Below are 144,179 nucleotides of genomic sequence, written 5' to 3' on the forward strand. Positions count from 1 at the left end.
ATGGGTTGAAAAAAGTTTGTGCCAGTTGCTGATGATGCTTCTGAAGTGGTTTGTAAACTGTCAGATTCAGAACCAGTTAACCTTTACCACACTATGTATCTTAAATGGACTGTCCATCTTTCAATCCTAGACAAAAACAATCTTACAGATATACTATGCTCATTCTTGAGTAAAATATTTAATCACAGAAATTCATTGCAATCCATGAAATTCTAAATCTGAATATGTCTTAACTTGAATACAAGAGTGAAGGAACTATTTTGGGAAGCTGCGTTCCCTATTACAGGTTCAGTAAAGTTGATATTTTCTTTAAATTAAGTAATACTGCCATTTTTTTATTGACACTGTATATTTATATGGTGACCACCAATTAGTGTGTGTAAATTTTTAAACATAAACACATGTACTGTATGTGAAGTCAAAGCATGCTTATACTATATTTACAAAGAGGACTGAGAATCAATTATATCGATATTTTCTAATATTAGATAATTTAAAATTTTAAGCCATAGGTATATCTTTAATATATGCAAAGGTTATGCATTAAATAAAATGGTGTATATTTTTTACATTACAGTTGATCGCTGGGGTCTATACATTCCGCATACAGGTCACCGGGGAAAAACAAGTTTGGGGAAGCTAGAGTCAATGTTACTGTCGTACCACGTAAGTATCTTGTTTTTTGTAGACCAAATGCTATAAAATAACCAATTGTTGATTTTTATGCTCCCACAAAGTGGGGGGCAATATAGGCGTTGCCAACTTTGTCCGTCCGTTTCTGTCCGAGCAAACATTTTGGGTTTTTAGGGGCTATTTTAACAGTAAGAGAACAAAAGAGAACAATAGGTTCATTCCGTGATCAAAGGGGTTTATTGGGCTAGTAGCCCTTAAGATAAGAAAGAAAATAGCCCCTAAACCCAAAATTATTGGAACGTCCGTCCGTCCGTACATTTTGTCCGAGCAAAAAACATTTTGGGTTTAAGGGCTATATATAACAGTAAAAGAGAACAAAAGAGAACAATAGGTTCATTCCGTGATCAAAGGGTTTATGGGCTAGTAGCCCTTAAAGAAAACAAAGAAAATAGCCCCTAAAGCCAAAATGTTGGAAACATCCGTACGTCTGTCCCGAAATCTTGTGAATGCAACTCCTCATAAACCGGATGGCAGATTTTGCTCTTAAACTTCCAGGGATGAACAACCTTAAATTGTGTAGATTGGTAGTAAAGGAAGGAATTTTTTGCTGGCGACCAAATTAAACAGAATTATGGCCATTTTTTTTATTTTTTCACTATATATACTATGTAGAAATTTTGTGAATGCAACTCCTCTTAAACCGGGGATGGCAGATTTTGCTTTAACTTTCCAGGTTTGAACAACCTGAATGTGTAGATGGTAGTAAAGGAAGGAATTTTTTTGCTGCGACCAAATTTAACAGAATTATGGCCCTTTGTTAATTTTTTTCACTATATACCATATAGAAATTTTGTGAACGCAACTCCTCTTAAACCGGATGCAGATTTTGCTTAAACTTTCAGGGATGAACAGCTTAATGTGTAGATGGTAGTAAAGAAGGAATTTTTGCTGTGACCAAATTTAACAGAATTTATGGCCCTTTTGTTAATTTTTTCACTATATACCCATATAGAAATTTTGTGAACGCAACTCCTCTTAAACCGGATGGCAAGATTTTGCTTAAACTTCCAGGGATGAACAGCTTTAATGTGTAGATGGTAGTAAAGGGAAGGAATTTTTTCTGTGACCAAATTTAACAGAATTATGGCCCTTTGTTTAATTTTTTCACCTATATACCATATAGAAATTTTGTGAACGCAACTCCTCTTAAACCGGATGGCAGATTTTGCTTAAACTTCCAGGGATGAACAGCTTTAATGTGTAGATGTTAGTAGAAAGGAAGGAATTTTTAACTGTGACCAAATTTAACAGAATTATGGCCCTTTGTCGATTTTTATGCCCCCACAATGTGGGAGCATATAGCGTTGCAGCTTGTCCGTTCCGTCCGTCCGTGCCAGTCAGTCCGTCCGTACGTCCCGAAATCTTGTGAACGCAAAACTCTCTTAAACCGGATGGCAGATTTTTGCTTAAACTTACAGGGATGAACAACCTTAAATTGTAGATGGCAGTAAAGGAAGGAATTTTCGCTGCGACCAAATTTAACAGAATTATGGCCCTTTGTTGATTTTTTTTCACTAGATACTATGTAGAAATTTTGTGAACGCAACTCCTTCTTAAACCGGATGGCAGATTTTGCTTAAAAACTTACAGGGATGAACAACCTTAATGTGTAGATGGTAGTAAAGGAAAGAATTTTTGCTGGCGACCAAAATTTAACAGAATTATGGCCCTTTGTTGATTTTTTTCACTATATACTATGTAGAAATTTTGTGAACGCAACTCCTCTTAAACCGGATGGCAGATTTTGCTTAAACTTACAGCAGGGATGAACAACCTTAATGTGTAGATGGTAGTAAAGGAAAGAATTTTTGCTGCGACCAAATTTAACAGAATTATGGCTAGTGTTGTCCCGATTGTCTCTGAAAATCGATAAACTAAATCGGACCACCCAAAATCGGCAACAATCGATAGTCATTTTTAACAATCGATTTTATTTTTAATGTTCTAACATCGTCATGTACCACCAATGAATTGCCTAGGACGTAACTTTTTACACACGGTCAAATAGAAGTTTCTGACCAAATCTCTTTAATTCCAGAGGATGCCTATAGTCTTTTTTGTTTGCCTTATCAAAAAAGATATACAGAAAAAACATGGCTACTGGTGAATAAGTGGGCAATTTTAACGACTTTTGTTTCCTGAACACCAAAGCAAATTCATCTTTGCCTCTCACAAAGTAGTATAATTAGGTATTTGTGTTGTTTGTTTTGAATTCGAAGAGTAAATCTTACTTTAATCAAGGAGACAAGGGCTTATTTTATTCTCAAAATATGGTCACTACTGTATAAAAAAATACATACAAGGATTGGTACCTTAAAGGAAAAAGGGCCAAACAAACTCGATTATACTATCGGAAGACAATCGATTGTGGTGATCCGATTATCGATAGTGATTTTTGAGTCCGATACCCAACACTAATTATGGCCCTTTGTTGATTTTTAGTTTTCAACTTGTGGCACATGTAGTCCAAAAAATATTTGACCTAGAGTCATAAGATTGACAGAACAGTGGCGTGCGGGGGCATCAGTGTCCTATGGACACATTTCTAGTTTTCACTATATACCATATAAATAATTGAACATATAAATTTTACATTTGTAATTTAATTTAACATGTACATAAGGTTACCTGTAGATCATTTTAGGTATATGTACAGAAATGAAACAGTGGAATGAAGAAGTTCCACATAAAAATCTTACATACAGATATGCATGCTCTTGTTTACGAGCACATCTGCACAGTGGGGGCATCCGTGTCCTTTGGACACAGTTCTAGTTTAAAACTTCTTTTAGCAGTCTTCAAAACTGCAGGAGGTACTCACATTAAACTTGTGAAATCCTACATTATCAAGGCTCTGGTTTTTACTATCATCATGCTTACAATGAGACCGATCATTTTCATGCTTTTAATGAAACAAATCAGTTTCATGTGTTTATGCAACAATTGTTTTCATGCTTTAAATAGACAAGTCAAATCATTTTCATTTGAATGAAGGAAGCAAATCAATTTCATCATTTCATGATTTAATTTTCATACTTACGTGACTAAAAAAAACACATGTTTTAAATGAGACATGCTCATTTGCAGGCTCAGAATGATTTACAACTGATAAAGATTTTAATGTTTTCCATTCATTAATTCATTATGTTACTCATATAAAACCTGACTTATGAAAGAAAAGTATTACCATTCAAACAAAGCCTGGCATAAGATTATAAAGTACTACGATTTAAGATCAAGTAATACTCTAGAGAATTGAAATATTATCTCTAAATGTTGTTATGCAAATATTTATTCTCGTACAAGTTAGCATTTCACATACAAAATGTCATCAGCTGATGGGTCATACAGATTACTTTGAACACATAAACCATCTTGCATAACAAACATGCGTAACAATCAATGGATATTAATGGAATTAGTTGACTGAAACTTTACGCCATCTGTTCAATGGTTGGTTAGGATGTAGGCTATAAACTATTGGGCTACTTTAACATATAGATTTTAGGGTTGTTATTCCACTTAGCTGATTTTATAACAAAGTATGGGCTTGATTCTCCATATTGGAGGAGATTATCTCCCCACTGTCCCTCTTTCCATCCCCCTATTCCCCTCTCCCCCTGCCCCACCCATCTTTTTGTGGGGTTAGGGGTAGAATAGAGTTTTATCTTATACGAACATGTATGTAAATATTTGCATAATGAATACAAGTGATAATTTACAGTATTTATGATGTTATGTTACATTTCATTTTTCAGCTGCAAGGGAGAACAAACCACCAGTTGCTGTTGTAACACCGACAAATCTGCAAGTAAAATTGCCAAATTCTGCCATATTGGATGGTTCAGGTAGGTTGACTTATTGTTACATGAATACTTATAACACTTCATGAAAATGTCCAAAATATTCAATATTGAATAGGTTTAATGTTTATTTTATGTGTGTCTTAAAATGGACATGTACATTAATTTTATATAACTGCCATATTTGATAGTTCATTTATGTTTTACTACATGAATATTTAAAATTCTGCAAGTAGAATTGCCAAAAGTCAAGGATGTAGCAATGAATCTGCAAGTAACTTTACTAAAATTGAATTCAACATTGCATTTTTACCACAAATCTGTAAGTAAATGACCAAACTTAGAAGATCGCAGGTTTGTGGCTCTACCTGGATCCTTGATTTACAAAGAGAACTTGTTATAATTTGGTAAGTTTGTCTAAAATTCAAGTAGACAAACATCTTGAATGTATATTTAGGCTACAATTTGAATGAACAAGAATATATTATAGTTCTAAAAAACAGTTAACACAAGTGAAAATTTTTATGAACAGACTGTGGTTTTTCGGGACTAATTTGGGGCCAAAAATTCAGGCATTCCTTTCTCCAAATATATATTTAACAGTGAGTGACAAAAAAAATCAGTTTTATCAGGAGTTGAACATGGTAACAGGAAATTTAAGATTGAGCATGCTGTTACAGAGGCTATGGTCCAGTCAACATTTGTGCCAAGTTTCATCAGTATTGAAGCATTTTTCATAGTTTCATAGCAGTTGGAACTTGTAACAGGAGGTTTTTCAATGAAAACGGCCATTTTTCACAATATGCTCATGAGGTAAAGGGGTAATATTGTATTAATGAAATTCTATTTTTATCCAGATTTTCTATTTTTATCGTCTGTTTTATATTTTGCTCTTCTAGACAGTACTGATGATGATAAGATTGTCAGTTATCATTGGGATGTTGTGAGTGGACCATTACAAGATAAAAGCATTACAGGGGAAACAGCTATACTAAAATTAACTGATCTGGTTCCCGGCAATTATACTTTAAAGTGAGTATAATTATATACAATTCAAAATTTTAAAAATGGTTTAATTTTTTCTTTTCAAAACATTTTACATTATTAGTTCCCTGCTTGCAAAATATGTGAATTATCTATTTTAATGTGTACTTGGTAAGTTCATTTTAATGTATGTTCTTTATTGTAAACATGTTATAAATACATGATTAACTTTACTTTATTCTACATGTACAGCATTTCATTTTATTTTATTTCATTCTACAATTACTGTTATTTTTTTAAGACAGTAGTAGTTTTGAAGACTTTGTGTTCAATTTTAAGATTGCTGTTCTACTTTTGAAGACTATAATGGTCTATTTTAAGATTGTTCTATTTTAAGACGGTATATTTTAAGACAGTATATTCTATTTCAATACTATATGTTCTATTTTAAGACTATATGGGATGTTTCAGTACTGTCTTATCATATTTTAAGACTATATATTGTCTACTTTAAGACTGTAGATGTTATGTTCTATTTTAAGACTATAGATATTATGTTCTATTTTAAGACTGACAGTTACAGATTCTGATGGAGCAACTAATGCAACTACTGCCAATGTTACAGTAATTAAAGGTAAAGACGTAATTTAACTATGTAAACTCACATCAGTGATAAACATGTGTTTTTCAGTCATTTTCATTGACCAGAGGGCATTCATTAGGCTAAATTTGGTGCAGATTATAGCCCCCATTAGATTATTATGTTGTTTTTTTTTCTTTCAAAAAAGACAATACCCTCAAAAGCTATATTTAACAGAGATATATGACATAGTTCAATATGTTAAATGTAATTTATATGGCAGTTTAACATGATATTATTACATGATTCAACCCTGATCCAGCTACTAAGTGTTTGCTGCAGATTTTACAATTTAACATTAGACAAAATTAATGACACTTGTTTGTATTTGAATTTTTGATTTTTTTATGCCCCCACAATGTGGGAGCATATAGCGTTGCACTTGTCCGTCCGTCCGTCAGTCAGTCCGTCCGTCCGTCCGTACGTCCCGAAATCTTGTGAACGCAACTCCTCTTAAACCGGATGGCAGATTTTGCTTAAACTTACAGGGATGAACAACCTTAATGTGTAGATGGTAGTAAAGGAAGGAATTTTCGCTGCGACCAAATTTAACAGAATTATGGCCCTTTGTTGATTTTTTCACTAGATACTATGTAGAAATTTTGTGAACGCAACTCCTCTTAAACCTGTTGGCAGATTTTGCTTAAACTTACAGGGATGAACAATCTTAATGTGTGGATGGTAGTAAAGGAAGGAATTTTTGTTGCGACCAAATTTAACAGAATTATGGCCCTTTGTTGATTTTTTCACTATATACTATGTAGAAATTTTGTGAACGCAACTCCTCTTAAACCGGATGGCAGATTTTGCTTAAACTTACAGGGATGAACAACCTTAAGGTGTAGATGGTAGTAAAGGAAGGAATTTTTGCTGCGACCAAATTTTACAGAATTATGGCCCCTTGATGATTTTTTCACTATATACTATGTAGAAATTTTTGTGAATGCAACTCTTCTTAAAACCGGATGGCAGATTTTGCTTAAACTTCCAGGGATGAACAACCTTAATGTGTAGATGGCAGTAAAGGAAGGAATTTTTGCTGCAACCAAATTTAACAGAATTATGGCCCTTTGTTGATTTTTTCATTATATACTTTGTAGAAATTTTGTGAACGTAACTCCTCTTAAATCGGATGGCAGATTTTGCTTAAACTTCCAGGGATTTACAACCTTAATGTGTAGATGGTAGTAAAGGAAGGAATTTTTGCTGCGACCAAATTTAACAGAATTATGGCCCTTTGTTGATTTTTAGTTTTCAACTTGTGGCACATGTAGTCCAAAAAATATTTGACCTAGAGCCATAAGATTGACAGAACAGTGGCGTGTTGGGGCATCCGTGTCCTATGGACACATTTCTAGTTTATGCTATAGTTCAAGACCGTATAACATTTTTATCTGTTAAATATATATTTCTAAGTAAAACAAAATCACCCCATTGTTTGTACCCTGGTCCCAGTCACAAAATGCTAATAAGAGCCCTGTGTCAGACAATTTTTTTTCCATTGTACATATCCACCTTGTTACATAGCTCAGTGTTAACTAGTAATTTTTACTAGACAGCATAATCCCCCCCTCCCCTAATCCCTCTTCACAAGTCTTTAAAATAATAGCCACATGTAAGGGCAGAGTGTAAGTAAATTTGTCTGTAGACTTCATTAATTCCCACAGAGAGACAAGGCCACTTAAGGTTATGATTAGTGAATGTGAAATACAGACATAGAGGAAATTAAACGGTCTGTCATAGTTCTGATTTAGATGTAATTGAAACCTGGTATCTCCCTTACTGAATATGTGTCTTTGAATTATATTGATTCTGATGTTACAAGATATGATAAGGTATATCAAAATTGAACACTAAATCAGTTTAAATCCACTTCTAAATTATGTCAAAGTTGAATACTGAACAGTTTTAATTGACTGTAAATTAGATCAAAGTTGAATGCTTAACAGTTTTAATCCACTGTAAATTTGTAAAGTTCTATATAAGTAATAAACAGTTCCAGAAAAAACTTATGAAACTTCCCTGCTTTTCTTTCTATATGAGTGATTATCCTACATTTTCATGTAATAATTACTTTTATCATGGACTATTTTTTGTGGCTATGTTTTAGGGAAACGGGGGGGAACCGCTATCCCTCCAAACGAGGCAAATCTTCGGAATGGGATGTAGTAATCATTTACAAAATTTCTGTTTGGGGTTTCATGGTAAAGGGCCAGAAAGGGGATGGTAAAGGTATTGTATTATGAATGGTTTAAAAGCACAGGAGTAATTAGCTGTTTTGATACACAGGAAACCCAAAACTTAAAAGAAAAATTCCCCGGGCCAAAAATTTAAACCAAAAAGAAAATATATATTTTTTTAACAGCAAATATACAAGTACATAGGGTATTTGTTTTTTCTCCTTTTAAAAATTTTGGATTTGTTTTTTCGCTTTTTTTTGAAAAAGAATAATTCAAAGAAGTGTATGAAAAAAATTTTGTGGAAAATTTTTTTAAAAAGACCCAAAGGTGCATGTATAAACATAAATTGGGCCTTAACAGAAAAAACCCAAACTCTTAATACAGCAGCGTAAAATTTTTGTTCTGGAACATTTGGTTCTGTTTATGTAAACATACCATTTATATAAGGATTGCTTTAAACAATGTACCACTTATAAAGTATATTTTGTTTAGTCTCAGCTATTTTTCAACTATTTTCTGGATATGTTTTGTCCCAGTTTTAACAAGACAAGAATATATAATGAGGAACCATGCAGAGTCTTAAAGATCTCTTTATATCCAGAGTGGACTGTATTATATATTGGTGAAATAAAAAAAAGCAACATATTTCATGAAATTATCTTCATTTATATAGATCTCTTTAATTCATAAATACAGTACATGTAGTGACACTTTTACTCTTCAACCTACATGTATTTATTAGATGAAGACATACTTAACAAGACATGTATGTGTTATTATCCTGTCAGGGCCAAAACACCATTTTTGGTGAAGGGGCCTCAGCCTTTTTCTTGGGGAAAATCTTCAAAATAGAAAAGCACTGGAAAATACTAATAAGGCAGTAAAAGACCTTAATTCAACACCATCATTTAATTTTGTTCTAAATTCTAAGGGAAATTTAAAAAGACTGGGGAATTTTGAGGACCAAAGTGGGGAAAAAAAGAGGCTATTTTGGTTGGGGAAGTAGCCTATATTCGGCCTCTACAACGAAGGTTTTTTTGGCCCTGCCTGTGTGACTAAGAAATATAATTGGTTTCAATTCTGATATCTCAGGCATATGATTAGCTATTTTGAAACAAAGTTTTTTACAATTGACCAATGATTGCTTTCATTTTAAAGACTTGGTTTCTTATAATTGGCTATTTTCAAACAAATTTTTTATAATTCACCAATGATATGCTTTCATTTCAAAGACTTGGTTTCTTATTTAATTATCATATAACTTTAGCCAAGATTTATGGTTTTTGTAATATACTGGGAGGCTGCTATTTCATAGACTTATTTACAATGGCTGAGGCTATGTTTTGAAAATTCCCTGCAGAGAAATCTCGGAATAATGTTGTGTAAATATAATGTTTTCCTCTGTGATTTGTTTATTTTTGTGCTCACTGCCTTCAAGTTTGATTGCCTTTCATTGATTGTTTGATTAAACACAAATACAAATTACTGTAATTGTTAACAGGGGGGTTATGTTTTACACTGGTACAGAAAGAAATTCTGCTTTTATTGTTAACAGATATTTCCATGTAATGGTTAGATAATAGAATGGGTGATTCGATTATGGTTTCTATATACATTGTAAATATTTTCTTTTCAAGTAAAGTCAAACCTGTTTAAAAGACAGGTCTATATTTGGAAGGGATCAAGTGGACAAAACTATTAGTGAAATAGCAATTTAAAAAAAAACTCATTGATAATTAACATGTCAGTATTGCCCATTGTTTGGTCCTTTAATGCTTATTGTTTTCATATTTGTGATCATAGAAAATGTTTCTTTTATTTTAAGGGTGCGCGGTCTTCAGAGCTTCATTTATCAAACTTGGAAGTTGGGGATTACACATTTACCCTGAAAGTGACAGATTCAGCAGGTCAAGTTTCTACAGCAGATGTCCATGTGTATGTTAAACCAGGTAATTAATGGAAAAAATAATGTGTATAACTTCATCTCATTTTTATGCTCTTCATAATTTCTCATACATTTTGATTATAATCCCCAGAATTTCCTTCCAAACTTCCATATAGTCTTCTTGTTACACTACCTTACTGTTTCTCATGGATGAATTATTTATTGACTGATGTCTTAAAAGGCCCATTTAGCTTTCAAAATGATAACATTTTTAGATTGTTCAAAGAATATGCTATTGTACTTACATCAGCATTGCTGTAGCTCTCACACTTTGGTTTTTGTGTGCAAGTTGATATATTTAAACTTACTGAAGAGAATAAGTTAAAACTTAACACACTTGTTGTCTGTGATTATTTCACATGATGTACAAAAGGTCCCATGCCTCTATGTTACATTTTTACAGACTTAAGCCCCTTTTCTTACTGTCCAGCACTGAAAATAGTTGAAGCTCTTGCCTACAAACAGCTCTTGTTTTTCAACCTTTTATGTTTGGTGTCTTGTTTCAGATTAAAAAAGCTACTCATTGGTCATATATATGTACTATCTTTTGTTTTTTGGCATTTGGTATTGTTATAGTGATTTGGTTTATTGTATGAAAGTTTCAAAATACTACTTTGTTTACATTTGCTACATTTATGACACATTACTGCATGTTAAGCACTTCTTTCTTCAATTATTCAAAATCAATAATATAAACATTATTAAGATGTGAAATTTTATTGATTTCTGAGACTTAATATGCTGTTCAGAATTTTTTACTTAGAATTTGTATATATTGATACATTCTATGATTTCAGAACAGAATACCCCGCCAGTGGCTCGTACCGCAGGTATTATAGAAACATCGTTACCTCTAGATAATATATTACTTGATGGTAGTAACAGTACTGATGATCAGAAAATCACATCATTCCAGTGGCAACAGACCGGGTAGGTACTTTGATACGCTTTAAAATATGAGAGAGATGACAGCTTATGATTTCACCAATGTAGTTTCAACTCTAGCAGTGGGATATTTTAAATTGGCCCAACACCTATGCCCCTAGGGGCTTAATTATTAATCCAGTAGTGTGTATAAAACATGAAACTGATTTAAAAATAAATTTTAAATATGGAAATTATTTAGAAGTGTTGTCAGTTGAAATGATTAAAGTTCTTTTGATTTCTTTATTGAATTTTATGTGGATAGGTTTATAGGATGAGCACGCAAACAGATTTTAAATTTATTACGTTTATGAATAAAAATGTGGCTCAGAAGAGATTGTTGTATTGAATTTGTCAGTTTGGAACGTAAAATTATTCAATATCCTCCATGTATCTTGTATGATAGGGGACCTACAAGCCTGAATATCAAGGACTCTGACAAAGTGCAAGCAACAGCTGGAGGTAGCATAAAAGTCGGCAAGTACTCGTTCAAGTTGACAGTGAAAGATGTTGAGGAGTTGACATCGTCTGCTACGCTTGATGTTAATGTGAAACAAGGTAGATTATCATCTTTTATATTGTAGCAGAAATATTGTAGCGTAATCATTTTTCCCCACTCCCCACCATTCCTTCCTTGTTTCTGTGCTTGAGGGGGTTGGGGGCATATATTTGTCCCTGTCCGACCATCGTGCTGTCCTGTCAGTAGACTGACATAAAAGTGGAATGTGGAAGCATCAGTGTCATATTGACACATTCTTAGTTTTTTACTGTTTATCATACAATACTAGGAAAATCTAAACATTACTGTTGATTGTAATTTCTAATAGCCTTACTCAAATCTTCATCTCCAAAAGTTATAATGAAAGCCTTTCAGCTTTCCTAGATTCAAATTTAGTAAAGTCCATCTTGAGTAAGTGTTTATGTATCACCTACCTGAATGTGATTTCTGCTATATATAATTATAGTTCAGAATGAGGCACCAGTAGCAGACGCAGGTGGAGATGTTGTTGTTCAGTTACCACAGATGCTTGTAACACTGGATGGTTCCCGGTCTAAAGATGATCATAAAATTACAGAATTTAACTGGGTCCGGGATCCAAAATCATTGTCAGCTGGGGTATGTATGTTTTATTGTTATTTTATTGTTTGTGTGCAGGTCATATACTTATTGCTACCAGAACACATTCAGTCCGACCATTCTCTAAGCTCACTAGTGAGAGCATCGGATTTGTAATCCAGGGATCCCTGGTTTGATCCTTGGGCAAGGCCAAATTTGTTTGTGACAAGTGAGTTCGCGACTTTCGCGATGTTTCTTCAAATCACTTGACCCTCACTGCTGTGGGTTTTAAATCCATTATTAACTTTAGTTTCATTCATATGTTGAAGATTGATGGTTCTACTTAGGTGTCTGCTTATGCTTGAAAAAACAATAAAGGCACCTCTGAAGTATTCTCCCACAATTAATGCTTTTAAGTCATGTAGGTCATTCTCCATCATACAACTACTATTTCTCCCTTGTCTTCCAAGATCAGTTGGAGAAGTTAAATATCCCGTTTTGGTGTTTTCAGGTTTTTAACACAGTCTGATCACCAGGCCGTGTTACAGTTAGCTAACCTTGTGGCTGGGAAATATGTGTTCACGCTGACGGTGGCTGATGCCGAGGGATTATCAAGTAGTGATAAAGCTTCCATCCTTGTAAAGCCAGGTAAGATTTTAAAAAGAGTATTACAATGTAGAAAACACTGGGGTGTCCATGGCCCAGTGGTTAAGGTCATTGACTTCAAACCACTTGCCCCTTAATGCTGTTGGTTTGAATCTCGCCAGTGACTGTGGATTCTTCCATGAAAGAAAATTATTCATTTAGCTTAAGGAATGTTGAAGGTTTTACTCCGGTGCCTGTTTGTGCCTGAAATAATGCACAGAGGGGCTCTCCTGAGGTATTCCTCCACCACTAAAGTTGGAAATTTTCTAAATCAGTTTAATAGTGTTGCTGCGATGCAAAACCCAACAAAAACAAAAAAATGTAGGAAACTTATCAAGTTGGCTTTATCAAGAGCATTTGCCAGGCAATGTTGATGTTGCATTAGTTTTATTCTGATTTTGTTTTTCCAACCTATGGGGAATAGTTCTGACTTAGATTTTGGGTTATTGAGATCCTACTCAAGGTCCAGCCCTACAAGGACAAATTGTCCTCTAAATGCCACTTTACTGCACATTGGACATGTTTTGCTTATGCTAAATAGTTCCAAAACAAAACAGGGAATAGGTCATTGTATGGCAGGGACAAGGTAGAAAGAAAATAACTTAGTCGGAGGAAATTCTTGATAATTACTAATGCTAAAATTATGGGGGAAAAAATTCCTTTTATATATCTACCATGTATATGTATATATATATATGTATATTTCAGCTGGTCACCAGAAAGATTTGCTAGAGCTGACTTTAGCTACAGATATATACAGCAGTTAGTTACAGAGGAAAATAATGGTAAGACTGAATAGATTGGGGATAGAGCGTTGATGTCGAAAGGGTGTTTGTCGAAGGATATAACTTACATACATAATAATTCCCAGACATCTGGGATTGTCCCAAAAATCTGATAAACAATGAAACCATATTGTCCGACATCGTGGGATTATGTCCCAGGAAATGCAGATATAATATATTCCAAAATTATGACATATTTTTGCTAAAACTACCGAATCATCGATTATAGTTTATAGCATCATACAATTGACCCAGATCTGAAGAACTTTGAAGTACAAATAAACTGGTTCAAAGATTGAATAAGTAGTATTGACGTCAATCCTAATGATGTGTTTGTTCACATGTTTGTGTTTCACTGTTGTACCAATTCACGAAGATTTAAGAGAGTCAAAAGTTGAGGCGTCTGTTGTTACCTAGTGACGAGCCAACCGCGGCCGAGGGTGAGACGGTGATAAGATCCATACCTAAGATTGATCAAAAGAAACTACCAAGTTCAGGGAAGTGAGTGCAAGTTCTTTATTTAATTTTGGGATAACCAAGTGTCTAAACTGCCTGTAAAACTGCACAAAATCAATAAGAATTGCATGAGCAATAATTTTATTCGTGTTTTCATTGATAAGGTTCAATACAAAAGAATTTCTGTTTCATTCAAATCAATTAAATTTTCATTGTGCTCTGCTGATAAGATTATTGTTGCCAATAACTTTTTATTTGCATTTCTCAAAAATTATCGCAAAAACAGACAATACACAACTTAAGGAACCCATGAAACTATCTTTTTGACAAAGCTACAAAATTTCATGTCCCTGAAATTACATGAAGTTACCAGTATACTGTCAGTATGACTGTGCTAATAAATCATGATTTGCACTGTTTTCTTTTCAGTCAGAACATTTTTTTGAAATTCTCCCTTAAAATGATGAATCATTTCACAGTTTGCAATTCAGGCAATACATATTTTGAAATTTTCCCTCAAAAATAATAAATGATTTCCATTTAAGATATTTAGCACAGTAAGGTTTAAAATTATCCATATAATGTGTACCATCACGTCTGTGCCCTTTGCTTGTTTGCACATTTTGGAGTGGACTTCCTCTATGTGATCAATAAAACTGCCAGGCGATGTATGGTTGTGAAATAAATTTATTTTAGAAAAGGGGTACTACTCTTATTTGATGTAAAGGTAACCTTGCATGAATTACCTCCCTTGGTTTTAAACAGAATTTGGTAAGTGTATGATAATTTCATATGAGCCGCGTCACGACAAAACCAACATAGTGCGTTTGCGACCAGCATGGATCCAGACCAGCCTGCCATCCGCGCAGTCTGAATAGGATCCATGCTGTTCGCTATCAGTTTCTCTACTTGTTAAAAGGTTTAAAAGCGAACAGCATGGATCCTGATCAGACTGCGCGGATGCGCAGGCTGGTCTGGATCCATGCTGGTCGCAAACCCATTATGTTGGTTTTGTTGTGACACGGCTCATATATTTTTGTTCTTTTTTCAGTCTCAGGATATTATTTTATGCAATGAATGTGATGAGGGACACACACACATACAGGAGTGGGGTGGATACATTGAAAGTATTGAAGAAAAAACTGCTGTCTTCGCCTTATGTGCTCCAATTTAAAGTTGTCTATATTGATACATTAGGTAAGACTGTTGACTTCAAACCACTTGCCCCTCATCGCATTGGATTCGAATCCTGACCTGGACTTTCGATTCTTTCATGTGAGGAAGCTATCCAGCTAGCTTACGGAACGTCAGTGGTTCTACTCAGGTGCCCGTTCGTGCCTGAAATAATGCACAGAAGGGCACCTGAGGTCTTCCTCCAACAGTAAAGCTGGAACGTCTTTATATGACCTATACTGTGTCGATGTTACTTAAAACCCAAATCAAAACAAACAAAAAACAAAATAATTTCTTTCAAATCGGTAGTTTTCCACTGAAATTTGATCAAAATCATGTTTTTTTTCTTCCCTTTAAAAAAAATTTGTTGTTAAATCCCCCCCCCCCCCCAATTTTATTGGAAGGACTACTTCCCGTACATGTGAAAAATGCCCTGCTCTATTCTTGTAGCTTTTTCTAGCAGCTAAATAATTACCAGTTAAGTTATAACTTGTAAATTGAGCATTTATTCACATATATATTTTTTTGGATAAATGTTCTTGTCTTGGTGCACACAACTTTTATTTAGAATTTTGTGCAAATGTGAAAGAAGATCAAATTACCAATGGTATGGTTTAGGTTAAGGAAACATAACAATTTACATAATCATATAATCATAGTTTACCTTTATATTGTTGATGTATTGAAAACCTTTCAAGATGCCTAATTTCCCTAATTGCCTCCAGTGTAGATCTAGGCCAGCTTAGACTTCTGTACAGTGTTGACAAGGCCCTTTAAGTTGGTCACTCAGTAATAATGCCCCGTCTACTAGTGAAAAGACAAAAAAAACAGGGTAATTCCTTTACACCAATTTCAGCAAGTTAAGACAAAATATCTGTCATATTTTATATCTGTCACATTTCTAGTTGATATTGAACTCCCTGAAACTTTGTATGAACTGTTAAAAAAAAAAAAAAAAACAAAAAAAAAAACAGGGTAATTCCTTTACACCAATTTCAGCAAGTTAAGACAAAATTTCTGTCATATTGTATTTCAGTATGCCAAAATAACTGTTCCGATCATGGTCACTGTGATATGAGGTCCAAACTGTGTATCTGTGAAGCATTTTGGACTCAAAATGTGTTCTTGTACTGGCTACATGGAGATAGTAACTGTGGTAAGTAATTGTACATGGTGATAATTCGATGATGATAGTGATAATTATGATTATTATAATCATTTGTCGTAATAGATTGATGATTGGGATAATGATTATGATGATAGTGATGATGTCATTTGTTGATTGATGATATGATGATTGATTGATTGATTGATTGATTGATTGATTGAGTTAACCAATATTCTATTCATTTAATGTTGTTCATTGAACAAGTTGTTTGGACAGAATTAGTGGTGAGTCGTAGATAAAACTTTACAAGTCTTGTATTTGACAGATGATTCAGTTACCTGTGTTAAAATCAGCATTAAAACCAACGAAATTAATACATGATTGGTAACTGATGCCTTAAGTTAGATTTACATATTGCATCTAAAGCAAATAAACAATATACATTGTAAAAGTAGGAAGGTATTTATGTACTTAATTTCTTGTTATGCTTCCATAATGCATGGAAGAGCACCTGAGGTCTTCCTCCACCAGTAATGCTGGAACCTCGCCATATGACCTTTACTGTGTAGGTATGACAAACAAACTGAAACATCTTGCGATGCTTCTGTAGAAAAATTAAATATCAAAGCTCCTGATTTTGGTTTGTCGACATTTGTGTATATTTCAGATTGGAGTATTTTATATGTTGTGATAGTGAGTTTTCTGATTGTGATAACATGTACTGGTGCATCATGGGCCTGCGTCTGCTGCTGGCAGAGAAAACGGTAAAATTTTATTCAGTAAATGGTAAAAACTTCATTTAGGAAATGGTAATATTTCATGCAAAAAAAATGATGGTAAGACTATTCAGAAAATGTTAAGACTTCAGTCAGTAATTGTTAAGACTTTATCTTCAGTCAGTAAATGTTAAGATTTCAGTCACAAAATGTTAAGACTTCTGTCAGAAAATATTAAGACATCATTCAGAAAATGTTAAGACTTCTGTCAGAAAATATTAAGACATCATTCAGACAAATTTAAAAACTCATTCACAAAATTTTCAGATTTCATTCACAAAATGTCAGGACATGCAGAAAATGTTAAGGATTTATGCAGGAAAGTGTTCAGACTATATTGAGGAAATATTAAAACTTTATTCAGGAATGTGTTAAAAAAACAACAACATACAGTTAATTTCGTTTTTCTGTCAAAGTACAGTAAAACTTGTCATATGTGACTTCATGGGACCATATCAAAAAGGTCATATATGACAGGGCGTCTTTTAATCCAGGTTCCCAAAAAAATCATCAGTTGTTTCAAAATGCTATTTTTACTTGTTTGTCTTTTCTTTGATTGTGTTTTCTTTGTGTTACATACATATATGTAATATTTAAATATGGTTTGTTGTTGAAAGATATAAGATAATTTTTATTTAAATACTTTATTATAGTTAAAATGTTTTTAAAAATTAAAATGTTTACATGCATAATTATACAAATACAATGTATTATAAATATAAAATTGTAAAAGAAGAGTTTTTAATTTTGATTTCCAGTCATTCACAGTTTTAACATTCACATCTCCTCTTTTGCCACTCATGGTCCCATATGATATACTGTTTCTTAATTTGAAAGAGTCAAGCCAACAATTTGAGGCCTTAAATTCAGTCTTTTACAGCTGTTGGGCAAATTCAATTGCTTTTGTCTGTATCATTGGACCTGTAAGATTGATGTTTCTTCCCGTTACATCACGACACCATGCCAATGTAAGGTCCTTGACTTCTTCATTCCCTGGAAAAAGAAGGAGGAATGAATTTTCTGCTCATACATGCAAAGTGCAGACAGTTAAAAATTTAAGTTCGGGGGGTGTAGTGTATAAACAGGCATTGTTGTCTTGTAAATCTTTGCTTTATTTTTCCTATCAATTTAGTGAAAAACGATGAGAGCGAATAACGAAAAAAATACCTGTGAGATAACGACAACGTTTTGAAGAATTGGGCATGTTAATTTCAAAGACACTCAAAATGTCGGCCTTTCGCTTCCGGAGCGTCTGTATCTGGGTTTTGCCGACGCCCATTTCCTCAGCAATTTTGTAGGCTGGGGTGCCGGCATCAAGCTTTTTGATTGCCTGAATTTTTTCTTCAAGAGTTACGTGCTTTGTCAGCAATATTTGTGTGATCTGAAGTGCCCGGATGTTTGTACATGTTTCTATCCGCACGTTATCAGACGGTTGTAATTTACTGCTTGGTCAAGTAGATGTAATCATGAGATTTTTTCTTTTTAAACTTGGACAGTTATAATGACTAATAGCTTTGTAATTATCAATTAACACCTTTTGCAATGGTGATAAACATTCGAGACTATGGCGCTCAATTTTGACGGTCAAATGTCAATTGAAAGCATGAAGTGTGAAAAACATAATTCTTGTGAAAATGAAAAAGTCGTTTAATTCAGTCATAGAAATGTAACGGGACGCTAAATTTAAGGTCGTTAGTCGCGTCAGACAGGGAGTCATTTAATTTAGTGACTTTATATAGTGATTTACGTTGGGCGGTCTAAAATAAGGTCGTATACAACAGGAAGTCGTTTAAATCAGTGAGTCGCGATGGCAAGTTTGACTGTATTTTCGTATTGAAACTTTATTTGTACTATAAACACTTCATAATTCAACGCAGGACAAAGTGATTTTACACAAATTTTGTTGGTATATACCATAATAATTGATGTGACCATCTCTCAACCCAGGGGTCCTACAGCTGTTAGAACCCTCTCTTCTCAAATGCCACCAGTACAATTTAGTTCCAAGAAATGAACACAAAAAAGGTTCATATAAGCTGCAAGCTGTCTTAAGTAAACAATGTTTCAACCAAAGCATTGCTGTATGTTTTGTATATTTTTTAGGTGTCCATGTCACAGATGTAGGTTACGCTCGAAGAAACGTCATCGGTATTCACTGTTACATGATGCTGATGATGAAACAGAAATGACAGCTCTTAAAAAAAGTAAGTTTTCCTAGTGATAATAAATTTTACCAACCTTTTTTATTGTTATATGAACAAATACAATTACTTGATAATGTGATTTTTTTCTGGTTTATTTGTAGACAGCTTGTCAGTCTGAAATTCTCTTAAAGCAACATGGCTCCAGACCTTACAATAGAGCCTGTTTTAACTTTTAACCTCCTGAATTTTAATAACGAACTTGTCCAGCTTGCATTTTTGGAACTGTCAATATTGATAATAGGGATATCAAGATGAAACTATGATGTTGGTCAACCATCATTATTGAGTCTGGTCAGACTGCATGGATGTTGGTGGTGGTGTTGGTAGTTTAACATCCGGATCATGGTAGTAAACTACTTTTAATTTACTAGATCACAATTCAGCCACCACTTCATTCCTGTCCAGGCTGTGAAGCAGTTTACCAGTACTAGTTGCCTTAACTTTTGTAAGGAACTGATATATTTTTGTACATGCTAGAGCAGAGGTATAGTGTGAATGACCTTAGTAACGATTTCATGATCAAGCGCAACGAAAGTAACCTGCACCACCGGGTATCGAACCCAGGTTGCATGTTTGTAGCAAATATTGTTTAAGCGAATTTCTGGATATAAGAAACAATTACTAGAAATTAAAGTTAACTGAACATGTATGTCCCCTAGATATAGATGGTAGCCTTGACCTGCCAGAATAAAACGTGTAACTTATTAGTCCCCTACCGGTTTACCGGAGGGGACTTTAGGTTTACCCTCCGTCCGTCTGTCCGTCTGTCCGTCCGTCCGTCAGTCCGTCCGTCTGTCCGTCCGTCAGTCCGTCCGTCCACAAAACTGGATCCCGAGATAACGCAAAAAGTACTGAAAATATTTTAATGAAACTTGATATATGGATTGATGGCAGTATGGAGATTATGCACGTCTTTTTCTTTTCTTCCTATGTTGAAAATTCTGGTTGCTATGGCAACAAATAGACTGAAAATATGGCAAATTTTACACATAACCTGGATCCCGCGATAACGCAAAAAGTACTGAAAATATTTTTATGAAACTTGATATATGGATAGATGGCAGTATGGAGATTATGCACATCTTTTTCTTTTCTTCCTATGTTGAAAATTCTGGTTGCTATGGCAACAAATAGACTGAAAATATGGCAAATTTTACACATAACCTGGATCCAGTGATAACACAAAAAGTCCTGAAAATATGTTTATGAAACTTGACATATGGGTAGATGGCAGTATGGAAATTATGCACATCCTTTTTTATCTTCCTATGTTGAAAATTCTGGTTGCTATGGCAACAAATAGACTGAATTTCAAGATTTCTGATTCTAGTTTTTAAGTTTTTTCACTATAAGTTCTTTATTTCTTAAGGTATTTTCTTCAAACTTTAAATATAAGTGTCTTGTCATCAACCACATCATATGCGACAAGGTTTACAACTCTAGCACAAAATTTATCAGAATTACCTCCCTTGAACTTTAAATTTTCATGAAAAAAACATTGTTTTTTTTAATAACTTCTTTTTCTGAATGTATCTACTTCAAACTTCATACAAATGTTTCTTATTGTCACTCAACATTTGTGAGTGTTCAATACTCTAGCAAGACTATTTCCAGAATTATGCCCCTTTTGAACTTAGACTTTTTTTTGAGAAATTGGTAATTTTTACTCCAACTTCTTCAATCATGATAGGATTTTAAAAATGTTATATTTTGATAACAGGGATGTTTAAAAAATAACTTTAGAGTGTCCTTCAGTCCGTCTGTCTGTACATAAAAACTGTTTCCTGTGATCACTTTTAAAGAACTTTTTCAACAAATTTACTTAAAATACGAACCTAAGTGAATGGCCAATGGCCCTTCAGAATGTTGCTTGGGCTCTTACCGGTAGGGGACTTATGGATTGCTTGCAATACTATGATAATTGCTTGTTACATCAGGTAGTACAGAGTTTGTTTGAATTATTTACCTGTTAACATTTACAGTGCTTTTTAACTTGTTCTCTTTTATAGTTCTTTTCAATCTCTTCTCTCTTTTCTACCCTTATTTAGTGAATTTAGTGTTGTTATTTGATTATTTGAATTACCTAAAGGGTGGAAACATACTGTCAGTCTTGTTCCAATATCCACCTCTCTCAATAAAATGTATTATTTTAGTACTTAGAAGACTTTAGTACTTAAAATGTTTTATTTTATTACTTAGAAGGTTTTAGTACTTAACTTATATTGTTTTAGTAATTAAAATGTATTGTTTTAGTACTTAGAAGGTTTTAGTACTGAGAGGTTAGCAGACCAGTCATTGAATTTAAGATTTTGACTTTACTGGCCTGAATTCCAGTTTTTAATTTATTCTACTATATATTTAACTAAATTTTCTTAAAATTTACACTGGCCCAAACTAATTTTCACTGGCCATGGGCCACCGGGCCAGTGCTAAATTCGATGACTGGCAGACCCTGGAAAATTATGATTGCCAATCCTGTTCTAACTCTGAAATTGTAATGTTATGATTCTTTTGCTGTTAAGCAGATGTGCATATGTTAAGAGGATAGTAGCCTATCCATCATTGTTTATTTTACATACCAAATCTGTGGTCTCTTAAGATTAACATATGTTTGCCAGAATTATGTTATTTCTTTAATTTGCCACATCAATTGATACAGATATTGCCACAACAATAACTTAAATATATTGTCACATCAATAAGTTTACTAAAGCGATGTTCTGATAATATAGACATTGTTTTGGTTCATGAATTTTTTTTTTTATCATATTTATAAAAGAGGGTATCTTAGTGTTTTTCTAGACTGATAATAATTTAAGAAAACATTATGTTCTAGTTCTTTCCCTAGGCCTGGGGAAAGAACTAGAACATGATGTTTCTTAGATTTATATAGAATACTCCCACCTGGGGAATATTGCAAAAAAATATTGACTGGGTGATATTCATTTCCAGGATGATAGTTCGAAATATAACACTATGTGATGTCACATTAGGCTGTATATAGTAAAATGTTTATGTGATGTATAATAAACTTTTTGCTTTACCTACATTTCAGATAAAATCCAGAACAGCAGTGTCATGATCTCAGAGTCCGACTTTTCCTCAGATGAAGAAGAAACATTGTTTTTGAACCAGAAAAAAACAAACGGACATTTAGGCCAGCTGAACGGCGTCTCAAAACAGCATTTAAAAAACTCACTAAAGACGTAGTGTTTACGTGATCTGTTGTTGTTTTTGTTGCTGATGATGTAATTGTGTTTTCGGGTGATTTTGCAAAAGTGAAAAAGGTTGTTATAGATTTTTATAAGTGATTTAAATTTGTATATAAAATTTTATATGAACAATATGTAATATATATAATTGGTGTTTATTTAAATGTGAGGGGGGTGTTGATTTAGAGTTACTCTGTTATGAATGAATACGGCGATGAAAAGGGCATATTTAAATATAGTTATTTTATTCTGCTATTACAATGTTTTGCTTATAAAGTCATGCCCTTATTCTATTATTTTTCCCATATAATTATTTCACCAAGTTGCTCACCAATTATCTGTCTGTTCATTTGTCTGTCAGCACAATGCTGTTTTCAACAAAGAAAAAAAACCATATAAAAGTAAATATATATCATAAGTATAAGATAATAAAGTTAATATTAGCGGCTTGAATAATATAGCAAATAACAATTTAAAAGCAACCATATAATCTTTGATTATATTATAATGCAAAATTACACTTTTTGATTATATGTAATAGGAATCAATTTATGAATTCACAACAGATTTAATCCCCCCAGTCTTGGGGGAGGGGGGTTGAATAAATTGTCAAGGGTCCAAAAAAAATTGAAAGTTTGAAATCCTTATGGCTTAGACATGATTTAAGGTAGATTTTTTATCCCTTGGAAAAATGATTTGGCAAAGGTCCAAAAATTGAAAAATATTTATCACTGTCTTGTAATTAACATTAGTTAACATTCTTTGCTGTAATAGTACAATTTTTAAATTTTGTTGCTAATTTATTTCTTGTATATTTTGCGATTATTTTATTTTAGCAGGGGCCATGGTAAAACTCACTCTTTGGACTGCTTTGCTCATTAATTTCATTGAATATATTAAGGTGTTGTTTTTTTTCTCATTGATCTCTATGATCTGTATTTTGCTGTTTAGATAATTTCTCACTCATCCTCAGTGCAATATGCTATGTCTTCTAAATTCCGTGTAAAGTATATGCATAATTACATATTTAGACTAGTACACATTGTGATATATCCATGTAAACACATGCATTCCAGAACATATATTAAGAGAGAGACACATATGTGTGTAATGAAAAATTAACATGAATTAAGATGTCATGTTAATATTTTAAGTTTGAAGGTTGAAAAAGGATATTTCTTCCAAAGTAAAAATATCTGGAAAAAATGATCCCTCAGAAGCATTAAAATCAGCAAAATTATATAAAAATAAACCTCAAAAGTAGTTCGCAGTATAACTTGACAGTAAATTATAAATCATATTTAGTACAAATTTTTTATATGAATATGTAGCATTAGGTCTGTCTGATTTTTGTGATGATAAATAATTTATATTTGAACTTAATTCAGAAATTGTTTTATTAATAACAGCATAGTTATGAAAATCAAATATTCTTGCAAATGAAAAGTAACCCCTTTATTTGAAAAATTTACTCATTTGAAATCAAAAATGATTTACTTCCCTTTGTATTTAGGTATTGATAGAATAGAAGCAAAGATTGTAATTAATTTAGAAATCTTTATAATGTTTTTATTTATGATATTAATTAGAAATATAGAATTATGTAATGTGTTTTTGTAATATTGTTCTTTCCCATTGCAAAAATGAGGTGAAAAGAAAATTATATGTGATTTAGGTAAATTTACTGATTTTTTTCTAATCATTAATTATGGAGGTAAGAATAATGATTTAATACATCTTTTTACACAGTTTTTGAAAAATGACTATTAAAAATACAACTGCATATAATTATGTAAGTATGAAACCTTTCAGTTTTGTTAATATGCAAACTTTTTGTCAATATAATCTGCAAGTTATTTGTAATACAGTTTAAAATACTCATATTTATCCGTTTAGTATAGCACATTAGGCCAAAACAGATTTAATGCATACCGGTAACTTATAGCATTTAGTATTTACTGCTCTTTATGCATATCATATGGCATGAATTTGGGCAACTCATAATTATGAATGATTTATAACATAATTAAAGCAATCTACAAATCTACATGATATTTTATCATAAATGAGTCTTCACAACTTTATACAAATTTTAAAGCATTTAGTGTTATTCCTGTTTTTACAGAATATACTACATAAGTTCAGGTGTTTATGTAAAGTATTAAGTTTAAATTCAGTTGATATGTTTATTCATAAGATAAATTCAGTGTGTTAAGTTTGTGCATTGCATGAATTAGGTCTGTCATGTTTATGCATAGCATAAAACCAAGCTGTCATGTTTATGCACAGCATATATTCAACCTGTCAATGTAAACATGGCATAAATTCAGCCTGCAATGTGTATGCACAGGTCAAGTTTATGCATAGTATAAATTCAGCCTGCAATGTGTATGCACAGGTCAAGTTTATGCATAGTATAAATTCAGCCTGCAATGTGTATGCACAGGTCAAGTTTATGCATAGTATAAATTCAGCCTGCAATGTGTATGCACAGGTCAAGTTTATGCATAGTATAAATTCAGCCTGCAATGTTTATGCACAGGTCAAGTTTATGCATAGTATAAATTCAGCCTGCAATGTGTATGCACAGGTCAAGTTTATGCATAGTATAAATTCAGCCTGCAATGTGTATGCACAGGTCAAGTTTATGCATAGTATAAATTTAGCCTGCAATGTGTATGCACAGGTCAAGTTTATGCATAGTATAAATTCAGCCTGCAATGTTTATGCACAGGTCAAGTTTATGTATAGTATAAATTCAGCCTGCAATGTGTATGCACAGGTCAAGTTTATGTATAGTATAAATTTAGCCTGTCAAGGTATGCATGACATAAATTCAGCCTGTCATGTTTATGCACAGCATATATTCAGTCAGTCATGTTAAGTTTGTGCATAGCATACAGCAAATGTTTATAAATGGGTATGGTAGACCTTAATATAGCAGGTAATGTTATACATAGACTTAAAGGCATTTAGAAGTAATTTATGACTATAATTAATTATTTTGCATCATTGGAAAATATAGTTAGTGTGTTTATATCTAATAGTTTCTAATATATTATCAAAATAGTTAAGTCAGAATTCCATGACAGCATAGTATATAACTTGTTTTAGAGTTTGTTTGTATGATGTATTTATTTATTGCATTATGTTGATTTGTCACTGCATTTCTTGTAAATCCTATATTTAATATATGTTATGTTTTATAACTTATAATCATGATTGCTTACTATACTTATGGACCATGCAATATTGGAATTAATTGCTTGGTAGAGCAATGGTGTAGATTATTTTGTAGCATTTATTTACCAAAATAATGGTTACTTTATCTATTCATTGACCATGCAATATTGAAATTTATTGTCTGGCAGTGCATTGCTAATAGCATTTCTTTACTAAAATTATGGTTACTTTATATATTCATTGACCATGCAATATTGAAATTTATTGCCTGGCAGTGCATTGCTAATAGCATTTCTTTACTAAAATTATGGTTACTTTATCTATTCATTGACCATGCAATATTGAAATTTATTGTCTGGCAGTGCATTGCTAATAGCAATTCTTTACAATTATTATGGTTACTTTACATATTCATTGACCATGCAATATTGAAATTTATTGACTGGCAGTGCATTGCTAATAGCATTTCTTTAGCAAAATGATTGACTTTGGAATATAGACCACTTGTAGTATGGCACTGCTAGTCAATAAATAGAAATGATATAGTGTTCTAGATAAAAGTGTTCTAAGTTTAAGATACTGTCAAAATATATAATTATGATAACCCAGTACATTAAACCACTAATTTTTTTTTGCTGATTCATTAAAATCCAGTATTTATCGCCATATAAGAAAGTTGAGTTGTCTATCTTGTATTGTTCTTGTAATTAAAAAAACTCAGATTTATATACTGACATTTTATTTAAGAAATCCATATAAATGTTTTATAATTTAATATGTAAAATAATTTGTTATAGTTTGTCATTGAACAATTTTGCTCTCTTAATAGGTTTAACCACTAACATGCTTAATATCTTTAATCTTAAGGGGAGCGGTGGCCTTGTGGTTTAAGCAGTCTGCCTCTGAACCCAGGGATCATTGGTTTGAGCCCTTATTGGGTCACAACCATGTTTCTTCATATGACACCTTTTCTTGAAAGTGATTAATATAAGTTGCAAGAACTTGTCTTATAATCAAGCTTAAATGACATGTTTAAATCAATAACTTAAATGCACTTAGACTAATCAAGTTTCTTGAAAACTTTAAAATATGTACTGACTGAATAGCGAACAGTGCAGACCATGATCAGATGGCACAAGATGAGCGGACTGATTTTGGTCTACACTGGCTGCATTGGTAGAACCTGTTGCTGCCAGCAGGCTTAAGGTTAAAGGCTCTCCTCTCCACCAAATGTCCATATATGTTTTATATAAGCTACTATGCACAACTATTAATCGAGGGTGGGCTTTAAAAATTTATTTGGTTACTTTGATTATAAGCTTGTAATATACAAATTTTGGTACAAATATAAAATGTATGTTTTAAATTTTAACGGAGCTTCACTGAGGTCAATTATGCATAAAATCATAAATTTTCAAATTTCAACTTAGGTCGACAGGTGCACTTGAAATGGAACACAACATACAATAGATAATGAAGATGTACTTTCAGCATGCAATTAGGCCTGCTGAATTCTTGTAATGAATTTGCGAAATTTACAATTGCTCTTCAGTTTTGTTTCGGAAATGGATATCAATTTAGATTGCATTGTGGAGTAATGCACAGTTTGAGTTCAAATGCATAGGAATATAATCAGAAAGGCCAATAGACCCCAGTGATGAATTACAAAGCATTTGAATGAGAAAATGTGCATTATTATACTAAAATGCAAGAAAATTTAATATCTATTTCCATCTAACATGCTAATAAAAAAAAACATTGATAAATTTATGTTAAACTACATTGAGCGTACAAGTAATTTTCCTGATGTCATTTGGTTTTTTGACATCAGATCTGATGTAAAATGATGTGTAAGATTAGAATTCCACTTCAATGCTGTGCATATATTATGTAATAATGTCCTAGAACTGTTTAATAGGGGAATAGTGTGAAGCATGTTAGGATTTTCTATTTAAGTGCAAATTTATATTTAAGTTCGAGGCAAATTTTCTACAAAAATCCATATTCAGTTTTAAACCCGTTAAGTCTTGTTTGTCATACACATAAAAACAATAATGATAAGTTATGCAATTAGATTGTTATGCTTTCTGTTTTGGTTTGAGATTTTATATATATACATGTATATATATATGATGGAGATGATTTATGTTGTTATTGTTGTTTAACTTAAGTTTATTTACAATTTTCATATATTTAGTGCTGTGAGGGATGGTAGAAGTCTCCACATATTGATCTACAAAAACTGTTCATTTATTTATTGAGATTTATCTATGTGTGTAATTTATATTCATTTATGATTTTTACTCTATGTTAATTTTTAGCTCACCTGTCACAAAGTGACATGGTGAGCTTTTGTGATCGCTTTTCGTCCGTCGTCCGTCCGGCGTCGTCCGTCCGTAAACTTTTACTTTAAATGACATCTCCTCATAAACCACTAAGCCAATTTCATCCAAACTTCACAGGAATGTTCCTTTGGTGGTCACCTTTAAAAATTGTTCAAAGAATTTAATTCCATGCAGAACTCTGGTTGCCATGGCAACCGAAAGAAAAAACTTTAAATATCTTCTTCTAAAAAACCCTAAGAGCTAGAGCTTAGATATTTGGCATGAAACATCTTCTAATGAGTGTCTACCAAGTTTGTTCAAAGAAAAGCCCTGGGGTCAAAATTGGCCCCGCCCCAGGGGTCTTTGATTTTCCCTATATGCATATAGTAAAAACTTAAAAACTCCTCTTTTAAAGAACCCAAAGAGCTAGAGCTAAGATATTTAGCATGAAACATCTTCTAATGAGTGTCTACCAAGTTTGTTCAAATAAAAGCCCTGGGGTCAAAATTGGCCCCGCCCCAGGGGGTCATTGATTTTCCCTATATGCATATAGCAAAAACTTAAAAAATCTTCTTTGAAAAAACCCTAATAGCTAGAGTTTAGATATTTAGCATGAAACATCTTCTAGTGAGTGTCTACCAAGTCTGTTCAAATAAAAGCCCTGGGGTCAAAATTGGCCCCGCCCCAGGGGGTCTTTGATTTTCCCTATATGCATATAGTAAAAACTTAAAAAAATCTTCTTTTAAAGAACCCAAAGAGCTAGAGCTAAGATATTTAGCATGAAACATTTTCTAATGAGTTTCTACCAAGTTTGTTCAAATAAAAGCCCTGGGGTCAAAATTGGCCCCGCCCCAGGGGGTCATTGATTTTCCCTATATGCATATAGTAAAAACTTAAAAAATCTTCTTTTAAAGAACACAAAGAGCTAGAGCTAAGATATTTAGCATGAAACATGTTCTAATGGGTGTCTACCAAGTTTGTTCAAATAAAAGCCCTGGGGTCAAAATTGGCCCCGCCCCGGGGGTCATTGATTTTCCTTATATGTGAATAGCAGAAACTTAAAAAAACTTCTTTGAAAAAACCCAAATAGCTAGAGTTTAGATATTAAGCATGAAACTTCTTCTAGTGAATGTCTACAAATTTTGTTCAAATAAAAGCCCTGGAGTCAAGATTGGCCAAGCCCCGGGTGTTATTGATTTTCCTTATATGTGTATAGCAAAAACTTTAAAATCTTCTTTGAAAAAAACCCAATGAGCTAGAGCTTAGATGTTAAGCATGAAACATCTTCTTATGGTTGTTTACCAAGTTTGTTCAAATAAAAGCCCTTGGGTTAAAATTGGCCCTGCCGGGGGGAGGGGGAAAGGGGGGAGGAGATAGATTGTTGTTTTTCATTATATGTGTGTAGTAAAAACTTAACATCATGAAACATCTTCTAATGGGTGTCTTCCAAGTTTGTTCAAATAAAAGCCCTGGGGTTTTAACTGGCCCCGCTCCGGGTGCCTTTATACAGGTGAGCGACCTCAGGGCCATCATGGCCCTCTTGTTTATTTATTAATTTGTTTGTTTGAGACTGAGCTGTAGGAAGTGGTGTAAACCCTTGTTTAAACATATTTAACACATAAACAATGGTGAAGGAGTGTAATAAACTCATTTAATAAAAACAATATTACACTAATGTAATATCATTTTGATGTGACATCATTTGCTTTGTATACAAATATAGCGTTAAAGCGTGTTGGTGTTAGTGTTACACTGTAGGCGCGTCAATGAAAATTACTCCTTTTAACTGTAAACCATTCTTATGTTATATATGTGATAAACATAATATTGAATGAATGTAGATTCAATGCTAAATTTATTTAACTTATTGAATAAAATCTTATATTGCCAGCCTCTGGCCAGCATGATATTGTTTTAGTCAACAAGTTCAATAAATAGTATTGAATCTACATTCACTCAATATCCTCTATTACTTTGATCAACATCAATAATAATAGATTTTTTTGAGCATGATTCATTCATTTTATATGTCCCCTACCGGTTTACCGGAGGGGACTTAAGGTTTACCCTCCGTCCGTCTGTCTGTCAGTCCGTCAGTCCACATAACTGGATCCCACGATAACTTGAAAAGTACTGAAAATATTTTTATGAAACTTGATATATGGATAGATGGCAGTATGGAGATTATGCACGTCTTTTTCTTTTCTTCCTATGTTGAAAATTCTGGTTGCTATGGCAACAAATAGGCTGAAAATATGGCAAATTTTACGCATAAACTGGATCCAGTGATAATGCAAAAAGTACTGGAAATATTTTTATGAAACTTGACATATGGGTAGATGGCAGTCTGGAGATTATGCCATGTTTTCCTTTTCTTCCTATGTTGAAAATTCTGGTTGCTATGGCAACAAATAGTATGAAAATATGGCAAATTTTACACATAAACTGGATCCAGTGTTAACACAAAAAGTAATAGAAATATTTTTATGAAACTTGTAATATGGGTAGATGGCAGTCTGGAGATTATGCACGTCTTTTCCTTTTCTTCCTATGTTGAAAATTCTGGTTGCTATGGCAACACATAGACTGAAAATATGGCAAATTTTACACATAAACTGAATCCAGTGAAAACTCAAAAAGTACTGGAAATATTTTTGTGAAACTTGACATATGGGTAGATGGCAGTCTTGAGATTATGCATGTCTTATCTGTTCTTCCTATTTTGAAAAAATATTGGTTGCCTTGGCAACAAATAGGCTTAAAACATGGCAAATATAACAATATTTGTGATTAGTCAAAAAGAGCTGAATTTTTTTATGAAATTGCATCTTTAATTCAAGAGTTATCTCCTCTTTAAGAATTTTGCTTTTAAAATGTTATATTTTGGTAACAGGGATGTTTCAAATATTAACTTTACAGTGTCCTTCAGTCCGTCTGTCTGTCTGTTCATAAAAACTGTTTCCTGTGATCACTTTTAAAGAACTTTTCCAACAAATTTACTTAAAATAGAGAAAAATTGAAACATTAGTGAATGACCAATGGCCCTTCAGAATGTTGATGGGGTTCTAACCGGTAGGGGACTTATGGATTGCTTGCAATACTATGATAATTGCTTGTTACACTTTAAACTAATGGTGAATTTTTCCATTTTCAAAGCATTACAAGTCCATTACAGAAATTGATTGGAATAAAGTTTTGCACACTTTTTAGTGTGTGACAATAACTTTAACAGGACTGATTTATTATTTTGATAATCAAACATTCCAAATTGTTAAAAAGATACTTAGCCAGTATTACTGTTTTATTAAACATTAAAAAATTTGTACATTTCGAACAGCTTTATACATACATGTATGTTATGTATACATAAAAATTAATATAAAAACCTAGTTATCTTAATGATTTAACTTAAATTGAAAGAATTGAACATGATGCCCCTATCAAAAGAATATTCTTTTTCTTTTTTTTTGATTGATGGTTTTATAGTTTAGTTACAATAATTCAAAATATGGTAGTATGGTTATTGTGATTTTATGATGATTATTTCATATTTTTCTTGAGAAAGAGGATATATATAGAGAAATACTATTTTTATAGAAAAAAAAAGATCCAATGGAATGTTAATAATAACGTGTGTAAATATACTGTATAAATATATATATATATAAGTTAATCAGTATTGTAATGTGGTTGATGAAGTATGATGAACTAATGTTATCAAAATTGCAACTGTTTTGTAATCATTTAAGTTGGCTGGACATTTATGTCATATAAATACATATAATAGTTAGATGCCAATAAGAAAAAACATTTGAAACAGACCAATTTAACTCAAGAACTTGGGCAACTCAAAAACGAGAACGCATAAAATGTTTCTGTTATCATATTCTAACAACATGCCAAGTTTAAAGAAATTCTATTGAAAAGTTTTTATTTTGCCTGTATGTCTATATGAAAACTCCCGTGTTAAAGATCAACATCTATCTATATTAGTCATTGACTTTCTTATGTATGTTTTTCTAAATACATGTGACATTAAAATGAACGGTTAAATATTCTAAATTGTGGTCAGTTTGTGTGAAAATAACCTTATAAAATTTAATTTACACAATTATTATGTTTACTCGTCACTGCGGGTGAACGGACAGAATTTTCAACCCCTGCATTTACTTGTATATTGATACTGTATCATATTTATTATGAAAATGATGCTGCATTTTTTACAACCAACACATGTAATTGTATTACCTTGAGTTTTGTGAATACACATTTTTAAAAGATAACCTATAGGGCGCACCAATTCTTGTATGTTAAACACTTTTTATCAACTGGTGCTATATTTAGAAGCATTAAAGTGGAAGGTATTTGTCTAAAACATTTGTGTCCGGTTTGCTTAATTGCTAAATTAATTTGGTTAGAGAACAATCTCTTTATCATGCCAAATATCTTTGACAATAAAGTGATACTAGTATCTGAAATAAGATTATGTGAACTGCTGGTATATTACTTTGTATGAAAAAAAGTTGATAGGTTATATGCCCCAGGATCTGATGGTTATAAAATATTATATATATAACCTAGGCATAAAGTAAGGGTCATACAGAAAATAACTGTTTACAGTAAACAATTCTTTAATATTAACTGCCAATGAAAATTGGCATTTCAAACAATTCATGTTATATAGCCCATTAATTGTCCAATGAAAATTGGCATTTCAAACATTTCATGTTATATGACTACAGTGCAACCTCTGCAGAAAGGCCCTCTGTAGACCAAGAATCACATCAGTATCAAATTTTTACAGAGTAACACTTCACCATAGATTTAACCTCTAAAGCAATACCTCTCAAACAGATACCAAAATCTTTGTCTCAAAGGGTGTTTCTTTGCACTGGTTCTACTGTATATTATATTAAATTGTAAATTACAACTTTGTCATTCGTTATCACATAATTACTATATAAAGTGGTGTGACGACCTTGTTATCAGTAAGGTCATATTGGAATAAGTACACTGTGTATAACTATTCAAGTTTTTGTTTTGGTCAAAGGGTGATTACTTAATTCTGTCTTTTGTCCATTGTTAATAAATGATAAATGAATAAAATTACACAAAATATAGTTTTGATTTCCGTTGTTATTATATCCTTTTTTGTTGAACTTTTTAAGTTACAAAAGGGATGTTCTACACACCCTAGGGAACTTTTTAAGTTACAGAAGGGGTTTCCTACACACCTTAGTGTCAGGTAGACATCACATGACCCCATCTTATTAACCATCAAAGATTATTAAATTGGCATAATTATGATACTTGTAGAATCAACATTTTAGGTCACTGATTAAGACTAACATTATTCTAGGATGGATTTTGACCAATTGCTCAAAAAAACTCACACTATCAGTCTGTATGTTATCTCTTGAAACTTCAAACATGTCTATAAAATTGTAGATCACTGATGATGAGCAATAATGCTGGGACAGAAATTACTAGTAACTTTTGTATTCCCCTTCATGAACATAAAAAAAATCCTCCACTATCCTCTCAAGTCTTATTTTGCTCATCTGAGCATGTGTACTGTGCTTTTGTGATTAACTTATGTCCATCTGTCACAAAGCAAAATTACTTCATAAAGTACATATTTAATTTTAACCAAACTTCACAGGAATGGTTCTCTTTAGATGGCCATCCACAAAGGTATGATAAATGGTTCCAGTCTTGGACTTTCAGAATAAATTTTTTTTTAATCAACCACAGTACTCGGTGCCAAGGTATTTGGAGTGACAAAACATTTTGTGGTCTTCCAGAACAGATATATTATGTCAAAATTAGACCTGTCATAGGTTCATCCAGCTTATATAGACATATTTTGGAAAAAAAGACATTTAAAATCTTCATTCATGAAGCTATAATACCCATAGCTTACATGTTTGGCATGTAGCATCACCTTTTGGTCATATACTCAAGTTATAAAAAATTGCCATTAGTCTGATGGCATAAGGGATAGTTCTACAACTGCTTTATATAATGTCTGGTGGGACTGTTTCATGTCTAAAAGGGATAGCGTCTATTATCTGAAGGGATAGTTCTTTAGTCAAAAGCCTGCTCAGACTCCAGTTGTTCTACACTGGTGGCAAGGCTACTAGCAAGCTAAGGATTAAATCACAAAATGCAATAAACCAGGGGATAAAGAAAAATGCAGATTTTTTTCAAAGAGGAAATCTTTTATTTTAATCAAAAACCACAACAAGGAATATCACAAAAAAATATAATACAATATACAAATAATACATTATTGAAAACATCACAGATAAAGCTTTGATAAATATATATATGTAGCTAAAATAGAAACATGATTTTAACAATGACTATATACAAAACAGTAGGTAAAATACATGATTTATGAATATACACACAGGTGGCTTTCTTTACTGAGACAGGTTTGTTAAACCGAACATATATTTTTATTTTCAAAATAATCTTCAGCCTCTTAAAAATATTCTATTTCTTTAACTGTTTTTCTTGTGGAGGAACACCTCAGATGCCCCTCTGTGCATTATATCTGAGTAGTGGAAAGCTTTCTCACATGAAGAATCTACGATGCTTTGGGCGGCTAAAGCCTACAGCGGTGAGAGGCAAGTGGTTTGAAACCAATGATCTAAATCACTTGTCCATGGACACTTCTTTAAAAATATTTCATAAACTCAAGTTTTATTTTATCTTTTACATAGTGAAATAACACACACTATATGAGAACAGCCTCAGCATACTTGTTTTGATACAGTTATGTATTCATATAATATATGTATGTGTATATATTTCAAAAATTTATGTTTTAATTTCAAAAATGTGTCCTGAAATGAGATACAAATGTTCACGTACATCAAGTAAACCATAGCAATTTATCACAAAATTTACTGTACCTTAACAATCATAGTTTACAAAATAAAGGCTGACTTTAAAGCTAAAGAACATCATCAGGCATGTGACATCTAATTATCAGTATGTGACATATAATTGACAAGTGACATAATTATAGGTAAAAAAAAGACAATAGCCATGTAACACCTATATCTCTGTCAATGTCCATATTCTCTAATAGAATACTTAAAGACTTTCCAAAACTAATTAAACTTGGGCAAGATCAGAAATGAACAATCAAGTGAAAAGTAAGCAAAAGCTTATTCAGTGCATAACTAGCAAAAAATATAAATAACTTCTTTCAACTTCTACAACTATGGAAAGCCTATGATAACATTATTACCATATTTTATAAAATGAAATAATGTCAACATTTCTATGCAACAACTATGGAAAGCCTATGCCACCAGTATTGGAAAACAGCAAAAGGCACATGTATGTGTGTTTTAACTACATTGTAATTATTTTTACATGAATTTATTTATTTAGTTCCATATTCACACCCAGTAAATCAAATGTGAGCCTTCCATATTATTGAGCAGGCGTGAAATCTAATAAAACAAGTATCGATAAACATATTACCCTATTGCTATCGTATTATTTTTCTTTGACTATAAAATATCTACTATTAGGGCTGAAGCTAAATTCTCTTCTATTAGTAAAGTGCACCAATAAATAATGTAAAAAATTTGTTAACAATGTGTGTAAATACTGTCTGTAAAAATAATAAACACCTATACTTGGCATAATTATGTGACTAATCTATAATACTGTGATTCAACAATACTGAGCGAAAAGCATTAACAAACAATTTTGATTATTTTAACATTGGATAAAATATATATTTTCATAATCTGTACCCTATACCTCTATTAACCTTTTCCCTTATATAAGCGTGTTTCGACGGCTTTTTGCCCCCCCCCCCCTTTTTGAGGCCTCAAACAGTGAAAAAATGCCCTATTTAGGCCCCAAACACTGTTTTTCGTTTGAGAAATGTTGTTAAAAAAATTGACCATTTTTTCGGCGCCGTCCCCCATCCAAATATTACATCAGGGGGTTGCCAGAAGGGGGATGTGCCCCCTTCTGTTTGGGGGGTTTGAAGGGGGGCGGAGTCCCCCTCATTGCCAAGAAAATTTTGGACTTGTGAGAGGCTTATAATGACCCCAGGTCGATCATAAGGTAACGTGTAACCAACGCTGAAAAGCCTTTGACTCTATCTCAATCCCTTTAGAAGTTGCAGCACTTTGAAATAAATTTTGATGGAAAAAATCGAGGCAAAAAAGTGATTTTTGGCAATTTTGAGATGTCCCCTCGTTGCCATGGTAACAGGAAATTTAAGACTGAGCATGTCGTTACAAAGGCAATTGTCCAGTCAACATTTGTGCCAAGTTTGATTAGTATTGAAGCATTTTTCATAGTTTCATAGCAGTTTGAACTTGTGAGAGGAGGCTTTTCAGTGAAAATGGCCATTTTTCACAATATCATGGGGGAAAGGGTTAATGTGAATTTTTTTCCATATTGAATCAATTTCAAACATTTTCATCTTATGAAAATACATATGATACAAAAATATGACTGATATAATATTAGATATACATTGTTGATTATAAATCAAACCCAGTTGTCTAAGCCATGTCACATGCTTGGGTATACGTATATTGTTAGAAATATATTTCCTAGCATTATTCTTCCTTGCAATGCTTAATTGTCTAGCAGACTTAATAGGTTTGCCTTCTTTATAAAAAGGCCAGTATAAGCCTTGGAAGGTCTCTGTCAGTCCGAGCTTAGCAGTTCAACTTGAACAACTTATAAAAAGACCGTTTTGAGCATTATTCTACATAGGTTCTTTCAGACCCAGACTGGAAAATATCAGGTACACAATGACCACCTTTACTAGACCACTTGTATAAAGCAAAACAAATATGCAGAGCCAGCATATGGAGGTTTGCTGTCTGACCACACAAGATACTGTTGACTGCTAAATTCAATGTACTTTGACAAAGATATCTCTTTGATTTCTTAAATTAAAAGGAAAGTCGATGACAAAAATAGACTTTCTTTGGAGTTTTCCCAGCTAATCCAGGGATAAAAACAAACTTTTACAGTTACAACTTCGAAAATAAGCACAACAAGTTGACTAATCAATTGTGACCGGTAGTTCACAGCTATAACCGTAAAATATTAATGTTTGTACTGGGAGATTTAAGCTTAGATAATTCCATATTTCCCGAGCTACAGATGACATCTGTTCAGCAAGGTGAGTGCCAACAGCCTACCATTGGATTAGCACAGAAGGCAAACCCATTTAGCTCTCTGCAGATACATGTGACATGGCCCAAAGAACACTTTATATCACTTCAAACAAAGATTACATTATTTAATACACTGCCAAAATGAGGAAAACACAAAAAGCAACATTCTCTTGCAAATCCACTAGAAAGTTAGCTGTTTTTTGTATTAACCTAATTTTGGTTCTCATTTTGAAAAAATACTGCCGCTTGTGGTAAAGATGGCGAAAAAAATTATAATAAAGATTAATAATAATTTACATATAGGCCATTCAATAAAATGCTTTGATTTGCGGTCATTTTACATAAAATGCAAAAATAACTATTCTGCTTTACTTTAAATTTGATCTCAAAATATACTTCTACTGAAAATTTCTGCAACACAGTCTTTAAATAAATATGAGTTATATTTCAACCAATCAGACATTTCAGAATAATAGACTGGTTTCAAATTTTGGTGCTTTTATTTTTTGGTTCTGTTTTTTTTCCCCCTAAAAATTCAACTAACAAGGAAAAAGGAAGCAAAAGCTAGATTATTTATGGCCTTAATAACATGATAAAAATATTACAAACAAATATGGAATACTGATAGGGACATCACTATGTGAGGGAAGTTACATATTGCACGTGAAACAGTTAAAAAAAAAACAATAAAAACACAGCAAACCTTATAATTTGATCTGGTGAATTTCTTGCTCTTTTCATATTGTAAAAGCAAAATGTTGTCAATTTTCTTTAAATTTCTTAATATAAATGACAACTTTGGATGTATTTAAAGCAATGGCTTTTTTCAGCGAAGTCTTTCTCCAAATAAGAAATTCCATTCATGAGAATACTAAAAATATCATTCACTGCAATGAAATTATACATGTTATAATCATGCATCATGACTTGGAAAATCGGAAATATATTTCATTGCAGTGAAAATAAAATGGAGTTGTAAATGTTTCTATCAAGAAATTCACCAGATTTTATTTTTGTGCAGCACGTCAAACGTGGAATAATACAACATATATATAACATATATAATTTATAATACAATATATTTTACAATTAATTTCATCAACAGCCTAGCATAATACACTGTGAAAAATCTATAAGTACAAAATAATCATGTAGAACTTGAGCAATAAAAAACAAGATTGTACACACTGCAGTTATCACAGCTTTAAATTACAAATATTTTAACCCTAAACTTACTGAATTAGTAAAATGGATTTTCCCATCCTTGAAATTGGAGCAGTCCATTGAAATTTTAAGGGATTTCTGGATATCAAAATACAAAAATTAAGCTACCACCAGTATAGAGACTGGTCGGACAGCACAACAAAAGTACAAGCTGGCCTGGCTCGAGTCTAGCAGAAAAGGCCAACCACTTTTGTTTCCAGCAGGTTAAGGGTTAAATCTAAATTATAATACCTGTATAATATATTCAAAGGAACAAGAAAAACTTTAATTTCATAAAGCCTGCATTATAAAAGTAAAAACATGCATATTCAAAATAAAAAATAAGTTTCTGGCCTCCATATGTAGTTTTGGGCCTCCATATGTACTTTATAAAACGATAAAAAAAAGTTTGCTTAAAAATCATCATTGACATGCAAAGTGAATTCTGTTACACACAATCACACAAGTCACATATTATATGAAGTACTTAATGCCAAGTGCACATATGATATCAAAAATGAATTCTGGCATTGATAAAACATGTATACTAATTAGCATTTAGTACATTTTATTACTTCATGTTTATAACATCAATTTTGATTGGACAATCATTTATATGATGGTTTATTCTCATGTGCTGCAAGTTAGGAATTTATTTTTGTTATAATCAAGGGAAGTAATCATGCAGTTTTATAAATTTTGCACATTTGGGATGTCATAAAATGGTAAAAAGCAACTACCTAAAAGATAAGCAGATTCATGTAGGTGTCCAGTTAACAGTCAATGGATCAAAGATAAAGCAAAGTAATTAAAACATGAACTTATGCCTAAAATATATAAAATTAAATTGACAAATTAAAATACCATTTAAATACTAAAGCACAATTATAAACTATCCCTGAAGGCTCATGTTTCTCTCTCTCTCTTTTTACCATGAACAAAAAAACAAACCTTTTACAATACAAAATGGCCGCCAATGAGTCTGATTGGACGAAAAAGATAAAACACAGCTAATCTGCAGTTGCTTGTTCCATTATTTTATGTCCCAGTTCACATAATGAAATTAGCCTATCTATATGATGCTGATCATTAGCAAATAACAGTTATATCCCTAAATTGTATTGTTAATTTTGGAACAACCCTTTTAAAAAAAAAAAAAAAATCTGAATATTTAACAAAATATTTCCTTTAAATCTTTTTCTATGTGTCAACTAAAAACTGTAAACGAAACTAAATCCTCACCGAGATCAGTTGAAAACAAGACCACCACCATATTGATGACCTTTTATATCAAGGTCAAATAATTATGGTGTTAAATGCAATTTTTTTCTTTGTGCTACCTTAACCAGTTAAATTTGCAAAAAAAAATTATAGTAAAAAAAAAAATACACAATAAAATCTTCCTCCATGTTTATATATGCAATGGTTAAAAAGCCAATGTTTTAATTTCTATTTAAAGTGAAAGAACGATGATTATTTCATGGTATGTGGTGAAGTGGGTTTGAAGTTCACAAAAATTCTGTCAAGTTTAAGCATATAACAGCATATAACAGAACAATAAGCCCGTGTAAAAAGTGCATACGTTAAAATATTGTATGTCTGTTAGAAACGAACAAAGCAGCATATCATCTTAACTAACTTTAACAACAACAACATATCCTTTCAACAGTGAAAAAAAATAAAAAAATGAAGTGTAGATTTTTAAATTTATCAAATTGATATTTAACAATTTTACAATACTTAGGCAACCTTCTTTTGTCTAACTTTCCTCGGAAGTGGTACACATAACTCATCTACTCTAGGAGTACACCGAGCGCGTTTAGCAGACGGCGAAATTTTATAGGGGTCGTAATCATCTTTTATCATTGTTCTACTTCTTGGACGTGCCAACTGCTGCATTCTTAAAGTGGCGATAGCATTCAATGCCGAATTACCCACAGTCCACTGTATACTTCGCTCATCTTTGAAATCTTTATGATAACTTTTTGATTGTGCTAGTGATTCTATACGCTCAGTGTGAGATGCCTTCATGGCCGCAGGCGAAACCTCATTATACTGACCCCATTCTGTTTCGTAAACTCCATATCGATCCTGGCGTTGCTTTGGTACAGAGAGTTGCTCCAATCTTTGACTTGGCGTTGCCCGTTTGGCCGATTCACTGACATACATGTATGGGGATCGTTCCATTCTGTGATCTAAAAATGATTTGTGTCTGCTCAGTAGTTGAATGCGTTCTGTAGTTGGTGCATTTTTAGCATCTTCTGATACAGGCCACATTGGGGTTATTCTGAAAAAAAATTAAATCACACATAAGTGCATAAACCACTTCCCGACACTTCAATATCAAAAACTGGTTTTCAAAAATGTATTTCATAACAAACACAGCATACTTAAGAACTATGTGTGTAAATACATTTAAACAGTCATTCTTCTGTTGTTTATATATATCACAACATACAACATAAATCGGTAATAAAAAATTCTATTTTTTTAATGTGTGATTAAACTTAAAATTTCCATAACTTACTGCAAAAGAGTTACTTTATTAAAAGTAATTCCCTCCAGAAATACTAAGGAAAATTTTAGTTAATAGTTAAAACTATATGACTACTGTAGTAGAGTTAAGTCAAAATTGATCATTTCATGTGAACCCAATCCCCGTCTACAAAAATGTAGTTGTGGCAACGTATAAATACACAGATGCATGATGGGAATGCATGATGATATTTACAAGAGCCAATAAAAAGGATTTTAATGCACGATGTTATTTACGAGAGCCAATAAAAAAGGGTTTTATATTGATATTCTTAAATAATATATAGAGGTTTAAAGTAAAAAATGATTGAATGAATTCAAATTGTAAGATGAATGCCTGAACTTGATGTGTAATCTGTACCGCATCACAGCTTAATTATGTGCCGAATTGCAGCTTAATTCTGTACCGAAAAACTTGTAATAACATAATTATTACATATTAATAATTTCTTATAATGAAGTGAATGATTGAGTCAATATTATGATATCCGTGAAGTAATCTCCGATACAAAAGTTTTATCCCTCGTGGTAGGTACCAAAAGATTTTCCTCAATTGGTGGCTGTCATTCAATTCACAAACATGTAAATTATTAAACAGTTGATCTAATGCTCCCTGTAAGGTATCTAATCCTTCATGTGTGGTATCTGTTTTTTCTTACTGTTGTAAGACAGGATGTCAAAAATTTGCTGTGGAGTCTTTTGTAAGTACTTTGAAACTTAAAAACAGCCGTTAAGGATTTCCAAACCATTTCTTGCCATTGTAATTCATATGTCAACCAACTTGCTTGTGAAGATTTATATTGAAGACAATTTAAGTTTTAAGTGCACGCAATTAGTGAGAAAACAGTTTTGCAGCAGACTATCTATCAGCTAACTGTGATATCAGTTCTTTGTGCTGATTTGCATGAAAATGTGGTGCAAAATATGTGGCAAAAAATATGTGGTGCTAAATTTGTGGTGTGAAATATGTGGTACAAACTATTTGGTGCAAACTATTTGGTACAGAATGTGTTGTACAAAATGTGTGGTGCAAAATGTGTGGTGCAAAATGTGTTAAGAGCATAAAAAACTATGCACATGAAAATATATTGACAAATCTTGCAAGTTTATTCTTATTTTACTCAGTCCTGTCTTACACTCTTGAATATGATTAATAAATGCAAAACAAATAATATTATGCAAAACTGACCTATAGCACTGAAAAATTCATTACTTTGAACAAAAAAGTGATGTTCTGTAAGAACAAGAGGGCCATGATGGCCCTGAAGTCGCTCACCTGTATAAAGGCCCCCGGAGCGGGGCCAGTTTAAACCCCAGGGCTTTTATTTGAACAAACTTGGTAGACACCCATTAGAAGATGTTTTATGCAAAACATCTAAGGTCTAGCTGGTCAAGTTTTTTCTTTACACATATAGTTAAAAACAATGACACACCTGGGGCAGGGCCAGTTTGGACCCAAGGGCTTTTATTTGAACAAACTTTGTAGACACTTACTAGAAATTGTTTCATGCTTAATAGCTGAACTCTGGGTTTTTTCAAAGAAGATTTTTTAAATTTTTGCTATACACATATAAGGAATATCAATGTCCACCGGGGCGGGGCCAATTTTGACCCCAGGGCTTTTATTTGAACAAACTTTGTAGACACTCACTAGAAGATGCTTCGTGCTTAATATCTAAACTCTAGCTATTTGAGTTTTTTCAAAGAAGATTTTTTTAAATTTTTGTTATACACCTATAAGGAAAATGAATGACCCCGGGGCGGGGCCAATTTTGACCCCAGTGCTTTTATTTGAACAAACTTTGTAGACACTCACTAGAAGATGTTTCATGCTAAATATCTAAGCTCTAGCTCTTTGGGTTCTTTAAAAGAAGATTTTTTAAGTTTTTACTATATGCATATAGGGAAAATCAATGACCCCCCTGGGGCGGGGCCAATTTTGACCCCAGGGCTTTTATTTGAACAAACTTGGTAGACATCCATTAGAAGATGTTTCATGCTAAATATCTTAGCTCTAGCTCTTTGGGTTCTTTAAAAGAAGATTTTTTAAGTTTTTACTATATGCATATAGGGAAAATCAATGACCCGCTGGGGCGGGGCCAATTTTGACCCCAAGGCTTTTATTTGAACAAACTTGGTAGACACTCACTAGAAGATGTTTCATGCCAAATATCTAAGCTCTAGCTCTTTGGGTTTTTTAGAAGAAGATATTCAAAGTTTTTTCTTTTGGTTGCCATGGCAACCAGAGTTCTGCATGGAATGGAATTCTTTGAACAACTTTGTTAAGGCTTCACACAAGGAGCATCCCTGTGAAGTTTCATTATGATCTGCCTTATGGTTTTAGAGGAGATGTCGTTTTAAAAGTGTGAACGGACAAGTCGGACGACGTACGACAGACGAAGAGTGATCCTAATAGCTCACCCTGAGCATATGCTCAGGTGAGCTAAAAATAGTTTGCACATTAAAAGGAAAATAATTTTCAAAAACTTAAAACCAAAAAAAATATGAGAAAAGCCTTCAGAAAAACTGTGACAATTATGTCATAAGACTAAAAGCCACTGAATTAGCACTGATTGTTCCCATTTCAAAAGAATGTTCACCATTTTGTAACATATCTTTCCACATTACTTCAAATCATAAAGCTCAATTTTATAACCGAAAAGGTCGTTTCTTTGACTTCTTCTTTTCCGGTGGTTTTGTCCGTCTTTTACTTTCCACCGGAAGACAAAGTTCTTTAAGTCGTGGTGTACATTTTGCTCTCAAAGCTTTCTGCGACACTTTATAAGCATTATAGATTTCTTGCATATCCAATTTGCTTCTTGGATTTGACAGCTCGGTCAATCGTTTTGATATAGATGCTTTTAAGGCACCTGATTTTACAGCAAAAGGATCCTGTCTTAACAGAAAATCATCAGTCTCAAGAGGATCAAGGCGTGGAACAGATATCGCTAGAAGACGCTTGCTTATTGGCACATAAAACCTAGCCTCTTCCGGTATAAATGGTAACTTTGTCTCCTCGATAAAATTCCGGTTAAACCGGTTCATTTCTTGCTCTTGGGTGTACCTTGGTATAGCGAGACGTTCAAAACTTGCCGTAAGTTTCGCTGTCAGGGCCTTCTCATTCACAGGAACTGGTTGGGGACGATCAAATTGATAATATGGCGAGAGCAAGTTAGGCAGACTTATTGCTTTGATATGTTCCGATGCTATAGCGTTTAATGCTGATTTACTTACAGAAGCTGGTGACGGTCTGAAACATGGTGGATGAGAGATGAATGATAAATGAGCCGCGTCACGACAAAACCAACATAATCAGTTTGCGACCAGAATGGATCCACACCAGCCTGCGCCTCCATGCAGTCTGATCAGGATCCATGCTGTTTGCTTACCAACTCTATTACAAGTAGAGAAACTGAAAGCCAGAGGCTAGCATATTATAATTTTATTCAATAAATTCAGTATTGAGCCTACACTCATTCAATATCCTCTATATCTGATACTCTAAAGTCTTATATAACTCCAAACTAAGTCCTTGTAATGATAACATTAAAATTGTTATTTATGACTAAATACCCTAGCTTTTAGGATCATAACCTCTTTACAAACAACATACAATTATTTTATTTTCCCATTCTTATTTAGAATTGAATTCTAGTTTTGACATCATGACCTTATTATTAGACCGTTCAAAGTATTAAATCTCTCAATACTCTATGTACTTTCTTCAAATAAATCACCATCAATTAACTTTTCGGAATGAAAAATGTTCTTTTAGTTTATCTTAGCAACAAAAGAAAATTTAAGCCAAGATTTAAAGCGTGTGAATTTTATGAATAATATCAAATTTAGTCGTTCAATCTTTGCACTTAACTTATCAGTAACAACTTACAAGTCTTTTTCATTTGAAAAGGTTGACTGTTATACCATACATTTTCGAGTATCAGTCCAAGCATTATCTATATATATTATAAGATAGACCTTTAATCCTAACAAAGCTATCCAAAATGATAACCATTTTTAAATCTAAGTCACTTGGTATCTCAACCTCATTTCAAGTGCTTGATTGCTTTAATTTCAGCTCTGGTCGTAATTTTTGTCAAAAACTGACAAAGTAAGCTGCTTTTTGTTGCTGCAAACATAATAATTATGACCTAAATCCCTTTCCAAAAAGCACAAAATTACTTATTAGACGGTCTTTTTTCCCTTCAATCTTTTTTTCCTTCAAATGTTAAGGATTTTTCTTTTTCTGCATGTCTAATTACCATAGATATAATGGGTGGATTATTGGGTTATTTAAAAATTTTGGTTAATAATTTATTATCATAATTATTCATATATAATATACCTGTCACCCATCCAGTGCTTGCTCGGAGGTCTATGCCTTGCCAGTTCTTGAACACGTGGTGTAGCAGCTACAAAAATAGAAAAAGGAAACTAGTTACAATGGTTATAAAATTAAATTTCATCTGCCTTTTCTTTTTTGGTCGGGTTTTTACGTCGCACCAATGCTGTATAGGTCATATACTATAATAGTGACTTTCAAGCTTTACCGGTAGAGGAAGACCTCAGGTGCCATTCAGTGCATTACTTCAGGTGCAAACAGGCACCCACAGAGAACCAACAATGTTTTGTAAGCTAGGTTGATAGCTTACTCAGAGGAAGCTAGGTTGATAGCTTACTCAGAGGACAGAATCCTTGGTGGGTTTCAAACCCAAAGCTGAAACCAACATTACAGTTCTTTGCATCCAGAAAGAAAATAACCCATTAAAGTATTTATATGAAAGAATAATTTGTTTGTCAAATGTTCGTGAAAGCAAGCAACATGGTCTACACTGGTTGCATGAATACTTTCATTCTCTACAAGCTGTGTATTCTTCACAAGCTGCAAAGGTTAAGTGTTAAACCCGCATAATGCAGCAACATAATATTTTGTTAAGGAATATTTCATTCTGTGTACTGGGAAACAATAAAATAATTGAACTTATGTATTTGTTTCATAATTTTTTACCAGATATCTTGGCTTTGGAACACTATTGGAACCGTTGGAGAATTGATCCCTGATCACAATTTTTAGTTAAAAATACTTATACAACAGCAACAAGAGCACCACTAGGCGGAGCATTATATGCCCGAAAGTACTTTAGCTGTAGGTTGATTAATGCTTGATTTATTGAGCGAAAACTGTTTCCAGTTTAAAGATGATAGTAACCTTGATCTTTGACCTTGTGACTCCAAAATCAATAGGGGTCTTCTACCCAATATTGACAATCATCCTATGAAGTTTGAAAACTGTGGGCCAAATGGAACTTAAGTTATGCTCCGGAAACCATTTTCAGTATTAAGGTAATAGTGACCTTGACCTTTGACCTTGTGACCCTAAAATCAATAGGGGTCTTCTACCCAATATGGACAATCATCCTATAAAGTTTGAATACAGTGGGCCAAATGAAACCTAAGTTATGCTCCGGAAACCATTTTCAGTATTTAGCTAATAGTGACCTTGACCTTTGACCTTGTGACCCTAAAATCAATAGGGGTCTTCTACCAAATGTGGACAATCATCCTTTGAAGTTTAAAACTGTGGGCCAAATGGAACTTAAGTTATGCTCCAGAAACCATTTTCAGTTTTACTGTAATAGTGACCTTGACCTTTGACCCTGTGACCCAAAAATCTCAGGTCTTCTACCCAATATGGGCAATCATCTTATGAAGTTTGAATACTGTGGGCCAATTTATTATGGAACTTAAGTTATGCTGTGGAAACCATTTTCAGTTTTACGGTAATAGTGACCTTGACCTTTGACCTAGTGACCCCAAAATCAATTGGGGTCTTCTACCCAATACGGACAATCATCCTATGAAGTTTAAAAACTGTGGGCCAAATGGAACTTAAGTTATGCTGCGGAAACCATTTTCAGGTTTACGGTAATAGTGACCTTGACCTTTGACCTTGTGACCCCAAAATCTGTAGGGGTCTTCTACTCAATATGGGCAATCATCCTATGAAGTTTGAATACTGTGGGGCAAATGGAACTTTAGTTATGCTCCGGAAACCAAACTGCTAAAGACGGACGGACAGACGGACGCCAGGGGGTATAACATAATATGCCCGAAATTCTTTCGGGCATATAAAAACTATATATATTGATAGAATGTTAATATTTTCAAACTTTTACACTATAAATATACTTAACCCTAATACCACGCCTAAATGATCTTAAAAGGACTTCCATCTTTCAATCTGGACCACACCATTTATCATTTTAGGCAAAACTTTCAAAATATATACACGATTGCTAAAATTCGAAACAATACCCTTTAAATGGTGGTATTTTTATGTACTTTTTGAGTTGCCAAATGATGATGGAGGTCTATGTCTTGCCAGCACTGGTCATACTGAACTATGATCAGACAGCAGTGATCTTGGTCCATACTGGTCAAACTGGTAAATTTAGTTGCCATAAATTAACTTGACAGATGCCAAAAACCAATGTTATAACAATTTTTTCCTTCACTTTATCTGACGGTATTTCAGGACGCCTATTTCACCTTAATCTCTTTATACATTTAATCCTTTTATCTGATAATCCTACACAAACCTGTCATGAATATTTAAACAGCTTTAAATAGATTTATTTATTTCTCGTATTGATTACCAATTGATTCTAAAACCTTATGAAAAGGTCGTTTAAACAGACCTTAATATTGTCACAACATATCTGTCTGGGTTGGGAAATTTTAAAAGTACAATTATTTCATTTTCTCTTTTTAATATACATTTTAATTGAATAGGATTTCAATTCAAATGTCTTTAATGGCTTTCTAAAGCTTTCATCCTAAAGCCTTTACACCTATTTGGTATACAATTCATTCATCTTTGAGACCTTTTTATCCCAAATTAATATTTTGAGTGCAAAAATGGACCTCAATGATCCAGTCTATAGATTTAACACCTTAAATGTCCCATTAATACATGTACCTACATTATGAGAACGTTTTGACATCCATTTTCAGGGCATTGAATGTCCCTAAAGTTTATGTTTTTAGGACATTAATGTTCACAGACAATATCTTTAGGCGATGCTCAATCCTAATCTATGTTTTAAAGACCTTAAACTTAATCTTTATATTTATGGCATTAAAATGATATAATTATCTAACTTATTAATTGAATATAAATATTTTATTTTATTTTATTATACTGCATTATATTATAGGAACTAAAAGTAACAATCATAATATTTATGTTTCTTGCTATTTTGTCAGATTTCATTTTGAGACTAATCCCCGAAAATGATGAATGGTTTTGTCCAGACTGAAAGATGGACTGTTCTATTTAAGATATTTATTAGAATAAGGGTTAAATATCCAACTCACTTTATACCTAGTAAAGAATTAACAGGGCTACATATTAGTCATTTAATTTCCCTTAGAAATACTTGCTAGTGCTTCACATTTACCGAAAAACGTAACTAAGTTTTATATATACATGTATACATAATATAAGATTACTTCAAATACTCAGCTAACAGACTGACTGAATGTGCATATTTTAATGTAAACTATTGAAAGAAATATAAATCAAACTCATTATGGAATAACTGCTATCGATTCCTGCTTTATGAATTCTATGTAGGGGGGCATTAAGTTTGTACTGTAATTCATTTCAATAGCAGCATGTAGTTAGCCAATCAATTATAAAACAATGGTGATGTCAAACTGGAAATTATTTCCCTACACCATACATTGTAATATGACAAATGTCAACAAGTTCCATTATTTCCCTACACCATACCATGCATTATGACAAATGTCAACAAATTTTCCAATTTTAATTTAAATTATATAATTGTTCAAATGAAAAAGTTTTAATTACAGATCAGCTTGTACTTTGTATACCTTTATACTGTATGCATAAAGAATCCTTATTATAACATTTAATAAGAAAATTAATTTTAATATCGACTTCTGTGGAACTTGGATAGATTTTGAGTTTTAATTCAGGTGTGGCACACAATCACACAGACATGCTCTGACTTGGGAATGGTACAAAAATTTTAGCATTAAAGCAGCACACCTCCAGATTCATGCTAATTTTTAAGAAACTTTTGAAAACGTATTTGAAAGTAAATATTGTGAAGTAACCAAAAGGAAGCAATTTACACATTACAAACAACACACAACCCACATAAATTACCAAAATTAGGTCAAAGTGTTCAAAAATAGCTTGTACTGGGTTAGTAACGCAGTAGCAACATGGTTACAAATACAGAACAAGAGCTGTCGGTAGGACAGCAACGCTCGACTATTCTTAGTGCTTGATAGTAAAAAAAATGCTTGATAGAGTTACCTCCTCCTGTTTTCAGGTTGGGGTCATGATGGTGAACAAGTGTGCAAAGTTTCAAAGCCATATGTCAATGGACTTTGAAAATATTTGAACTATTACAAAAACTTTAACGTAAATTCTAAGTCGAAAAAGGGGCATAATTCTGTCAAAATGCTTGATAGAGTTACCTCCTCCTGTTTACAGGTTGGGGTCATGATGGTGAACAAGTGTGCAAAGTTTCAAAGCCATATGTCAATGGACTTTGAAAATATTTGAACTATTACAAAAACTTTAACGTAAATTCTAAGTCGAAAAAGGGGCATAATTCTGTCAAAATGCTTGATAGAATTACCTCCTCCTGTCTACAGGTTGGGGTCATGATGGTGAACAAGTGTGCAAAGTTTCAAAGCCATATGTCTATGGACTTTGAAAATATTTGAACTATTACAAAAACTTTAACATAAGTGGTTACGCCGACGCTCGGGTGACTGCAATAGCTCTACTTATTCTTATCGAATAGTCGAGCTAAAAATCAATCATTACTGGTAATCAAACATACATGTAAATCATTACTTATATTTTGAATCTTTTTTACTTTTCCTAAAATCTTCGTACATTTTCATCAAGTTTGATTTGATGGAAATATTTTGACTCATCTGGAGGCATGCAGCTTTAATTAAAGTATAAAGCTAGTTGGACTGCACAGACATACAGGCTGGCAGGCTGAGCTCTCGATCCTCCTTTTAGTGCAGTTATTGGGCACTATTTTCAGCCATTTTCAAGCCAATCAAAACCATATATGACTAATACAAGGATTGGACAAGTGGTAGTTTATCAAACTGGTTGTATCCATATATTTTTTAATAATATTAACTATTGACTCTACGATGTGCAGCAAAGATTTGCCTGGAATTACAAGGAAAAAAAATATGAACTCGTATTTTTTATGGTAGACATGTATTTATAAAATGATTTTATTCAACTTGTTCAACAAATTTAGTATTAATCCTCAACTTATTTCACTATTATTTAAATAATTATGTTATAGTTCTGCGATTTAAACATGCTGTTTGAAATTAGACTCAAAGTGCATTTCATTTTTGTTATTCTTCATTTTGAAGAGTACCCTATATTTAAATCTCCTACACTGAAGATTTCTTGAAGCTTGCCAATATACAAATAGTTTTGATTGATCTTTAAGAAATGTAGCCAAAGGTTGCACTTTATCAATCTAATGTGATTAAGAAGAATTTTAATCAAAGTTTAAACCCCACACCATTGTAACTTATTCTTTGACACCATTGAGTTAAAACATTATTGCGGCAGAAGCGTATATAATGCATAATTATAGACATCAAAAAGGAATACCAAAAATACTACACAGTGGAAAAGGTGTTGGCATTGAGAAAAATGCATATTCATGCTTTAATGAGTAGTTTCTTTATAGCATATAGCTTTGTCATGTGATTTAAAATGAGATAAAAGTATCTGATCTATCTATAACTTGAAAACTTGAAATAGGCAATCAACACTTAACAGTCAAGAATTTTGTGATTCATCAAAAATTCCTTCAGTTTTCATACTTTCTTTTTCTTTTATAAAAATTTCACATAAAAATGAAATAAAGAAAAAAATCATATCTGGAAAAGATCTTTGATGGACTCCACATAAGTCATAAAGAAGTTATATATTTCTTCTCTTTCTAGTGGCAATAACTTCCTATAGGCCAAGGCCTATGTTTTTAAAAAAAACAAATTTCACTTCATGTACCCTAAATTTCTCATTATGCCTCTGACCATACCTTAAAAGTACTTAATATAAGCCAAAAGGCCCCTGCCGATAATCCAGAGCCAAAAGTGTCTTGCAGGTGCATGCCCCTAAACCCTCCTAAATAATGGTCTACATTAGACCAAGCTTCAACCATGTATTCAATAGATATTGTTAACTTTTGAAATATCACAATAATATTTATCAATTTTCAAAACTTAATTCAAATCACCCAGCTAATGGTTAAGAGTTAAGGTTACATTTGCTGGTCAAATGTCATTACATAATTTATGTAAATTATACTCACTGATTTCTGTTGTTCCATTTGGACCTGGTCTTGGTGGTACATAGTCAACCCAGTAAACTGACCGTCTGCAACAAAAAATAAAAAAAAAATATTTAAAAAATGTATGTATCAATCTGTTAAGTTCTTGTGCTTTGTATTTTGAAATAGGCTCAATATTTTCAATATCGCAAAGAAACAGCCAAACAATTATTAGGTAAGAGTGCCCAGCTGGTGATAATGATAAGATGATGGTAATAGGTATGTTAACATTGAAAAGAGATTAATGATGATGATCTGACAGTGGCAGAAATGATGATTATCAAAATGATATTGATAATGCTGGTGGTGATGAAAATGAGGATGACAATGACGATAATGATGATGATGACAACGATGATGATGAGGAGGAGGAGGACAACAACGGTAATGATGATGATAACTAAGGCAGCATTGATGATAATCACCATGATGATGATGAACACTCAGGAAACTACTGACAGTTGGTTAGATATCAGTAAAACATTGATGAGCTAGCTGGAAAGATGGAATTTTATTAAGAATGAATGATAAAAATAAAAATAAAATTCTGCAGCTTTGATTGAACTAAAATAGGAAAGAGTATTTACCTACACTGGTTCAGGCCTAACTGATGTAAAGTCAATGTTCTAGTCGACATGTTAATAAACTTTAACTCTTGTTCAACCTTATAATACCTTCTCCCTTGTGACAAGATTCAAATGAAAATCAAATCCTTTAATGACTAGTCCCTGAATATCACAATCTGTCTTTGATAACTCATATGTTAATTAGATCTTCATCACTCCAGCTTCTATTCACATAACAACTTCTCCCTCATGAGACAAAGTTTGAAAATCCTTATGCAATGGTATCTTTGTTTTGTTTATGTTACTAATTTTGTAACTAATTAAGTAAATTAGACTTTATACACACAGCAGTCCCTTTTTAATTATCTGTCAAATTCAATCAAAAGAAATTATAAACAAATCCAAATATTTGTTGATTTTTTTTCTTCTTTGAACTCTTTCACAAACAAGAATTATGTTCTCCTAAATTTCCTTTTACAGAACCTTAGTCCTAGGATATTAAAATTGGTCCAAAGACTAAACCGAATGTTCTTCAAAGTTTAACATAATTCCCACAGTCAAATTTTATTGTTTTCTATCTATAAGTCATTGTTAAATTGATAATAGCCACCGATTTATTCTTTACTACATATTTAAAACCCATGCAACTCCAAAGAAGATGTGCTAAAACGCCCTATGTTTCATTCAAATTGTAAGCAATTTAGCGTGTAATTATAGTATTTTTTAACTATAACATATTATAATAGTACCTTTTGATGCAGCCTGCTAAACTGAACTAAATTGTATAATACCTCTGCATAATTTAAGACAGTTTAGCATTTTCAATGAGATAGTTACAGGCTCGATCTTATCACATGATTTAAATAAATCATATAAGCATAAAAGACCGCGATAAAGTTTATTAACAATGTGTGAAGATTTTTTGCCTAATTAGCAACTTAAATAGTTCAATTGTGATAAAACTATACATGAACAAGTATGCGAAAATGTGCGTCTAGCCTTATTCATATTATTTTAATACATTCTTAATTGTTCTTCTTTGATTTTAACAAATACAGTACAAAATTGTTCACAGTTTTGTTAGTATAGTTTAGTTTAAATTTAGTTTATAAAGAATTTCATTTTAGTTTAATTGTGTAAGGCATGGCCAAGTGCTTAATGCATCAAATTAGTAATCTAAGAATTGCCGACTGCTTGGGATCAAATCCCGTTGTTTCCTTGAGCAAGAAACTTTACACTCATATTGCTTAGTACTGGTTGGTTCCAAGAGTTCAATCAGATTGTAGCTTCCAACACAATTTCTAATTAAAAAATTCATATATACTAAACTAAGGAAGCTGTAAGCTTATAGACACACTATGTACAACTGTAACTTATAATCCTTATCTGGCTAAATTTTTTAATTGACTTGTCAGCTTTCAATCTTGGACAGTCTATAAGTGCAAAAAACTAAAATGGAGCTCCAAATGACTACTTGTAAGACAACATTGATGTCAAGGTCGACCCTAAACTTAATTATTACTGGCAGCAAAGGTTTAACATATCTAGTTGCCATCAAAGATAAAATAATTTTTGTAATATGTCAGCCGTTGGTCAACCTTAACGCCTTTTCTTGGACAATAAACTAGCCAGTTAAAATTACCAATTTCATCCACAATAATGATCTACTACTAATCCTGCATGATTTCTGAGTCAGCGGTGAAATTTCACCACACCCCAGGTTCGAACCAGTAACCCCTGGACTTAAAATCCAATGAGTCTCACTATTGAGATAAATGAGCGACATACAAAAAGCACTTATCAAATATATCAACAACAACCTTCTTATGTAATCTTATCTATTTCTTTTTTCTTTCGGGGACAAAACATATCACATTATTGACTTATCAATGCTGTATAATATTATACTGCCACTTCTTTAATCTTATAATCTAAAATCTCTCAACTAAACAAAATAATTTACTTTACGCTATCAAACAATCCTGCAGACATAGAATAAACTAGAATGGTTTAACAAATTGGCCTTAAAATGGCATTTAGATAAACAAATACTCTTTTTTATCAAAGCACTTGGCTTAATGCCTTTATTTATATGTATTTATGATTTAAACTTGGTTTTCTTTTAACTGTACATACTGTTACGATTATTAAGTCACTTGACCCATAAATTTCATTTATTTTTTTCTGTTTGTTTTTAACAGACAGGACAAGTTTATGGATTGATGAGCAAAAATTAATATATAAGTAATTTATGAATAAACCAATATTATAACCATTATTATAACAAGATTGGAATTATTTTTTCATCCCTCTGAGGCCAAAATGGATAAAACTCAAAAGCGGTAAAAAAAGTATAAAAAAATAATAATTCAAAAGTGGTAAAAAGTAACTGGCTAAACACTTAAATAAATGTAACTTATACAATACAATGCATGATTGAAATGGCAAGTGACATGTCTTTTAGAACCAGCGTGTGCTTCCCTCAAAACTTACAAACTTTGATTTGAACCATACTAACGTTGATATCCAAAGTACCGGTATAGAGCCAAGCCAAGTATGCGCATCTGTGCAGTCTGACCAGGTTCTATACTGTTTACAGCTCAGTTTTGTACTTTCATACTCAAATCCCTTAATTTTCTCATGAACAGAACTGGTTCAAAATTGAAAAACAGGGCACTACTATCATACAAATAAAACAGGTTAAGGGAGACTGTACCAATGAACTCAGGCAGGCCTGGTTATACACAAGTTAACTATTCAAGACATTGCCATTACCATTATTAACATTCAAAATATTTAATAATGAATAGATCTATGTGACTTATTTAAAAATTAATTAATGAGACAGTTTTGTGCCATCATTCTTTTTTAAGTGACATTATGCCCATCCAAGAGTATATAGTGAGTGAATATCAAAATATGTTTTCATTTTGCCATAATTCCTTTTACTTCACATAAACAATAAATAATGCACAGATCCAAATAAAATTTCAGTAAATATCTATAAGAATTTACCTAGAATGCTCAGTTTATAAAAAGAATGGGACAGTCTTTTTATATTTTAGGCAGATTTGTAATTTTATCCTGAATGTTTTCCAATATCAACAGTTGGTCAAACACCATTTTAGCAGTCAATCTTTTGAAATATAAAGTCAATTCAGCTCAACTTGACTATAAAAATATGAGCATGTCCTCTGTCAAAATAGCAAAATCTATGCTTGACTGTAGTGTACTATAAACCATTTGAGCCGCATCACGACAAAACCAACATAATGGGGTTTGCGACCAGCATGGATCCAGACCAGCCTGCACATCCGCGCAGTCTGATCAGGATCCATGCTGTTTGCTATCAGTTTCTCTACTTGTAATAGGGTTTGTAAGCGAACAGCATGGATCCTAATCAGACTGCGCGGATGCGCAGGCTGGTCTGGATCCATGCTGGTCGCAAACCCATTATGTTGGTTTTGTCATGACACGGCTCATTTCAATTATTTCAATCAACAAGATCAATGCTGAAAAAAGTCTTTTCACTATTCAAAAATGTATAGCAACTAAAACCTGTTGTTTATTATACCCTTAAATGACCAGTGACAAATATGGAGCAATTTAAACAAGTTAAAAGCTAAAAATTTCAATCAACTTGACAAGTAACTTTGATAATACTAAAATAGCAACATATAAAATGGCAATGATCTTTGTAATGGTAAAGGTATTGAGAAGAAAAACTATTAAAAATATAATTACTTCCTATATTCAAATAAGCTGAACAGTATTTTCATTATTTGAAAAATATTGTTCTAGGTGTTCAGTAGTCATAAGGATAACAGTTCAAATAGAAATATTTCCCCGCATGAAAATAAATAAAATTCCATTTACATTCTGAACAATAAATGTTTTAAAAACTTGTTTTTACTTCAATCCATTTACTAAATAAATTGAAATGCCACAATAAGCAAACCATTAAAATGGTTAAATGAAATGTGATATCGGGTTTCAGTTTTTTTTCAATACTCGCTAAACAAAAAAACACAATGGTTTTATGACAGTAATATACAGTTCCAATGTAAAGTATTTTATAGTTGTTAAGATAAACAAAATTACAACTAAAACTTTCTATAAAGTGTAATTGATGCTTTTAAGAGAAATCAATTTTTCAAATATCTATAAAAGGTTTTCAACAATACCATATGTTCAGAATGTATATCATGACTTTAATTGTTTCTTTTACTTAAAAGTACAAAATTTTAAGAATTAGTACTTTAAAAAATTTTTTTTTCAGCGGGAAAAAAAAATTTAAATTTTATATTTTTTTCTTTATGAAAAAAAAATTTTATTTTTTTTGGGCCCAAAAAAAAAATAAATGATTTTGAATGTGTTTAAATAGAAAAAACCCATCTCGGGGTCCATTCATTTAATTTAGAAAATTATTTTAAATAAAAATTTTGAAAATTTCCCGAGTTAAATTTAAACAATAACAAGCTTTTTTTAAAAAAGGTGAAAAAAAATAAATTTTTTAAAGGGGAAACTAAATATCTTAAAAGAATTTTCTTGAGATATAAAAGAAAAAAAAATAATTACCAAAATAACTTAATAGACAATGACCCCAGAAAGGATTTGATCATATTGTAATAAATTCAATAAAATTCCTATTGTTTTTTAAGAATAGTTATTTCGCTAAAATAAATACTTTTCAATATTGAAACAAAGAAAGACAAAAGATTTACATCTGTTCTAAATATATGTTCAGCATCCTATTGAAAACCAAACAAATATTTTATAAAAAAAAGAAAAAAAAAAAGAAAGAAAAGTGAACCACAATTCAATAACAATAAAAAAAAAATATTGATTCCATTGAAAATAAAGTAATGAATTTAAAGTTTTATTCTGTATTAATTTTTGTTCTGGGTGATAGTGGAATGCTCATACATAAAATAGCAAAATAGCTCAACTTGTAATAGATTCTACAATTAGTTGTTGAACCTGCCTAAGTGTGGTTGCAGCATGACTGAGGAAGGAGAGAAGGGGAGGGGGGAAGGAAGGTGTCAAAAATATAAATCATTCGATCTACTCAGACTACATATAGAAATATATTTGTACACAAACCCTAAATATGATTATGAAAAGAAATTCAGTCTTTCAGAAATCTTAAACATCACATCAAATTACTTTGTATTTTCTAACTAGATTAATCAAACATAATGAGAATCATAACATTTCTTATTTTCTATAGAGATTTCTACTTTTCTCCGATAAATGGCTTGTGTAAAGAGATAGACTTATTTAAATTACCCCACCCACCAAGAATCAATTCGATTTTCTACTTTCACTTCACTCACCTATCTTCTAGAAACTCTGGTGGCACGCGTTTAGGCTTCGCTAATGTTTCTATCCTACTGCTAGGTTTTTCTGAAAAACAAAAGCACGTCTGTCAGTTAAATGCACAATTATATGATATAAAAAGTGAAAATTACATTGAAAACATAAATACCTTCTGTAGCGGTAGCCATTTTCACGCGAGCAACTCTCACGTGGTTGTTAAGCGTCGCTATGGACGCCAGTCAAACTTTCGCTTATTAGAATTACCTCCCTTGCTGGTAAGTGAAAATGGCGGGAAATAATACGTATTTAAATTTCTTTGCCAAATGAATTGGTCTTTATCACATACACTGCGGCACAGGAGTGTAATAAAGCCATTTAATAAAAACGATATTATCATTTTAACAGTTTACTGTTTTTATTTATATATATGATAAATAGATAATATCATATTCGTGTAGATTCAATACTAAATTTATTGAACTCGTTGAATAAAACAATATTATGCTCGCCAGAGGCTCGCATAATATGATTTTATTCAACTCGTTCAATAAATTTAGTATTAAACTACACTCATTGATGATTCAATATCCTCTATATATAATGGAAGTTCTGTAATATTATGAATAAGTAGGTTGATAGTTTTTAGAATCAGACATACGTAATGTTCGAAAGGATCTATAGATCTATATAGAATCACGGACTTGTTCTAGATCTAATTATTTGATAGAATCTAGTTCTAGATCTAGAATCTACATTGCAAGTTTGTGATAAATGATTCAGTAGACTAGAGTCTAGTATCTATTTATGATAAAATTTATCAGATAAAAGATCTAAGTGTTCTAGAACAGAATATAAAATATATATAAATCGATATCTAAATGTTCATAATAAATCAATAAGAACTTTATCAACAATGTTACATATTGAATTTAAGAAATATTCTATATTCTTGAATATCCTTGGAATGATAGATCTACATTTAGAAAATCTTGAACTAAATTGTTATAAATATTTGAAATAGTTATGGGGTGACCATTGAAGACCAATCTAGATCTACTTTAACTACAATTAGTCATCAAGCATATATAAAACACTTACATGTATGTATGGACCAGTTTTCCGAACATGAACCATTGCACAATCGTACTGTCCGCATCGTAATGTCGCAATCGTACTGTCACAATCATACTGTCAGCATCGTAATGTCACAATCGTACTGTCCGCATCGTAATGTCACAATCGTACTGTCACAATCGTACTGTCACCATCGTACTGTCAAAATCGAACTGTCACAATTGTACTGTCACAATCATATTGTCACAATCGTTTTGTTACCATCGTATATATTGTCACTGTCGTGCAAATATCAGCCTAAGTTATTTACTAATTGCCATCGTACTTTCTTCGCCTGCCAACCTTGAACGGAACCAGGGTGCGGTATAGCAAACACTTTTTTCTATACTCAGCAGCCGGGCTGTCGAACTTGCTGTTTATTTTTTTTATACTTTATGAACCATATTTGACATAATATTCTGTTATTTTAAAAGCTTTGTTTATATAAATTGTTTGTGCTACTATAATATTATATTGTTATATCTAATCAGTGTTTTTCTTTAATATAGTTTATTTAAGCTGGTTTTAAAAGCTCTTAAGAGGTTATCATATGTTGTTAAGCTGCATGCCTCCAGATGAGCCAAAATTATTTCAAGAAAATCAACCTTAAGAAAAAAGAACCAATTTTGTAAGAAAAGTCTGCTGCGTGACTTACGTATTGTAGGGGCCTTTTTGCATATATTCACAGTTTTTGGTAATTAACGTGGATTGAAAGTGTGAATTACTTTCTCTGTTGAATTCAAATTATTTTACAATAATACATTTTCACTTTTGATACATTTTCAGAATTTTCATTAAAAAAAAAGACAAAAAACATTTTTCTGTAGCACATAATATAAAGAAAAAACACCCGACTTTATAAAATAGATATTTCTTGACTTAGCCGAAGGGCCGGAAGTCATCTTGTTGAATTGATTGCGTCAGCATACCCTGAACATTTCTGTCTCTTCTTGTTCGCAGTATTTAAGACATTTTCTACAGTTTTATGAAAATTTAATCCTTTCATAGAATTTTCTAAATTTTTTGTATGATTAGTAAAATTTAATGGCGAATTCAAAAATAAAAAGAAAAAATATGTTGACGTGTTGGATTTTTTGTAAAATGGCAGTTTCCATGGTAACCGTATATCTCAAAACTGTCAAAATAACCAAACTGTGTTATAACAAATTGAAAATGTATAAGATAGCTAAATACACACAACAAGCATTGTTTTATGCAAAGATAACCTTATCCAATGATTCTGTATGAAACAAATGATAAGCTGAACATATTTCTTTAAAAAATGAGTTTTCCATGTTCCTTAACCGAACAAAAAATGAGAAAAATAAACATGAATTCTGTGAATAATTAAAGATATCATAGGATTTTCTATATTTTTTTTTTGTATGTTTTGTAAAATTTAATGACGAATTCAAAAATAAAAAGAAAAATATATGTTGACGTGTTGGATTTTTTTGAAAAATGGCAGTTTCCATGATAACCGTATACCGAAGGGCCGAAATTCATCTTGTTGATAGTGTTTTTTATATAATTTTATCGGTGGTTTTGTATTTTGTATCATATAGTAAGCCTTTGTAGTGATTTTTTTTCAGGGTTGTAGCAGGGGTCCAGGGGCAGGTTGGGTGGGGTGTCCAAACACTGATACTGCCACGTACCTGTGGTTCTTTATTGACATACTTGTTCTTTTACATTTTTTCTTCAAAATAATGGAAGCTGTAAAGCTTTTAATATACTGACATGTTTAAGACGATTTTTGTCCGTAAATTTTTTTTTTCCTCCTTACTTTAATTTTTAAAAATGCAATGATTGCTGACATGGCAACAAAGGAAAATGGAAAATGCGATTAATTTAATAACAATAACTTACGTGTCATTATTTAAATCTACTCATTAATATTCTTTACGGTAACGCAATACCTGTTGCTAGGGGCTCGAATTTTGAAATAACGGTCGTTTTATATCTTTTTTGTTGAATCAGCAAAAATAATCTGAGCCTTCGAAAAGTCACATTTTTGTGGTTACGAGATAATCTCAACATTGTAAAAGGTGAATCAATGATCCTTGAAAAACATCCTGTCCCATCAAGATTTAATATGAAAGATAATATTTGCGATAAATTTTCCCTTTTATGACTTAGTTTTCTAAACATCTGCTTATTCAAAGTCAGTGACTCCAGCAGTTTGTTTACTCTACAGATGACCCTTTCAAAGCGATATTGTCCTAAAACAATAAAGACGTTTCACTTGTTTAATTTTACATGAAAAGAATAATAGTGTACATAACCCACACGAGTAATTAAAAGTAACAAAATGAAATTTCGGAAAAACAAAAATTTTTGGATGGTACCTTTTTCGTGTTATTATTTTTATAAGTTCTAAAGTGGGGGCACAAAAATCATTTCTGAGGCTTAATGTGCCTGCAAGTAGTGCAAAACGTGTAGTAATATGTATAAAGGTAAAGTAGTATTTCGACTTCCATACAAAATACTAAATCACTAATTTCACCAATTGCCATAGAGCAAAAGAAGTATAAGGTAGTTCATCTATATGGCAAATGTGTATTTTTTAGAAACTCAAGTTACCAAAAAATAAAGTAAAATTGAAAGCACTTCCGAGTTTAAGTTGATTTTTTAAAGAAATTTCGACACATTCTGCCATATATTGGCAACGTTAATCCTCCCTTGAAAACATAATTAATTATGCATTTTTTCTATTAATAGAAGTATAGTGAGTAATGTTTTACATAAAAGTATATGTATTCATTACAAATGGACGCAGCTGATCCATGTCATAAAATCTTAAGATTTCCTCCTTCTTTTTTTTTTCTTTTTGTAAAATGCAAATTAGCAGATAAATGAAATAAATATTCTGTGTAACATATGGGTTGAACTATTTTGTTAAAATATTGTCCTTGGCAACATATTTTTGTCTTTATTCGGGTTTATTCCCGTGACGGTGAAACGACGCTTAAATTAATGCGTGATTACAAATATTCTCCGTTAGTCACAGACTTTTGGCGGGAAAAGAACAATGGCCGATACTAATCGACGATATCAATTTCCAACATTCCTTAATGAATACGGTATTATCGTTTTCATAATCGCCGTTATAAAATTTCAAGTTTTTGCACACAGTCGCTCTACTTCTTCTTAAAAGGTTATCGTTTGAAAAGTTTATGATAAATATCAAAACTGTACTCGGTAAAGTGATCTAAGATGAGAACAAAGATGTAAAATACAGTCATTGATGTGAGTTAATTATAACTGCCAGTAGAATAAGCAGCACCGCGGAGCTATCTCGAGGTATCAAGTATCATATCATAGCATATCACTTATTTCAATATTTTCAAAATCAACATAAGCATCATCATACAATGTAATCGTGCAGTGTTATCATCATCATTGTCATCAAGTTTGCAATAATTATTAATATCATGATTATCATAATTTTCATTAGTACTGTTATAATAACTCTATGACTATTAGTATTAGAATTTTTATCGTGATTATCAGCATCTCCATTATTACAGGAAGCCACTAAATTATTAACACTACCTTCATAATGAAAACTGACAATTTGCATTACCAAATTACGTTATTTGATACACGAATATCACCTCATTTCTTGGCCTTGTCAAATTTTCTATTTCCGTAAATTCGAAAAGCTTTTTCATTGTTGTATTATGATAAACCAGATATTGATTTTGTGATTTTAATTACAAGCAGTTTTTTTTCCCTAGCCTTCCTCGCAGCGTTCACCAGCGTCCCATTTCACACAAAGGGCCGTTTGTTTTCTGTATCGGAACTCGGTCCATTCGAAATTTAGAATGTTCGGCGAGCTAATTTTCATAATTACGTGCATCTGTTGAAATATAGAAATGATTATTGAAGCAACATCAAAGAAATAGTGCGGAAGCGCTGGGGTTTGTCTCAGCATCGCACGCGCGATGTTGCCATGGTTACGTTAAAAGACTCAATTGTCGCGTGCGGCCCGCGCACCTGCTCTTTCGAAAGATGAGCATCAAACTAGTAATTTCAGCTGTATTTTTCGTGAATGCAACATGTGTTCAGGAATTTTGAAACAAAAAATCAATACGAGATGGGAGAAATTCATTACTTTGAAGATTCGTTATAGTAAAAACTGCTAAAAGTCGTTAAAGCTATTCAAAGCTTCCCATTCACACCGGTGACGTTACTTCGATATAATTTAGAATATCATACGAATCAGGATTCCGTTGAATTAATAATATCCTCATTTCCTCAATTCCTCATTAAATATCCATTTTCAAAGCTTTGTGCAATGTTACCAAACATTTATAAAAACAAGCAACGATACCAGGCTCAGGATCAAAATTTGCAGTAATTTCTTCAGCTATTGCCCGGTCTTAATTACAATATTATAAAATTTAAAATTATATCTCTGGTTGTCAATGTGGTATTTTTCAAGTTAATTAGGAATATGGAGCTGCTGATAGCAAGTTTGGCACTTATAGTCTGTTGAGGCATATATTTCAGCTTTCATTGGCTATCTTTTGATTTGATATATGATTTAATAAAAAAAATAATCCAGAAAGGGTACATTTGACAGATTTTTAGGAATCTTTTAAAACAGTACTATGATTTAACTGTGTATATATTGGTCAAGGCCTATATTAACTTTCTATAGACAATCTAATTTGCTTGTATGTTTAGAAATAATACGTATATATATTTTTACGTTTTTCTTATTCCTAGTATATCAAATGTTGAGAAGAGGCAATGTGTGAATAAATAAGTTATAAGAATTTTAGAAAATTGATACTTTTTTTCCAGATCACTTCCTTTCTTTTCTTTTTTTTCCTATAAAACATAACCAGATACCTCTATATTGTAATCAATGCTTAGCAATGTGTTTTTTACTGTTTTTTCTTTCTTTATTTTTTTTAATTTTTTTTTTCAACATACCTTAACATGAGAATATGATATATAATCAAGAAAAAGAACTTTAAAAATTATCTGTATTGTATTTAGTATCGCTTGGTCATTTAGGTTCCTAATTATAAACAATTTTTCCTCAAACTTTAACTCTTCATACAATAAAAGTTGAGTTCGGTTTGTGATGATAGATTTTGGCAATTATTTTCTGCCTAAACTATTATACACAATTTGAAATGAATCTAAGATGAAATGAATGTGACTGACAAATGAAGTGGCAAATAACTACAAAGTAAAATACGTATGGCTACACCCCCGTTCATTTGCGCTACAAACGCCCTAGTTGCAGACAAGATATTTATTATTATATAAACACGGATTTATCAAATTAAAGTCTATGATATAAATATGTTCATAAATCTGTACATAAAGTTAACAACTTAAAAGTGGTTATTGAAGGAAATGTTTATTATATATGGTGAAATCTGTTCCGAAAAGCGTATGGCTGTGTTTGTTTACATTTTCCCAATGAATGAACATTTGTTGGTACAAGCATACCTAAAATAAAGCAACAAAGGAAGTTAAACAGAATCTTTACTAAGATAAATAAATAGCTTTTATGCATATTGCACTAAAAATATAACTTTATTTAATCAATATGCTCGATTTAATAAAATAATTTTTACAAATAAATGCGGATTGAGACTTCGACTTATAATTTTTTAGCTATGCGCGTCAAGGGCATAAAATTTTGACGTTTATCGCGGGAAATACGATTTCGCGCGCTTTGCTTTGTTTTGCAATCGTCTACATGATTGAATGGAAGATTACAGATCCGAAATGATGGCAGAACACTAGAAAATCGGTGCCATCTGCATTTAACAGTCAACCAGAACCTTGAATTCACAACAATTTTGAAAGAAGGATTATTTATTAGTGCTATTGTTACTTTAGTTTTGTTGCATGATTTGTTATTTTCGTTAATTTTTACTTTTTTCGAGGTGATTATTCATTCGGATATTTTACTTCCTTTGTTACGTGGCCACCGAAATCAACCTAAAAAATCTGGGAAAAATAGAAAGGATCGTGTATGACAATGTCACGAGGTGGTGCACTGACTAATCGACGATTCTCTCTCCCAGTGATAAAGCAAGAACCATTTGATGGAACGGACTCTGCACAGATTATGAACTTGACTAGTATCTTCAGTTCGCCACCTTACAACTCGTCCCAATCCTTGACAAAGATCAAAGAGGAACCGCAGTCGTGGTCATACGTTACCCAAGCACGAGGGCTGACTCCTAGTGGTCCATCCTACAGACCTCTTGCCGAAAAGACCGTCGGGGGACGTCCCCAGGTGAGAAATTATACGTATATACCATAGTGTATTGTACTTCAGTTTTTGCATGGTTGGTTGGGCAGGAGGATTTTTAAGGTCAGTAAAGTTATTGACATGAGTCAATGAAAAGATAACAAATTTAGCCAAATGAATGGTTTATGATAAACATTTTTCTGTTTTGAGAAAATCAAAAATCGCATGTGATTAATTTTGATAATTTGTTGTCATCATGTTGTGAAAATTAACAAAAATTCACTTCATCTGTTGTTTGTGCATTATTTTCTCTAAATACAATATATTAAAGTGTAGTCTGCATGTGTGTGCAATAACTGGTAGATTTTCTTTTTTGCAATTTAATTAACTAATGTAATGACCATGTAACAGGTGTAGTTAAGGAATTTCATCTATTTGTTCAAGCTATTATCTTCCTTCTATATTTGCTGTAGGGTAATATTGGGCTATTCCAGAAAATATCCGCACCCCCCCTATGGAAGAGTCTGAGATGAAAATACCCCCCCCTAGGACAAACACTCAGAGTTACCCCCTTGGACAACATAATGTAAACAGCTTTACTCAAAATGACCCCCTTGGACGACCTTAAATGTAAGATTTTTGCCCAAAATAACCCAATGGACAACCTATGGAAGAGACTTTTGATCAAAATGCCGTCCTTTGACAACCTATGGAGGAGACTTTTGCTCAAAATGACCCCCTTGGACAAAAAATTTCAATATCCCCCATTGACAAACTGCTGAAATTGACCCCCTAGGACATCTTCAATAGGTATATTACTATTAAAAATAGACCCCCTGGACAACCTATGGAAGAGACTTTTGCTCAAAATGACCCCCTCGGACAAAAACATTCAATATCCACCCTCGGACAAGCTACAGAAATTGACCCCCTAAGACATCTTCCATAGGTATATTACTAATAAAAATACACCTCCTGGACAACCTATGGAAGAGACTTTTGCTCAAAATGACCCCCTTGGACAAAAACATTCAATATCCACCCTAGGACAAGCTACAGAAATTGACCCCCTAGGACATCTTCCATAGGTATATTACTATTAAAAATAGACCCCCTGGACAACCTATGGAAGAGACTTTTGCTCAAAATGACCCCCTCGGACAAAAACATTCAATATCCACCCTCGGACAAGCTACAGAAATTGACCCCCTAGGACATCTTCCATAGGTATATTACTAATAAAAATAGACCCCCTGGACAACCTATGGAAGAGACTTTTGCTCAAAATGACCCCCTTGGACAAAAACATTCAATATCCACCCTAGGACAAGCTACAGAAATTGACCCCCTAGGACATCTTCCATAGGTATATTACTATTAAAAATAGACCCCCTGGACAACCTATGGAAGAGACCTTTGCTCAAAATGCCCCCCTCGGCTACTTAAATTGACCCCCTTGGACATCTTCCATAGATATAACACTAATATAGACCCCGCCCCCCTCCTCCTGGACACCCTATAGTAGAGACTTGATCAAAATGACCTCCCTTGGACAAAAAGTTTTAATATCCCCCAAGCCCCTTGGACAAACTACCAAATTAACCCACTACGACATCTTTCATATGTCAACGCTTTAGGATCTGATTATCAGCAATAGAATGTCACCTTCTCATATCCTTTTAAACAAGCAATCAGCGACGAGCTTTCATAATCTTTAAAGCCATGTGGTTTCTTTTTTTATCTGCTGGAAAATCAATTTTGAGTTATTTGGAAAACAAACATGGCGTTTTGCATATAGCCTGCAGACCCTGTAAACTGCCAAAACAATATTGACCATTAAAAATTTAGTCTATTATTTCCAGTTTATTTGTTTCATATTACTTCAAACATTCTTTTTCTAACAAAAATACATGTAAAGGAAGGTTTGATTGCATTGCCAATAATAGCTAATAATAGCTAAACTTTTGGGAAATCCTTATCACAATGATTGCGAAACAAATACAGTGGAAATCAGACCTACATGTAAAAAGAAAGTAGATCTGAGCTTTAGTAAGATTGTTCATAGGTATAACGCTTATAAAGACCCCTTGGACAACCTAGGGGTTAGGGTTAAAGAAATAGCCTCCCTTGGACAATATAACTTTTGATGCCCCCTAGGACAAACTGACAAATCTTGTATATTCATAAAACACTTTTTTAACACAATGGACAACTTATGCAAAACATCATGTCTGTTCATAATCATTACTTTTACAGACACAGTTTGAGAATATCTAAGGCTAAAAAAAGACCGATACAATTCAGTCTAGCCAAATTCAGATCATACCTCTTATTACATGACAATAAGGAAGGAAAATTATAGTGATATTATGCCCATTTATTTGAGTAGTCAAGAAAATTTTACATTTTGCCATAATTGTTTTTAATTTTTGTATATTACTTCCCAAATTATCCAGATATAACTAATCCACATGATGGTCCTCATGGGCTCCTTGCTGCTAGTTCTTGTTGCTGGGTCATGTGGGGGTTGCGTTCATTGAACACCGCCTTTCCTTGTTGATCTTGTCTATCATATTTTATTGAAAATTCTATAGAAATCCTTTAGAATGTATAATTTAGTAATTCTTGATTGATAAAAATATTGGGACAGTCTTTTTTAATTCAAAGGTAGCTTATAATTATATTTTAACAGATTTATCTTAACCATTACAGTTTGACAATTCCAAAAATAGGACTATCCTTAACTCACCCGGATGTCAGCATTGGTGTAACAATTTGGTTACGGTTTTACGTGCAATATCATATCCCATGAACCACTTACGATATTTGCTTGTACTTCACACACTCATTTAAGAGCAATTTATAAGGTCACTATCCAAGGCCCGTAACTCTAGCATTGATTTTAACAGAATTATAGCCCTTTTCGAGCTTGAAAAATCCTTGGTATAAGTTTTGCTTGCAACTTCAATGTTCAAAACTACTAAAGGTATTCACTTGAAACTTAATTCATCTCTTAAGGTCATTTTCCAAGGCCGGTACCTCTAGCATAGATTTTGACTGAGTTATGGTCCTTTTTGAACTTTTATAAGTGTTGCTTACAATATTATTCTTTAAAACAACTAAAGGTATTCACTTTAAACTTCATACAAGTTTGCGGGATCATAAATAAAGGTCACTATCTTAGGCCCGTAACTCTAACATCGATTGTGACTAAATTATGGTCCTTTTTGAATGTTTATAAGTGTTACTTACGTTACATTATTCTTCAAAACAACTAAAGGTAGGGGACCATCAACCAGACACTTTTTGAACATTTTCCATAGACTTTATAATTTGAAAGCTAGAGATCTGAAATTTTGACTCAGTACAGCTAGGTTCTTCTCATAACTAACAAACAACTTTGTTTATTTTTTATTATATTGACAATTTTATCTGAGGCCCATCAAGGAGGGTATCAAAATTACCAAAATTGACCACACTACAGCACCATATGTCGGGACAGATATGCAATGGCACTAATTTAATTCAGATAAAAGCTTGGGTGTTTTGATTGTTGTTTTTAACATGATATACAATATTTCAGCAACAAATGCTGAAGTTTTGAATATTCTATTGTTTACTCTGCAAATGATGATAGCTTGTATATGAGACCAGGTATTGCTTTCTTGACCCCCAAATTTCAACGTCAACATTCTTGAAATAGACATTAAAAATTTACCATTTATGGAGGTTGAAATAAATTTATTTACTTGCTACCCCCAAGGTCAAGGTCACACTTAAAGTTTAAATGTTGAAATGCCTTCAGTTAGTTATAAAAGTCTACATTTCGTGTCCGCTCCATAACTTTTAAACTACTGATTTTTTTCTAAAAACTTGGCACAAGTTATTATTACTATATTGAGACGATGTGCAGAGCGCAATAATTTGGTTGCTATCCCCAACTTCAAGGTCACACTTAAAGGTCAAGTGTTAAAGGTGTACAATTCATGTCCGCTCCATAACTTTAAAGCCGTTGGAAGGTTTTTATAAAATAACTTGGCACGAGTGATCACCATTATGAGACGATGTGCAGAGCGCAATAATTGAATTGCTACACCCAAGGTCAAGGTCACACTTACAGGTCAAATGTTAGTCGTCTTCATTTCATGTATGTCCATAACATTTAAACCGCTGCAATGTTTAAAGATAACTTGGCAGAAATGATCACCATTATGACACCATGGCAGAGCACAAAAATCAAGTCACAACCCTAAAGGTTGCAGTCACACTCAAAGGTACAATGTAAAAAAGAGTTCAGCATCCAGGTGGCTACCACCAAGGTCAAAGTTATATGTTCCATATTTTTTTTTATTTTATGGAAGATTTTAAATAACATGGCACAAATATTCACCATCATGAAACTATGTCCTTATGATAATCAAGGTTGTGGCTGGTTAAAGGTCAAGAAGTTCACATCATGTTCACTGGGGAAGAGGATTTAGCTGTCCTTCAGACTATCTTGTTGTCCTCTGAATTATTTTGGCTTACTTTTTAGCTCACCTGTCACGGTGAGCTTTTGTGATCGCTTTTCGTCCGGCGTCCATCTGGCGTCTGTGAACTTTTCCTTTAAATGACATCTTCTCATAAACCACTAAGCCAATTTCATCCAAACTTCACAGGAATGTTCCTTTGGTGGTCACCTTTGAAAATTGTTCAAAGAATTTAATTCCATGCAGAACTCTGGTTGCCATGGCAACCAAAAGAAAAAACTTTAAATATTTTCTAAAATACCGAAAGAGCTAGAGCTTATATATTTGTCATGAAACATCTTCTAGTGAGTGTCTACCAAGTTTGTTCAAATAATAGCCCTGGGGTCAAAATTGGCCCCGCCCTAGGGGGTCATTGATTTTCCCTATATGTATATAGTAAAAACTTAAAAAATCTTCTTTTAAGGAACCCAAAAACCTAGAGCTAAGATATTTAGCACGAAACATCTTCTAACGGGTGTCTACCAAACTTGTTCAAATAAGAGCCCTGGGGTCAAAATTGGTCCCGCCCCAAGGGAAAATGATTCTCCTTAAATGTGTATGGTAAAAACTTAAAAATCTTCTTCGAAAAAACCCGAATTATAAGCTAGAGTTTAGATATTAAGCATGAAACATCTTCTAGTTAGTGTCTACAAAGATTGTTAAAATAAAAGCCCTGGGGTCAAAATTTGCCCTACAAGCTAGACCTTAGATGTTTAGCATGAAACATCTTCTAATGGGTGTCTACAAAGATTGTTCAAATAAAAGCCCTGGGGTTTAAACTGGCCCCACTCCGCGGAGGGGGGGGGGGGCTGTATACAGGTGAGCGACTTCAGGGCCATCATGGTCCTCTTGTTGTATTTTCTGATCACAGATCAGGAAATACAATGCTGACATTCAATCTCAGGCACAGTTTTTCCCGACAAACCTAACAACAAGTAGTTCTCAAAACAGCTTAAACTAGCAATGTTAAAGAAAGAAATATTTTTATTTTGTTACAAGTACCCATCAAATTACCATGCATTCAAAGTTTAAAAGTAGCTTTGGATTATAGAATTGTCAATAAATGCACAACAAAAAATAACGCGGATGAATATCATTTTAATCAATGAAAATCGCTCGGCTATTTCCGTAAAGTTACAGATTATTGTGATCGGAATTAAACGCCCCTAAAAGAACATTTGTTAGACTTTCTGAAAAATAAAGTAAGGATGTAAGGATGTTGACTCTAGGACAGGGACGTTAGTTTAGGGCAGTCGACGATCAATAATCAATTTCTACCATAAGTTAGGCACCCGATGGTTTAATCCACATAAATAAAATATTATTTTTAGCACTGTCGTAACCAAAGACTTCTGCGCATATTACACAAATAATTCTGACTGTCAATAGTGAAATATATATGTGTCGGACTGTTTGGGCTAGAAGATTTTCGCCAAATTATCAACATCAGTTTACCTAGAAATTATTAAGAATTACAAACCATAAATTGAAATTCTAAATTTATAATAATTTGGTTTTATTCAGATTAATTTCAGTTTCCATCACCGTGGCCGAGGGGTTACACACTTGTTTACAATATGAGAGGTCTAGATTTCAAATCTCAGTCGTGACATTTTACTCAATTTTTTTCCAGCGATTTTTTAAGGAATTAGCCAGGATATGCAACGATAAAGTGTGGCTGTCATAAAAAATGAACATAAGCAAGTAGAAACTCTGGTCATGCAAAATTCCATATGTATCAAACTCAAAACTGTTATAGCAAAAAATCTAAACACAGTCACTGCAACTTGGTGCCCTGCAAGATGAATTATAGTATTTCAAAATTAACTTATACAGGAAAATACATACTGATATACAGTATGATTTACAAATGTAGATTGCAAAGATCAGAAAATACCACAGAGCTCACAGCCCTTTGATTAATTTAAAAAAAATTACTGCTCAATATCTGAAGAATATGCCAATGCAATATGTGAAAATAATAGATTATTATTATTATATTATATTTAAATATATATATTGTAGTTGTTAGTCTTTCGGTATAATAAAATAAATAACACATGGCTGTCGGTGTGATAGAGGATATTGCCAACCCTTGAACTGGCATATTACCCCTGGCTGCGCCTCGAGGAAATATACCAGTCCTCGGGTTGACAATATCCTCTATCATCCTGACAGCCATGTGTTATTTATTCTATAATATGAACTGATGTTTAATTGATGTAAATATACTTCCTTTTATTATTTTTTTTTTTTGGGAGGGGGGGGGGGGGAGGACATAAGTCAGGGCCGCCAAAATCAATTGTCCGAGTTGCCCGAGTCGTAAAATTGTAGGTCCGGGCAAGTAAAATTCTGCAGTTTACTTGTCCGTGGACAAGTAAATTTAGGCGGCTAAAAGAGGAATTCTGAAGAAAAAAATCTAGTTCTTTTCTAATAGATCTAAATCAGAAGGAAAATCACACATTTAATACGAAAACTAGCGTGTGAAGTGTGGTGTCATTCATGAGGGCATTCTGTGCATATTAGGTTGTTACTATTTTAAGTGTTTACATAAATAGCTACCAACCAGGCTTGGGGTTTTCCTTACGTCATGCAGTTACTGCATGCGCGCGGCAATTAACTAATTATTGAGGGTACATGTTTGTTTTGGTTTATGACTGACGACTTAGCCTCTGCAATAAAATATTTTCGGTAGCAACGGGGTTCTGCCATAAAATTGAATTGGAAGCTGTGGTCTTTTCATTCGCATTTATTGTTTAGATAGCGGACACAGCATCAATCTCGCAACAATTGTCTTTGAAATACCGCTGTGGTGTATGAAAATTAAATACATTGTATAGCTTTTCCAGGTCATTTGGGAATATTTACGCTCATATCGGCAATTTGACTGCTTGAATTTATGTGGACAAAGTCATTTTATAATTTATTTTATGTAAAGATTTCTTGTGAAAATGCCTTTGTTTTTGAATGTCTAATACTGGTGTTAATGTATACATGTCAGTTTCATCGTCGCCGATGGTAATGATGTCAAAATTTTCACAATTCATCTGCTGCAACCAAGCGTATATACGTATATGATATTACATTCTGTGGCAATCATAATTATATCGTTAAAAAAAGCCAGATGTCATCAATTAGACAAATCTAACTCAAGAGAACATATGATTTTTTAACAGGATTCATATGAATATTATATAGATGAATAGAATAAGTAGTGAATAAATAAGAAATGGTACCTGAGTGCAAAAAAATGAAGACAATACTTTAGAGCAATTTGGGTGCAAGGAAAACTGAAAAAGTGCTGGCAAAAGACCAATGCTCCTTCCAGTAAAATATACACAATTTGTCCATCACTGTCGTTCTAATTTAATCTACTGCCGTTAATATTTTATAAATATATTATATTACAATCATAATATATTATATTACTAAACATATGGCACAGAATGTTTAATAAAATTGAAAGAAAGTTCATAATCATATTGCTCTTCTTTATTGACATTTGCAGTAAATATTAAATATAAATACGGACAAGTGAACATTGAGTACGGACAAGTAAATTTCTTAGGTTACTTGTCCGTGGACAAGTACAATTTTCTGAGATTTTGCCGGCCCTGCATAAGTGTTCAGACTTCTCAATTAAGAAAAAAATTGAGGGATTATTTTCACATGACAGGTATGAAAAGGTTTAAATAAGATTGTTTCAATATTGAATATTGTATATTAACTTGATATTGAGTCAAAAGTTTCATGAAAACTTTAATCATATGCCTTTTACATTTTTTACCATTATATCTACTGAAGTACAAAACCATTCTATGATAATATAGAGAAGTTATTGCTATTTGAACCTAATTCTTACTGATATATAACAAATTTTGATGATGTTATCACAAATATTTTATAAATTCCCAGAATATTTATGACACTTTATATATGATAAAATTTTGCAGAATTTTAAAAGTTTAAACTTAAAAGATATACTATGCTCAAATTTGATATTAGAAAATATTGATAATTGCTACACAGTCTCTAAGACTATGTAAATATAAAATAAACATGTTTGACTTCACACAAAGAAGATATGTAAAATATGGTACATACAATATATTAATATATAGTGTCATTAATAAAAAACAACAGTCTTTTTAAGAAAAGTTTTAAGAAAAGACCAACATTATGTGTTCTGTAATGGGGAATGCAGCTTCCCACACAAACTGTATTCATTCTTTTATTCATACTAGACATATTCAGTAACAATGTCATTTAATTAACCCCCGCCAATGGAATCGGGAGGGGGATATAGTTTTGGCGTTGTCCGTTCCTCCGTCTGTCCGAATTTCGTTTCCGGAGTAGTTCTCTGCAACTACTGGCTGGAGTTCAACGAAACTTTATGGGAATCATCAATATCAAGAGGAGATGCGCATCCATCCGTCCGTCCGAATTTCGTTTCCAGAGTAGTTCTCTGCAACTACTGGCTGGAATTCAACGAAACTTTATGGGAATCATCAATATCAAGAGGAGATGCGCATATCGTCAGCTTGTTCAGGTCAGACACTTTAACTCAGAGTTATGGCCCTTGATAAGTTATGTAGAATGCATATAGAGTAAAATTTTGTTTCCGGAGTAGTTCTCTGCAACTACTGGCTGGAATTCAACGAAACTTTAGGGGAATCATCAATATCAAGAGGAGATGCGCATATCGTCGGCTTGTTCCGGTCAGACCCTTTAACTCAGAGTTATGGCCCTTGACTAGTTATGCAGTATGCATATTGAGTAAAAATCGTTTCCGCGCTACTTCTCTGCAACTACTGGCTGGAATTCAACAAAACTTTATGGGAACCTTCAATACCAAGAGCAGAGGGGCATATCATGGGCTTGTTCCGGTCAGACACTTTAACTCACAGTTATGGCCCTTGATTAGTTATGCAGTTTGCATATATATGAATTTCTTTTCCGCTCTAGTTCTCTGCAACTACTGGCTGGAATTCAACGAAACTTTATGGGAATCATCAATATCAAGAGGAGACGCGCATATCGTCGCCTTGTTTAGGTCAGACCCTTTAACTCAGAGTTATGGCCCTTGAATAGTTATGCAGTATGCATATAGAGGAATTTTGTTTCCGCTCTAGTTCTCTGCAACTACTGCCTGGAATTCAACAAAACTTTATGGGAATCATCAATATCTAAAGGAGACGCGCATATTGTCGCCTTGTTCCGGTCAGACCTTTCAGCACAGAGTTACTGCCCTTGATTTATTGTGCAGTGTTCATATAGAGAAATATTGCTATTTCTTTGCAACAGCTGGATTGATTTCAACAAGATTTTATGGAAACCATCAATACAGAAAAGAAATTTGCATCTCATTGGCATGTCCTGATAATAATTTAACACAAAGTTATGGCTCTGTTATTGCCCTGAATATTTATCAAGTTCAAAGAATATTACTGTTTATGCCATGATTAATATATAAATAAAGCCTTATGTCTTCAGTTGTTGTGTTAATAATAACCAGTACCCGGCGGGGGATATAAATTCAACGAATTTGCTTGTTTAATAATTTTTTGTGATTAAAATACTTAACTCAAGAATTGGCATAGTATATATTTAAAATATCTGATGATTTTTTTTTTGTTCCTTTTAAAATTCCCTAATTTAATACACCGATTAAGTGCAACAGTTAATTTTTACTTTCTGTAATATCATTCACAAGCACTTGTTAAAATTCATTATTACTGTATTACATTAAATTCTCTGCAAATGTACAAAGAATATCTAAACAAAATTGATCTAGATGAAAAAGTTCAAGTCATTGCATATATATATACATGAGGTTTAATATCAAAAACCTTAATACTGTGCATTTATAAACACAAAATATTATATTATGCAAGAATAGAAATAATTGCCCTAATTTTGGTCAAAGTTCCAATATTTTGAGCTTTTAGATGCAAAAGTCCTTTGAAGACATACTGACTATTTCAATAAGGTATAAATTATCAATAATTAAGCAAATTTATACATGTATGTAACTCTTACAAAACATAATTAAATTTTCTTGTAACAAAAAAATTCCAAATTTCATATTTGACCTTGATGTTAAAGGTCAATCAAAAGTCACATTTGAATCAATTGTCATATTGGAAGTGCTATTTTGTCCAAGTGTGAATCCCATCCATAAATAATGTGCAAAATGATGATGATTTAAACAAGTTATTTGAAATTTTCATTTACATTTATATTTAATTAAACCTTGGATAAATGTTTAGCTTCAGGATCATTTTAATTAAAAAATTCAATGAACCATTCATAAAAGTTAAATTATTATGCTACATGTAGTTTCTTCTTGATATCATATGTTTTTTTTTTGTTAATTATCCTGTGCCATTTTTAGATTTCAAATTTGTTACAAATATAAAGTGAGATAATTACAGCCTAAAAATCAAGCAAGGAGAGTATTAGTTGTAATTCCACATTTCACTGGCATGCCAATGAGCAATTATACTTTAGGACAGTATCTAAATGATGTGTTGGCAGATTAAATTGTTCCCAGCAGAGTTTTCATATAAAACAATCTGCAGCTGATGTGTGGTCAGGTATAAAACAATTCTGACAAGATGGGTTAAATTTATAGAAGCCTAATCAGCTGATCACTGACCAGTCATGTAGCACTACATGTTAGTTTATAACAGGCAGTTATACTCCACTGATTTAATTCAACCACAGTATAATGATATTAAAGGTTATAAGATGAGGCAATTCAAATTAACACATGAGGTTGAGACAATATAAAATGCACAATAATAACTTTTCTGTTCATTCCTTTCTCTCCATGACTGTAACTATATCCAGAGACTATGTCTCTGCTATATCACACATTTCTAAAAATCAAAAATGTCAGATGACTTTTCAGCCTTTATTACTCCATCAAGACAGAAAGATGTAACAAAGATACATTTAAGGTTATTTAGTTCTGTTGCTAGTAGTAATACTAATGGTAAGATTTCATCTAGATCTATCTGTCTTCATTAAAAATATGGTTTTTCATTGCAAAAGTCAGCAGTCACTGATTTTTCTCTAATTGTCTTCTGTGTCTGTTGGTCATAATGTATGTTTTAAGTCATACATAAAACAAGGTATTAGATATATAAGCAACACTTTTTCAAAAGGTATTTAAAACCTTAAATTATATTAATAAACTGTACTATATGGACATAGCTATAAAAAATAACAAAAAATTACCATCTTGTTTGAAAAATATTGACAATTGAAAAACATGTATAACTTTTCTTACTTTTGTATCTGTTTTTTTTTACAACAACAAGAAAAAATATGTTATTATTCGAAGAAAAGTGTTGGTAGTTTCATATTTTACTTGGATAAAAAGTATTAATAAAGAATCATAGGTTTTTAATAACTACAAATAAATAAAAATGAAAAATATCCTTGAAAAGATTTTTTTTGGTTTATTGAGACAGGTACTTGTTATTTTACATCAAATAAGAAGAGGTTGGAGTAAAAAAACCTGTTAGATTTTCAATTTGTCTTATAAAATAGGGGCATCAAAATATTATTTAAATAATGATTACCTTGATACAAATCTAAACTTTTGTTAAAAATATAAAGTATGTTTACTATGCCGATTTCAAATTTATAATAATCATTTTAAGTTGTTACCCTATCCAATTTCACACAATTCACAGGATGCATTAAACTTAAATTTGTTCTTTATTTAGAAAAAATCAAAATCTGGCCCTACAAAAAAAGACAAAAATTAAAAAAAATAAATTGCCTCTTCTGGGGTTTGAACCCACACCCTATCAGAACTCTATGTCCATACTCTACAGATAGGATTCTGCAGTTTTGTTAAGAAAGGACCAACTTTACTTGACCCTGTAATAAAGTATGCGTCCGAATACATACAGTATCACAGTAGTTTATTCATTCCTCTATTTCAAAAAAGACATAATAATTTCATAGATTTTAATGAATTAATTTTGTTAAAATATTTTACTCGAGGATGAGCATAGTATCTTTAAGCTATTTCAGTTTATTAAGTGGTAGTTACACAAAATATAGAATATTAATTATGGAATTCTTATAATATTAAAGCATGATATGTACATTATACATATTTACTTTGTTATTGTGAATCCTTTGATTATATAATCAATGATTGATCGAAAAGGGTTGTTTCGATTATTTACGATGATCGATTATGATTTTTGTCCGATAAAGAAAATATAATAAACAAGATCAACAAGGAAAGGTGGCGTTCATGATCCAGCAACAAGAGCCAATATAATTTTGGACCCCTTAAATTTAGGCCTGGACCCCTACTTTTCTAGGCTATGCATCCACTGAACCCCTAAAATATCAAAGAGATGTAAGACCCTGGTTACCTTTGACTTTCCACGACTGTTTTCTATAAAATTCAAAAGCTCCGAAACCGTTTTGCGAAGGCATCTAGTGGAGAGCTCTTGGAAAATGTCATTTCATACTCACCCCACTTACCATACCCTTTGGCAGTGATACTATATACCTCATTATGTGTCTCTGCCATTGGGCACAACTCGTGGTAAAAAATGAAAACCTCTTCCATACCCCTTGGACAGCCGATATTTTCTATACTCATTGGACAAATATTACTTTATGACCGCTTGGACAACACATCCATAAAAAATGACCCCCTTGGACAGACAATATTTGCCTGACCCTTGGACAATCATTAATACATGCACCCCCTTGGACAACATATCAATAAAAAGTGACCCCCTTGGACAAATTGTCTGAAATACCCACCTTGGACATCTCTTCCATACCCCTTGGACAGATATTTTCCATACCCCTTGGACAGATAATATTTCCCATAACCCTTGGACAAGCATTTATACATGCGCCTTCGACAACTTATCAGTAAAAAATGACCCCCTTGGACAAATTGTCTAATTTAATACCCCCCTTGGACATGTCTTCCATACCCCTTGGACAAATAATATTTTCCATACAACCTGTCTTTTTCAAAACAATACCCCCTTGGACAGTGTTATCTGAAATATGACCCCCTTGGACCTATTTTTTAAATACCCCCCCTTGGACAAAAAAATACCTCTTCCATAGGGGGGGTGCGGATAATTTCTGGAATAGCCCATTTATCTACAGCGTTTATTTACAATAGCTAATTCCTAGTTAAATACATCATGTTGCTCTAGGCAAGCAATGTTTGACAATACCACTAATGTGATAATAATCATGATAGTTATTTAGAGGGGCATGCTAAATGCATGCTGTAAAAATGTCACAAGACAGTCACTACAGAATATATATGTAGTGCTACAAGGAAGTGAAACACAAAGTCAGCATCTATTGTTACATAGATCAGCTGTGACTGACAGTGTAGAATTAGTCATTGAGACATTTTTCAATAAACATTAATTTGTTGAATAGCATTGTCATAAGTGTTCTTTCATAATATGTGAAGACAGAACTCTAGACTGTATCAAAAAATTTAAAAGTTCAACATTCTTTGTTATTCAATGTCTTCCTACAAAATGTCAGTGGTAACACTAATTGCAAATATTCCAGTTTCAGATTGTTCTTTTAAATTATTTACTAAAAATAATTTCCCATAAAATTAAGCCTTAATATTTTTTACCAAAGATCTATGGATAAAGTTTAATTTAGCATTCCCTGACCTATAAGCAGTGGTTTTAATACACATTAAAAATGTTAAAAGATAAATAATCACATTACTGGTATCTTTGACTTAGGATTCCAGAGACCCAATGAAATTGAATGGTCTTAATTTTTAGCTTACAGATACAAATCTTTAAGGTCTTGCACCTGTTTATGGAAGCCCTGATTCTTTGACTGGCTAATTTAGTGTTTGTAGCAGTATATCTATTTTTATCCATGATCAAAACAGGTGTGCAGAGTATTTATTAAGACTAGGGAGTTTAGATTGGCTAAAAATGATCTTGTAAACATATTTTAATTTTATCCCCTTTTTCCCTGACCTCATTAGAAAGCCAGTGAAGGTACAACTGGATTGGCTGAAAGTGTTCTTGTAATCATATTTTTACATCGCCCCCTTTTTCAAAAACTCTTTGTCAGTGAAGGTACAAAAAATACATTGGAGTTTTAAAGGTGAACCAGTAAAACGTCTATTTTTATGCCCCCGCCATGTAATGGCCGGGGCATATAGTGTTACCCTGTTCCGTCATTCCGTCCTTCCGTCCTTCCGTCCTTCCGTCATTCTGTCATTCCGTCATCATCAGTTTCCGTTCATTATCTTAAGAACGGTTGGGCACATTCAACTCAAATTTGACATATGGATATGTCATGAGAAAATACAGGTCAAGTTCGAATTTGGTCATGGTTCGATGATTTTTGGCAGAGTTATGCCCCTTTTACTTTGAAAATAATATGAAATTTCAGTTTCCGTTCATTATCTCAAGAACGGTTGGACACATTCAACTCAAACTTTACATATGGATATGTTATGAGAAGATACAGGTCAAGTTCGAATTTGGTTATGGTTCGATGATTTTTGGCAGAGTAATGCCCCTTTTACTTTGAAAATAATTTGAAATTTTCAGTTTCCGTTCATTATCTCCCCAACGGTACAACACAATCAACTCAAACTTGACATATGGATATGTCATGAGAAAATACAGGTCAAGTTCGAATTTGGTCATGGTTCGATGATTTTTGGCAGAGTTATGCCCCTTTCACTTTGAAAATAATATTAAATTTTCAGTTTCCGTTCATTATCTCCCTCAAGGTACAACACATTCAACTCAAGCGTGACATATTGATGCGTCAAAGGAATGAGCAGGTCAAGTTCAAATTTGGTCGTGGTTCGATGATTTTTGGCAGAGTTATGCCCCTTTTACTTTGAAAATAATATGAAATTTTCAGTTTCCGTTCATTATCTCCCTCAAGGTACAACACATTCAACTCAAACGTGACATATGGATGCGTCAATGGAATGCGCAGGTCAAGTTCAAATTTGGTCATGGTTCAACGATTTTTGGCAGAGTTATGCCCCTTTCACTTTGAAAGTAATATGAAATTTTCAGTTTCCGTTTATTATCTCCCCAATGGTACAACACATTCAACTCAAATTTGACATATGGATATGTTTTTGGAATGCCCAGGCCAAGTTCAAATTTGGTCATGGTTCAATGATTTTTGGCAGAGTAATGCCCCTTTCACTTTGAAAATAATATGAAATTTACAGTTTCTGTTCATTATCTACCTAACAGTGTTACATATTCAATTTTGATTTGACATATGGATATGTCAAAGGAATGGGCAGGTCAAGTTTGAATTTGGTCATGGTTTGATGATTTTTTGGCAGAGTTATGTCCCTTTCACTTTGAGATTAATATAGATATATCTTAGGAATAAGCAGTTTAAGTTTGAATTTGGTCATGGTTCAATGATTTTAGACAAACTTATCTTTCCTGAATGTTGGAAAAATTTTGAACTTTCAGTTTCAGCACTCATTCTTTTAGCCATTATTTTGGCTACAAATATGCAATATGCTTTTTCTAAAGGTTAAGACTGAATAATTTCAGTGCCTTGAACGTTGTATGGAAATGGTTTGTGTTAACATTGAAAAGTTTTAAGGGCTTTGAACTTAAAATGAAAAAAAAAATTAATGCACCATCTGAAATTTTGGCTGCATGCGGGGGCATCCGTGGCATGATGACACATTTCTAGTTCAGTGAAGAATTTTGTTTCCTAAGTCAAGGCAACATATTAAAGCTTAGAGGTTTCAAGTTTAACATGTTTGTTTGATTAACAATAATTCCATTTTGTAATGGATGCATGGCTATTTTATTCAATTGAGGGTGTACTATGTTATCAGTTATGACCGGTTAGGTGGTCAGTTAAGGGTCACTCTGGCCAGGAAATGAGGGGCTATTTGGGGTCAACATGTTAAATTAGGACATGGTCGGCCCTTGTAACCCTGTCATAAATAGTGATGTGTAACAATAAATTTATTGCATGTTGACTGTTGAGGGAATTTGGGATTTGAAAAGGAGCTGACACTAAATAGTTGATTTATTGCATGGAAGTATCCTTATCTACCAGCTGGTTTTGTCAGTATTAGGTGTTGATCTTGCATGGCTTAGTGATTTTCAATGTATCTGACCATAGAAAGCAAAATGGAGACAATTTAACATTATGGTTGTAAAAAAGTAGCATGCATAATTTGCAATGTTCAGTCATGATTCTATGTGCTAAAATTGTGGTGTTTGTTCAAAAATGTAAAAGAAAGGAGACATCCTAGAAAAAACAAACAAAACTGTTTTGATTGTTTTTCCTCTCAAGTTTGAAATTAGAAGTTAGGTAATTGACTTTTGGATTGTTAATAATTCCCAAAAGTAGCATCATTTGGGGAAATAAGGCTTTAACACTGAAATCTTGCAAAAGTCTAAAATGTGATTCTTAGACAGCCTTGAATGGCTAGATTGGTTTTCTGTATACTTTAATTGAACAAAATCAAAGCCTTAAAAGGTTTAAAAAGTTGCAGCTTTCCTGTCTACCTGTAAATATTGAACAATCCAAGGGTCAATAGTTGTTGTTTGTCCCCTATACACTTCATACAATACACCCCTATCTGGAGTCCACTTAATCCCTTTATTACACAATCACCCTAAGCCCTCACCCACTGTTACATCAGGTTACAGCATTGAGTGGTGGGAACAAGCCTGGGAAAATTTGTTTGAGGACTGAGCTTTAGGATCCTAGTGTAAATGGCATGATGCTTCAAAAAGACGAAAAAATTGGCATAATTCTATGTAAAGAATTTGCTTACTTGCCCATAGTTATGATATTTAAGGGAATTCTGGAAAAAATTTACTTGTCCATACAGGCTGTGGGGCAGACTTGGCATTTTAGTCTTGAAAATGACTTTGCCACCACTGCAGTCACTGACTTTTTCTTTGTCTTGCATGCAAAAAATGTAAAACTGTTACAGTTGTACATTAAGTGTTATTTGTTACTTAATTTTGAGAATGGTTCAGCTATTTTAGCTATTTAGTTCTGCCATGATAATTCAATAAAGTGACAAGTTCTCACAAAATAAAATAAAAGTCAACTATCGAAGAATTAGACACAAGAGGTCATTTACTGAATAGCCGAAATTGCTCTAGGACCCCCATTGTTAATTTTTCAATGAATTTACAGTAGGCTACTTGGGTCTTCTCTGGACACTGACCCCAGTAATGACTTGTTTTGAATTTGCAAATACTAGATGTGCAGTCAGTCTTGACCGTTAAATGGGGTTTCAAGGGGTCATGTAGTAGTAAAGTTTTGTGTATTGGTGGGAAGTGAAAGTTGATACTTTCCCACTAGTGGCTGGACATGTGTTTGTGAATAGTAAATTGAAATTCAGAATGCATCATAGAAGTATGTTACAAAACTGAAATTATGGTGAGATTACAACCAATATTTCCAAGCCTTTCTAAAATTTACATAATTGTGGTCAAACCTCTATTTTACACAGTTACAGTCTTGACTTTTTCCTTGCTTGCCTTACCATATAAATTTCAAACCCGTTGGATTGAGGGGGAGCCAAAACTTGCCCGTCTCCTGAGGGGGAAACAAAAACCCCCAAAACTTTGGGTAAGGGTTTTAAAGCCCCAACAAATGTTCGACATTTTTTTACAGTGTATTTTATATGAAAAAAAAATTATTCAAAACCCGGGAAAGGTTACTGGGAAATTGGGGAAGTAAATTTTAAAGGGAAAAAAATAATAAATTTTTTTTGCAATAAAAATTTTTCTTTTTCCCCCTTTAACAATGTAGATTATTATCAACGAAAATGCTGATAAGAAATGCTTGTTAACATTTCCTGTCCATGTAAGGAAATTCTATTTCCTTAAAGGCTACTGTAATTATTATGTAATCCTTTCTAAAGAAATCAAAGGGTGGTGATGATTACAACTTTCCTTATCAAATCAGGACTGGTTTTTTTGTGGCCCCCCTAGGGATATGGCAATTAAGTGCACTTATTACCTTTCATGCAATCAACAGTTTGGTCCTTTGATGTGTAGACCCCATAATTAGGTGCTAATAGTGGCAAGTGCCCTAATTGAATTGATGGCCAACCCTTTGATAAAAAGTAATAGTTTGTTTACATGTGTTTTTTCTTGGATCAACAGTTAGCCAATGTAAATGTCACCCTATGTGTCAATTATAGAATTAACACCCCAGAGTTCAGAGGGTCTGGAATTACTTGTAAAAATTCTCACAATATAACAAGGACACAGGATTTGGCAATTTGTAAACCAAAAAAAAATTTATTTGATGTATACTTGTGATATATGTGTTTTGGAACATTACTTTAATGAAGTGTTTACCAGATCTCAAAGTGCTATTAGTTATGTGTGTTTTAAGATATTAAATATTGTTAACAGTTAAGTTTTCTGGGAATTTTATTATATTGACCAAAATATGTATGTAGTGGCATGTTGGAATAAAGGATCAAGGGAGCCTACTCTTTTCTCAGAAATGTGTAGGCAGAAATATGTAAGTTTGAACAATTTAAATTATTATTTTTTAAATTTAATTCACGTCAAGAATGCATTGTCATGAAAAAACGTGTTTTTATGACTTGTAATGAAATATTGTGGCAGAAATTAGGAGGAAAAAAAAAAAAATTTTTTGTTAATCAGAGATCTTATTAACCTTAAGTACTTAACCTTATATTATGTTATTTTGGTAATGTAACGATTCGCCACACTAACGATTCGCCACATAACGATTCGACACAGAGTAATAACGATTCGCCACAGTTAAATAACGATTCGCCACGTGTTCAAATACAAACTTTTTCACACCTGTTTTCAAATTGTTGATGGAAAACTTTTTTCCATTTTATATTTCATTTGTTAATTACATAAATTAATAACACCGAATAAAGCTTATATTGAATAAAAAAACACACGAAAACCAAATATTTTATTAACAAAATTACATAACACATTTTATAACTTCGTTATTGATATGAACTTGAAAAATATACTAACAACTTTTATAGAATAAAAACACATGAAATAAATATTTTATTAACAAAATTACATAACACATTTTATAACTTCGTTATTTATATAAACTGGAAAAATATAATAACAAACATTTATAGAATAAAAACACATGAAAATAAATATTTTATTACCAAAATTACATCACACATTGTAGATGAGAAAAACTTCGTTATTTATATAAACTGGAAAATTATACGAAATCAGCTTTTATTGAATAATTATAAGACACATGAATATTTTATTACCAAAATTACATTACACATTGTAGATCTATAAGTTAAACTTCGTTATTTATATAAACTGTAAAATTAAAAGAAAACAGCTTTAATTGAATAAATGAAAATAAATATATTTTATTACCAAAATTACATTACTGTACACATTTTAGATAAGTTATTTATATAACTAACATATTTTATTACAAAATTTACATACATAAGCTTAATTGCCGCATTGTTTTGAAATCTGCTCACATTGTCAGATAATTAAAGGATTATTTCGGCGTCAATTAAATATTTATACAATTTAAGGTGATTGGCTTGTTAAAATAAAAGGTGTGACAAATGTTTTAGATATGCGTTCTATCATCAATTATCGTAAATCAATTTTCGTAATGATCACATGTTTTTGCAATATTTTTTTTTATTATTTGACATATATATAATATATGAAATATATATTTATTTCTATGAATGATAATGATATTGTGATGTTCTTTGTTCCTTTATTTGCAGCTGTCTGTTCTCCGTAAGAATGTCATCAGTTAAAACTTTTTATGTTCTTCTTATTATTTTTTTCTTTGCTTTGGTCATGTGACCACAGAATTATTATATTTGTAATTATTGTATGTAACGAGATATACTGTAAATGTATGAGTTACCGAAATCAACTATTTCTTCTCTTCTTCTTATATTAATTGACATTTATGTTTATGATTAATCAACATATATAATTACTTTCTTGTAAATGTACTCCTGTAATAATGTTACTTTGATAAATTGAAAATCCGCGATGGGGGCTTTAAGTTCATGTTACTTGTATTAAGAAACATTATTAAATTATTGTCATTGTCAAATTATTAAAACGAATGGAAAAAGTTTGTTGATAACTAAAAAAATCATTGTTAGATCTATAATCATACTGTGGCGAATCGTTATTTAACTGTGGCGAATCGTTATGTGGCGAATCGTTAGTGTGGCGAATCGTTACTAATTCGTTATTTTCAGGCTAAGCGAAAACTTGAGTTAGATGTACAAAACCAGAATGAGGGATTTAAAACACCTGCCAAGTACAAACGACAGAGGACAAGGTCTGAGCAGAGTCCAAAAGGTATTTTTCCACTGAATTGTTTTTTTTTTGGTATTTTACTTATATTAGTAACAGAGGTTATTAGATTGGTAAATGTTAATTAGCAGGCATTTGGGCATAGCCAACATCTTTGATGCACATTCTCCACTGATACCAGCAAAACTTTCACAGAAGGAATGGCTCCTTATGCATATTTCAGGAATGTTATGATTTGATAAATTTTGGTCCTTCGTATTTTCTTGTTTCTTTACACAGTATATCATATTATTGAAAAACTAAGTAACAATTTCCAGCTGTGTGTTGTTGAAATGATTATTTATAGAAATTGTAGCAACAACTGTTGTTGTTTTTTTTTCCAGTGAGGTCACCTCTAGAAAAGACAAGGTATGATACTTCACTGGGTTTGTTGACGAAAAAATTTGTAGGTCTCATCAAGAACGCACCTGATGGGGTAAGTTCACCTTTATGAAATATAATCATTTGCACGTGATTAAACATTTATAGATAGTCTGCACCAAAGACCAGTTTGAGTGTGCCCCCCAAAAACATGCAAGTGACAAAAATAACCTCATTTCAAATTAACAAAGAATCACTATTCCACTAAAATGACTGGTTCCGTGTTAATTGTAAATTGGCATCACATAGACCTTAGTCTTATCCATAGGACTGATTGTTAAATTTTGTTTGAGTAGCATTTGGTTTGTTTTGGGTATAATATCATGGTCAGTCCGTACGTCTGTCTGTCCGTCCGTCCCAAATCTTGTGAACGCAACTCCTCTTAAACCGGATGGCAGATTTTGCTTAAACTTACAGGGATGAACAACCTTAATGTGTAGATGGTAGTAAAGGAAGGAATTTTTGCTGCGACCAAATTAACAGAATTATGGCCCTTTGTTGATGTTTTTTCACTATATACTATGTAGAAATTTTGTGAACGCAACTCCTCTTTAACCGGATGGCCAAGATTTTGCTTAAAACTTCAAGGGATTAACAAACCTTAATGTGTAGATGGTAGTAAAGGAAGGAATTTTTGCTGCGACCAAATTTAACAGAATTATGGCCCTTTGTTGATTTTTTCACTATATACTATGTAGAAATTTTGTGAACGCAACTCCTCTTTAACCGGATGGCAGATTTTGCTTAAACTTCAAGGGATTAACAACCTTAATGTGTAGATGGTAGTAAAGGAAAGAATTTTTGCTGCGACCAAATTTAAGAGAATTATGGCCCTTTGTTGATTTTTAGTTTTCAACTTGTTGCACATGTAGTCCAAAAAATATTTGACCTATAGTCATAAGATTGACAGAACAGTAGTGTGTGGGGGCATCCGTGTCCTATGGACACATTTCTAGTTTTTTTTAAAATTGAGTTCTCATCTATCCTATAATGTAAAAGATAATCATTCTGTTTAAAGCGATGCATTATTGTTTCAGGTTTTAGATTTAAATAGAGCATCCGAGTATCTGGAGGTACAGAAAAGACGGATCTATGATATAACTAATGTGCTGGAAGGAATTAATTTAATACAGAAGAAATCCAAGAACAATATTCAATGGAAGTAAGTGATATTTTATTCATTCAACTTGTTATTTTTAGATGATAAAAAATAACTTCATGGTGCTTTTTATTAGAATTTTGAATTTATACATGAATGGTTGAGCAGATTGGGAGGCAATTTTATAACAACATTGAGAATTTTCAACAGTTTTATGAATTAGGACTGATGAGGCTCTTTGTACAGAAACAGAATCACCATCATGATTGCATATTGTATATTTTTGTGATGTAATGTTTTATAGGGGCTGTACAAATTCAATAGCAGCGAATCCAGATGCCAATGATAGATTAAGTTCAGCTACTGTAGATTTACATTCAGGTTTGTGTTTTGCTTGATTTTTATAGAAAAAGAGAGTTGTTGAATGATTTTGACTTGTTTGTCTGCTTTTATCTGAAGCATTTCTTTACTTGTCTGTATGATATTTATATAGAAAATTCTTGGAAATTTCCACTTGTCGACATCGTGGCCAAAACAGAAAATTGATTTTGCCGCCCCTGATTGGTAGAGAATGACTTATTTGATTGGAGGTTAAACATTTATGATAAATAAAAAAAAGTTTGCATCCTTGGGTATTATATCATAAAAGCGACCAAGAGGTAAGGGTGTCAGCCACTCGACCTAGGGGTAAGTGGGTTCAAGCCTCATCCATGTTTCCTCAGATGACAACAGTACTGGTAAGGTGCCGGCAGCAGACTTGAAAGTGATTTACATACGTTGCAAGAATTTATAACACAATCCAGCTTTAATGGACTCCAGTTAATTGAAAGCAACAGAAAATCTTTTGTGATTTTTAAAGAAATAGATGGGGGAACGCAATGAAGATTGTTTACTTAACTGTAGTGGTTTTATTGATAAAAAAATACATTACATCAGAAACAAACAGATTTCTTGGATATAAAGGTTTTAATATATTTTGGAAAAAGATGCAGGGCAGATTTTAATTCGGAAAAATGGTATTTGTGTCATCTGAAATCTGGTTTATATTGGCCCCTAGTAATAAGAAGAAAATGCCCAGAAACACACACACACACACAAATGCAGCAAATGTTAAGAATGTTTTTATGTGATTATTTTCCTGAACTTTTGGAAATTATATCTGGTTTTAGTGTAAAAATAAAGATTTAGAATAGATTGTCACTATGTATCAGATTCAATCTGAACAGATCTTATTCTAGAAGTAAAATGGTTACCTAAATTAGTTTTAATTCAACACTTATGTTGAAGATTTTTTCTGATTCTTTTGTTATATGTGCACTTGCTTTTGTTTCTATTTTTAGATTTAGCCGATTTAGAGGCGAAAGAGAATAACTTAGATCACATGATAAACAGTTGTACAAAATCGTTGAAAGAACTTACAGAAAATCAAGATAATTCGAGATATCCTTTCATATTTAAATAGTGTTGTAAGTTTTTATGAACACATTAATGGACGATAACTTACCAGCCTCCTAGTGTTGACTGAAAATACCCAGACAGTAGACCAGTGCAGACAAAAGATCAGCTGAAACTGATAATGTACCTTCTGGTCATGGTCTGGGCTGTTTGCTGTTCAGTTAGTTATTATTTTGAAATTTTCACACACGTAAAGAAACAATGGAGAAGTCTGTCATTTTAAGGTATTAAGTGGGATAAGGGTTAAAAAAAGTTACATTGTTAAAATGTTCAAGAAGCTACATAAATTAATAATTGATGATATGATTGTGATCTTGTCAGATGAAGGATCATATGATAATGTGAAAGTTTTCTGGCTTTTGAGCTTTCTTCAAAACAACAACTTGAGAGCTATTCATAACACTATGGTGGCATTAGTTTCTAAAAATAGAAGATTGTGTCTGCTGGGTAGATTAGAGGGGTTTCCTTATTGTTATGTATTTTATGTGACAATTATATGAAACAACATACCTAATAATAACATATTTAATCTTGAGAAAAGCTTAAGGCCACTTTAAATTGCTTTTTATCAAGCATTCCAGTAGGGAATTGAAGTGGAATACAGGAAAAGAAACCTCCAATATCCCACCATATTTCAAACATGTCAGTCTTTCAATGTACTTACCACTTTAGTTAAAATACACGTAAGCTTCATATACTGTTTTGTTTGTATTCCTTAACTTGCGTACATTAGCATATGTAACTTATCAAGATATTCGGAGCATACGGTCCCTGGACGAACAAACAGTGATAGCAATAAAAGCTCCCCCTGAGACCAGATTAGAAGTGCCCGACCCTGGTGAAAATATACAAATATGGTTAAAGGTAAACATGATAATGATTTTAGTTGTTTTTCTTTTAAGATAAACTTCAGATGAACATTTCTCTGCTAGAATGTGTATGTACTGTTAATGCTCAATGTATTTAATATTGCCTGGGCAGTCTTGCCTTCATCTGTAAACATTAAGTACATCCTTTCCATTTATGGTCTGAAAGGTTATTTAAATCAAGTTATTGCTTTGTAAATAAAGTAACTATAGTGGTGCCATGGGTGAGTCATTAACATTTCAGTCTAGTGGGTTTGAACCCTGTCAGGGGCAAGCCACTGTTTCTATAAGCAAAAACTTAACACTCATTGCACCTTACTGGTTGGTTCAAGGAATGGATTCAGTGTATGTCTCAGCTTATAGCTTCTCGCACGAACCTAAAAAAAATTCTGTATCTAGTTAAATAGTTGAGCTTAAGAAGGGAAACACACTTCTTTCAAATAGATTTGGAGAGATGTTAACGGTGACTAATACATTATTGATTACAGAGTTCAAAAGGGGCAATAGAGGTGTATTTATGTCCGGAAGAAGTAAACAACCATACAGATCCAAACACGACCACGTCATCTAATGCAGACAGTGCGTGTAGTACTAGTAATACCAGTAGTAGTGGGGAAGACTCGTTTTTCTCCGAAGATTCAACCTCCTGTGATAGTTTTAGAGGTATGATCTATTCTACATGTTCAGAGTTAACAGTTTAGAGGCTTCTCTTCTTGGTGTATACTTCTGTCTTTGTGTAGTGGATAATTTGGAACAGGATGTCCGTTGAGTTTTAAGGGATATCATTTTCAGTACACCAAAAATATTGAGATGCAACACAGTCAATGAATTTAAGTTTTTGAATTTACTAGTTCGAATTCCATTTTTGAATTTATTCTACTATATATTTAACTAAATTTTCTTAAAATTTTCACTGGCCCGAACTAATTTTCACTGGCCATAGGCCACGGTGCTAGTGCTAAATTTGATGACTGCCAACAGTTTATAACCTGGCCTTGAGGTTATAAACTTGTTTTCCGAGTTCTGTCTCAAGTCTCAGGATTTTCATTGGTCAGTGAACATTCTATGATAGTTTCTGACCAATCAAATACCTGAAAGTGAGTTTTAGCTTAGGGAATTTCTTTATCACCTCAGACCCTGCTGAACGTTAAGGCAAAGTGGTAAAGGTCATAGACTTCACTGTGGCTAGGTTGTAAGAGTCAACCACTTAAAAGAATGTATCCACTCGCTTTTCATTGTGTAAACATGTATTTTCAGAAGTTTGGAATTTTTACAACAAAGATTCTTGTTTGTCCAAGAATTGAAATCTGCTTTGATTATTTCTTGAGAATTTTAGTCTAGCTGCAACAGTTAAAAAGTGATTGGTTTTGCTAAATTTGTAAAAATCATCTTTCTGATTTCATGTGTTCTTTAAAAAAAAAACTTGTGAGGGAAATTTGTTTCCTGCTGTTGCTGAACTTCCTTTGTACATTATTTAAATAAATATAAGTTGTTGTTGTTTTTCAGCCAATCCAGCTTTGAAGAATGCTTTATTAGAAGACCAGGATATCTCGCCTGATCTTGGTCATAGTTTGCTTTTACAAACAGAAGATCAGAATATTGATGAGAACTTTGTACAGATTGAGCCAATACTCGGCCCACTTGAAGACTACATGTTCAGTCTGGAGGAAGGGGAGGGAATCAGTGATTTGTTTGATGCTTACCCATTTGATTTATAGCTAGAGTTACCTTTTCCTGAATCATAAATAAAAACTACAGCAATTCACCACACTGCTGTGAAGACCCCACTGCACTGATGATTTATAGAATATTCCATTTCACGGGAAAGGGTTGATGCTTTGCTCGCACTTCACAGAAATTCACGGAACATAGGATTATTCAAGATAATAGACTATTCCATTGCACATGAAGGGGACCGAGTCTCACTAGGCTTAAACTCAAAAGCTTGTTACCTGTTACTTTGAAAAAAATTAATAGCACCAGGATGAAGGCAGAGCTGTACTACATTTCTTAAAAGAAGAAAAATGGGAGTGATACATATACATACTTGCTGAACTGACTTTTTTTATTGGAGATAGAAAATATATATGTTATTATTTATTTAAGAATTACATTGTTTGAACGGCCTGGGTGATGCCGCTCTTTATCTGTTGATTTAAAATGATGTTAATACTTTATTTAAAAGTATGATGACTATTTATTTTTGGTATCGAAGTAGATTGAATTCTGTTTTTGCTTTTTCCTGACATGAACTGTTAAGACGAGAGTAATGGTCAAGTGTTTTTGAACTTCATAATGGTAACAGAAAACTAGTCCCAACATGTTCTACATTGTTTTGGCATTATGGTTATATTGCATTGAAACTTTAAACCATTTTCAAATAAATCACTGAACTATACAGTTTTATGAATAAATTATTTCAAACTTTTCATTACAAATGTCTTAAAGATTACATTTGTCACTTTTCATGAAGAATTGTGACAATAAAATGCCATCTTGCTGAAAATACTGTTTTGGTGTGTTTGTGGTTTTTGTATTGGAATGGCTTAAAGCAGCATGCCTCCAGATTCATGCTAATTTTCATGAACATTCTGAAAATGTTTTTAATATTAAAATATTGTGAAAAGAACAAGGAAAGTAATTAACTTGCTGCAAATGGCAATACATCACAGATTAGAAAGTTCAAAATATGCAAAAATAGCCTCTGATCAGTCTCAGGCTTCATTAGTTCAATGAAGTCGAGATGCAAATCTTGATATTGAATCACATTATATAGGTAAAGAAGCATTAAATATTGGAAGTCACAAGCAATCAAGAGTAATCTCCCAGCTTCCATTCGGAGCCTGATCACAGTAGAAATATGGTAAAAACAGTGCAAAATCAGTCATTATGTTAATTACTGGAATCTTTATACTTCAAATCTTTCAACAGTTTTCTCAAGTTTGATTTTCTTGAAATATTTGGCACATCTGGAGGCATTCAGCTTTAATACTGTTTTGTATTTTTTGTTACATTCTATTTGATCAAGATGGACAGAAATTTGTTTTGTAATTTAATTTCTCTTTATGTAATAATAATTAACTAGTCAATTACAATGAAATGTAGAGGAAAAATGATAAACTTAACAGGGCGTTTTATTATAATTATTATAAGTATAACCGGGTATATAGATCATTAACACTTATTGACGTACATGGCACTAGTAAAATTTAGTAGCTTAGTTTATTTATATGTATCTTGTTGACACTTATATTATCTTTGTTTCATTGTCAAACAAAACAATATTAACAGTTTCAGCTCTTAGTAAGTAAATCAGTGAAATGAACTAATGTCTATACCTTTGGCAAGTTGGGATGTTTTAGTCTTGTAGAATTATTTCAAAATTGTTAAATGAGGATATTTTTGTATTTTTTTTTTTAAGAAAAACTGAATTTTTCACAAAATTTTAGAATAGACTTAGAATTTAAGAACGTGTTTGTTTTTCCGAGCTGACAATCAATCTTTTACTGTTAGAACTGAGAAAAAGAAGTGAAACAGGTTGACAAATCTATTGTGAATGGTAATACACTGTGAAGCTAAAACGGTAAAGGACCAGTAATGGAAAAAATAGTTTTTTACCAGGTTATTAACTTGTTATGGGCAGCTACTGTTAAAATAGTTTTGTTTGCTTTGAAATAAATTGTTGTTGAATTACTAATTTTAAGTAGTAAGATTATGGAAGATGTTTGTATATTTTGTTAAGATAATTGGCGCAGTTGAGGTGCCTTTTTAAAATAATCATAGTAAATGCTTAAATTAATTGTATGTATTTATTTGTGATTTTTTTTTCTCCGCTTTTCTGAAATTGCCTAAATTGACTGAAATAATGCATGTAACGAGTAATGGATTTGATTTGTCAGACGAGAAAGAACAGTTTACTTTATGAAATTTTAAGATTTTTTAATGCAAATTTTATAATCATTATTGTATGAAAACTGAAAAAGGGCTGTATTAAAAAAATTGTGAAATCTAGCTGTGTATGGGTTACCAAACTTGGTCTTGGCTAAATAAGAGGGAAAAAGGGGAGCACAAGACATCTAAATTCCCATTTGTTCATAAAAAGAACCAGTATCATCCGGTTTATTGGGCGGCAAAATCAGGTTGTCCCATGACGAGTAAAATTTTACCAGAATTTGCTATATAAATAATATATGGACATAGAAGTGCATTGGTAAAAAACTGACAAGGGAGTCTTGAAAAGATTTTGCTGACCCTCTTAATAATGTCCTGAAAGAGAACTGAAAAATATTGACTAAGAAGGAAACATGCATTGTTATGGCTTTCAAATACAACGATGCTTGAAATTAAATCAAAGATGCTTCTATACGTTATTGTGTTGTCAAGGCAAATGGATGTTGTTATATGTTGTATTTTATTCTCATGTTATCTGTTAAATACTTGCATTAACTTACTTTGAGTGATTTACTATTATAACTGGAGGACAGTTGATAAAATTAGTTGTTTTGCAAGGTCTTTTACTGTAATGTTAAAAGAAAACTGAAAGTTGGCATTGTTGAATTGTTATACCTGGCTGAGGGGATGGAATCTCGTAAATTGATATTTCAATTTAAGATAACATAACATTCATGGATTTAGCGGAAGGAGATGGTTAAAATTTGGAATGATTATTTTTTTACGAATATATGGAGATATTTTTTTTAATTGACTTGCATAGATTGTTGTGCCGTGTTTGATTTGGAGTGAAATTAATATATATGTATAATTTTTTGTTGATGGTGCTTTATATTTACAATGATGGTATGCGTAATTTAGTTTTCCATCTCAAATATGAAAACTTGTTGGCAAGTGACAATGGTCTAAATTTCAAGTAAAATAAATTTCTTCGACACTGTTTAAAACAAAAACCTGAATATTTTACCTACCGTACTTCAGATTGTAAGATAAGTAAAAATGGTGGTTTGTTATTGTCTTTAAGATCTGATTATAAAGAAATTGTTAAGAATGTCTCAAAAATGTCGGGCTCTGTTTAAGTAGAGGAATGATGAACTTGTAGTTGATTTTTCCAACAATGTCCAGTTAGGAAACATTTGAACAAGCAAAATTATTGATTCATGCCTTTATTTTTATTTCACATATCACATCAGAATTGGTTATTTCAGAAAGCAAATCTAGGGCAAGGGTGGATTTTTTCCAATTTGGTGATCCAAGTGTACTGAAAGAATGAAAATGGTTGAAAATAACTTGCCTCTGTTTTTTTTTTTATTCCAATACATAGCTGTTGTTTATATTGTTCAGATATTTTGACCCCTACCTTTTGTTTGCTGTTTTTAGTTTGTTTTTTTGGCGTGTGTTACTTTTTCATTTCTTTATTTTTTATTTTTATAGAGCAGTAGAGTAGTCAACAGATATATTTATTTTCACAAATGTTAGTTGATTTTCTTGCTTTAGTGAAAAAAAAAATGTGAAAAAAGACAATAAAAAGATATAAAAATTGATTGTTTCAAATGGAAGAAATGAGGAAACTAGAGCAGAAAAGTTGCAGTTATTAGATAGATTGGATAAATATATTTCACAGAGACACATTTTTCATTTGACATGCATGATACTTAATTTGTAAAATTGTTTGAATATAGAACTCTAAAGTAAAAAATATTAGGGACTTTTGACATCAAGCTAGTAGTATGAAGGTTAAATAATAGACTGCTCAGATTTTACTTTCTTTGTACTATTCTCATATGTTATTATTCCAATGGTTATAAGACCCTGTACTTGTGAACAGTAAAAACAAGTTTCCTAGTAATGAATTGGGAATGTGTTCAAATAGTGTATACCTGTTAATTAAATGGAGAAAATGTGTTTCATATAAACATTTGCTTATAATTTGAGAAAATGTGATTAAATATGCGTACATGCTTGGGTATAATCTATATTTATAAATAGTTCTTAACATTAAATGTATTTATATTTGAGCCTATTTTTCTAATGTGTTCAAATCTGTATTAATTATAGATTGCACCAATTGTGTTCAAATTATAGTCATGCAGTTTTTTATGATGAAAGAATCTTATTGCATGTGTTCAGTCAAAATACCACAGATGTGTTCATTATGTTTTTATATGCAGAACAAAAATATTCATACCGTAATGTGTTCAGACATTGATTCTAACTTGTGTTCAGAATTTATTCTGTATTATATATTGTCAAGTGTGTTCCAATTGCCTCAAAGTAAATGTTGATGCTCAAAGATAAAGACCTAGTGTGTTCAGGTTTTAGGACCTAGTGTGTTCAGGTTAGATATATACGGGAATGTGTTCATATATGTAGTGTTTTGAACTTGGTGTTCCACCATAATGTGTTCATTAAACATAATATGTATGTTTATAAACAGTATATAAATAGCTATATATATAATAGACTATATATATTTTATTTTTTATATACAGAATGTGTTGAAATTTTATATCTATCATCTAAAGTGTGTTCATAATTATGATAGTTAATTAAAACAAAATGATGCTTTAAAATCTGAAAATATCATTGATTTTATGCTAAAAGAAAAAATTCCATTTTAAAAAGCTGCAAATTTAATATTGTCAAAACTGTCTAAAAAAACTTAAATCCCAAGGATAAAAGAATGAAAAGTTATTTAGAATTGTTATAAATAACAATTGAAACAAATTTATATTGAAATGGTCATGTATTTTTTATCTGTATGATATATAAATATAATAATATAATGTCACAAATAGTTCTATAGCATGCTTTTATCAATTATCAGTCACTTCACTTTATCATCACTCTAAAAGAGTCCATCATATGTCATAACTCATATTTATCATATATATAAAGAGATTGATTATGTGATACTATAGCGGTCATTTATTAACAGAATCTTTCCTTATCAGAAATAATAATTATTTTCCCCAATTCTGAAATAATATCTTTTTTTCACAATTCTGAAATAAAATTCTTTAGGGGAAAAAGAAGTAAGGCTTAAATGTCCGAGACAGCTTGGGTAAAAAGTTAATGACAGTGTTGATAAGGAAAAAATAATTATTAGTTAAAAGTACGAATTGTGGTTTGAATATTATTTTTATTTTTTTCACCCAATCAGTGCCTTCCGTTTTGACAGCAATAACACTTGAAATAGAAAGTTTTTCATGATTGTTGAAAGAATTTTGAAACAACTAATGTACTTATTTAGATATAATGGGGTAAAGTATCAATGGATATTTGTATAAATCATTCATTTTCATGCAATTGCTCTCCAAGAGAGTAAAGTTTTCATTTTTCATTGTAACTCGTATCTATATTTGCCTAGCTACTGTTTTAGTCAGTTTTAGAGGGCATAGGACATTTTGAAGTATCATTTTCTTTAAAAGCTTGAAACTTTTTCTTCTGTATAAAATGCTCATCATCATTTCTGTCGCCAACATGTAACTACTATACTCATCACTGGTGCTTTTTATAAGGGCCTTGTTGAGTGAATACATTATACTGAAGTGGACCAATTAACTTATATATGTGACCAATAAACTTGTATGTATTCCATATTATTTTTAGCTCACCTGTCACAAAGTGACAGGGTGAGCTTTTGTGATCGCTTTTCCTCCGGCGTCCGTCCGTAAACTTTTGCTTTAAATGACATCTCCTCATAAACCACTGAGCCAATTTCATCCAAACTTCACAGGAATGTTCCTTTGGTGGTCACCTTTAAAAATTGTTCAAAAAATTTAATTCCATGCAGAACTCTGGTTGCCATGGCAACCGAGTAGAAAAATCTTTAAATATCTTCTTTTAAAAAACCCTAAGTGCTAGAGCTTAGATATTTGGCATGAAACATCTTCTAATGAGTGTCTACCAAGTTTGTTCAAATAAAAGCCCTTGGGTCAAAATTGGCCCCGCCCCAGGGGGTCATTGATTTTCCCTATATGCATATAGTAAAAACTTAAAAAATCCTCTTTTAAAGAACCCAAAGAGCTAGAGCTAAGATATTTGGCATGAAACATATTCTAGTGAGTGTCTACCAAGTTTGTTCAAATAAAAGCCCTGGGGTCAAAATTGGCCCCGCCCCAGGGGGTCTTTGATTTTCCCTATATGCATATAGTAAAAGCTTAAAAAATCTTCTTTTAAAGAACCCAAAGAGCTAGAGCTAAGATATTTGGCATGAAACATCTTCTAGTGAGTGTTTACCAAGTTTGTTCAAATAAAAGCCCTGGGGTCAAAATTGGCCCGGCCCCGGGGGTCATTTATTTTTCCTATATGCATATAGTAAAAACTTAAAAAATCTTCTTTTAAAGAACCATAAGAGCTAGAGCTAAGATATTTGGCATGAAACATCTTCTAGTGAATGTCTACCAAGTTTGTTCAAATAAAAGCCCTGGGGTCAAAATTGGCCCTGCCCCGGGGGGTCATTTATTTTTCCTATATGCATATAGTAAAAACTTAAAAAATCTTCTTTTAAAGAACCTAAAGAGCTAGAGCTAAGATATTTAGCATGAAACATCTTCTATTGAGTGTCTACTAAGTTTGTTCAAATAAAAGCCCTGAGGTTAAAATTGGCCCTGCCCCAGGGGGTCATAGATTTTCCCTATATGCATATAGTAAAAACTTAAAAAATCTTCTTTTAAAGAACCCAAAGAGCTAGAGCTAAGATATTTGGCATGAAACATCTTCTAGTGAGTGTTTACCAAGTTTGTTCAAATAAAAGCCCTGGGGTCAAAATTGGCCCGGCCCCGGGGGGTCATTTATTTTTCCTATATGCATATAGTAAAAACTTAAAAAATCTTCTTTTAAAGAACCGTAAGAGCTAGAGCTAAGATATTTAGCATGAAACATGTTCTAATGGGTGTCTACCAAGTATGTTCAAATAAAAGCCCTGGGGTCAAAACTGGCCCCGCCCTGGGAGTCATTGATTTTGCGTTATATGTGTATAGCAAAAACTTAAAAATCTTCTTTGAAAAAACCCAAATAGCTAGAGTTTAGATAATAAGCATGAAACATCTTTAAGTAAATATCAACAAAGTTTGTTCAAATAAAAGCCCGGGGGTCAAAACTGGCCCTGCCCAGGGTGTCATTGTTTTTAACTATATGTATAGTAAAAACTTAAAAAATCTTCTTTTAAAAAACCCAATGAGCTAGAACTTAGATGTTTAGCATGAAACATCTTCTTATGGGTGTCTACCAAGTCTGTTCAAATAAACAAATAAAAGCCCTTGGGTAAAATTGGCCCGGGGGGGGGGGGGGGGGGGCTATATACAGGTGAGCGACCTCAGGGCCATCATGGCCCTCTTGTTGCTATTGTTATGGGTTTTACAGACACCTGCAGTTTACTGTATGTGTGTGCGTGTTGGAAATTAGTACACCTATAGATTAAATTCGTTTTTATTTTGCTGTGGGTTACACACTAGGAGCGTATTTTACAATTTTTTAGGATTTAGAAAGAAAATTGATTTCATGGGAATCAATGCAATGTTTTTTTTGAATGTAGTATTATATAGGAAAGGATTTATTTATAGTGTAAGGTTTTCGTTTTGTATTCAAACAAATGCAGTGACTTGTTTTTGAAACCATAGTGAGCAAAGTGTATAAAATGAACTTTGGGTTAATAAAGAAAAAAGTGAATTTTTTATGAGAACTGTTTGTTTATATATTTTTTCTTCAGTGATTTACCGACCATGTATACACACACATTATGCAGTTATGTGTAGATTTCATGAATTCTTATTGATTTTCTATAAAGCATATGCAAGTTAAACACAGCACAGTGTTTAAATTTCTTTACATTGTGTTAGAAATACTACGTTTGTACAGGTGTACAAACTATGCAATTTAACTATTTCTGAAATTATTTTATGTTTCCAGAATTATGCAATTTAATTACACAGTGTGTGCAAAAAAAACTTATTTACAATGTTTTTCAAAACCTCACACAATTACACAGAATATACATTACACAGACTATGCAGTGTTCTTTTGAATTTGTCTTTACATACTGCTGTGAATTTTAACTGAATAAAACTACGATAGAAAGAAATACAGTTTTGTTTTGATTTAATAGCTCCCCTGAGCAAAAAGTGACAAGGTGAGTTTTTGTGATAACAATTCGTCCTTCCTCTATCCGTTGTCAACTTTTTTCAAACGCATTCTGAAACCACTGGGTCAAATTCGATGTTTTTTCTGGGATGTTCTTAGCTTGAAGCACAACTAAGATTGTTGAAATGATTCTGATCCATTGAACATCTTGGTCAGGAGGACTAAAATATATTTTAAAACTGAAATCTTTAAATATCATCTCTTAAAGTGCATAGAGCTAAGGTATTTTGTGTGTAGCATCATCTAATGAAACTACAGAAATTGTTTAAATTATAGCCATGGGGTCAACATTGGCCCTGCCCCAAGGGACCGTGGCCTTCCTTATATAATTGAAACTACAAGTCTTCTTGAAAACTGCAAGGGATATATCTTATATTTAGCATGAAACCTTGTCAAGTGGACCTCTTGTCAAATTGTAGCCCTTGTGTCAAAATTGGCCCAACAATAGGGGTCATGCGTATATAGTAAAAACTTAAAAATTCTCTCAAAAACTACTTAGGCTACAGCTTAGATATTTGTCATAAAACATTGTCAAGTGGACCTTTACCGAGTGTGTTCAAATTATAACCCTTTGGTCAAAATTAGCCCCATATAGGAAAATACATTTAAGTTAACAATGTCCAGAGCATTGATATTTGATTTGTAGAATCGTCTTGTGGAATTCTGACTTCTAAAACAACCATTGACACTCCATAGCAGTCATTGACTTGCCATAGTAACCACTGTCTTTCCAAAGCAATCGGTGATTTTAATAGCAATCATTAACTTTCCATAGTACCCATGCGGAAAAGTGTCCACTTAGCGTTTATAAACAGCCTTTTTAGCTCGACTATTCGATAAAAATAAGTAGAGCTATTGCAGTCACCCGAGCGTCGGCGTAACCATTTATGTTAAAGTTTTTGTAATAGTTCAAATATTTTCAAAGTCCATTGACATATGGCTTTGAAACTTTGCACACTTGTTCACCATCATGACCCCAACCTGTAGACAGGAGGAGGTAACTCTATCAAGCATTTTGACAGAATTATGCCCCTTTTTCGACTTAGAATTTACGTTAAAGTTTTTGTAATAGTTCAAATATTTTCAAAGTCCATTGACATATGGCTTTAAAACTTTGCACACTTGTTCACCATCATGACCCCAACCTGTAGACAGGAGGAGGTAACTCTATCAAGCATTTTGACAGAATTATGCCCCTTTTTCGACTTAGAATTTACGTTTAAGTTTTTGTAATAGTTCAAATATTTTCAAAGTCCATTGACATATGGCTTTGAAACTTTGCACACTTGTTCACCATCATGACCCCAACCTGTAGACAGGAGGAGATAACTCTATCAAGCATTTTGACAGAATTATGCCCCTTTTTCGACTTAGAATTTACGTTAAAGTTTTTGTAATAGTTCAAATATTTTCAAAGTCCATTGACATATGGCTTTGAAACTTTGCACACTTGTTCAACATCATGACCCCAATCTGTAACCAGTAGGAGGTAACTCTATCAAGCATTTTGACAGAATTATGCCCCTTTTTCGACTTAGAATTTACGTTAAAGTTTTTGTAATAGTTCAAATATTTTCAAAGTCCATTGACATATGGCTTTGAAACTTTGCACACTTGTTCAACATCATGACCCCAATCTGTAACCAGTAGGAGGTAACTCTATCAAGCATTTTGACAGAATTATGCCCCTTTTTCGACTTAGAATTTACGTTAAAGTTTTTGTAATAGTTCAAATATTTTCAAAGTCCATTGACATATGGCTTTGAAACTTTGCACACTTGTTCACCATCATGACCCCAACCTGTAGACAGGAGGAGATAACTCTATCAAGCATTTTGACAGAATTATCTTTTTCAACTTAGAATTTACGTTAAAGTTTTTTAATAGTTCAAATATTTTCAAAGTCCATTGACATATGGCTTTGAAACTTTGCACACTTGTTCAACATCATGACCCAATCCCAGTAGGAGGTAACTCTATCAAGCATTTTGACAGAATTATGCCCCTTTTTTGACTTAGAATTTACGTTAAAGTTTTTGTAATAGTTCAAATATTTTCAAAGTCCATTGACATATGGCTTTGAAACTTTGCACACTTGTTCACCATCATGACCCCAACCTGTAGACAGGAGGAGATAACTCTATCAAGCATTTTGACAGAATTATGCCCCTTTTTCAACTTAGAATTTACGTTAAAGTTTTTGTAATAGTTCAAATATTTTCAAAGTCCATTGACATATGGCTTTGAAACTTTGCACACTTGTTCAACATCATGACCCCAATCTGTAACCAGTAGGAGGTAACTCGATCAAGCATTTTGACAGAATTATGCCCCTTTTTCGACTTAGAATTTACGTTAAAGTTTTTGTAATAGTTCAAATATTTTCAAAGTCCATTGACATATGGCTTTGAAACATTGCACACTTGTTCACCATCATGACCCCAACCTGTAGACAGGAGGAGGTAACTCTATCAAGCATTTTGACAGAATTATGCCCCTTTTTCGACTTAGAATTTACGTTTAAGTTTTTGTAATAGTTCAAATATTTTCAAAGTCCATTGACATATGGCTTTGAAACTTTGCACACTTGTTCACCATCATGACCCCAACCTGTAGACAGGAGGAGATAACACTATCAAGCATTTTGACAGAATTATGCCCCTTTTTCGACTTAGAATTTACGTTAAAGTTTTTGTAATAGTTCAAATATTTTCAAAGTCCATTGACATATGGCTTTGAAACTTTGCACACTTGTTCAACATCATGACCCCAATCTGTAACCAGTAGGAGGTAACTCTATCAAGCATTTTGACAGAATTATGCCCCTTTTTCGACTTAGAATTTACGTTAAAGTTTTTGTAATAGTTCAAATATTTTCAAAGTCCATTGACATATGGCTTTGAAACTTTGCACACTTGTTCACCATCATGACCCCAACCTGTAGACAGGAGGAGGTAACTCTATCAAGCATTTTGACAGAATTATGCCCCTTTTTCGACTTAGAATTTACGTTAAAGTTTTTGTAATAGTTCAAATATTTTCAAAGTCCATTGACATATGGCTTTGAAACTTTGCACACTTGTTCACCATCATAACCCCAACCTGTAGACAGGAGGAAATAACTCTATCAAGCATTTTGACAGAATTATGCCCCTTTTTTGACTTAGAATTTACGTTAAAGTTTTTGTAATAGTTCAAATATTTTCAAAGTCCATTGACATATGGCTTTGAAACTTTGCACACTTGTTCACCATCATGACCCCAACCTGTAAACAGGAGGAGGTAACTGTATCAAGCATTTTTTTTACTATCAAGCACTAAGAATAGTCGAGCGTTGCTGTCCTACCGACAGCTCTTGTTCACTATTATTGTCATTAAAACTATTTTAATTTAAGCATGATTTACAATTTTGATAAAAAAATTCTTGGCCCGATATACTTCTAGCCACCACACTGACATTTACACACGCTACGTCGATACTGGTATCTCATTAAACATTACTGACCGAGTTACACGCGGTTTTACACAAATTAAGTAACATAAAACACACTTTGACCAGTATAGTAGAGGGGTGTGTCATTTAGACCAAATGGAGAAAGTTGAAATCAGAGCCGTCATTAAGTACCCCTGTAAGAATGAGATGGCCCCCAAGGAAAACCATGAACACTTCATGGATACACTTGGGAAGGATATCACTGTGAATAAATAGGCTGCTGAATTTAAGAGGGGCAGGGAGAGCATTGATGGGCGGCCAAAAGAGGCAACCAACGATGAAAATGCCGAGGCTGTGCACGAACTGGTCATGTGCGACAGAAGGCGAGAAGTGGATATAAACTTTGGTTCAGTTCAGGCAATTCTGACTGATGTTTATGGCATGTCAAAGGTCCGCTAGATGTGTCCCCAGACAGTTGACTGGCGATCATAAACCGACCAGGCTTGACATTTCGAGATATCTATTATCTTGCTACGAGGTTGAACCTGATTTTATCTACCGGATCGTAACTCAGGATGAAACACTTTGATCCAGAATCCATGAATAAAAAACAGAGCATGTAGTGGAAGCACCCTGGCTCACCCCCTCCGAAGAAATTCAAGAGGGTGCCATCAGCAGGGAAGATGATGGCTTCAAGTTTTTAGGATAGTCAGGGGATAATCATGATTGACTATCTTGAGCAAGGTCATACCTAAAACGTACTATGCAGACAATTGAGACGTCTGCGTCAAGAAATCGTGCGTAAAAGGAGGGGCAAACTGAGTTAAGGCGTTCCGCTCCAGCACGACAATGCGCTAGCTCACACCTCCCAAGTTGTAATGGCTGCTGCAACTGACTGTGACTCTGAAATTCTTCCCCATCCCCCATATTCCCCGGACTTGCCCCCCCTTACTTCTACCTGTTTCCGAAACTGAAAACCAAGCTTCGTGGTAAATGTTTTTGAAGCAATAAAGGTGACATGGAGGCGGTCATTGAGTTCTTTAAGGACCGAAATAGAGAGTTCCATTTTGAAGGGTTCAACAAGTTGGAGCACAGGTGGGCAAAGTGCATTGATGTAGAGAGCGATTATACTGAAAAGTAAGGCCATTAGTTGTGTTCTCTGACTACCGGAGGCACATCGGACCAAGAACTTTTTGACCAATCCTCGTAAGTGTAACATTTTTTTCTCAATGTATTTGTAATAATTCTTTATTCCCACTTTTCGGCGCTGGTTATTCATTAAGGCCTATTTTCTAAGAGACTAAGCTATTTAGCTACTTCAGGCCTGGTATGCTTGTTCATTATGAAAATGTGACGTCGTAATTCAGGCAAAGCCATACCCCAATTTTCAACCAAATTTTACTCCGCGGAACCCTTTTGTAAAGACTCATTTTTCAGAAATTTTATTCTATTGAATATATTCACTTCAAATTTGGAATACTTGTTCACTAAAATTTCGAATACATGGTGACCTTTTAAAAGATTTTGCTCAGTTATGCCCAAGGTTCGACTTTAAATTACTTGGTTCACATATTTTCGAAGGAGATATCGCTGATATCTTAACTTAAAACTTACAATACATGTACACTTTCTAAATTGGCATGCAGATAATCCTGAAAGTTATTTTTTGCAATATATCTCTTCTTGTTTTTCTTTGGATTTCTGATATTTTCTTTTTCATACGCCCTAAGATTTTTTAGTATGTAATATGTCTGCTTAGAAGTCATTTGTACAATATTTTTAAGGTCGTAAGGTTGCCGCAACGTCGCAGACTGATTTCTCAACATGCTCACATTTTTGCGATTTTTTAACAGACTTTGGACGTCTTAAGACTGTCGTAAGACAATCGTAAGACAGACTCCCATGTAAATGTTTGTCTTGCGAGGACCGCAGATTTGCCGCACGAACATCTTGCGGCTATAACGGGCCGTAATTAAATGATGTCACATGACAGATATACAAATCTATCTATAGATAGACTGCGATCTTTCTATGGCACTGATTTCTCTACAAATCGTGCGAACCAAATGTCGTGCGGCTGATGTGATAAAGGCTTAAGCTGGATTTTAGCTGATTATTTAACAAAGTCATGTCCCTAGATTCAAATTTTCTGTAAAATGATTGTTTATCAATCTTAAAGTTATATTTTTGTCCGTGATATATTCTTAAGAGTTTGCCATCGGGCGTATATTGCCCCGCCTCAGTGATGCTCTTGTTTTCTTTTAATAACCATCAGAGATTTTAAACTTGAAATGCTTATATACTATTAATGGCAAACAATCTGCCAAGCATTTTTATTGACGAATTATACGGGTTTAAGATTGCCATAATTGGACAATTGGTTAACAATTTAGATTGAGTCTTTATTTTTACACTAGTACATGTAAATAGGTACAAGTAATGCAATTTTAAAGATTATAAATTGTTCAGTTGAATACATTGTGGCACACTAAGCCTCAGAAATGAATTCATGAACTTGTGTTTTATGTTTTAATAATACATTTAGAAAATGCTAGATAATATCAACACTGAATTAAATTTACGTATCATAAATTTAGCAACATGTAAACAAAGAGGAATTTTGGACAAAGAAAAAAAATAATTACAATAAAAAAATAAATATATAAAAATATTTTGTAAAATAAAGTAATAGCATAGTTTGGGGTTGATGGATTTTAAATTTCGAATTCCGGACTGTGTCAATATACAGATGCACGTGGTCACTTTAATTTTTCCTCAGACGACATGAGTTCTGCTCAGTTCATGAAGTGGAATGCTTGGTTATGATTAACTCAAAACTTTCACCAAATTCGAGTTGAAATATGATTCATGTAATACTGTGAAAAATCAAACATGATCAAGAAGTACATGTTGACTAATACTGATACAAAATGTATATGTTTCCATCCCGATTTCATGTTGGTCAAAATTGAATCATATGAAATCTGCCAAATATAAAGGCAAATATACACATGAGAATGTACTTTTTTCAGAACGTGAGTCCGCTTTTATAACAATTTGGAATTTTGAAGTCCAAATATTGACATAGGTTAAAAATGTCATCTTTTTCACCACGGATATAAATCCGTGTTTTCACCCAAATGCATTTTTTTGAAGACAACAATTCCCTTCGCAGCGATTTATTTAAAACAGAATATTGAAATTTAATTTTGTTTTTTCTATCCATTTTGATAAAGTCACGACATGAAATCATTATTTCTAGTGTTAGCTGAAAAACACGTTGCCATCTGCACTTCTATGTATACTAGTTTTTGGTTTATTATGTACGTATTTCTTTATGTCGTCCGACATTTCCATTGAATAGTGCATGTCTTTAATATCCGGAAACGGGGAAAAGTCGTCTGCGTTGTAGCGTTTAATTCCCGGATATCCTCTTCTCTTTTCTGCGGGATTAGAAACTACTATAAATAGCAACCTATCATTGAATTCGATCGCATCGCCTTCATATTTCATAATACCCTCCGAAAGTTCTCGTATACCACATTGAACCTCAACATCACTGAGAATTTCCATTTGAGGCGGGAATTTTGACTTGAGCAACGAATACCATTTTTTCTTTGACATAAGTATTGGCAGACACTCAATCTCCCATTGGACATCAAAGTCACATGATTTCAAATCTTTAATGATGTCATCATATGGAATTTCGTTGTCTTCCAATCGTTGTTTAGCATTTTGGAACACCGGAAGCGTGTTGATAGAACTTGGCCGGTGAACGATTAAAAGTTTTCCAGATTTCTTCAAGCACTTCATTATATTGTTATACATCTCAATGGGATTTTCAAAGTATCTAAGAGCGTCTTTGATAATAATTTTATCAAACATTTGTCTATTTTCTGGTTTTTCACGAGCCTGTAACCGGAAAAATTCTTCTGACCCAACATGTGCCACCCTGATGGACAACACTTTGTTTGATTCTGTCTCTACATAGCTGTAGTGCCCAGGGATGACTGTCAACAGAGGCTCAAGGACACAGAATCTAGAAACAAATATATCATATAATGCTTTTATAAATAGTTAAACAATATTAACACTATTCAGAAGATAAAACTCTACAATCCGGGAATAATATAGTTAGACTATATTTGGACAAATATACAGCTAAAGATTCCATATACGGGGATTCCAATATGATTTCTCACGCTGTGCACGAGTCCAAATTTAACCTTCATATAATGGACAATGTTTTATATGTTATTTATTCATTATTTTAATATTCAATTTCAATTTCACACGATAATCGTTTTAACATTTCGGCTATTCCTTAACGTAAATGAAAAAAAGCCATACGCATATTGAACTGTCCAATATAGCACATCCGTGTTACAACTTTGTTCAATACAGGACTATATCCAGCTAGTCTAGTAGAGTACGGAATGTCTTGTTTTTTAACCATTGTGTACATTCGATCAATTCTAAGATAATTTACGGACGGACATAACGCAGAACCAGAAATTGTTTGCTCAGTTTGTATTTTGAAATCAGTTAAACTTTGAATGGACAATTCTTTATTAAAAACAGGGCAAATACATCACACAAATTCAGAATGCTGAAGTTTAAAACATCAAAGAGTCATTATTATACCTGTCCATGAGTGCCTCTGCTAAGCTCCCTTTAGTGTCCCCAATATAACAAACTCTGTCAGTTGTCTCTAAATCTAGATATTTATTCATCAGTGAAAACAAATGCTCATCATATTCATCTCCGAACGTAAAATTCTCCCATGCCTGATGTCGGGGAATGCGGTAACGATTTTGGAATCCTTCGGATATTACCGAATACGGCCGAGGCGATTCCGGTCCCAAATACGAGAACGCCATGTTTAGTACAGTTCAATTTTCTCCGTATAGAGGGAAGCACTGCAAATAGAAATTGCAAGAAGCATAAAATGTAGTGAAATGAATTTATAAATAAGTAATATAGAACAAAAATACTTGATTTTGATTTCCCCAACCAAGTTTATTACATGTGAATGAAACGCAAACTGTTCAAAAAAATTATAATTATAATAACTTGCATTCAAATTTGCATTGATTGATTTGTATATATTTATAAAAGCCCTTTTACAGTTAAACAAATTACAAGATCTTATTTCTAGATAAGAGTGGTGCCGAAGATCTTCATATTAAGAGGAGGTTTTTTTAAACGGTTATCGATTTGATTATGAAGTGTATTGAATATTAAAACGAACATTATAAACTATACTCCTGATATTTATTACTCACTCACTGGCATGCCTCTTTTAGCAGGATATTCAGGTGATAAGCCATTTCATTTCAAGAAACAGAAGTAAAAATCTTTGATAAACATTATCTTTGAAAGCGCAACAAAGCAGGGTTTTTTTTTATATTGATCATTATTGTAATGTCCCTCCTATCACGATTTCACAATTTATGTACAATATTTGATGATTTATGAATTGAGTTATAATGAAAGGTCTGTAATACAATGAACAATTACGTTTAAAGTATTTATAATAAGATATAATAACAAACCAGGAAAGAATTATACATGAAGGTTGTTGGCAAACGTGTGAGATATATGATCCGATATTACATACATGTATATTTATATTTATATCTATATAACAGATAATAAAGATATCTAGAAAAAATACTATTCATCCAGTAAATGGTAACTTAATCTTTTATCACATTTTTTTCACGCAGTATTTTATATGAAAATCCAAATGATACATTTCTACTGTTTTTATCAATATTTAAAATACGAGTATTAAATGTTTCCAATATAGACCTATCCGCTCTAATTCATGTTTGTAATTCAAAATGTCATAAAAATTCAGTTATTGTTTCCTGTTAAGAAGTACTTAGCTATACAGATGTGTACGAAATATAGCTGGCGTGTGAATGTAAGAAAATCTATCTAAAACCCATGTATGACTTTGCTTTGGCATGAGCTTATAAGACAATTTATCTTTAACAATTACTGATATCAGAATAGTTCCTTAATATACATGTACTTAGTTGTATTTATGTGTTATACAGAATTTGTACTATATCATTTGATATTGTTACTGTAAATATATGTTTAATTCGAATACACTTAATACGAATTTAATATTGGTCTCCTCTGAATCGAACATTCCGCGTCTCAGCCGCAAACGTTTTAATCAAACAATTTTGTACTAAACATGTTTGCACGATAAGTTTTTTGTCTTTGTTGTGAAAAATAATCAGAAAATCAAATAGACTAAGTTAAATGTCAAAAAACACGATGATCAAAATAAGATAAGAGCTGTGGTAATCAAAAGAAGCACAAAGCCTACATACCTCTATACAAGATATATTCCTTAGACTTTATAAAGTTTCTATTGTCATTGATTTATCCCAAATGCCGTATTTTTATTGCACGTTTTATTGATAAATCACTGCAAAAGCTAGAAATCAATGACATAAACATTAATTAAATATAGCTTAGTTTGTCGATTTGACAATCTTCTCAGTATAAACGCATTTTGAATTAACGCAATTTAAGCGCACTTTAAAGATTTTTTGGACTTTTACCAATTCTTCTTATTTCTTTATCAATACAAAATGATTGAATAACTTTTATTTACAGTCTTACCGAAGGCCTTTTTTTCTGATATGTAAATGTTTGTACAATGTTAAACAGAGTTGACAGATCAATAATGTATTATATAGTTTGGAACACTTGAGTTATGTCTTTAAAGCGTTAAATTCAAATTAAATTAGATTAATCATTCACTATATAATCCGCTTATCGGAAAGGTAAAAGTGTCACACTTTAGCCACTGTTCAAAGTTTAATTTATATAGTCGGTCCCGTCAAATTTGAACATTTCATTATTTTTATTATAATAAAATCATTTAAATTAATGTCATGTTAACCCAAACGTCAATATCTCTAGGTATTTCTGTTTCTTTTTTTTAAAAAGTCAATAATATGGCTAAAATGTTAAATTCATATTTTTTACCGTTGACTTACGGTGTTACCTGACGTGACGTCCATTTCAAAATGGCGGCGCCCATACTGACATCATTTAAGGGTTCGTCTCACAATTAGCGTGACATGTTTTCGGTAATTATAAAAAACAAACATTATTTTTATGTACTTACTGTACAGTTAGTTTTAACATTATTCATTTGAGTTTAGTGAATAAATCGTGAAGTTTAACGGAACCATTTTTGAGTCCGCATCCTGAAACTAACCTGTACTGACGTCACATGAGAAAACCTGGTCGTGACTCAAGTGGATTCGAACCCATTATCCAAGAGATCAAAAGCAGAAAAAGAATAAAACCCTTTTCTTTCACATATTAGTCATTACCTCTTGGTATGATTGCTTTATTTAAAACTGTTCACTGTTATTTTGACTGGTGCATGCAAATTAAGCAGACAATAATGTGTTAGAAAAAACGACAAATAAATCAAATTTAGTTAACAATAAGTAAATATACTTCCTTTGTCAACTTTAAAATTGTGTTTCATATTTTTCAACAATTATTGAGCTCTTATTGTAGTGGAAAAAATGTACCTTATTGTAAACGTCCAACTCTTGTAAACTTGTAAAATTATAGTCAGTTCCAATTGTCAAAATATTAATTATCATTTTCGTGTTTAATATTTTATGAAAATCTGCAAGTAATCATTACATATCAACTCATAATGTCCTATAAAATATAAATGTAGACGCGATCACCCTTTGTATACAATACCTTTAATTTTTCTCAATGACATAAGCGTTAATTAGATTTTCAGTAGAGTTCAATAGATCATAAAAGATCGATATACGCGACTAAAAATGTGATCCCACTGTCGCGGTAAAGTGTTTAAACACCTGTCACGACAATCATGTACTTGTATAATATAATTCTTGTGTTATTTGAAGTGGAAGATGTTAAAGACATGCCGCTTCACCAGTTATAAACGTTGTTTTTTTGTGATTTTGGTAGTTTCTTTTTCTAGTGATTACAAAGGCATTGCTATATACATGTATTTATCTCTTTTCTTCGTACATATTTTTTTATTTAAAGACACATTACGCCTCAGAAATGAATTTCTTTGTTCCTTAATATGGGCACACATGAGCTTCCTTTAAGTTTAAATAATGGCTTTAAAGCTTGTTAGATTTGACTTCTATTCAAAATACTAAATACTATAATTTTGCTTATAAACAAAAAAACAAAAGAAGCAAAATATAGTTAAGGTAACTGGCCAATGTGTACATTTTTCAAAACTATAGCAGGACATAAAAAATAAAAACTTTTGCGACAGAAATATAAGGAATAATAGGCCTTTAATGGACCATGCTTGCTGTATTATAAATTCTTTATAAAGATTGTTGACAGGTTATATGGCCGTATATAAACGGCTGTTTGCAATATAACCCTCGTCTAGCGGCTCGGGTTATATTTACAAATAGCCGTTTATATAGGGCCATATAACCTGTCAACAATCTTTATAAAGAATTTATAACCGAAAAAAGCCGCAAATCGGTGCTTGGTCCAGTTCCGTTGTTTATAAACATTTCCCGGTTTTAGAGCTATTTGATGTAATTTCATTTAGGCTAACATTGTGGCAGTTTCATAACTGTTATCAAGCTCGTCACATGCTTGCTTAAAGGCCCATTATGCACCAGAACGACCTTACTTTTATTTCTCAAAAATGTTCAATTTTCTGTGTACATTTTCTTCTAAAGTTTCCAAAAAGTAACTCATAGGCCAATTACCTCAACAAATCATTTCCTTATGTTGCTTCTTAGCAATAAGTACAATTATACATGTAGTGATTTAGTATTTTGTATGGAAGTCAAAATACTATTTTGTTTACATTTTGCTTCTTTTATGACAAATTATTTCATATTTATCCCTACTTTCTTCCGGAAACAAGCAATTAACATGCTCTTAAACCATTATTTAAACGGTTTTAAACTCATATGCGCTATTTCAAAGAAAGTAAAAAATTTGTTTTTACGCATGTTGTGCCTTTAAAACACTCTCTTAGAATATTCTAATAAATGTCTCAATGAAATGTACAGGGACCTGGATTTTTTTAAATTAATTTACCATATAATTACAATATCATACCCCTACATGTAAAACAGGTGGTTTATGTATCCATGCAGAATTTCGGGTCCTGTCAGACTCCTGTCCGACTACTCATGTCCCAAAAAGATTTCTTTTCTCAAAGAAAAATACATTTTTCACATTATTTCGTTAAATATCCATTTTTGAAAAAAAAGAATGAAAAAAATGTATATCTTACCTTCATCGTAACTGTTTTCTTTAAATAAGATTTCACCCTTTACAGTGAAGTTTTAAAAGAGCCCAGTATCGATTCTCACATGAGGAAATTAATATGACACCGTTTACTCAAGGTAGAGAAAACGCTTTCAATGGTTTATTTTGAATATATAACATTTAAAACTGTTTATCTTTTCAAGAGATTTTCGATAGTTTCTTGTATGGTTTATTGAGATAAGTGCCTTACATATTTGCATAAAGCACGCTCAATATATCGGAAATAAATATATACTAGCGGGAAAAAGAAATAGTGCATAGTTAATTTACGTATTTAAAATGCCATGATTCAGGAGGTATATCAGAAATCAGCAATGTCAAAGCAACGTCTTAGATTTAACAGACGATCTCTTAACAAAGTTCAGCTCATCAATACCATGCATTTCAACCACTGGAACTAATGTTTGTTTGACACCGACGCCTCATTGATAATACAGTTCTGATGTCCTGTGCATGAGCAATAACATTCCATATCCACAACGTCATGGAGCTTCACCAGCTGGTTTTGAAGGCGACGTAAGCAATGCTGCACCTCAACCTTCTCGTGTACGGTGTTCAATAGGCGATACATCCTGTTGCGTTGCTTCACAAACGGACGGACGTTAGGCCAGATCCACAGCCACAAGAACTGTTCTGCCACTGGGTGACGGTAAACTTCAGAACTATCATCGCTAATTCTGAGTTGAAACCTGGACACATCCATGGAAAGACCAAGTGCACTTCCTGTTGTTTGAAGTGTATGCGTCGTTTGCATCAGACAAACGTGCTACACGGTCGATGACATGTCTGGAGAAGGTGACGTATGATTTGACGTCGATGACGAATGCACCGTTCAAGCAATCGATAACCTCCCGTTCGAGGACTGATTCTTCTAAGGGCAGAATACTTATAGCGGTCAAAGTAGCAGTTCTGAGTCATTGAACGATCCGGATGTTCGTATCCTGGCGATTCGACATTTACGCGTAAACGTCCTGACTTGACGCCGGTCTCTTGTGGTTGAAACCTACCAGTACCGTCTCCACATGGCATTTACAGTATTTTGATGCGCTCTAAATTGTCTGACATTGTGAGTATGGCGTTCACCTTTTTTTTTGAGAATGCATACACCACGGTATCTGTCAGTTTCATTCAATCTCGACATGACATATCAAAGATGTTTCTTTTATGATCCAAGTTTAATCGCCAAAAGTTTTTTTCCGACTGGCTGTCGGGCGAAAAACAACGTCAGAACGAAGACGATGGTGAGGCAGACAAATTATACGTGCAAATCGTGCACTGACTAAACTGACTAATGTAAATAACCGAGGGAGGTAAATACATTACCGGTATTAAATTTCAATGTAATAATACATTGTATATTTATAAATTAATTTATTAAGTTATCAAAATTGAGCAATACATGGACATTTTTATGCATGCATAGTTTCTTTTTTCCGCTAGTATAATGTAAACACGTTCGAGATAGATAATAAACTTTTAAAGAGTATATAGAAAGACACTACAAAATCTGTAAATCTGTTTGGAGTATCATACAATATCTAGATACAGTAGTAGTCAGATATTTGATTTGTTTGCTGTTGCCAATATCGGGTGATATATTTTTTTTATTTCAGATATTCGATAAGAAAAAAATATAAAAAAGAAGCACAGAGTGACAAAGTGTTATCTAACTTTTTGTCTGTGTGTCAATGGCTCAGCGCACCTATAGTTACACCTATCTTGTTCATGTTTGATTTTAGAGGTGTTGTAGTATACTTTTTTGTTTTTTCATAATAACCGAGCTTGTCAAAATAAACAATAATAATTATTATTCAATGAACATGCACTTGATTTGCGTGCTGATTTGAAAAAAAAAAACAAACAATTAAAGTACATTATACCGGGTAAGTCACATGAAGTTGTTGGTATACTAGCACGGACTTCTGGCGTCATTTCGGGAGTGTCAAACCTTCTTCCCGGTGTATACTCAAAAGTACCTTTGTGTTGTACTTTAAGTGCAGGTTATCTAGACTATTTATATTGTTAATTTTATAGAGTGTTTTATAAAGGCTGTCATATTCTTAAAACTTCGGAGCAATCTTTATCTACCTGTTAAACTGTAAATTTACGGCGGCATGAAAGGGACATATGAAATCTTTTATTTACAATGTGCATGTGCAAGTAGTAAATAAAAGATTTCACATGTCCCCTTTACGCCACCGTAGTTTAATGCAATGTAGCACACATGGGAAATCGTTACACTAATTAATTGTGCCAATCTAATTATTATGCGATTGGATATATTTAATTGAATAAACACACGCAATCTGTTACACACTTTGCTGTATATAAATTATAGTTAATAGATTAATCTGTATAAGGACCATTTACTTTGAGTATCGTTTAATTTTAGTAATATGATATTCTAATATTGCGGACATTAAGATTGAACCAAATCGATCTTATAACTAAAGGTTTAGGCACCAGTCGATAACCCCAACCAATCCCCATTCAAGGGCTTTTTATCGCCTGGGAAAGGCACCGGCCTGTGTAGATTATCAAAAGGAAAGCTCTCCGTAACGTGATTTCACAAGAACAACTCCCAGAGATGATTCATAATTTAATGCACATGTACTAAGACATATAATAAGCACAGATCACTGGTACAACAGAGCACAATAAACTTTTATAATAAATATCTTATAATAAATATATTATGTATATTATCACAATATAAACATGTACAATCTTTAAAACAACTGACTTCTAATTAAGTTAACAACATGACTATAAAAAACTAACATTTTGTTGTAAAATACGAATTCGTTTTCATTATTACATTTGAACTCGCATATTATCGTTTAATCTGAGCAAAAATGTGAAATAACTGCCCATGAATACAATATTGTGAAGCTAGAGGATATAAAATAAGTGCATTTTACATGTAGATACTGAATTTATTAATTGTTATAAAAACTGTTTATTTCTATGTGTAATGACCTCTTTATTTCACATCACCATTTCTGACAGAAATTTGTTTCTTCAAGTACAATAAAGATTTGATATTAACTTTTGGACTCTAAAAATGAAAACGAGGCTAGATGGAGTATGATACGCATTGACTGTGAAAATATAAACAGGTATATGGGGTACGATATGCATTTGCTATAGAATAGAAATTTGGACTCTGGAAATGAAAACGAGGCTAAATTGTTTAAGATTTGACCCATTAATGAGTTCTGTGGAACATCCCTTTTGTTTGTTTTGTGAAGAAGAAAATGTACGAAGATGATTTGATTTCGTTGACTTTATATTCATACTCCAACAACAATTAAGAATTATTAATGTCTAGAAAAAATAGCAGAAATAAATACTCGGGTATTGTCGGCAAACATCGGTGATTTCCGTGATTATCCATGGTACTGGCGCATATGTATGTATTATGTTTGTCTCAATGGCAAAAATGTAGGGAACACCTGATTGTGCGCATGCGTTTTTAAAATTATATTTTTAGGTTATGTGTACCGTCATTGGAATTGTTATTTTGACTATTATTTGTGGAAACTGGCAATTCTTTTTCGTTGTTGAGGGAAATTTAGAAAGGGGGATATATTCCGGCGGGCGGTTTCAATGGGTTGTTGGAAGTCCAGCTTGACTTTTCCGGCGGGCGTTATTTGGATAATGCGTCCTGAAGAAATCTGGTTGGTCCACTTCACATAAAAATTTAACGAAGTCTGAAAAGAGGAAGACAATTCTTCTTGTGTATTGTTTTCAGTACCATCATATATGGCATAGCTTCGTATCAAAAGATTACTAAAATAATCAATGGAGTATACTCTATATTAATTAAAAAAAACACCAAGAATAAACTTCTTTGGTATGTCTTTCTTAAATTGTGAACTTGCCAGTTATTATAACACACGGTTTAATCATTTCATTTCAATGAAATTTTTATTATCTCGTTTCCTCAACTCTGTGCATTTGTTTTATACCACTATCTAGTGATGTCCCTAGTAAAAAATAATGCTACAAATAGAGAATATTTACTAGTATTTTTTTGTAGGTTAAGAACATGTAAGAATGACAATGTAAATGGTGTATATCTTTAATTAAATCAAAGGGAAGAAACTCTGCATTTGCAAGAATTGTAACAATACTCCCGGGCATGATCGAGAATATTGAACTTTGTCAGATTTAAATTATCGCCAAGTATTAAATACGTTGATATTGTTCGTAATTATCTTACCGTCCATATCGACTTGGCCATCACCGTTCTTGTCCATTAAAGCGATTAATTCTTTTGATTGGCGATGTGTCAGAGGTTCCCCGTACTTCTTCAAAACGTGTTCCAACTCTGAAAAAATGAAAAACATGATACAAATATGCTTATCATTCCAGAGAAGTTTAAATTCTGTTACATTAAACTCGGTCACATTCGGAATCCGTCGTATTTTTCCGCACATATAATCCAATTATCTTTTTTTTTATACTATTCTTTAATATTCTGAAGCTGATTATCAACATTTTTCAAGCGTACATAGAATATGAAAAGGTCTTATTCCAATATAAAACTAAGTTCATATAACGCGATATATTTTTAAAAAGGGAGGTAATAAAATAATGTACATGTAATTAGATAATTTAAATTATCAAAGGCATTGACTAACTGTGAACTTTTCATCTTGATCTTTCCAAAATTGATTATGAACCTTTGACTAGACCAAAATTCAATTCAATTCAATTCAAAAGTTTATTGCATAAAGCATGTAAATACAATGCCTATACACAATACAATTTAACATTTCATGATATGGAGCACAGAGAGTACATAAAATCGAAAGCTTGACAAATTCATATAAAATTGTGCAAGGGAAATAACTCGCACCTGTTTTATCAATTTGACCGTTACCATCCTTGTCAAATATTCTGAATGCGTCTTTAAGCTCTTCCTGAACCTGCCACATCGGCTTCATGTAGGACACAATCATCTTCTGAAACTCGTCCTGGTCCAATACCCCATTACCTACAAACAGACCATTGATGTTTATAACTCAGACATAAATAATATAGTTAGACTTAAAGGTACATTATGCCTAAGAATATCCATATTCTTTTAATTCTTTGGAAATGTGAAACATGTGTTTAGTTGTGTTATAACATTCGATTTAGTGCATATTAAATGCTTAACAACTAAAGAAAGTAGTGCTGAATGTGCCGTAAAGGTAGCAAAATGTGAACAAAAAAAAGTGCTTTGACTTCCATACAAAATACTAATTCACTATCATTATACCAATTGCAAACAAAGAAACAAAGGCAGAAGTAGTCCATGTACATGGTAAATGATTAAGTTTTTGGAAATTGTTACAAGACACCAAAAATGAAAAGGGTTCAATATAAACGATAGCATTTTTGAGGCATAATGGGCCTTTAACCTGCTAAAACCGAAAAATGATAAATTTTGCCTTTGTCACCTACTAGTATAGAGCCAGGCCAATCGTAACACCCGTGCACATCCGTACAATTAGACCTGCCTCTATACTGTTGTACATATTTTTATCTTAATATCATCAAAATTGATAATGGACAGTTCTAAAATAAAAGTTGAGCTTGTTTATAACACAAATTATACCAAGTCAAGGTTTAGCCCAGACACCCATTCTTTAATAAGTAGGTTTTAATTCCATTTCTAAATTTGTCTATGTACACCACTTGGCGTTTTAGACACGATGAAAGATTTGGCAAGAGATTTTGTGAAGGTGAACTTTAACAAAATTGCTTTCTTACCTGAAAATACTTTTATTCACTTCTTTACAAAATAAAACTTACAAATGAGGCTTACCGTCAAGGTCGTGCTTTTTCATTATTTCTCTTAGTTCAGCATCGGAAGGATTCTGACCTACTGCACGAAAAACTCGTGCTAATTGATCTATATCTAACCCATGACTGTCATCTCTGTCGAATAAATCAAATGCCTCTATCGCCTCTGTAAAATATGAATGCAATAGTTAAAAGTATAACAAGATTAATAAGATCTACGTTATTTAGTGACGTTTGAAGTGACAACAAAGCCTAAAAGCATGAAATGTAACTATGTGTGTAACAAGTACAGTTATGGACCTTTTTTTATAATACACACTTTCATAGTAGCAGGGGTAATAAATCGCTCATGCTCTGTCTGTGAAGGGACATATATTCAAGTGGTTAAGGCCTATGTCTCTCCACGCGGGTATCATGGGTTCGAGCACTATTATGGTCATGGCCATGATTCCGTAAATGGCCCATGTGCTGGTAAGTTTCATGAAATGAACCCGCAAGTTCTTTTAAAAAGCTTCAAGCCTCCATCATGTAAATTAAACTGAAATATATATTTAAATATAAATTATTTTAAAACTTAACATATATATTTATTCATCAGTTACTTATAACCACGGACCACTCATTCCCGTTTAGTTTACTTTTAGCTTGTATCCACAATGTCGGGTCAATTGCCAAGGGTGGTTTTGTTATGGCGCCAAAATGACTATAGCAATGCCGGGATTTTATCTGATTGTCCCGGCAGTACGCGGCTTTCACCAGGGGTTTGAAAATATGAAAGCCTATGTCCCTGCTTTTCTCAATGTATAGGAGGGATTGTGGTTATTATTTACTATATAGTGCCCCATAGATACTTGCCTTTTACCAACGCTGGACTGATTTCCATTTGGTGATCATCTTTCTAAAAAAGGATAAAAATGTAAATTAATGAAACAGATTTTTAACGGTACTTAAAATCCAACGCTTGAAAGTTTGCACTTTAAATTTTGACCCGTGATTTTCATAAAAAAATATATTTACTTTTATGAATAAAAACGAATACAGTAGCCTTTAGAGTTGTATCGGTCAGATATATATGAATTTGTGTAACTTAGAAAAGCTTAAGTGAAAGGAGGTGGGGCTACTTTAACCACGCCTCTCTCACCAAAGAAAATATTCTTACCGTTCTTGAATTCCTTCGTATATGAGCCATATCCGTCATCTGTGGATGAAATAAAAGAAATAAACCGTTTACATATTCTATCATTTCGAAGTAATTAAAAAAATCACAAACCTTCTTCATTCGAATTACTAACAGAAATTCGAGTCTTTCATTTTTTATTTGAAGACTTGAACAAATTCACAGCTGAAGTCTGTAAATGGGGCTAAATTTGAATGTATATTATTATCGAAAACAACAACAACAAAAGCAAAACAGCAAAAAACAAAGACAAAAACATAAAATAAAAAAAAAATCAACAACAACAATAAAACAATAACAACAAAACAACAAAAGACAACATCACAACCACACATAGATGTTAACATTTTGTTTTTGAAGCAATTGGCCGACTGCGAAAAAACCTACTTTAACGCAACTAAATTAGTACATTGAACATTTTAGGACCATATCCCTATTCAATGATAAATTGCACAACTGTTGCGGGCTCGATATGGTTGATCCTGTTCTTAGATGGCAATGTCAAATGTAAGCTACCATCCGAGACCCTTACATAAATAAACATCTTAATAACAAACACTATTTGTCTCCAAAACGCTTGTTTAACATAACCATGACGTGTATTTTCTAAACAAGGGTGAGTAAGTTTCACCTCTGAAGAGGAAACGTAAACGAAAGCATTTATTCCGTATTTTAACAACAAGAACAGGAACAGCAATGATAGGATTGATGCCATTCTAGCATTAGTGATTGCAGCAACATCAACAATAATGCAGCATCAACAACAGGAGCAGCAACTGAAGCAAATTTTACAACGCTGGAATTAAAATAACCTTTATTCCTCCGTTAAACTTTTATTTATTTAATTTTCAACATTATAACTTCTTTTACTTTTCAGAATCTAAAATGAACTTATTAGTCCCCTACCGGTTTACCGGAGGGGACTTTAGGTTTACCCTCGTCCGTCTGTCCGTCCGTCCGTCTGTCCGTCCGTCCGTCCGTCAGTCCGTCGTCCACAACACTGGATCCCGCGATAACGCAAAAAGTACTGAAAATATTTTAATGAAACTTGATATATTGATAGATGGCAGTATGGAGATTATGCACGCCTCTTTCTCTTCTTCCTATGTTGAAAATTCTGGTTGCTATGGCAACAGACTGAAAATATGGCAAATTTTACACATAACCTGGATCCAGTGATAACGCAAAAAGTACTGAAAATATTTTTATGAAACTTGACATATGGATAGATGGCAGTATGGAGATTATGCACATCTTTTTTTCTTTTCTTCCTATGTTGACAATTCTGGTTGCTATGGCAACAAATAGACTGAAAATATGGCAAATTTTACACATAACCTGGATCCAGTGATAACGCATAAAGTACTGAAAATAGTTTTATGAAACTTGAAATATGAGTAGATGGCAGTCTGGAGATTATGCACAATTTTTTTTTCTTTCTATGTTGAAAATTCTGGTTGCAATGGCAACAAATAAGACTGAATTTCAAGATTTAGTTTTAACGTTTTTTCACTATAAGTTCTTTATTTCTTAAGGCATTTTCTTCAAACTTTAAATATAAGTTTCTAGTCATCAACCACACCATATGTGACAAGGTTTTTCAACTCTAGCATAAAATTTATCAGAATTTCTTTCCTTGAACTTAGAATTTTCATGAAAAAAAAATGTTTTTTTTTAATAACTTCTTTTTTTCTGAATGTATCTACTTAAACTTCATATCTATGTTTCTTATTATCACTCAACATTTGTGAAAAAGTTCAATACTCTAGCAAGACTATTTCCAGAATTATGCCCCTTTTGAACTTTACTTACACTTTTTTCGAGAAATTGGTAATTTTTATTCCAACTTTTCAATCATAATAGGATTTTCTTCAAACTCCAACATCATAATAATATGACAAAGTTTATAAATCTAGCATCTATATTTCCAGAACTATCTCCTCTTTAAACTTTTAATTTTTCTTATTCATTCTTTTAACTTGCTTTTACTTCAAATAAAAAAAAACCATTCATTATCAACACCTTCATTACTAATTGTTCTTTGTTACTCTCACATCATGTGTGACGTCTTGCATCTTTATTTCAAGAGTTCTCTCCCTTTTAAGAATTTTGCTTTTAAAAATGTTATATTTTGATAACAGGGATGCTTAAAGAAATAATTTTAGAGTGTCATTCAGTCCGTCTGTCTGTCTGTACATAAAAAACTGTTTCCTGTGATCACTTTTAAAGAACTTTTCAACAAATTAGAAACATAAGTGAATGGCCTTCAGAATGTTGCTGGGGTTCTTACCGGTAGGGGACTTATGGATTGCTTGCAATACTATACTATGATAATTGCTTGTTTAACATGATAACAATGCCTTTTATAAACGACGTATCATGAAATAAATGAAAATCGTGTAAATATGAGGAAACATTAACCCGCCGGTGACAAATCTGGCGGTTACAACAATTAAGTGCCAAGCCGACGGATAAAAAATGAATTTTTCGAGCAACAACAACACCACCATGTACGTAACCAATCAATGTTGTTTCTATGCGTTATTTAAATTGTTAACCCATGCTTTGCTAACAAACAATTTACTTTATTTTTGTGTATATTTGATGTAAAAAATATTATGTATTTTCTTGAAAATCCGACATAAAGATTTTATTACCAATCTAAAACAGTTTGACAAAATCATATAAATACCTGATATTATAATTACCAATTTAGAACAGTTAACATATTAAGACTTAGCCACTAATAAAATAAGGTTTTTAAAAAAGGAGAAAAAAACAACAACATGAATTTGTTTGCAAGACCTACAGTGTCAACAACATCTTCAAGACGACGTATAGCGTCTTCTTCCTCCAATTCCCGCAACGCTGTATTCTCTACTTTAACTGTAGGTATACCATTTTTCTTCTGTTCCATCTTTAGCCTATACGCAACGGAGTCGAAATCAGTTCATTTAAAACGTGTTTACGCGAATTCAAGCGTTTCTTTAAGAACGATCTCCAGAAGTTTTAATCTTTAAAAAAGATGATTGAAAATAGCCATCTAGGCTTTTTTTAACTAATTGAATTTGTTATTTGCCCAGACAAAAGTTAATGTCCATTCTTTCTTAAACTGCCTGTTGTTGAAATTTTGTTTGGATGTAACTCAAAGTCTGCTATTTTTCAATAACTGTTTTAGACTTTCGTGTTAGATTTCTATTTTGCCATATAAAGTTTGTGTTTATCTTTTTAAAATAAAATTCCCAGCAGCAGTTCACTTTCTTTTTCTTTTTTTTAACAATAAATCACATTTAATTTAGCCAAGATTTTAACAAAATAAAAATCCTGACCACTTTTTTGTCTACTTATTAAATTCCTGTCAAAATATCTATACACTTATTCGGATAAAATTATTCGGATAAAACAAGTACCCGGGTACGTATCCTATTCAACAATTAGTCGCTATTTTTCTTTTAACTAGACATGTAAAGGATATAATATCATGCGTAATCAAACAAGTCGAGAGATATAATATGGGATTTAAAGTATTAAAACATTGGGACTCTATACAAAGATAGTCTGATAAACAATTTAACAATAAGTGTTTTATTGTATTTAAACTTTAAAGATCTGCCTCATAGTGCGTATTAAACCAACCTTTAAATTTTATCATGATATTTCGATATTGTGTCATTCACAACGTTAAAAGCTTAGGTGCCATTAAAGGTTATTTACCTCGTAAACAAAACATATAAAAATTTAATATTATTGAACTTTGTAGTCAATTAAAGGACAACTTTACCTGTGGTTTGCTAGTACAGGCGACAAAGTAGGCCTTACCTTTCCCATTGCTTACATAGATTTAGTTCAGAAAACGCATCATTTTCGTTGTTTGTTTTTATTCTATCATTATTATTTTTATCATAATTTTACTTTTATTTTTTTAAAAATATATTTCGGTACTTTTATCCTTATTCTTATTTTTAATTAATTAATTTATTTATTATTATTTTTTTCTATTCTTATTCTTAACCGGTGAAATTCATTCATATTTTGAACACTGCAGATATAATGCAGCCCACGTAACACCGCCTTCAGCAAATTTCAACATATAGATACGCTAAATAAATTTACTATTAATTCTATGATGCTGTTTTTAAATATGCACAAATGTGGTGATTATTACAGCACAATTTTTACAATTTTTTTTACAATATTTTCCTTTTGATTTGAATAAAAACAAACACTAATTAGAAATCAAAAACCAGTCTACCGACCAATAAACAACCGAACGAGCAAACCAGTCAGCCCTAGCCAGCCAGCCAGCCAGCCACAATAAACAGCAACAAAATAAGAACAGCAAAAGCAGCATCAACAATCACAAGATACATCTTGTCCACCCCCTTCTTAAAATACAGTTCCACCAAGGTCCGAAACCTCAATATGAACTCAAAACATGAAATTTGAAATTACAGCGAAGATCACCTTGAAAACTTACAACAGAAAAAAAAACGAATATAAGAAATAAACAGTCACGTAATAAATCGTTAACATTTTTTATGGAATTCTTAGGCTGATTTGATACAGAAAAACCGAGAGAGCGAATGATCTGAAGTTTTGCACACAAGTTATTGATAGATCCCTACTCCGACCTTTTATTTGAATAACAATAGATTTAACCACAAACATTGTGTTCACAAATATGTTGTGATGAAATTCTTATTGTATCCACTAATCTGATAATTGGACAGGTCAGGGATTTATCCATTGGTCTAGGACTTACGTCAAATGGTAAAAAAATATTTCCAGTCTCGTTATGTCTAAAAATCTCAATGCATTCCCATTTGAATGAAATGCCAGTTTTAACTCAATATTTGCTAAAAATTGTAAACATTTTGTTTCATTGTCAAACTTGTAAACTGACGTTTATGTCAAGGAAATATGTGATTCATATAAAAAAAATATTCTGAAATTTAAACCTGAGATATTCAATTAGTATTAAAGGGAAGTAATTTATCTTAATGAAATAAGAAATAAAATAGTAAGAGTTATCATATATGTATGACAATACAAACATCACAACCGTCATCACAAACAACATCAATAATACAAACAACACCACCACCACCGCAACCATCAACAACAGTAAAAACACGACCACCACAACAACAATACGACAACAACAACAATACCACCACCACCAACAACAACAACAGAAACAATACCACCATCACCACCAACAATACACCACCAATAACAACAATAATAACACCACCACCACCACCAACAATAATACACCACCAACAACATCAATACACCAACCGCAACAATACCACAACCACCACCAACAACAAAAACAATACCATCACCATCAACAACAACAACAATACCACTATTACCATCACCACCAACAACAACAACAATGCCACCAGGAACAACCACAACAACACCATTCTCAAAACCACCATTCGAATGATTGTATGTATATCTTTCTCTTCATTCAGCATTTTGTTCTAAATATTTCATACATTCATATATTGGATATACGTGTAAGTTTGAAAGCATTGAGGAGGTTGTGAAGCGTCTGTTTCACTAGAACTGAAAGCGTCAGGCTTTTGGATCTTAGTCAAAATTTCAAGCACATTTCATCTTTCGTTCATACTATTATCACATAAAACGCGGCGCAGGAGTGTAATAAAATAAAGCTATTTAATAAAAACGATATTACACTATTATAGTGTAATAACACTTTGACGTGACGTCATTTGCGCTATGTTAAAGCGCGCTAATGTTAGCGTTACACTATAGGCGCGTCATTGAAAAAATTACTCATTTTAACAGCTTACTGTTCTTATTTTATATATGTGATAAAAAGAATATTATATTCGTGCAGATTCAATACTAAATTTATTGAACTCGTTGAATAAAACAATATTATGCTCGCCAGAGGCTCGCATATTTATGATTTTATTCAACTCGTTCAATAAATTTAGTATTAAACTACACTCATTTAATATCCTCTATTTACGCAATAAGGAACAAAATGTGTTTTTATCTGGCCGTTGAACAAGGTCTTATTTTAAATGCGATATACATGTACATTATTAAGAAGATCAAAATAAACAAAACGTGTAGGACAAAACAAGCGGCACGAGTTAGGTTGTTGTAAAATCTGATAAAGTCTGAGCATACAAGTTACGGAATCAGGCAAAAGAAAAGAGGGAACATTTGAGGTATTTTTGAACGAGGTGTTAAGTAACGAAGTTGAAATTGTGGAATTTTAAGATGTTTTCTGAGTAAGGAATTTAGTCAGGAAGTTAAAATTATACAGATCTTTTGCGAAATCTAATGTTTAAAGTGACATTTTCAGTCAGTTCTTTTCGAATTTGACTTAAAGTGAGCAAATGTTCAGCAGTTTATAGAGTGAGGTATTGGGTCAGGCAGTAAAAAATAAACAAACAAAACAAAGAAAACAGACAGAAATGAATATAAATTCATTAAGTCATACTGTTGATTTGACTTTAACAAGATAAAATTTACAAAAATGTTTGTCGAGATTATATTTATCTAATCAAAGTCTCATGTATCAACATTGTAATCGCGAACTCCGGTTCACTTTAAGTCAGCCAAGGGCCGTTTTGTAGATAAGCAGAGAATCCATAATTTGCAAAAAAAACAAAAAAAACATTTTTTCATTTTGTTGACACTTCAAGCTCGGAAAGATAATTTTTAAAGGAATTTATACGAGATATATTATCAGTTCAATCAATCAAACTAAGTTACATTTTTTTTTCTATTCTCTGGTTTTTCAAAGTTCAAGTTGTAGATTTTTGTAAAAAAAAAGGTCAACATCATTTATACTGTTAATAAATTAGAATACAGTAAACTCCGCTTATAGAGAACTCATTGGGACATTCAAAATTTGTTCATTATATCCGAAGTTCCTTCTAAGCATATAGCGACAATCGCAACTACTCGGCCCTTTCCGTCAGTCTTCGGATAAAAACCTCGAACACAATAGTATGAATACACAGAACGGATGCGGTATTCCGGTCTAGACTACGCTACTTAAGAAACTAAACATGTAAACAAATAGTAATTTAATGCTGGAAGTTGTTGACAAGTTTATTTTCAATATATGTAGTAAAAGTCCACCTAAAATAAGTGAATTCATAAGTACAAAAGCAAACAATACATTATTGGAGAGGTCATCAGACCTCTCCATATTGTTCAGACTGATTGCTGGCGGCATCCATTTTTTGCGTATCTGATTGCAGTGAATGCATCTCATTTTAAGCGTAAAATCATTAGGAGCAGTCTACAAAAATTGTTTTGCGCATGCCCCGTTTCAAAACACGGCCTAACTTAAACGAAAAATTTACATCGAAGTGAACAAATCGGTACATAGAAAAATCGGAAAACTTAACACTACGTGCATGGATGCTTCATTCCGTAACTGAATAAATCGATTTCTGAGTAAAGTTTTACTATTTCATGTTCTAATAAATAGTTACAGTGAACATTACAGTATAGCTACAATATCACCATACACTACATATACCGCCTCCGTGGTCGAGGGGTTAGAGTCGATGGTTAAAGTCGATGACTTTGTTAAAGTCGATGACTTCTAAAGTCGATGACTTTTAATCCAGTAAACTCTCTGGCGTGGGTTCGATCCCCGGGAGATGCTTTTTTTGTTAGTTTAGCGCGGAGGAAGGTTGTCTAATACCGGTGTAACTCTCCAGGAACGATGGTTAGGAAACTACCCGTCTATATGACTAAAATACTGTTGGGAAAAGGCGTACAATGAAACAAACAAACATATTATATGACCGAGTGAACCGTGTATTGAACCGGTATATCTAAATAACGCAAAGGGAGATTTTTTGGCGCAAATGGCACAAATTTTATCTCAAGTTTGATTTTCTTCTAATATTGTGGTTGGAGGCATGCAGCTTTATAAACTGTTTATTCCAATAAACAGTATATAACAGTATAACAGTATATAACAGTATTTACTGTTTATTCCAATCAAATGATATCAACATTGTTTATGTAAACTTGTTTGATTAACATACTTTATACTCGTTTTGGAAAATGTAGAGGAAATGCTTCCTTATATTTAACAAAACAGTGACCGAAAATTTGCTTATTGAACTTTACAAGAAATTTTTATTTTGAAAATACTTTTAATATATACATAATTTTTCTACAAAGGGAACTGAATTTAAAATACAAATGTAAATGATATATATCATTTAATTTACATTAAGTAATTTTAATTTTTTTTTTTGTAGAAAAAGTATCCCTAATGCGCCAAGAAAAGACCATTTCTCCGGCATATAATATTTTAAAACATTAAAAAAGATGAAATGTAAAACAAACTTTCATTGCAATATATATAATAAATTCTTTTTTGTTTAATAATTGTATTTTATTAACATTCATTGTGTCTGTTATACAAAAATATCCCCAAATATTTTCGAATTAAACAAATTTTCCACAGCAGCAAAAAGACCTCTCGCAGGCTTCTTTTAAAAGAAGCAAACTTGTTTATATATTTACTAATATGGCTGTATAAACCGAAAGTACAAAAAACAACCTGTTAACATTTAGTCGGATTTGTTTAAAATTGAACATCAGTGGGCATATTTGAATTACAAATTGTTGTCAGACATATTTTCATACATAAGAGTACCGGAACAGACATTAGATGTCAAATATATACATTCGTTTTATATTATCTCTGTTTCTGTTTACATCTGTAAACTTTGCACGTGGTAGAACTACTTTCAATCCGTATGGGGCAGGGGACATATCCGAATGATGGTCCCGGTCAAATTTTTTAATAACTGAGACATGGTGTTTTGAAGGTACTGATAACTTCTGATATTTCTCTGTCATTGTAATTCTTTCTTGTTTGTGTGTAGGAAATGAGAAGTATTTTTGGATTTTTACCCGAAACTAAGCATTTTGGTAGCTGACTCTCCGAATGGAGGTGTAAAAGTTAAAAAACAAGCTTTGACAGTTGGCGCCAAACAAGTAAGAAATTTCAGATAAATTTTGTGAAAAATCTAAAGGTATGACAGACACTTTATTGGTCATTTCTGAAAATGCCATAGCTTGCACTGCGTGTAACTGATATTTTTATAGGAATCGGGCGGATTCTGGAGTATGCTGCACCTTCATGAAGATTGCCCATATTGGTATATTTTAGGTGTGATTTTGGCTGGGTGGGGGTAAATATAAATTGCTGTCAGTCATTTTTTGAAGGAGCAATGCATGCAAGCTATTATTTTCTTCAATGTCATATATCATTGAATAATGCTGTGCAACTGGTTATCTGCCTGTGAAACAGATTTTGAAATATTTGGAATTGTGTTTCTGGTCACACTGAAATACAAAATTTTCTATTTTTAGGTCCCCTGCCCCCTATTGTTTCCGAGGTTATTGCATATAGCTAGTTCCTTGTATAGCGAACAAATTTACATATAACCATCGTGCGTCTTTGTGAAGAGCATTTGATTCACAAAGAAAAGATCATGATCATGTAGGATCAAGTGATCCTGATTTTATTTTCATTGTTTTATGTTTCTAGAATTTATCGTGTTTTGCTAGACTTAAATGGTAAATATTCAAAATGTTAAAAATTGCTGATTTGCAAAGAAACCAAACTATTTACAAATAACAAAACAAATACATGTACAAAAATATCGGATCAAAATAAGGACTAATTTTAGGATCAGGATCAATATTTGGTTTAACTGTAAAATAGCCGTATCATGTACAAATAACAATAAATATAATCTAAAATTTCATAAATTTGCTAGTACAAGTCCAGTTTTATCAAATTAATATTAGATATTTAATCTATGAGGATAAAAAATAAAAAAATAGAGCTTTTAAATTAGATCGTAATCTTGATCCTGATCCTTTAATATTTGTAAACACGGGGCCTGGGCTTTTCGTTTTCCTTCCATGATTAAGAATAAACAAAATTTTCGATTTTTCATTCCTTTCATATTGAATATCTTCTTTTATATTTTAAGGGTGACTTTAACCACGGATTTTTATGATATAAATCCGTGCTTTAACTGATAAAATATATAGATTTCTTTTCATTTCAATCGAGCCTACTTTAAAGTTTTCAATTGATTATGCTTGCAAGCATGCTGATAATGTAAAAAAAACGGATAATAAATCATCATAATTATTCTACTCGAGCAAAAATATTTAAGAAAAATAAATAAAAGAATAAAGGAATAACCGTTTTATTTTGGTGAAAAGAACTCATGCTAAAATATCCTAAATAAAAAACTATAACGTACTTCTATACTTCTATACTAATTCATTTTCATAGATGTATTAAAGTTTATTCAACAATAAACGGTACATTCACGAAACATGCGGGTTCTATTTACGGATAGCCTGTATTTTGGAGTTCGTTATAAAAGTGTAATTTTCTGCACTTTTAACTAAATTGGGACTAAGAAATGAGTTACTTATAAGCGATAATTCCTTTTAACCGTGTTAGCAATAACCGTATATTTTTATATTAAATAAAGAAGGGCAAAATTCGGGCCAAAATAAATTGTTCCTTATAACCGGAAGTTCGCTATATCCGTGTTCGCTATAAGGGAAGTTTACTGTACTTCTAAAATTAAGTGTCGATCAATCCAAACTGACATGAATATATTGATTATTGTGAAAAAATCCGTTGTCTATAAGATAATTATATAGAAAACAATTATATTACGTTATCGATAGATCAATAGAAAACAATAATATTACGTTATCGATAGATCAATAGAAAACAATAATATTACGTTATCGATAGATCAATAGAAAACAATAATATTACGTTATCGATAGATCAATAGAAAACAATAATATTACGTTATCGATAGATCAATAGAAAACAATAATATTACGTTATCGATAGATCAATAGAAAACAATAATATTACGTTATCGATAGATCAATAGAAAACAGTAATATTACGTTATCGTAAGATCAATAGAATACAGCAATATTACGTTATCGATAGATCAATATAATACAGCAATATTACGTTATCGATAGATCAATAGAAAACAATAATATTACGTTATCGATAGATCAATAGAAAACAATAATATTACGTTATCGATAGATCAATAGAAACAGCAATATTACGTTATCGATAGATCAATAGAAAACAATAATATTACGTTATCGATAGATCAATAGAAAACAATAATATTACGTTATCGTTAGATCAATAGAAACAGCAATATTACGTTATCGATAGATCAATAGAAACAGCAATATTACGTTATCGATAGATCAATAGAAAACAATAATATTACGTTATCGATAGATCAATAGAAAACAATAATATTACGTTATCGATAGATCAATAGAAAACAATAATATTACGTTATCGATAGATCAATAGAATACAGTAATATTACGTTATCGATAGATCAATAAAATACAGCAATATTACGTTACCGATTGATCAATAAAAGCATCAATAGATCAGTAGAAAACATCAGTATTACGCTGTCGAAAGGACAGTTTAAACAGATATATTATGCAGTCGATAGGACAGTATTTCGATGTTAACAGATCAATGGAAAATATAAATATTACCCTTTAGAAAACAGAAGATTATCTTTTTGAAGCTATGCGATTAACTAGTAATAATAATCCGGAATATTCTGTTGAATAAGGAAATTTAAATAATTACAATTTTCAGAAATAGGAAGAAAGATACTTTCGTAATGATATTGGGGAAAATAAAAAAAAGAATAAGGAAATTTTCAGCAATTTATTGTCACGACACACGGTTTCAGGCATTAAAGTTCTGTTATTATTTTATCAGTATCTTAATTATACATATATGGGAGAATTATACACGGCATCATCAACAAATCTGAAGAAAAATATACACGGCATCATCAACGGATCTGAAGGAAATCATACACGGCATCATCAACTGTTCTGAAGAAAATTATACACGGCATCATCAACAAATCTGAAGAAAATCACACACGGCATCATCAACTGATCTGAACAAAAAATCATACACGGCATCATCAACTGATCTGAAGAAAATCATACACGGCATCATAAACTGATCTGAAGAAAATCATACACGGCATCATCAACTGATCTGAAAGGAAAAATCATCAACTGATCTGAAGAAAATTATACACGGCATCATCAACAAATCTGAAGAAATCATACACGGCATCATCATCAACTGAAAAATCATGACACGGCATCATCAACAAATCTGAGAAAAATATACACGCATCATCAAGTGATCGGCATCATACACGGCATCATCAACTGATCTGAAGAAAATCATACACGGCATCATCAACTGATCTGAAGAAAATTATACACGGCATCATCAACGGATCTGAAGAAAATCATACACGGCATCATCAACTGATCTGAAGAAAATCATACACGGCATCATCAACTGATCTGAAGAAAATCATACATGGCATTATCAACAATCTGAAGGAAATCATACACGGCATCATCAGCTGATCTGAAGAAAATCATACACGGCATCATCAACTGATCTGAAATCTGCATCATCAACAAATCTGAAGAAAATCATACACGGCATCATCAACAAATCTGAAGGAAATCATACACGGCATCATCAACAAATCTGAGAAAAATTATACACGGCATCATCAACTGATCTGAAGAAAATTATACACGGCATCATCAACTGATCTGAAGAAAATCATACACGGCATCATCAACTGATCTGAAGAAAATCATACACGGCATCATCAACTGATCTGAAGAAAATCATACACGGCATCATCAACTGATCTGAATAAAAATCATACACGGCATCATCAACAAATCTGAAGGAAATCATACTCGGCATCATCAACAAATCTGAGAAAAATTAAACACGGCATCATCAAGATCTGAAGAAAATATACACGGCATCATCAACTGATCTGAAGAAATCATACACGGCATCATCAACTGATCTGAAGAAAATTATACACGGCATCATCAACTGATCTGAAGAAAATCATACACGGCATCATCAACTGATCTGAAGAAAATCATACACGGCATCATCAACTGATCTGAAGAAATCATACACGGCATCATCAACTGATCTGAAGAAATCATACACGGCATTATCAACAAATCTGAAGAAAATCACGGCATCATCAACTGATCTGAAGAAATTATACACGGCATCATAACAAATCTGAAGAAAATCATACACGGCATCATCAACTGATCTGAAGAAAATCATACACGGCATCATCAACTGATCTGAAGAAAATCATACACGGCATCATCAACTGATCTGAAGAAAATCATACACGGCATCATCAACTGATCTGAAGAAAATTATACACGGCATCATCAACGGATCTGAAGAAATCATACACGGCATCATCAACTGATCTGAAGAAAATCATACATGGCATTATCAACAAATCTGAAAGAAATCATTCACGGCATCATCAACTGATCTGAAGAAAATTATACACGGCATCATCAACAAATCTGAAGAAAATCATACACGGCATCATCAACTGATCTGAAGAAAATCATACACGGCATCATCACTGATCTGAAGAAAATCATACACGGCATCATCAACTGATCTGAAGAAAATCATACACGGCATCATCAACTGATCTGAAGAAAATCATACACGGCATCATCAACTGATCTGAAGAAATCATACACGGCATCATCAACTGATCTGAAGAAAATCATACACGGCATCATCAACTGATCTGAAAAAAATCATACACGGCATCATCAACTGATCTGAAGAAAATCATACACGGCATCATCAACAAATCTGAAGGAAAATCATACACGGCATCATCAACCGATCTGAAGAAAATTATACACGGCATCATCAACCGATTTGAAGAAAATTATACATGGCATCATCAACTGATCTGAAGAAAATCATACACGGCATCATCAACTGATCTGAAGAAAATTATACACGGCATCATCAACTGATCTGAAGAAAATCATACACGGCATCATCAACTGATCTGAAGAAAATCATACACGGCATCATCAACTGATCTGAAGAAAATCATACACGGCATCATCAACTGATCTGAAGAAATTCATACACGGCATCATCAACAAATCTGAAGGAAATCATACTCGGCATCATCAACAAATCTGAGAAAAATTATACACGGCATCATCAAGTGATCTGAAGAAAATCATACACGGCATCATCAACTGATCTGAAGAAAATCATACACGGCATCATCAACTGATCTGAAGAAAATCATACACGGCATCATCAACTGATCTGAAGAAAATCATACACGGCATTATCAACAAATCTGAAGAAAATCATACACGGCATCATCAACTGATCTGAAGAAAATCATACACGGCATTATCAACAAATCTGAAGAAAATCATACACGGCATCATCAACCGATCTGAAGAACTGATCTGAATCACACCTGTATGGGAGAATTATACACGGCATCAAGCATACCTGATAAGGAGAAGTGTTTTACTGTATAAATAAAACATTATTTATCATGCACCAGGAAAGACAAAAGTCGCACAACATGAAATGCAAATCGTCAAGTGCACGATGATAACAAACAATTACGCAGTCAGCATAACATGGGAATTTTTGCGAGGTCAAAGATAATAATAAGTACATTTTGGGACGTGCGATAGATTCGTGAGGATAGAAATAACTTAGGTTTGTCAATAAATTATTTTAAAGTGATATAATAAATTGCGTTTGAAGTGGTAAAAGATGAGGAAATTTATCAGTTTTCATGAATAACAAAAAAAGTGTAAAAGCAATAAGGAAAACGGATAAAATTATAAAAAAAGTAAAAGAAGAGGAAATAGTTCAGCTGAGATTGCGAGGCATAAACTGACAAGTTAATAGGCTCAAACAAGTACTTAAAGTTTCGAGAACCAATTGCATGAATTTTCCGCACAAACAAGTAAATATTAAAGTGCCTCGAGAAACATAATGCAAAAACTATGGAAAAAGACAAGCGTTTTACTGACAGTTGTTACTGGGATATCAGCCTTGATGTTCCTCTTTTTCAACATAAAGATTGTAGAGAAGCGTAATGTGGTGAATAAAAGAATGCTTACTGGTAGTTATAGTGAAAAGGTTAAAGAAAGTGATGTCACGGGTGTTGTTGCAAAGGAAAACACTGCAAAGCCTGATCCATGCGCTGAGATGACCATGCCAACGGTGGATGAGAAAACAGGCAATTGGCAAGCAGTTGATAATGATTCGACGGCATTTATTTTTTCCGCATATTTCATTCATGAAAGCAGGAAAATTGTTATTATTGGAATGAAAAATTTACAAGCTGGGTCATATTTTTGCCAGTTTTGGTTAAAAAGCAAAAGAGAAAGGGACCAATATAAGTTGTCGTATGAAACAGTTGCCAAAGAAAACAGGCTTCCGGAAGGTCACGGTCAAGAGTAAGTATGAATTATTCAAATGTCCTTTCTAGTCATTTTGAGGCATTAATTCGGATGTGAAATTGACAAAGTAACAACAGTCTGTTCTAGTATAATGATTCGAGTAACCTGTTATAAATGGACTGTGTAAAGTAAATATTCGCAAGAGTAAAGCCGAATGGTCAATTGCCAAGTAACACTTTGGCCATATCACAACGGTACACGCCGTTTTTTCATCGATTAAGGTACGTTTTTTATTGACAACTTTGCTGTTACTCAATCGATTTTAATCAGAAAAGGCGCAGAGAATCCGTAATTATATCAGGTATCCACGGTAAATCAAAATTTTGAAAACCCTTGAATGGTTTTTGAGAACATTCGAGTACAGTTTTATTTTCATACTTGGGGGCCCAGGGGAAAGGTACACACTTATTAATGCAACAAACTCGGTTGAGTAATAATAATAATAATAATAATAATAATAATAATGATAATAATAATAATAATAATTATTATAATAATGATGATGATGATGATGATGATGATGATGATGATGATGATGATGATGATGAAAATAATAATAATAATAATAATAATAATAAAGACTTTATTTAACGAGAGAACACATTTGAACATTAAAACAATCTTCCACGAGGCCCTCAACAAGGAACAATATAAATTTAACATCTTCAAACTATTAAAATACATAAATGTTAATACATACATGATATCAATTTACATACATCGATGTGTGATAATATTTCAAGTACAATGTGTAAGGTTTTAAAATGGTTCACAGATGTAGCAGTCTTGATATAATCAGGAAGGCTGTTCCAAATTAAACAAAAGACTTAAGAAATTGTTCAGTGTTTGGTCTAGGAGTGTAAAGTTCAAAATCAAATGTTGAACGCAAAATGCGAGTATGAACATCTGACGATAAAATGAAATAATTCAATAAAAAGAATTATTCATTATCTTAAAAACCATAAAAGCTTTTTGAAAAACAATCTTCTGTAAAAAGGTCACCCAGCGGTGTTCAGAAAATAGTTTAGCAGATGGAGTGTCATACTCTTTGTCTAGAATTAGTCTTGCAGCTCTTTTTTGTAACTTAATGAGTATATCTTCTAGAAAAGACGTACAGTTACCGTAAATTATGCAACAATAGTCAAGATGTGGTAAAATATATTGTAAAATATTTTACGTACAGGTATAGATATGAATATTTTTTATACGATTGATAAATGTAACAATGAGAATTAAGGACATTATCAATATGGCTTTGAAAAGACAATGTGCTATTAATTGTAATACCCAATAATTTTTCTCCAGAGCTACAAACAATTTGCTTGTTGTATACGAAATACAAGGTTTACTTTCATTAATATAATTTTGCATGTTTTGAGGAAATAGACATGACCTTAGTTTTGTTAACATTGATATACATGCGATTCAAATCACACCATTTGTTGGCATTTAAAAGATCTTGAGTAAGAGATTCAACTACTCTGTTATAGATACATCAGAAGTCAAAAGAGTGGTGTCATTTGCAAAGATATCAGTTTCTGTTTTTTTTTCATAGACGAAGGCTTTAGATTTAGATTTAGATATAGCTTTGATGTAGATTAAAAACAGTAAAGGGCCTAGCACTGAGCCCTGAGGAACTCTAGTAGTTACTGAACTTGACTTAAAATATAAACCAGATATGTAAGTTTGGTGGGTTCTGTAATCTAAATAGGAGGAAAACCAAGCAACTGATGGTCTAGGCTTTTCAGTAATAATAGGGTGATCCGCAAAGTCAAAAGCTTTAGAGAGATCAAGGAAAATTGAACCAACTATCTCATTTTTGTCAATAGCTGTAATCCAATCATCAATAATTCTAATCAGTGCAGTTTGACATGAATGATTTGACCTGAATCCGGACTGACATTGGTATAGAGGTATAGAGGTTTATTTTCTTCAAGGTATTGCTTTAAAAATGTGAACTGACATGACGTTCAAGAATAAGTGATATGAAGGAAATTATGGAAATTGACCTATAATTTCTTTTATCACTTTGAGAGCCATTTTTATGTATATAAATGACTTTGGCATTTTTGAACGATTTAGGAAATATTTTGTTTAGAATTAAATATGTGCTAAGTATGGGAGCAATAATGTGGGCCGATAACTTTAGAAACCTTGCACTGAGACCACCTGACCCACATGACTTTATTGGCGTCCGCGCCGAAGCGCGGCGCCCTTATGGAATGAAATCAGATTTTGTGAAAGGGCGACAGCAACTTCTCGATTTTTTAGTCGGCCATAATAAAATCCGATCATTCCGATCGGTATGAGGGTGCTTGATTATTAATTAAGAATGAAATGTCGCGATATGTTACAATGAATAGCGAACTGGAGAATTTCGCAATGCAAACATTTTCAAATTAAATAGCCTTTTCCGTCAATAAATCGCTCTCTTCGGGGTTTTTTATTTATCATTTTGTAGTACTGTTGTACATGTATCCTAGAATGATCAGTTGATGACCTAAATATTCCAAAAATCTATTTATAGATATATCTATTTATCACTCCTATCGGTAATTACCGGTCTCTTCCGGTCTATTTTGACCGGGATTTACTAGTGACCGGCGAATAGTACCACACGTTTATTGTCCGGTCTCTCCCGGTTTTGGAGTAGATGTTTGATATCGTTACAATTAGAAAAAACAACAACAATAGCATGTTTCATTTTATCTATATGAGATAAAAACAATAAATATGTACACGGAAACCATAATTTACTGACTTTTTCCAGTTAAGCTTTGACTTATAATCGTCGGTCAATATGACAATTGAATTCTTAAAATTTATTTTACAATTTTAATGAAAAAAAGTCTAGTAAAAACTCAGTATAGCACATAGAACACAAAAACGAAAAGAAAACAATATTCATGAAATTGTATTTTTTTTAATCAAAATTAATAGATATTACAATTATTGTATAATAAACAATTATGCTCAACATGATCAACATGGTAATATAACCAGTGTCATATTTTTACTAACTTAAAGTGTGAACAAATACCTTAAGAGGGGGTCTCCGCTAATAGCGATAACATAATAAGGGACAATTACAAAGGTGTGGTACGTGTTGATCATGCGTTACACATATGGATTATAAATGATTGCATACATGTATATCCGTTGCTATTAATAACCACGATCATAAAGAAATCACAAGTAATATTCTAATCTCTAGCATGCCAATCAAAGTTCATAATGAACAATGTCTTTCGTCCGCTCATTCATAAGTGATATACATTTCTGGTAGTTTATAAGAATATCTTGTCATCATATGTGTACTAGTTCATCTTCACTTGCTGCATTTCTTGCTTGGACGCCCTTTGATGCTTTGCATCAATGCTTTTCTTGTAATATCTATTGATTTTAACTGGTTCAACAAATAAGTGAGCTATATTTTATGTATTAAAATTATTCATATCTATACCTGTATGTAAAATGTTTTACAATGCATATATTTTACCACATCTTGACTATTGTTGCATAATGTACGATAACTGTACGTCTTTTCGAAAAGATAAACTCATTTAGTTCTAAAAGAAAGCTGCAAGACTAATTCTAGACAAAGATTATGACACTCCATCTGCTTACCATTTTCTGAACTCCACTGGATGACCTATTCACAGAGGGTTGTTTTTCAAAACGCTATTATGTTTAAAATAATGTATAATCAGGCGTTTTCCTATTTATTGAATTATTTCATTTTATCGTCAAATGTTCATTCTCGCATTTCACGTTCATCATCTGATATTCAACTTAGACCAAATGCTGAACAATTTCGTAAGTCTATGTTTATTCTGGATCTTGTATTCGGGGAACGGCCTTCATGGTTATGTCAAGTCTGCTACATCTGTGAACCATTTTAAAACCTTATACTTGAGATATATTCACACATCGATGTATACAAATTGATAATCTCATGTATCTTAACATTTATGTATTTGAATAGTTTGAATATGTTAAATTTATACTGTTCCTTGTGAGGGTCTCATTGAAGATCGATATGTTGTTCAAATGAGTTTCTCGTTAAATAAAGTCTTTGTTATTATCACATCACATGACTGGGTACTTTCTACGTCAAAAACACATCAATTAGAGTTATCAGCGGCTGTTACATTGAAAACACTTTTGGATTATGTATGGTGTTCTCTAAGGGCCAGGTATGCGACAAGTGCTTATAACCAACTAAATTGATTTGAATTAAAACTTAATAATTTGTCTTTTTTTGCAGGTATTCAGCGATATTATTTGAATGTTTATTGAACCCCCGATCAAACTCTACTCCCTCGTATGTTTCGATGGTGGATAAAAATTGTACCGCGCCTAGAAACATTCTGTTTATTCAGCACGTGACTAAACCGGAAGCAGTCAGCCGAAATTTCACCGTGTGTTTACCACCGATTTATGGACATCCTAATATTTATAGATTTATAGAATGGATCGAATTTAACATAATTCTTGGAGCCGATAGGTTCGTTGTTTATAACTACACCAATGATATAAATGTTCATAAAGTTCTAGAGTATTATTCAAATAAAGGGTTTTTAACTGTTATTCAATGGAACCTTCCGGAAAGCGAAACGGAAACGGAAGTACGAAAACCAATAAGTATACATTACTTCGGACAGGTCGCAGCTTTGAATGACTGCTTGTATAGAAATAAATATGTATCAGAATTTGTTATTAACATTGATTTTGATGAATTTATCATTCCACGTTCTCGAAATGACACCACGTGGTTGGAAATGTTAAGTAATGTGAACCAAAATGAAGCAGTATACATTGTCCAGAATACGTTTTTCAAAGTAGAATGGGACAATGCAAATGTTGAAATTTCTAACAGCACTTTAGTAAAAAAATACCAACTTATTACAATGCAGAAATTACAACACGAGCAAAAGATATTTTCACCTGGATCAAGGTCAAAATATTTTGCACGAACTTCTCGTGTACACACTGTTATGATTCATACTATTCCAAGATTAAACAATTTTCCGTTGCCAGTTGATGTAGCGCTTTTGCATCATTATCGTGACTTTGAGACCAAGAACGATCCGGAGAGCAGCAAAATTTTAGACTGTACTGTGCCTAACAAATTCGGTAATATTTTGATTAAAAAAGTGATGGCAGTATGGTCAGAACTAAATAAGACATTGTCAGTTCATTTATGATAAGAATTAAAATTTCAAATGTTTTCAACTACAATTTGTTAACGGCTATTTTAAATTCTGCATATATATAAATTTGTTTTAAACGTTTTAAACATAGCAAATCTGTAGTGGGGATATTTATTGTAACATATCTTCTGCCATTTTTGTATTATGGATTTTCCTCGTTTTGAAATTGGAACAAACCATTGTTACTTTAAGGTATTTCAGGATACAGACACCATCATTGACTAGAATACTGTACAGGGTTTGCTAAGACTAAATATATTTGTAGACTGGCCCAGCTCTGTACATACATCTGATATAAAACCCTTATTTAATTGGCGGCATGGCCGAGTAATCTAAAGATTCAAACCCCGTTAAGGACAAGCTGTTGTTTCCCATTGCTTAGTTCTGGTTGATTCCAGGAACGGATTTGATATTGTCTTTGTAAGCCAATAGCTTCCTACACAATCGAACGAAAATAAATTCTGCAAAAACTGTAGGTCTATATAAAGCCTCGGTCTCACTTACTCCCGGCAGAGCCCAGGACCATCCCGGTAAGTTACCGGGATGATCCGGGACGATCCAGGATGAAATTATTGTTGCGGTCACACTTACCCCGGCAGCACTACGGTAGTTCCCTACTAACCACCCAGGATGCGCTCTGGATCATCCAGGCAGAGCCCAGGTGAAGCTACGGTTCATGCCGGTGCTTCCCCGGTCGTTCCCGGATGACGCCGGAAGAGCCCCGGTTGACCCAGACAGAGCCCCGGTCGATCCAGACAGAGCCCCGGCAGAGCCCAGGACGATCCAGGCAGAGCCCCGGTAGAACCCCGGTGAATTGAAAACGCCCGAAAATGATAACTTTGATACATAATTTTTATTTAATATAATATCTATTGTTCCAGAATAGTAATTCATGATGATTTTCTGAAAAATCCTTATGCCATACTGGATAGAAAGGAAATTGGAAGGCTTTTAATACAAACAAGTTCAATCATCACAAATTGTCCTTATTTTTTTGAAATGATCCGGGCTTTGCCGGGGCTCTACCGGGGCTCTACCGGGATCAACCGTAGCTCTACCTTTATCCTCCGGGGCTCTGCCTGTAGTTACCGGGGCTCTGCCAGCATAAATTGGGGCTCTACCGTAGCTCTACCGTAGCTCTACCGGCTATATCATACCCCGGATCATCCCCGGTTTATGCCGGCAGAGCTACGGTGCTTTCCCGGTATCACCCCGGTCGGTCCCCGGCAGAGCTAAGGATGATGCCGGCAAAGCTATACCTTCCCGGATCATCCCGGACAACCCCGGTGATATTAAATATTTTATTCCACCCGGTTGTTCCCGGTCGTACCCCGGTCGTTCCCGGATCACCCCGGACGTCTACCGGGGCTCTGCCGGGATGTAAGTGAGACTGTAGCTTAATGTAAAATTATTGCCAGTCACGTCATGTCAAAAAAAAAAGATAAATAAACAAAAATAAACTCAAAGGAATACATTAAAAATGGAAGCTGAACATGTCTTGTAAAGAATTTCAACTACTCAAGGGTAATTGAAATATTTTAAGTAAATTGGATGCCCTTATTTTTGACTTACCAGCGCTGATTTTACACGAAGTCACGACTACATTAGCCTCAAGACCAGGTCGTGCCTCAACAAACCTACAGTCCCCCCCCTTTTTTTTGGGGGGGGGGGACATGCATTTTGTTACATAGATGTCATTCATTTCAGTTTGATATGTTTGATTCCTACAAAGTACAACTTTGTTTACAACTTTGTTTACAATATATCGCGTATATGTGTATTTCAAAACCACAGGAAAGGAAAAATTCCTTTGCTGTCAATAAAAAAGGAGGAAGTTTTTAAACAATAAATCTTTTATCCGACCAAATGAGGATAAATCATTTTTATTTCGAGTGTATTATAAACAATTCCGACACAATCAAACTTCAATCTGCAAAAAATTCTAGCTGTGCTGATAAAGAAAACCTTCACGCATACCAGGGTACCCGAGGAAAACCAAATAAATTAATTCATGTAGGAAAAAAAACAGCGTACAATTTCCGCTGAATCGGGTGTTTTGAAATTATATTTAACCATTTGTAAAAAGGTAAAAGTTAAAAAAGAGATTTCTTTCGATTGTTTAAGTTTTTCTTCTTTTTCCATATATAATTGAAGTAGGTGGTATTGGTAGTTTTCACTCCGGATCACGGCAGTAAGCATCATCGAATTTACCAGAGCACAGTTCAGCCGCCGAAAAATTGAAGCAGCAAAGGAAACCTCAAAATACTACTCAAAAATTGTGAGATGTGCTTAAACTAAAGTGCATATCGTCATTGATTGGACATGATAGTTTTTTGTAATGATTTATCTTTTAGATTTTTTTTTCAGCATTTAATTTTGAGAAGTGGGCGCATTAACTTGTTACTCCCCCCTTTGCAAATTTAGAACTCTAATTTTTATATTGCTACATGTAGTATGCATTAGTGAATATTTGCACCCCAAGCTGTGTTATGTAATAGAAAGAGCATCGGAACAGGTGGCTATCTGATTTGTACGAGGGAGTGTAGCCCCCGAGTATTAATCAGATTGCCGATTGTTTTGATGTTATTTCTCTTTTGTATCATAGTCAAACATAAAAACACGTTCCCTGATACCACAATATGAAACCCCACAAAAAGTAACCAATGAACGAGCATCTGAATATGATATTTCCATCGTTATCCCTTTCACTGTCGTCACAATATGTAAACCCCGGACAAAATGAACCAATCAATGGGAATGGTAACTAACTGCACTCCAGTTAACGCACTGTGCATGTATATGTATACGATTTAACTCTGTCACATTTTTCAACAGAAAGGTCCCCAAACTATGATACAAATCAGCGATAGTGCACTTTAGAGAACAATCACTTACCGTAGATACGGCACTTTCCAATCTTCTAATGGCTTTCTCTTCTCTAACCGACGACGACGATGTCACATCGCTCATTTTCAACTTTTAAAATCTTTTTTTAATCTTGAAATATTTTTCTATCACATGTTTGTCAAATCATACATTATCTGTTATTTATGAAATTTTCCTTTCGAATCGATGTTTTCCAAAGACATTTAATGTAATTAAGTCGAATTTACTTTTATTTTTCGAAATAGGTTAATCAAGTTTTTAAATCAACGACTTTAAGAACCTAAAATCAAACATTTTAAAGATTCACCTGTATTAAGATGTTATAAATATGTTATTTCATTATGACATTGAAGCCTTGCTAAAAAGGTCATCAATCGTTTTACTTTAAAGCTCCATTCTGCTTTAACATTTATGTTGTTGATATTCTCTTAGCTAACTGTCAAAGATATGCAATATTATACATGAACCGATATATTGCTGGCTAAGACTTAGACTTCTATTACTCAATTTGGGTCTATCGATTACGCGTTGGGGGGGGGGGGGGTAGGGTGTGTGGATGTGGGTGCAGGCGGGGGTGGGGGGGGAGCGCGAAGCTTATTGGCTTACCATTTTTCAAGGTATTATATCACGGAAGGTTACTGTGTAAATAGGAAATTAGATTAAAAGTGATTTAAAAAAAAAGTATTGTAAAAATGCATTTTTAAAAGGGAGCTTTAATGAATATATTGTAGCTTTGGTCGCATAATGCTATGAAGTGGCCATATTTAATGATTTACATTCAACTTTCTATAGTCTAAATTTTTAAAGGTAGGTCCTTGTCACTGCCTTGTAAAAATTACAAAGAATACATTAGTTAAATCATTGAATATTATTAGCAAAGTAACGATAAAATATTGGTCAAAGAAAAATGTTTCTTTACAAATAGAGAAAAATATCTACATGGGCCTTTAATGTACATTAAATAAATACACATTTGTAACAAACATTTTGTATGAATGGAGTTTATTCAATGCTATTTTGTTGCAATTGGGGTATCATTATCTTCGATCAATATTTTAAATAAAATATATGTATTATTGTTTTAAAGATATTGATTGAGTTTTAAATCATCTTTGCCTAATCTGGGTTATTTTCGACACCTCCAAACTTTAAAAAGATCTCTGGCAAATGAGCCGTGAAAATTAACAATTTCCGTTTAGATTTGAAATAAACATTTTAAGTTTAGTTTAGTTTAAACATATTTATTTCAGCTCGATTGAGAACAAGTTCTTGCAACTTATATTAATCACTTTCGAGTCCTCTTCCTGGGACCAGCCAGTATTGGTGTAATATGAAGAACCATGATCGTATTAACCCAAGTATGGCTCGAACCCATGATCCTTTGGTTGAGAGGCAGACAACTTAACAATCAAACTATTTTTTCACTTCCCTCTGTAAAAACA

General features: G+C 32.7%; 6 protein-coding genes and 1 long non-coding RNA gene across 11 annotated transcripts; 3 read left to right on the forward strand and 4 right to left on the reverse strand.

Moving 5' to 3' along the window:
* Positions 1-577: 577 nt before the first annotated feature.
* Positions 578-33,212, forward strand: LOC132721985 (dyslexia-associated protein KIAA0319-like protein; the record flags this gene model as incomplete). The annotated part of the gene is given in 18 exon segments (XM_060706378.1): positions 578-616; positions 618-666; positions 4,452-4,541; positions 5,396-5,528; positions 6,050-6,122; positions 9,661-9,682; positions 10,049-10,249; positions 11,043-11,175; positions 11,576-11,727; positions 12,135-12,294; positions 12,738-12,874; positions 13,580-13,633; positions 14,040-14,157; positions 15,164-15,309; positions 16,322-16,441; positions 17,061-17,157; positions 19,273-19,373; positions 22,429-33,212. Coding segments are annotated over 18 exon segments (1,980 nt in total), but the record flags the coding sequence as incomplete, so codon positions are not given.
* Positions 33,213-40,159: 6,947 nt separating this feature from the next.
* LOC132721976 (sperm microtubule associated protein 2-like) lies at positions 40,160-57,682 on the reverse strand. Of its 2 annotated transcripts, XM_060706362.1 has the most exons (5): positions 57,473-57,682; positions 57,321-57,390; positions 51,401-51,465; positions 45,346-45,412; positions 40,160-40,752 (listed from the first exon to the last, which is right to left on the reverse strand). In XM_060706362.1, the coding sequence occupies exons 1-5, from the start codon at positions 57,489-57,491 to the stop codon at positions 40,206-40,208; spliced, it is 768 nt and encodes a 255-aa protein (XP_060562345.1). In that variant the 5' UTR covers positions 57,492-57,682; the 3' UTR covers positions 40,160-40,205. The 2 variants fall into 2 exon arrangements, with proteins under 2 accessions (XP_060562345.1, XP_060562346.1); XM_060706363.1 differs by lacking the exons at positions 57,321-57,390; positions 57,473-57,682 and adding an exon at positions 52,006-52,443.
* A 6,426-nt stretch (positions 57,683-64,108) lies between these two features.
* LOC132721977 (transcription factor E2F3-like) lies at positions 64,109-91,988 on the forward strand. Of its 2 annotated transcripts, none has more exons than XM_060706364.1 (9): positions 64,109-64,684; positions 85,436-85,538; positions 85,877-85,968; positions 86,951-87,075; positions 87,317-87,393; positions 88,353-88,452; positions 89,196-89,331; positions 89,822-89,996; positions 90,840-91,988. In XM_060706364.1, the coding sequence occupies exons 1-9, from the start codon at positions 64,418-64,420 to the stop codon at positions 91,049-91,051; spliced, it is 1,287 nt and encodes a 428-aa protein (XP_060562347.1). In that variant the 5' UTR covers positions 64,109-64,417; the 3' UTR covers positions 91,052-91,988. The 2 variants fall into 2 exon arrangements, with proteins under 2 accessions (XP_060562347.1, XP_060562348.1); XM_060706365.1 differs by lacking the exon at positions 64,109-64,684 and adding an exon at positions 83,009-83,691.
* A 13,254-nt stretch (positions 91,989-105,242) lies between these two features.
* LOC132721978 (uncharacterized) lies at positions 105,243-112,445 on the reverse strand. Of its 3 annotated transcripts, none has more exons than XM_060706366.1 (3): positions 112,166-112,445; positions 107,506-107,780; positions 105,243-106,900 (listed from the first exon to the last, which is right to left on the reverse strand). In XM_060706366.1, exons 2-3 carry the CDS (start codon positions 107,739-107,741, stop codon positions 106,126-106,128), a joined length of 1,011 nt encoding a protein of 336 aa, XP_060562349.1. In that variant the 5' UTR covers positions 107,742-107,780; positions 112,166-112,445; the 3' UTR covers positions 105,243-106,125. The 3 variants fall into 3 exon arrangements, with proteins under 3 accessions (XP_060562349.1, XP_060562351.1, XP_060562350.1); XM_060706368.1 differs by lacking the exon at positions 112,166-112,445 and adding an exon at positions 110,436-110,616; XM_060706367.1 differs by lacking the exon at positions 112,166-112,445 and adding an exon at positions 109,212-109,414.
* A 3,351-nt stretch (positions 112,446-115,796) lies between these two features.
* On the reverse strand, positions 115,797-118,619 carry LOC132721973 (calmodulin-A-like). The gene is made up of 5 exons (XM_060706358.1): positions 118,613-118,619; positions 118,019-118,162; positions 117,065-117,202; positions 116,426-116,533; positions 115,797-115,913 (listed from the first exon to the last, which is right to left on the reverse strand). The coding sequence occupies exons 1-5, from the start codon at positions 118,617-118,619 to the stop codon at positions 115,807-115,809; spliced, it is 504 nt and encodes a 167-aa protein (XP_060562341.1). The 3' UTR covers positions 115,797-115,806.
* A 226-nt stretch (positions 118,620-118,845) lies between these two features.
* On the reverse strand, positions 118,846-122,581 carry LOC132721969 (uncharacterized). The gene is made up of 3 exons (XR_009624549.1): positions 121,983-122,581; positions 119,156-119,194; positions 118,846-118,894 (listed from the first exon to the last, which is right to left on the reverse strand). It is a non-coding gene; the product is annotated as an uncharacterized LOC132721969 (long non-coding RNA).
* Positions 122,582-133,498: 10,917 nt separating this feature from the next.
* On the forward strand, positions 133,499-140,299 carry LOC132721980 (uncharacterized). Its single transcript, XM_060706369.1, has 2 exons — positions 133,499-134,635; positions 138,906-140,299. Exons 1-2 carry the CDS (start codon positions 134,169-134,171, stop codon positions 139,843-139,845), a joined length of 1,407 nt encoding a protein of 468 aa, XP_060562352.1. The 5' UTR covers positions 133,499-134,168; the 3' UTR covers positions 139,846-140,299.
* Positions 140,300-144,179: the final 3,880 nt, after the last annotated feature.

This window comes from Ruditapes philippinarum, unplaced genomic scaffold, assembly GCF_026571515.1.
Source record: "Ruditapes philippinarum isolate M1 unplaced genomic scaffold, ASM2657151v2 ctg1879_1_1_1_1, whole genome shotgun sequence".
NCBI classification, from domain to species: Eukaryota; Metazoa; Mollusca; class Bivalvia; order Venerida; family Veneridae; genus Ruditapes; species Ruditapes philippinarum.

Excerpts from the sequence above, each read along its gene's own strand:
- LOC132721980 (XM_060706369.1), top strand. The coding sequence starts at position 134,169 with ATGCAAAAACTATGGAAAAAGACAAGCGTTTTACTGACAGTTGTTACT. Across the intron at positions 134,636-138,905 it reads CCGGAAGGTCACGGTCAAGA|GTATTCAGCGATATTATTTG; the intron begins GTAAGTATGAAT and ends CTTTTTTTGCAG.
- LOC132721977 (XM_060706364.1), top strand. The coding sequence starts at position 64,418 with ATGACAATGTCACGAGGTGGTGCACTGACTAATCGACGATTCTCTCTC. Across the intron at positions 85,539-85,876 it reads GTCTGAGCAGAGTCCAAAAG|TGAGGTCACCTCTAGAAAAG; the intron begins GTATTTTTCCAC and ends TTTTTTTTCCAG. Across the intron at positions 85,969-86,950 it reads TCAAGAACGCACCTGATGGG|GTTTTAGATTTAAATAGAGC; the intron begins GTAAGTTCACCT and ends TTATTGTTTCAG.
- LOC132721976 (XM_060706362.1), bottom strand. Across the intron at positions 51,466-57,320 it reads CCAGAGTTTCTAGAAGATAG|ACGGTCAGTTTACTGGGTTG; the intron begins GTGAGTGAAGTG and ends TTTTTGTTGCAG. Across the intron at positions 40,753-45,345 it reads AAGCACTGGATGGGTGACAG|AATAACCCCAATGTGGCCTG; the intron begins GTATATTATATA and ends ATTTTTTTTCAG.
- LOC132721978 (XM_060706366.1), bottom strand. The coding sequence starts at position 107,741 with ATGGCGTTCTCGTATTTGGGACCGGAATCGCCTCGGCCGTATTCGGTA. Across the intron at positions 106,901-107,505 it reads GCAGAGGCACTCATGGACAG|ATTCTGTGTCCTTGAGCCTC; the intron begins GTATAATAATGA and ends ATTTGTTTCTAG.
- LOC132721973 (XM_060706358.1), bottom strand. Across the intron at positions 116,534-117,064 it reads CGGTCAAATTGATAAAACAG|AGTTGGAACACGTTTTGAAG; the intron begins GTGCGAGTTATT and ends TCATTTTTTCAG. Across the intron at positions 115,914-116,425 it reads TGGCCAAGTCGATATGGACG|ACTTCGTTAAATTTTTATGT; the intron begins GTAAGATAATTA and ends TCCTCTTTTCAG.